We start from the raw sequence: 144179 nt of genomic DNA, 5'->3' as shown, positions 1-144179 counted from the left end.
CCCATATAACATAGAAACACAGACATATAATCAAATCAATTCTATTCTTATTGTAATCGATTAAAAATCGTCAAATCTTTTTTCAAACAAGTTGATCATTCAGACAAGCATACATCATTCATACACACAACATGCTTTCATAAATAGATTTAATGATGCGTGAATGCATGAATTTGACAGCAGAAGTTACCATATTGAGTTACTCAAGAATTTTGATGTATTCCATTTGAACCTTATCCTTGAGCACTTTCCTGTCTCTGTGGCAGTTCACTTCCCTACAAAACATTCAAACGGTTTTGTTGCAGGTACCCAAATGAACTTGGGGCCTTTTTGGTTAGTCTTAGGATGTTGTTCTTTAGGAATCCATTTATACTTTCCTTTAGGAACACTAACCTTCCTGTAATAACAGTTTCTCACTGTATGTCCAACAGTATTGTAGTAAAAACAAGTATTGGTAACAGGTTTGCTTAGATAAAAAAATTTCTTAGAATTTATTCTGTTACTCTTTGCCTTATAACCAACACCTTACTTGTTAATAGCTATACCTTATGACCTTAAAACAACTTCCAAATTATCTCTACCAAGAGCAAACTTATGTAGCGTGCTAGTCAAGTATTCGATCTTTTCAATATTAGCACTGCAATTTTTACATTCTTTTTCTACAATCTGAATTCCAATTTTAACATTATCAGTAGATTGCAAAGCAAGTTCTAGTTCATTTTTAGGCTTCTTATTTTCATCAACAATATTGTTAATTTGATATTCAAAGTCTCTTCTTTCAGAGTTCAATCGATTTACCTTGTATTGTAGTTTCATAGCTTCTACATGCAGTTCTTGGTATGTGTCCAACAGCATGTAATACTTCACTTCGATAGGCTCATTTTCAAAATCGCTATTAGTGTCTTCTGAATATGCTAAACCAGCCATGAAACACAAATTTGTCTCCTCCTCTATACTTTGATCATCATCACTTGATGAATCACCATCACTATTCTCCTAGGCAATGTAAGCCTTTCTTTGCTTACTTCTTCTCTTGTCCTGAGGATACTTTTTTGCATTAGCCTTTTGTCTATTCTTCAATTCTGGATACTCCAGCTTGATGTGACCATCTTTTCCACATTCATAACACGTAATCGTGCTTGTCTTAGAGTTCCTTCTTCCTCCTTTAGAATTACCTACAAAGTCAGTTACAACAGTTCTATTTTTCATAAATTTTGTAAACTTTTTTACCATCATATTCATGACTTCTTTTTCAGATATATATGCATCAGACTCTGCACCAGATTCATCCTTTTTGGAGGTCCTTTTATTGGTAGCTTTGAGTGCAATCGATTGCTTCTGTTCAATCTCCTCTTCTTCTTTCAATCTACCAAGCTCTAACTCGTGTTCCCTGAGCTTGCCAAAAAAAGTTGTCATATTCATGTTAGTTAAATCTTTGGATTCGGATATGGATGTTACCTTTGGTTGCCAACTTCTGCTTAGGCTTTTCAGAATCTTGATGTTTATCTCCTCCTTTTCAAAGGCTTTTCCGAGAGCCATCAAGTGGTTGACAATGTGATGAACCTTTTATCTACATCATATATGGTCTCTCCAGCTTTCATCCTAAACATTTCATATTCCTGCACCAGGGAATTCTTTCTAGCCCTCTTGACTTCATTTATTCCTTCGTGAGTGACTTCTAGCACTTCCCACATTTCTTTGGCAGTTTTGCATTGGGAAACCCTGAAAAACTCATCCATAGTAAGAGCAAAGGCCATAACATTTCTCGCTTTAACATCATACTGTGCTCTCCTAGTAAGCAAACTCATCCATAGTAAGAGCAAAGGCCATAACATTTTTTCCATTAATTACATGAGTGGGTTCAAAAGGTCCATTGAGAGTAGCATCCCATACACCTTTGTCTACTGACTCAAGAAAGATTTGCATTTTTATTTTCCAAAAGGCATAATTTTCGCCAACAAATAGAGGCGGTCTATTCGTGGATGCACCTTCACCGAAGGTTTGAGAAACAAAACAATTTAAAGATCGAACAATCGATTATACAAAAAGGTTAATTGATTTGTTTTTCAAATAATTTTTGAGAACCAACTGTGGTGCCAATTGTTAGAATTGATGAGCTTTGTTTATCAACACCAAGAGGGGGGTGAATTGGTGTTTTACAAAAATGTGCTCTTTTGAAATCTGTTTTGCAAATGTGTGTGCAATGTAACAATATGCGTAATCAATTAATAACAATACGTAATTGATTATGTAAAGAGATAGCGAAAAGAAAATGAAACTCAGTTTTTATACTGGTTCGACCTCAATGCCTACATCAAGTGTCCTTTCAATCAACCTGAGATTGAAAGCCAATTGCACTATAAAGATATGAAATTTTACAGCAAGGCTTTACAATGACCAATCTATCAAAATGTAAATCACCTCTCTAACTCACTAGTCTAATATAGCCAATAACAACACCCTACAGTAAGAACAATCCTTTCCTGCAGTCACCCCTTTGAGACACCTCTCAAAGTACAAAGGACTTCCCGCTCTTTCTTCCTGGTCGCACGCACAGGGAACCGCAAATAAAAGATTGCGAATCTTCTCCTCCTGATCACACAGAAAGTACCTTAGTTGTGCAGAACAATCAGTCTCTTCAATCCAGTTGTGTTTGGTACTCAAGAATTCTTCAAGATTTGTAAACCACTTTCTTTCTTGATTCTTGGAGCTTTTTATCACTCTGTAAAACTTCTCAAACAAATATCAATCAGATATGAAAGTGTAATTCTCAATTGTCTTACTGAAAATCAATCAATGCGTCAATATATAGTTTTTGTCAATCCTAACGCTATGAAATCGATTAGCCAACTTACGTAATCGATTACATTAAATAGGTGTAACAGAATTACAACCAATTTGGCTTCTTAATTGAATACGCAATTAATACAATCGATTTTCATTAAATGTTGGTCAAACATATTTAAAAAATATGACCATTATAGCAGTTATGACCATATGAAATCAGTTTTCAAATCTTAACAGACTTAATTGAATACACAATTCACGTAATCGATTAAGTTTTAACACTTAGAAGATTTTTGAAAACTTTTCTTTCCAATACACATCACAACACATTTTGCAAAAGATATATGCAACACACGAGTTTTAATCGATTCACCAACTAATGTAATCGATTCAAAACTAGTTGTTTTGCCATAGTTTAAAACTCAATCTGTCGGATGACCTTAATTGATTATAATTCCAATGTAATCGATTTAGTCATGAAGATATGCTTTTGTGCTTGTGGTTTTCATATCACCAAAACATGTATTGCGCATACACAAATATAATCCCAAAATAAACACAATAATATGCATCAATCAATATAATATGTTCAACAAATGTGACAAACACAATAGTATGCATCAATCAAAATAATATGTTCAACAAATGTGATAAACACAATACATGCATATTACACAGTAAGCCTGTACACATTCAACTTATATATCACACAATATTAACACATATGTTTTTATTAACAATGTGTTGTCATCATCAAAAACCAACATCACAGGGATTGGGTTTAGCTAACATTGTGCTCCCCCTGTCAACAAAAGGAAATAGAATAGATCACAAAAACCAAAAACTACTAGAAAATCATAAGGTGGTTTTGTCCTTTTGCAAGCTAGATCAAGTAGTGCACTAAGGCAACCTTTTTTTATCATCTTGGTGTTTAAGACAAAATCTTTTATGTGCCTAATTGCTCTCATGTTTTGAAGTTTAATCAAATAATATTAAAACAGGATAATAATAAGAAAATAAAACTTAGGGTGAAAATACAAGACTTATAGTCTTAATCCCAAACACACAAAACCTAGAACTAGAATCCCCAACATAAAAAATGTAGTTTCTTAGGAAATAGAAAAACATCTAGGCTAAAACACCCAGACGCATGGCTAAACGATGTTGTGCCTAAAGCGTATAAAAGAGTTAAAAGTTAAATGTTTGATGCTTATCATACCTGAAAAAGGTATTTAGTATAACTATCGAAAACCAAACAACTCGAGACAATGTCTCTAACAAAACATTTTAAAAGATATAAAAATCAAAACATTAAAGAAACCTTAAACAAGTTAAATGCCATCTGTCTAAAAAGAGACAAAACCAAAAGAAATGTGTACTTAATTAAATGATACCATGAGCTTAACCAGTACCTTGTCTAGAGATGAAGTATCTATACTATGCTTGGTATCTTTAAAGAAAAGAGCTTAATTTAAAAATGCTACCTAACAATAGAAAATAAAAATATAACTTTGTTGTTTTGAACAAGCATTAAATGAAATCAAATGCTCAACGTTCATAGAACCAAAAAGTGATAAGAAAAGACGTATCTGCTGCATGCACAATTTACTCTATTCTTGCATATAAGTTATTGTACTGATAACAGTTGAAAAACTATTACTTTTATACTTAATTTTGACATAAAAAAAACAACCTTTATGACTTAGAAACTAGCTTGGAATCATGCTTTTGCTTATGTTTTGGAAATAAGAGAGTTGCATGGGTTTTATGCTTGGTTTTCCTTGTTTTAAGAAATTGAGATGAATTAGATGAAAGAAGGGAAGTAGTAAGGAGCTGGACTAAAGAAAGGAAGTGAAAGTGCTTAAACGAAGAGTCGCAGTCACCGCTCAGCGCAAATAATGCCGCTGAGCGACAGTCTGGAGTCCCGCAGTCACCGTAGAGGGCCAAAACTACAGCTGAGCGTCAATTCTGAAGACCCGCACTTACCACTGAGCGGTAAAAGTGCCGCTGAGCGCCATTAATTTGGGCTTGGGCCTATTTTTTGTAATCGTTAGGAAACTATATAAGGTTTTAGTCGAATTAGGGTTAGTATCTTTGGACAGAAAGAGGCGAAATCACACTTTCTTCACCCCTTAGAGGAGGATTTTGATGCGGAAGCTCCTTTCTTCGAATTCTATGGCTCTATCTTTCATTCTTTCATTGTTTTTCATCTAGTTTCATCATGTCTATGGTGAACTAAACTTCCATTGTTGTTGGGGAACCGATGTAATCCTTTGAAACTCTCATGTATTGAATTGGTTCTTTATTCTATATGCTTTCTTTTATTAATTGTTAGGGTTTTTCTTCTATACTCTATGCATGCTTTGTTTAACTCATTCAATTGCATGATCATTGATATCATTTGTATGGACACATATAAGTAAATCTAGAACTGAAGAAATTGTCCCAAGAGCAATATTGCCTAGACATAGGGATAGGAGGATTTATTTCCTTTAAGCTTATGTGCGAATGTAATGCATGAATAATTGCTAGGGAGACAAGACACTGTAAACTAGTGATTAGGAGTAGGCTTTCTTCACTGAGACATCGGGTTTAAGGTAAATTAGAAAGTGGCATTAACATTAATGAAGAAAGATGAATTCTTGAATACATGAGAGTGGATAGGATGAATCGGAAACCCCAACAACATAATCATTCATATTTTACATCAATCACTTTTGCTTCATTCAATCCAATTGATCAACACATGCATTCATATTTACTTTTTAGTATTTGCATCTAAACCTACAAGATTTCGTTTACAAGTCCAATTTAATCAACAATCACATAATTGTTTAGGCCGTGAGTCCTTTGGGAAATGATACTTGGTCTTACCATTTTATTATTACTTGATACGATTCGGTACACTTGTCGAGTGTTAACATGTATGCACATCCACAATGCTACAAATCACATATAAAAAAGTGGACGTTAGTGACAAAGGAGATATTTACTTGAAGTCATACCTGAAAAGATCGTACAACTTACTTCAAGCAAAGTTCTGAAAAAACATGTCTGCTCTGATAAGTTGACTTACCCAACGACTGTTGTACGAAAAAAAAGAGAAAGCACGAGTATCAAGGCCACAAACTCAATCTAAGGACAAATATACATGAAGCCTTTAAATAAAAGATCTCTTGAAAGGAAAATCAAGAAGATATCTTAAGAGGATAGTCAAGAGAGAAGCTCATAACATAATATTCATCCTCAAAAGCTAAAGAGAAAGAGCTCAAGAAAAAAAATACATCTAGTTGAAGAGAAGAGTAGATAAGAGAAAAAGAGAAAAGAAATACTCCCACACTTCATTGTTATATTGCTCATTGTTGTAAGAGAAAAGACAGAAACACTTGCAAGTGTTTAGACTACTTTGTATTATAATCAAATCCTCTCTACGAGAGATATAGTCTGAACATCTTGTAAGCAATCATTGATTGCAATTCTGAAGACACTAGTGCCGAAAAGGCCTTTAACGTCACTAATTAGACGTCTTATTCTCGAATACCCAACGTAAAAAATGACCGGTGAAATTTTCCGTAAATAAAAACCATACAGGCGTCTGTTCTGGAGGGAACAAACTTCTAAAGCCATATAGACGTCTCATGTGGGGGGAAAAAACTTCTATATACTCATTTTTGAAATCTAAAAAGTCACTTTTTGACTCCATTTAGACGTCAGATCCCGCAAATCCAACTTTTAAAGCCATATTGACGTTTGATGTGGGGTGGAACAGACATCCATAAATAAAACAACCATACAGACGTTTGTTCTGGAGGGAACAAACTTCTAAAGCCATATAGACGTCTGATGTAGGGCAAACAAACTTCTATATACTCATTTTTTAAATCTAAAAAGTCACTTTTTGACTCCATTTAGACGTCAGATCCCCCAAATCTGACTTCTAAAGCCATATAGATGTTTGATGGGGGGAACATACTTTTTTATAATACTTTTTGAAATCTAAAAAGTCACTTTTTGACTCCATTTAGACGTCACATCCCGCAAATCCGACTTCTAAACCCATATAGAAGTCTGATGTGGGGGAACATACTTCTATATACTCATTTTTGAAATCTCAAAAGTCACTTTTTGACTCCATTTAGACATTAGATCCCGCCAATCCGACTTCTAAAGTCATATAGACGTCTGATGTGGGGGGAACAAACTTTTATATACTCATTTTTGAATTCTATAAAGTCACTTTTTGACTCTATTTAGACTTCAGATCCCACAAATCTGACTTCTAAAGCCATGTAGACGTCTGATGTTGGGGGAACAAACTTCTATATACTCATTTTTGAAATCTAAAAAGTCACTTTTTGACTCCATTTAGACATTAGATCCCGCCAATCCGACTTCTAAAGCCATATAGACGTTTGATGTGGGGGAACAAACTTCTATATACTCATCTTTTAAATCTAGAAAGTCACTTTTTGACCCCATTTAGACGTCAGATCTCGAAAACCTGACTTCTAAAGCCATATAGACGTCTGATGTGGGGGGAACAGACTTCTAAATAATCATTTTTGAAATCTAAAAAGTCACTTTTTGACTCCATTTAGACGTCAGATCCTACCAATCCGACTTCTAAAGCCATATAGACGTTTTATGTGGGGGGAACAGACTTCTATATACTCATTTTTTAAATATAAAAAGTCACTTTTTGACTCCATTTGGAGGTTAGATCCCTTCAATCCGGCTAAGGTTTTTGAGTACCAAGAGTGGTTCGAATACTCAATGAAAATCTGGGCTAAGGTCGTTGAGTACCAAGAGTGTTGCAAATACTCAAAGGAAATCTCAATGGGGTTGCTGAGTACCAGGAATGATTCGAATACTCAAAGAAAATCTCGGTGGGGTTTTTGAGTACTAGGAGTGGTGGTAATACTCATTTCTAATCGTGTGAAGATTATAGTCGAACCCTCTACGGAGAAGAGTGGACGTAGCTCAGTTGGAGTGAATTAGTATAAAATCTCTTGTGCAATTATCTCTTCTCTTGTCTAAATGATCCTCTTACAAAAACCTACAGTTGTGTTTTCATTTCTATATGTAAGAATCTTCGAAGTTAAAACATTTATTTCTCACAAATGAAGTTCTTACTAAACGTTGCAGTACATATTCTGAATAGTACGTCAAAATGTTGCATTGATTTATTTATCAAGTCGAGCATCTAAACATTTAAAAGAAAAATTTCAAAGTTAAATAACGTGCTATATCAGAAGGATTGCCAAAAGTTTTCCATTAACACTATTCAAATCCCTTTCTAGCATTTTTCAAGTACTTTAATTGGTAGCAAAGTTAACCTTGCAGGGTTTGTGATAACGGTTGAATTTACCGTTATTTGATACTTAATTTTGATACTAAAAACACCCCTTTTGACTTAGAAACTAGCTTGAAATCATAGTTTTGTGTGAATAAGAGAGTTGAAGGTGAATTTAATGATTTTATGTTAGATTTCCTTGTTTTCAACATGAATTGAGATGATTTGGAAGAAGAGTAGAAGTAGTAAGGAGTTGGAACTCAGGAAGAGCTGGAAAAGCATCAGAAAGGAGGATCGCAGCAACGTTGAGCGCCATTTTAGGGGCCCTCAGCGTCAGAGTACACTGTCTCACGCTTGGCTGCCCTTTTTTTTTATTCTTAATTATATATGCTTCCTTCATTAATTGTTAGGGTAATTCTTCTTCACTCAATGCTTGCTTTGTTTAACTCATTCATTAACATGATGCATGATTTGCATGAGTACCGGAAGGTATCTTACAATTCAAGTTCTGGAGAATTATTCCCAGAAGCAGTATTGCTCAAGAATGGGGGTATGAGTTCTAGTTGTCTTAAGCTACTAATCGTAATGCAGAATTAATTGTTAGGGATGCAAGGAATTGTGACCTAGTAATTAAGGATAGGCTTTCTTCACCGAGGAATCGAGTTTTAAGTACTTTAGATACTGACATTGACATTAATGAAGAAGTAGAATTCGTATATACATGAGAGCAAACTAGTGAAATCTAACCCCAACAACATATTCATCCCATAATATCAAATTCATCCGTTCATCTCTGCACTTCTGTCCAATTGATAAAGTTGCATGCATATTTACTTTTCTATATTTGCATTTTAAACCAAAAGATTATGTTTTCAAGTCTTATTTAATCAAGAAATCACAACTGTTTAGGCCGTGAGTCTCTAGGAAACGATACTTGGTCTTACCATGTTTATTACTTGATATGATTCGGTACACTTGCTGGAGGCTTAACAGTTAGTTCTTAGAAGGACTCGAGGAAATGATTCTAAGGAATATAAAATGAAGGATACACCGTCAACTGTCCTCCCTTGTTCAAGGGAGAAAAGTTTGATTACTGGAAGCAAAGAATGGTCACATTCTTTGAATCATGTCATATCGACATGTGGGACATTGTAGATGAAGAAGGAGAGTCACTCTCAAAAAGCAAGTGGAATGACGAGCAAAAGTAGCGCTACCTGTTATACTCTAAAGCTCGCAACTCTTTGATGCATGCTCTCTTAGAAGAAGAATACAAAAAGGTTCATGCTTACCAAGGAGCTAAAGAAATATGAGACACCTTGGTCATCACTTATGAGGGATCAAATGAAGTTAAAAGGAATAACTCAACTTGTTGATAAGATAGTATAAACTGTTTTCGATGCTTGAAACGAAAAAATTCAGAGCATGTTTAACAGATTCCAAACAATTATCAACGAGCTGAAATCCTTAGGAAAGTCATATGACAACTTCAATCATATTGATAAAATAATACGAAGTCTTCACAAGCAATAGAGACCTCAGGTCACAACATTACGTACGTCAAAGAATCTAGAAAAAATGAGTCTAGAAGAGTTGGTAGGGATACTAAAGGTTCATGAGCTCGAGCTTCTTCAAGATTGCTTAATCAAGAAAGAGAAAAGCATCACGCTCAAGTCATTCAGGCTATGAAGACAACTACCAAAGCTCTCAAAATAGAAGAATGCTCTAATCAGTCAGACGATGAACACGACTCCATGGACGAGAATGATGAAGAAGAACTTTCATTTATCATAGGAAAGCTCCAAACATTTTGGAGGAGGAGGAAAGGCACAATGTTCAAGAGCAGACACTTTGGATCTGGCAGTAAGAACAATGCAAAAGGAAGGCGACTAGAAGACACAACTATTTGTTACAAGTGCAACAAACCTAGACATTTCAGATCAGAATGTCTCGAGCTCGAAAACATGAAGAAAAGGTTAGTCAGGCCCAAATATGAAAAGAAAAAGATGTTGATCACCTTGGAAGACCTAGACACTTTTGCGGAGGATGAGGATGCCAAAATATTCTTGGTAGCAAGGAATGCTGAGAGTACATCAGACGACTTTGGTGATGAGGTAAGTTTTTCTGATCTACACTCAGTTAAAAGCACATATTATGAACTACTATTGTATTCGTCTAAACTATCCTATACATATAAAGATTTATGTAATGGACGTATAAAACTTCTCACACATAAAAATAACCTAAAAGATAAAGTAGTTGCCTATAGGTTAGAGTTTAGTGTCATAGAACAAGAAAAGGAAGAAACTAGGTTAAAAAATAAAAATCTTGTAGAAGATATAATAGCAGCAAAGAATGATAAGATCATAGAATCCCTTAGGCATGAAAACGACACCCTCACAAAATACTAAGTAGAACACTCGAGGGAAATGATAGGTTATATCATCTATTAAGTGAAAGTAGGCATCCATCTAACAAACAAGGTCTAGGTTATAGGAAACTCAATACAAAACATGTAAATAAAAACTAACCATATTAGTCTCACTATGATGGGGAAGTGCATACCTAGAGAGAATATACTAAATGACATTTAAGAGAATGGGAAAGAAATTAAAAATGGAAGAGATTAAAGAAAAGGAAACTTAGGAATTGAAGATGCGCCACTTGAACAAGCTTCCAAGATAAGCATCAAGAGGAGGACCGCCACTTGCTTGAACAAGATAAGGTCTGCCCAAATTTGGGACTTTAGAGACAGAATTCTATCTCCAAGAAGATTGAAAAAGTGCAAATCAACTCAAATTCATTGAATCAAGGTAAGGTGTACAAAAAGGAGACCCCTAAGCCTTCTTATATAACCTTTGGAGTGAGCTAAGATGCAAGATCTAGGAGATGTGGGACTTTTGAGGATGTAGTCCGTCCAGCAGCTGCTAGGGACTTTTGAGTCCCACATTGCTCAATTCTCTCCACTCCAAAGGGTTTATAAGGCAACTAGTTCTCCTATAGTTCAAAATATGAAAACTATTTATGCTATCTAATGCTATACGCCTAAAAATGCTCACTTTCTCTTCTATTCTTTTTAAGACCAAGCTATGGAAAGTCCCACATTGCTTACTCTTAAAGAGAAAGAAGAGTTTATAAGCCATTATTCACAAGAACTAAGAGAAAGAAATCAAAAGGCAAATACACGCCCAAAGAGAACCTATTCTACTTTTTTTGATACAAACGTGTAAAGAAGACAAGAAGTAAAATGATTCCCTTTAGTCATGCTTCTTGTCATCCTTTTATTCTCTTCATTACTTGGCCCATCCATGATCACATCATCCCCCCCAGGTTGGAGAGGATTCGACCACGAATCTGTGAAATCTGCAAAAGGAGAAAGATCAGCCACATTAAAAGTAGGATGTACAATATAAGTGTTAGGCAAATCAATCTCATATGCATTATCATTTATTTTGCGGAGGACTTGAAAAGGACCATCGCCTCTAGGATTGAGTTTGGATTTCCGTTGCGAAGGAAATCTATCCTTGCGCAAATGAACCCATACCCAATCACCAGGAGAGAAAGTAACCTTTTTCCTACGCTTATTGACACTAGATGCATGCTTTTGATTGGTGTGTTCAATGCGCGTCTTAACTCGACTATGCAAATCTTTAATGAATTGCGCTTTGGACACACCATCTAAGCACATGGACTCAAGGTCGGGAAGGGGAAGAAGATCCAATGGCGTAAGGGGATTAAACCCATAGACAATGTGAAAAGGAGAATGAGTGGAAGTAGAGTTGACAACCCTATTATAAGCGAACTCAATATGGGGTAGCAACTCTTCCCACTGGCGTGGATTGCCCTCAAGACAACATCTCAACAATTGTCCCAAAGTTATATTAGTCACCTCAGTCTGACCATCGGTTTGTGGATGACAAGTTGTAGAGAAAAGAAGTTTAGTACCCAACTTGTTCCACAAAGATCGCCAGAAATGACAAAGGAACTTGGAATGTCTATCAGAAACTATTGTCTTAGGCAAACCATGCAGTCGAACAACCTCTCTAAAAAATAAATTAGCAATGTGTACCGCATCATCTACTTTGTGGCAGGGAATAAAGTGTGCCATCTTTGAAAAACGGTCCACTACCACAAAGATAGAATCCATCCCTCGCTGTGTCCTAGGTAAGCCCAAAACAAAATGCATAGAAATGTCAACCCAAGGACTACTAGGCACGGGTAAAGGAGTATACAAGCCATGAGGGTGGGTGGTGGATTTAGCATGCTTACATGGAATGCATTGACTACAAAACTTAGCGACATGTTTATGCATATGTGGCCAATAGAAATGCTCATGAAGAATAGCTAAAGTTTTTGCAATCCCAAAGTGCCCCATCAAACCTCCCTCGTGTGCTTCCTTAATTAAAAGAAGTCGCAATGAGCTCTTGGGCACACAAAGGCATTTATTTTTGAAAAGAAAACCATTGCTAATGAAAAAATCCTTGTGTGGTCCATGAGTGCATTGGTTAAACAAAGAAGAGAAATCACTATCATCTTGATACAATTCCTTTATGTGATCAAACCCAAGAAACTTGGTTTCAAGAGTAGTCAAAAGAGTATGTCTTCTTGATAGTGCGTCCGCAACTACATTAGAAGAACCCTTCTTGTGTTTGATGACATAAGGAAATTGTTCTAAGAATTCCACCCACTTAGCATGTCTCTTATTGAGCTTGCCTTGGCTTTTCAAATGTTTTAGAGTTTCATGATCACTATGTATCACAAACTCTTTGGAAAGTAAGTAATGTTGCCAAGTTTGCAAAGCTCGAATAAGAGCATATAATTCCTTATCATAAGTGGAATAATTTAAGTGACTCCCTTTAAGCTTCTCACTAAAGTAAGCAATAGGGTGTCCTTCTTGAAGAAGCACGGCCCCAATGCCAACATTAGAAGCATCACACTCAACTTCAAATGACTTAGAAAAGTCGGGTAAGGCTAAAATGGGAGCATGAGTTAACTTGTCTTTAAGGACTTGAAAACTCTTTTGTTGTTCATCCCCCCACTTAAAACCAACATCCTTCTTTACTATGTCACTTAAAGGAGCGGCGAGAGAAGAGAAATTAGGCACAAAGCGACGGTAAAAACTAGCTAGGCCATGAAAACTCCTCACATCCTTGATGTTTTGAGGAATAGGCCATTCCCTAATAGCATCAATTTTGGAGGAGTCGACTTTAACTCCTTGGGAGCTAATAACAAAGCCTAGAAAAACTACTTGCTCCATGCCAAAGATGCATTTCTCTAAATTAGCAAACAATGATGCCTCCCTTAAAGCTTGAAGAACACTCCTAACATGCATGCAATGATCATCTAGAGACACACTATAAATGAGAATGTCATCAAAATAGACCACTACATATTTGCCTATGAAAGGTCTTAAAACATGATGCATGAGACGCATGAATGTGCTAGGAGCATTAGTCAAACCAAAAGGCATGACAAGCCACTCATATAGTCCAAATTTGGTTTTAAAAGCGGTTTTCCATTCATCCCCTTCTTTGATTCGAATTTGATTATATCCGCTCTTAAGATCAATTTTGGAAAATATAGTGGATCCATGAAGCTCATCTAATAAATCATCTAACCTAGGAATGGGATGCCTATACTTAATGGTGATGTTATTAATGGCCCTACAATCTGTGCACATGCGCCATGAACCATCTTTCTTAGGAACAAGTATGACCGACATAGCACATGGACTCATGCTATCGCGCACCCACCCTTTGGACAACAACCCCTCTACTTGTCTTTGTATTTCTTGTGTTTCCATGGGGTTTGTTCTATAGGCTGGACGGTTTGGAAGAGAAGCTCCTGGTAGAAAATCAATTTGGTGTTCAATTCCTGTAATAGGTGGTAAACCATTTGGAGGATCTTGAAACACATCTTGGAACTCCTCTAGCAAACTATCTAGCTTGGAAGACGTAATAATAGGAGTGGATGTAAGACATTGGGATGGAACAACACAAAAGATAGGTTCCCTCTTTTCAATAACTTTAACTACCTCTTTATGAGAGATGAGAAGATTATTCTTGACCTTCTCCTTTTCTTCACCTCTCTTGGACTTCATGATGAGGTGGTCCTCATGTATTTCCTTTGGAGTGAGAGGTTTTAATATGACCTTGCGCCCTTGGTAAGTGAATGTCATCCTATTAGTAAGACCATCATGTTGAACATTTCTATCAAATTGCCATGGTCTTCCTAATAGAATGTGAGTAGCTTCCATGGGTACAACATCACAAAGAACCTCATCTTGATACTTGCCAATAGAAAAGGAAATATGGACTTGCTTATTGACCAAGATTTCACCCTCCTCACTTAACCATTGAAGTTTGTATGGCTTGGCATGCGCAATAGTGGGTAGCTTGAGCTTTTCCACTACACGTGTGCTAGCTACATTAGTGCAACTTCCCCCGTCTATGATCATGGAGCAAACCTTGCTAGCTATAAGACATCTAGTGTGAAAAATATTTTCTCTTTGAGTGGTGTCAAAGTCCGTGTGGACTTGACCCAAGAGACGTCTTATAACTAGTAGGTCGCCATCAAATGGAACCTTTTACTCATCTTCACTAGAGGAAGAAAAAGAGTGAGAAGTGTGTGAAGGTGAAGAAGGAGGAGAGTCATCGGTGACAACCTCTTCTCCCCTAATGCACATTGCCCTCTTGTTTGGGCATGCAGATGCAATGTGACCATGACCTAAGCACTTAAAACATTTGACTTGACTAGGTCGCGTTGGTGACTTAGGTTTAGAAGAAGAAGGCGCGGGGTTAGTAGAAGATGGCCGAGATTTATGAGGAATCTCTCTAGAAACATCCTTTTCTTTGTCCCTTGATGATGAGGTTTTGTAAAAATTATCTTTTGAAGTGGAAAATTTGTTGCGGTAGGACTCTTTTCTTAAAATTTGTCTCTCTACTTTCATAGCCCGATGTACCACAACATCTAAATCCTCATCATCATGGAGTTCTACAACATCTTGGATGTTTCTATTGAGACCGCTAATAAATCTAGCTATTTTCGCGTGGTCAGTCTCATTAGTGTTAGTATGGTATAAGAGCACTTCGAGCTCACGCGCATATTCCTCCACACTTCGTCTACCCTGAGTAAGCCGTTGGAGCTTAATCAGGAGGTCCCTATGGTAGTATGGAGGTACGAATCGCTGGTACAACAAGCACCGAAAATGTTCCCAAGAGCTCGCGGGTGAGCCCCTGGTAATGTTAATCCTAGTTAGCCATTGCATGGCGTATCCCTCTAAAGCTAAAGTAGCTAACTTTACACGCAAATGTCCATCTACATCATACAAACTAAAAACTTGTTCTACTTTAGCTATCCACTCTAAAAATACACTAGGATCGGTATCTCCCTTGAAACTTGGCAAAGACAACTTTGGCATTGCAAGGTTGGGATCCAAAGCTTTGTCTTCTTGCTTTTTCTTGGATGAACCATGCTCATGACCATGAGATTGCTTCCCTTTAGCCCTTGTGTCCGCGTCTAACCGCTTGCTCATAGCATCAAGTTGATGTTGCATTTGTTGGAAAGCCTTCATCACATCAAACTTGCTAGAAGGACTTCCATGGGGGCTATCGCCATGAAATGAAGCACGGTTGGAACCTGCAGACATGGTAAGGCAACAACCACAAAAAACTAACACCAAAAACAGGTTAGAACCAATGAAAAATCACGGCAATACAACAGCCACAATTCTGGTCACGGTTTCACTCAAATAAAGCAATGAAATGGTTCAAAACTCACGGCAAGTGTCTCAAAGAAAAAAAAGGAAAGGGCAGCACCCTTCTTTTAAGATAGTAAAATGTCTCACAAGTCCACTTTGAGAGCACCAACTCAAGTCCAAAGCAAATGGAAAGATGTACAATCCACCCTCAATGCAAAGAAGCCAAATCAAGACAGCATATGGTAGAAGCCAAAAAAAAATGAATGAAAACTACAAGACAAATGATGAAAATAGAACCTAAAAATCAAGAAACTTGGCACAAAAACAAGGAGGCAGTATCTAATGAATGTGAAGAGACAAAACAACAAGAAATTGGAGTCAAAACAGTGGCACAAAATGAACAAGACAGCAAAGAAAATTAACACAACTAAGGAGCAAGACCGAATTAATGCTGGAAATAATTTTGGCAAACCTCAAACCAAAATATTCTGTATTGGAAATGAAAAAGAGGCTCTAAATGAAGCAATCAAACACACCAATCAATGAAAAAACTCTCGGCCAAGCACACCAAACAGCAACCAATTTTTTTTGTTGATTTTATTTTGATACAGCAAACAGCACTTGGTAAAATGTCTCGGCCAAGCCACTTTAATGAAGAAAATGTGTTTGATTGGAAGCACAATTGTAATGGTTTATAGCCTCTATTTATACAGAACAAATAAGCAAGGTTCACACGCTTAAATCCAATGATGATCAAGCTCAATTCATCATACAAGCAAGGAGATGTAAAAATACTCTTAGCTATGCAATTTCAGAAAAATACTCTAGAAAACTCCTAAAGAGGAACAAACATATGACTCAATTCAAAGCTAATAAGCAAGAAAAGACACATACAATCCAGCCAAGACAAGAAATTACAGCTGGAACAAACAAACAAAAGGAAATAGGACACCTACTTGTTGAAGACCTCCAATAGCATTGTTGTTGTTTGATGAAAAGTCTACTTACACAAGGCTCTGGACAGCCACAGTTTAGTCCCTCAAAGCATTGATTTGAAGTGTTGATTCCTTGCTTAAGAGTATTGAGAGGGTGTAGCAACGTCCAGGGAGCAATTCCAGCCACCAAAATGTCCAAACAGCCAACAACAAGCAAAACAGTGGAGTATTAATTCAACAGCAGAAAACTGGATGAACACAGTGGAGAAAAGGAAACTTAGGAATTGAAGATGCGCCACTTGAACAAGCTTCCAAGATAAGCATCAAGAGGAGGACCGCCACTTGCTTGAACAAGATAAGGTCTGCCCAAATTTGGGACTTTAGAGACAGAATTCTATCTCCAAGAAGATTGCAAAAGTGCAAATCAACTCAAATTCATTGAATCAAGGTAAGGTGTACAAAAAGGAGACCCCTAAGCCTTCTTATATAACCTTTGGAGTGAGCTAAGATGCAAGATCTAGGAGATGTGGGACTTTTGAGGGTGTAGTCCGTCCAGCAGCTGCTAGGGACTTTTGAGTCCCACATTGCTCAATTCTCTCCACTCCAAAGGGTTTATAAGGCAACTAGTTCTCCTATAGTTCAAAATATGAAAACTATTTATGCTATCTAATGCTATACGCCTAAAAATGCTCACTTTCTCTTCTCTTCTATACGCAAGCATGAGATTAGTGCTGTCAAAACGGGCCACTCGGTTCAATCCGGCCCAGCCCACCACGGGTTGGCCACTTAGTGAACCAACCCAACCAAGCTCATTTATTAGTAAGCCGAAAAAATTCGAACTCGGCCCAACCCACAACGGGTTGGTGGATTAAACGAGTTGGTTCAGTAGCTCACTTAATTACAAGTTTTTTTAAAATCCAAAAATTTAAATTTTTTTATAATTCAAATTTAAATAATTTCACTCTAAAATGATGTTAAACTCCAAAGAAATTTAAAATAAAAAAATCAACATACAACTCAAATTTAATCCAAAAGCAAACGCAAAAAGCGAATAAATAATTTTATAATATGGATAATTTTTGTGTCACTTATCCATTTATAAGATTAGAATAAATTTATAATATTTTGCTCTCTTGAAATATCTTTTTCTTTATTCCTATTTAATTTACAATTAAAAATGTTAACTAATAATATTGAAACACAAAATAATAAATAATTAAATTGAACTAGGTGAGTTGGTGAGCCAACTCGGCTCACCATAGGTTCAACCCAAGGGAGCCAGGTTCTAAGTGAGCCAGGTCAAAAAGCCCGTATAAAAAAGACGTTGATTGTAATTCTGAAAGGAATTAAAATACTTAAAGTTCAACTCTATTTGACTTGACAAATCTCGGCTAAGTTTGCTTAGTACAAAGAGTTATGTGAATACTCAAAGGAAATCTTGGCTAAGGTTTTTAACTACTAGAAGTGGTGTGAATACTCAAAGGAAATCTTGGTGGGGTTGTTGAGTACTAAGAGTGGTGCGAATACTCAAAAGAAATTTCAGTGGGGTTTTTGAGTACCAGGAGTGGTGCTAATACTCATTTGTAATCGTGTGAAGATTATAGTGGAACTATAAGTGGAGGATACTGCATGTAGTTGCGTTGGAGCGAACCAGTATAAAATCCCTTGTTCAATTATCTCTTTTCTTGTCTAAACGATCCTCTTACAAAAACTTACAATTGTGTTTTCATTTCTATAAATAGGAATCTTTCAAGCTAAAACGTTTATTTTGCATAAAGGAAGTTCTTTCTAAACAATACAATACATATTCTAAATAGCACGTCAAAACGTTTATTCATTTATTTATCAAGTCGAGCATATAAGTACTTAAAGAAAATTTTCAAAAGTTCGATAACGTGCTATATCAGAAGAATTGCAAAAAAATTTTCATAAAGACTATTCAACACCCCCCCCCCCCCCCCTTCTGGTGTTTTTCAGGTACTTTAATTTTTTGTTGGAACAACAGCTTGGGACGTGAAAATCAACTCCATTCCAACATCAAAGTGTTTGAAGATGGTACATGCATGTGTTTTTACTTTTACTTTTTGTGTACTTTTTCTTTTGTACTTTTTGTCTTCTTTTTCTTGAAATTTTTAGCACAAACACACACCAAATGAGACCTCAAATTTGTTACAATAAGTTTGAAGATCATACAAGTTTATAACACCAAAATGAAGAAAATATACTAGAATCAAATATATCATGAAAGACAAAAAATGACATAATGGAAACCTAACTTTATGAACTTGTTCATTATCTAACAACAAGTATGAACTCAAATATATAAAATAAAAGCACTCAAAGGCACATCAAACATATAATTTTTGGAAAATACACTTAGCATATATTTTTATGATTTTCAAAGTTTGAATTAGAAAGTAAAGACATTAAAAGGACTAAACATGATTGTAGACAACATGGAATTATTTCAAACTTAAAATGACTCAAACAAACATATTATGACCGAATAATAAGATGAAAAAAAGACTAAAACACATGAAAAGGCACACAAGAACACAAGAACATGAAAAACTAAGCCAAAAGGCCGAATGACTCCAAGAATAACAAAATGCGAGACATTGTGAACGTAAAAAAGAAATATGAATTGGACAACAAAGCAAAACAAGCAAGAATATATCATAAGCAACATGAAAAACGCAATAAAAGATAAGGACCAAGAAAAAATAGCTCTTGAAGAACATAAGTTCTTGATACCAAATGATAGAAATCTCCGTGAGCTAGGTTGGGCCAAAGCTTAGAAGGATGCAAGGAGATGGTTCCTAAGGTGAAAATGGTTGCGGAAATGAAGTGAAGGAGGTGTTTTGGTCATACAAATGGTGGTGGTAAGATGGTAAGCTCACAGTTTTGGGCTAGGTGGTGAAGATGAAAGGTAGTTTGATGGTTTAAGGAGAGTTTAGGCCAACTCCTTGACGTATGTGACTAGAAGGGCCTCTAGGGTTGTTCTAGTCTTGATCAAGGATGTATATGACTACAATTTGGCAGCATAACTTTACACAAATCCAAGAAAAAAACAAGGGTGGAGACACCTCTATTAATAGGCCAAGGGTGTCTCTTTCTAACCCTAAAAGCATCTTTTGAAAACCAAAAGGCAAAACCTAGCCACCAAGCCTTCTAATGGTCGAATATTGTTTACCTATTAGAGGGAGACATGTGTCATAAATCCTCTCCTATGGTGGAGGGACATGTGGCCGCTACCAAAAAGAAATCTTCTCCACTCTTAAGGTGTCATGTGGCCACTTTTTAAAAAGAAAATCATCTCCATTGGAAGCATGAAACATGGCACACATTTTCCACTTGGTTTGGATATCTAACTTAAGGGAAATTCTATGCTACTTAGGCCTTAATACAAGCCTTAATCAAACCTACACTACATGGCCGAATACAAGTTGGGGTTGGACGTGATGGTCGTAATCACATAACGTCCCTAAGGAAGCAGCCGACATCCAATACAAAATAAATAAATACTAAATATTGATTTAATTAATATGACGTCAATTGTAACAAAATAAGGACATTGTATATTACAGCTAGCAGTCATTTGTTTATTTTTCGTTTAAATCAACCCATAAAATGTCAGTTTTATATTGTCTTATATGTTTTGTTATTTAGTTCCTTTTTTATTATTTTTTCTTTTTCTTTAAAACCAATCACATAACGTCGAATTCTTCTTCGCGTTGGACGTTGTATTTTCCAGAAATTATGTTTTTAATTTTTTCTTCTAAACCAAACGAAAAAACATCCTTGTACTCGTGGTGGAGGAAGCCACATATCACGTCAAATTATGTGGGGATTTGGCTTTGACGTGTACTCGCGTATAACGTCAAAGTTCAACATCCCATAACATAACAGACAACGTTAACAATAACCTCAGTCCCTCTTTTTTTCTTTTTTCTTTTAAACCAAGAAAAGAATGTTGAACTGTTTCACCAATTCGACGTTTTTTTGCCACAAATAAATTTTTTTTCTTTTAAACCAACAAATATGTCAAATGCCCAAAGAATCCGACGTTTATTATTGGATTAAAAGAAACAAGAATTAAACCAAAAAGACACTTTGGAAGTCTGAAGAAATTGATGTCAACCTCTTCGTTTCTAGCAGCAAACTGCATTTTCCCATATATCATATAAGTAGACTCTCGTTTATTATTGAAGGCCATATAAGGCTTTTCCCAACAGTAATTATTTATGTAGACATCCATTTATAAAATTTCTTGTAACAACTCCAAGGTTTCTTTGTGTTAACTTGTAACAACTCCAAGGCCTTTCAAAACGCTACAACTTCCATTCATAAAATTCATAAACTCTATTAAGGAATTTCAAAAACAAACCCTACAGAGGACGTCGAATATTTCCAAAATCGATGTGTTATTGGAGGTTAAAAAGGAAAAATAAAAAAAGATAAAAATAATAAAAAGGAGCGACCTTTGCCTTGGGACTGCATTTTATTATTGAAGCCAAAGCTCACCCCACATCAGGCCAAAGGAAATTATTCTTTTTTTTTCTATAAATACAGTTTCGGAGCCTTAGATAACCTATAGACATCCATTTATAAAATTTCTGCTATGAACTCTATCTGTTAATTTTTTTTCTTTGTGTTTTCTGTTATCTCCTTCAAGGACACAAAAAAGCTTGAAGGAGTATAGAAAACCAAAGGAAAAGGTTGATAGATTTGGATTTCGCATCCTTTCAAAACGTTACTTCTCCTTCACTAAACTACAGAACTTCTGTAAACAAATTCATGTTAACTTTTTCCGTTGGTTTGTTATCGATTCCTCTACTAAACGAAGAAATTTCTTTGTTAACGATGAAGGCATGGTAGTAAACCAGAGGAAAATGTTAACACATATGAATTTAAAATAGATTCTATTCAAAAAAATCCTTCTACATTTTAACAAAGAAAAAGGTTGAAATATTTGGATTTTGCACCCTTTCAAAACGCTACAACCTCCATTCACAAAAATCCTTCTACATTTTAACAATCCTTTGGATCTTTTCGTGGTTTGATTTTCATTTTTTCCTATGTTTAGTGTTATTATGTTTTTCCTTTGTTTCATTTCCATTTATAACCTACGTAATAATGGATTCCTTTTAGAAATCCTTCAAATAATTTTACGTCGAATAAGGAAGGAAAAATGACGTCCCTATGTATTTCCCAAATAACGTGGACGTCGAGTGGTGTCAATATTGGACGTGTATCTCTTCGTTTTAACGTAGCATTTATCATGCCCTGCCAACAGTCTTTTCCCATATACCTGAACGTCGAGTGGTGTCAGTATTTGACGTGGATCTCTTCGTTTCTAACACAACATTTATCAAGCCCAACCAACTGCGTTTTCCCATATAAAGTTGGACGTTCTATTTGAATTTAAAAAGGATAAATAAAAAAAGGGAGCGACCTTTGGGTTTGGTTAACGAATAATACGTCACATGCCCAAGAAATTGGACGTTTATTGTTGGTTTAAAGGAGAAAGAAATAAAAAGGAAGTAATTTGGCTGACAATAATACGTCAAAGTCTGAAGAATGACGTTAACATCTTCGTTTCATAACTTTTCTATTAATATTACGTCGAGTAGCTTTACTAATTGACGTACTATTGGTGTTCTAAAAGAAAAAAAAGTAAAAAGAGTGCAATGGTATATTCAATGTAATGATGTAACATTAAAAATTTCAATTACAATCATACAAGTGATTTAATCAATATAAACAATTCAATCACCATTCACTAATGTTATTGCAAAAAGAGAATTTTATTAATATTCAAAAGATGATTACAACCAGCAAAACAAAAGATGGCTTAAGATGCCACTGATTACAAAATTAAAATCAAATAACCAAAATCCATATTCTTTTGTTGCAGAATTATTGTTGATCCCTTTCTGGTTGTTCACATCACCTTCCTTTATATTTTGTCGGTGATTTTTCAATCCTTAGAGCCTTTTGTCAATGACTGTGTCAACTTTTAATTTACTTGACCCCAAGAATCTTTTTAGCGATTCTGACATACAAAAGATGATTACAGCCTACAAAACAAAAGATGGCTTAAGAAGCCAATGATTAAAAAATTAAAATCAAAGAACGAAAATCCATATTCTTCTGTTGCAGTCAGCTTTCAATTTACTTGAGCCCCAAGAATCTTTTTAGCGATTCTGACATACAATCTATTTTCACCGGATACCATTTAGCCCACTCATCTTCTTCAGTTTTTTGTCAAATTTGTTTTGTTTGCACTCCAAGATTCAGAAATGGGATAGACTTCTTGATGACCAATCCAAACCTTTATATCAACCCGCTTGACTGTTGAACAAAATGTTTCATCACTCATCTTTAAGTTGGAGTAGAACACCCTCACCAGTTTTAGATATCTGTGAGAAACCACAGTTTTAATCTTCCTTAGACTAAAAAGCTTCCGTCGAATGTCTTCATCACTAATCCAACCTGTAGGATTAACATTCCTTGCAATCCAACAACCTTCCATTTTATTCTTGATGATGATGAAGAAGTCATTTCTAATCAGATTCTGGAACGTCTTTCACATTTCTAGGGTTTGTAACTCTTTAGTTTAGAAAACACTGAGTGCGTTTTCAAATCTAGTATTTATAAAGTTGTGCATCAAATTATATCAGTTTTAGGCCCAACTAAAATTTTCAATCTTATATATCCCAATAAAATAATTTCAACAACGACGAATTTTTAAAGCGTTCAATGTTTTATTATGCGGTTGAAGTTGAACTCTGACAATATAAGGATTGACTTGATGGGCGACGAATTTCTAAAGGGTTCGACGTTTTATTATTGATGGACACTAGAGTAGTCGGGCGCATTAGTGGCTCCCAGCATTTTCTTTAAATACAGTTCCGAATCCTTTGCAACTACCCTTTGAAAACCTACACTATAGAGCTTCCGTAACCAAATTCATGTTAACTTTTTCCTTAGGGTGTCCATTAGTTCCTCTACTAAACAAAGACATTTCTTTTTTAACGATGAAGGCACGGTGAAAATCCTGAGGAAAATGTTAACACTTATGAATCAGAAAGATTCTCCATTGTTTTTTGGTTTTTATTATTTAATTCCTGTGTTTTTTTTATGTAGTTTCTTGTTCATCTAAAAGTCGTCATATAGTTTGATTAAATCTATCATGTATCATTGTCAGAAACAAAATTCTTAAACCCTTCCTATAAATGTCTAAATCCTGTTCTCAAATGGCTTCTTCATCTTCACGACGTGGAAAGAAGGCTGCACACCTTGTAAGAAATGCTAGTCCAAATGGGTGGATCAGCGATGACGAAGAACGATACAAATTTGGATGTTATAGAAAACTCTTCAAGGTGGTCCCTCACAAGTTCTTGGATGTGGAATTATTCAGAAGGAAGGGGTTTATCTTTCAAGAATGGCTTGTAGATGTTGGTCTTCTAAAATTTGTAGAAATGACCAGTGATTGTTATCCTGACCTGGTACAGGTCTTCTACCACAATTTGAAGGTTGTCGATGGTGTTATATGCTCTTGGATGAAAGGTGTCGATATTAAAATTGATGAAGAAATATGGCTATCTTTTACTAGTCTCAAAGCAGAAGTTTTCATGTCTCATGAAAGAAATTCTGAACTCAACCAGTGGACCAACAAGAAGAAAATTTATAAGGAATATATGAGAAGTCCAACAAGGCTAAAGGTATACAAGCCATATCTACTTGATGGTTTGAAAATGGAAGAAAAAATGTGTGCTTTTGTACTTACTTGGGTAATACTACATGGAAGATGTTTATGTGATCATCTAACTACTGCAGATTTGGTTCATGCCATAAAAACCCGGATACCAACCAACAGGGTTGTTGTCATGAGTGAGCACATGATTGAAATTGCAAGTAGTCATGGACATATTCTGCCATATGGTGTTTTTATCAGCTGTGTATTGAAGCATCATCAAGTTGATCTTACTGGTGAAAAAAAATTTGGTGCATCGAATCAAATGAAATAGGAAAAGCGGCATTAAGACATAATGGTCTAAAGAAAACAAAATATGGTTGGGTGTTCAAGGATGTTGACGAAACTCCTTCTACCTTCACTCCACAGACTGAGTTTGAAAGATTTGTTGTGGATCAATTTCGAAGGCTTTCAACAAGAATTTCAAAAGTTGAAAAATCTCTGATCATGATTCACAAGAAATCAGATGAAGACAATGCTCTCATAACTCCCTCAGCAAGTGAATCTGATGATGAAGACAACAAAACAAAAGATGAGTTTATGGAGACATCTGACTCCAGTTAGTAACAAGAGTCCATTTTAGTTTATTTTTCTTCAATTCATGTAATATTTTAATATATTTTAGTATATTTTTGTATGTTTGAACTTTGTTTGAATTTTAATATGTACTTTTCATGGTTATATTTTCATATTTTTCCTTTGTTTAATGTTATTATGGGTTTCTTTTTTAAATCCTTGAAGTTTTATTACGTCGAATTCTTAAAAACATCGACATTTTAAAAGTTAAAAATAGGAAAAAATGAATGTTACGTCGCATATTGTAGTGCCGTCAAAATGGGTTGAAACCCGTGAGCCAACCCGGCTCACCACGAGTTTGAGCCGATTGGGTTGGAAAAAAATGCAAACTTTTGTATGTAAGCTAATTTTGACCAGGCTCACTAAGAACCCGGCTCACACGGGTTGAACCCGTGGTGGGTTGGGTTGGCTCACTGATGACAAATTTATGAACACCGAAAAATGGCGCCACAAACTTGTTTAACAATCGGCAAGTGTGACTGAATCGTATCAAGTAATAAAACTCGGTACGACCAAGTATCGTTCTCCCAAAGGACTCACGGCCTAGTTAGTTATATGATTTGTTGATTATTTGAGACTTGTAAACAATTGATTGTAGGGTTTAAATGCAAAAGACAGTAATTAAACATGTATGCATGAATGTTGATCAATAGAAAAGAGGAAAACAAACACTTTAATGAATTAAATGGATGAGTATGTTGTTGGGGTTATCAATTTCATCTTGTTCACTCTCATATAGTTTAGGAATTCATCATTCTTTTCATCAATTGCTAATGTCACTCTCTAAATCACCTTGCAAGAAGGCCTATCCTTAATTACGAGTTCATATAATTCCTAGCATTCCTAGTAATTAGTTCTGAAGTGCAGGAGCTTAAAGGCAACCAATATGCTATTGGGAGAAATTCCCCGGATCTAGATTTCCCCGTACGTTCCCATATCGACAAAATCAATAATCATGTCAATGAATGAGTTAAACAAAGCAAGTATTAAGCAAAGAGGAAAATCCCTAAAAAAAGATGAAAGAAAGCATGTATCTTAATATAAGATGTTAAAACACAAATTTCATATATGAAAGTTTCACAAGACTACATTGATTCCCCAACAACAATACAAGGTTTAGTTCACCATATTCATGGTGAAACTAGATGAACAATAATGAAAGAATGAAAGAGATAGAAAAACCCTAGAAAGAGAAGAGGAGAGCCGTCACCATCTCCCAATCTACCCCCAAGGGGTGAAAAGTGTGTTTCTGCTTCCTCCCAGCCAAAGATACAAACCCTAAGACATCTAGGTCTTTAAATAGGACATAAAAATAATAGAAAACGGGTCCAGGCCCAAACAGATCATAAAATCACAGAAAACTGGCCCAAAACTCGTTTGGTTGACTTTTTCCGTATTCTAGTTGACTGGTTGACTTTTCTAGTTGACTGGTTGACTTTTCTGGTTTCTAGTTGACTTTTCGGCATTCCAATCATTCGGTACTTCAATTCTTCTTTCAAATCATTCAATTAGCCTACAAAATCAAGGGAATCTTGCACAAAACCATTAAATTCACTTTTAACTCTCTTATTCATAAAACTAAAGCAAAAATGAGTTCAAGCTAGTTTCTAAGTCTTAAAGGTTGCTTTTGGTATCAATTTTAAGCATAAAAATAACGGTTTTTCAATCGTTATCACTCACCTATCCACCTATTTTTTCTAATTAAATTAAATTAGTTATTCAAATCCTTTTTTTTAATGAAATCAAATTAATTAAATTAATTATTCAAAATGCACAACCTTTACTCAACAATATAGTCTTTCGCGCGGTTGTCTTTCCAAAAGTTCCCCTCTGCAAACAAAACCCTAAGATTATAGATTGGATTAATATTATAGATGGAGATAAAGAAGAAGATGCTTCAAGAGAGCATAATGCTGTGAATTTATCCATTCAAGACTCCAATTTAATAGATGGATAATATTATAGATTGGATAATTAAGGAATATATCATTTGTTTTATCTTGTTTTCAGACCTATCTACAAGCATGACAGTTTTATCTTGTACTATATATTTTTATTAGCAACTATATGTAGTTTCTTGGTCAAACGGTTGTGTATGTCTCATTAAACTAAATTGACAAAATTTTATGCTTGATAACTTATAATATATATAACAATATATTTCTTTTGTTTCATTTTCTTTTATATCAATTGGTCTAATTATTATTGTTTCAATTTGATCCATCAAAGTAACATGTTATAAGAATATGAGAAGAAGAGGGTGAAAAAAAATAAGTGAGCCAATGAGCCAACTCGTTTAACCCACCAACCCGTGATGGGTCGGGTTAGGTTCGAATTTTTTCGGCTCGCTAATAAATGAGCCGGGTTGGGTTGACTCACTAAGTGACCAACCCGTGGTGGGTCGGGTTACCCGTTTTGACAGCTCTAGCATATTGTAAAAGCCAACGTCAAAGATCAAGTCCATTTCTATAAATACACTTGCGAATCCTTGATCTAGCCCTCCACTTATAAAATTTAGTCGTAAATTGTCACTTTGATATCATACTTTTTATGTTTCCTCATAGCTCTTCCTAGGTCATCCCAAAAGTTAGGGTGATGCAGGGAAGAGTTATAGAAAACATAAGAAATAAGTTAACAATTTGGATTTCGTTTCAAGTACAATTTCATTCACATTCATAGTGATTACAATCAGATTAGAAGCAAAACAGACACAAAATAGAAACACAAAACCGACTCCATACTAAAATTCTAAGCCTCTATTCTAATTCAGAATATTTCCATTGAATCTTCCTCACTAGACTCTTCACTTGAATCTTCAGTTGGAGAATCATTTTTATTCTTTTTCTCATGCAGAGCATCTATCTTCTGTTCGAGTCTCCTGAGTTTTTCAACAACAAATCTTTCAAAATTGGTTTCAGGGACGAAGTTGGTGCGGTCTTCATTTAGTGCATGTGTGCTTCCAGAACTTTGAATCATATTCTCTTCATCCTTGAAGCACCATCCCTTTGTGGTCTTCACAAGGCCAATGGAAGTCAAGGTGTTTCGATTTATAACATTTGAGCAGTTACAAGAGCATTTCTTTTCACCACTATCATCCACACCTTGAAGGGTCAAGATTTTGCTGATAAACACAACATATGGTAGATTTCGTGCATGTTTGGTTCCTGCATCAATCATATGATCTTTTATTACTTCCACCCAATTGGTAGGAACATCATTCTTGATGGCATACAACAGAAAAACATCTTTAGTTGTCATTCTGTCTTGTACAGGTCTAGCAGGTAAAATCACTCAAGCAAGAATGTGTGTTGTTATCTTTTCTTCTTTATTTAGTCCCTCATCCACATATAATCTTTCAATTGTGTATCTCCCAGGAAACCTTAACCATTAACTGTACACGTCCTTTTTCTTCAGCCATCTGTTTGTTTCTGGGTACCGTAAGTGAGAGAATAACCCTTCGGCTTTTAATCCTGCAACTTGAAACAAGACATCATTGTCAATGTGAACATTTACTCCTTTTACTCGAGAATGAAGGACACCATCTATGTTTCTAATATTGTTGTAGAAGACCCTTACTAAGTCAGGGTACCAATCACCCTTCATCTGGACAAGTGTAGAGAGACCTTGAGTTTCAATCCATTCCTGGAATTGAAATCCCTCTTTTTCAAATAAGTCGAGGTTCAGATATTTGTGAGGAACAATATATTTAAACTTCTACCACCTCATAAACTCTAGACGAGTCTCCTCATCACTGATCCAACCAGAGAGATCAGCATTTCTTGCAGCCACAACAGTCTTTCCTCTGTCTCTTGAAGGATGTGATGAAGAAGCCATTTGAATTTCGATACCAGATAATTTTCCTCAGCATTAGAGTTTAGTATCTTAAGTCACTCGTGCAATATAAAGCAACCTACATAAGATTTTCAAATTCAGTGTATATAAGGGTGCGCAACGTCACGCGTTCAACGTCAAATAACATAACAGCCAATGTAAATAAATTCATTCAATCCAGGTTGAGTGGTATCAATACTGGACGTGGATCTCTTCGTTTCAAATATTACGTCAACTATGTAACTAGATTCGAAATTTAAATTCTCTTGAAGTTGTTTCCACCATAAGAAATATGATGACGTACATTAGATTGTGTAATTATGCTCAGTATCTTGTATGAACGTCGCATCCCGATCGAATTCGACGGTCAAACATCATTCAGTGAAAAAGTAAAAAAAAACTCTGGTCCTTGTGACGAAAAAACATCGAAGATCTATGAGGCTTGGATGTTATAGTGAGAGTTTGAAAGGAAAAAGGAAAAATAATAAAAAATGGAGTGAACTTTGGCTTTTGGATGAAGATTAAAACGTCCAATGCCATCCGAATTTGACGTAACATTCTGGTCACACAATTAATCTTCCCAACCACTCCAATGCCCTTCACGTTGATAAATAAGTAGACCCATTGAAAACCTATCCTACATAACTTCGGCAATCAAATTCATGTTAACTTTTCTCTTTTGTGTTTTCCTTCTTTTCCTTTACTAAACGAAGACATTTCTTTATTAACCATGAAGGCATGGGGGGAAAACACAAGAAAAAGTTAACACTTATGAATTTCAAGTAGACCCTTTCAAAACCTATCCTACATTACTTCCGCAACCAAATTGATGTTAACTTTTTCCTTAGGTTTTTTTTTTACTTCCTGGTTTTGGTTATAATGTCTTCCATCATCTTTGGTCTTCATTTTAGATGTAGTGTTTTGTAAAAGGAGATTTCTTTTTTAAATCCTAAGATATAGGATGTCGTTGATCCCAAAAAGAGACGTCAATCTCGAGGCCTTTGCGTCGAATGCACTCAATATTCGATGTCAACCTTACAAATTTAACTTATCTTGGAGTTGTTTCCACCATAAGAAATCAAATAGCTCTGAAATCTAATGGTAGAAGACAACTCCAAGACAATTTAAAAAACGATTCAACATTGTTGAATGATGAAGTTGAACATCTTCTTTATATAATTATTTTAGATCATAAAATTGTTTCAGCATTAAGCATATTGTGAACAATTTTTCTTTTTCCTAAGCGCTGCCCTTTCAGTAAGATAAATTAATCATTTTTGTACTATAAAAAACTTTTGTTGACTTGACTTTCAAAGGCCACCTTCATATGAATTGAGACCTGAATGCGGCACTTTGAAATTCAAGTGAGCAAATTGCAATTTGAGGAACAAAAATGCTTCGAAATCTAAGGAAAAGAAAACACAGGATATAAAAACCATGAATCCTAATATGATCAACAGAGAAACAGGAGAGCAAGGATTACGCAAAATTTAAGCTATATTTATAGATGAAATGATGACGTCAGACTGTCTAAGAAATAGACGTACATTATATCATGAATAATGCTTAGCAACTGCCACAGTCCATCATCTGTAGCCACGTCGAAGCCCAACCGTAGTTGACGTTCAAACATCATTCAGTGGAAAGTAATACATCTCCTTTGATTCAGATAAGAACTAATTGACGTCCAGCCCCAAACAAATGACGTGAATTAGATTATCCGCTGCTCCACTACTCCACAATGTCGGATGTGCTATTGCATGATTAAAAATTAAAAACAAAAAAATATTAAAAATTAGATGATCCACTAACGAAGATCAAATCATTATAAAAGCAGTACATCGTGTAATTATGATTAGTAACTGCCAGATTGTATGAACGTCCAAACCCGCCGAATTCACTGAAGAAGTAAAAAATCTCTTTGGATTCTAATATGAACTCCTTGTGACTAAACGAAGACATTTCTATGAGGAATAATGATATAGGACGTCATTGATCACAGATATTTGACAAAATCTCCAGACTTTTTCATTGAATGCACTCAACACTTGACGTCAACAGTATAAATTTAATTTGTATTAAAGTTGTTTCCACTATAAGAACTAATTGACTTCCAATCCCCAACAAAAGACGTTAAAAACATCGTTGGAAACAGTAAACCATTAGTGTCCCACTACTCCACATAGTCGGACGTGTTATTGAATGATTAAAAATTAAAAAGAAAAAAATATTAAAAATTAGATGATCCGCAGACGAAAATTAAATCATTATAAAAGTAGTACATCGTGTATTTATGGTTAATAGCTTGAACGTCGACGCCCCTCCGAATTTGACATATTGTGAGAACGTCGAAGCCCCGCCGATTTCGACGTTCAAACATCATTCACTGAAAAAGTAATAAATCTCTTTGGATTCTTATGAACTCCTTGCTGACTAAATATAGACATTTCTATGATGAATAATGCTATAGGACGTCATTGAGCACAAATATTTGACACAATCTCGAGTCTTTTGCATCGAATGCACTCAACGTTCGACGTCAACTTTATAAATTTAATTTGTGTTGCAGTTGTTTCCACCATAAGATATCAATAGCTCTGAAATCTAATCGTAGAAGACAACTCCTTTTAGATCTCAAAATTGTTTCAGCATTAAACATATTGTGAACCATATTTCTTTTTCCCAAGCACTTTCCTTTCAGTAAGATAACTTAATCATTTTTGTACTATAAAAAGAATTTTGTTCACTTGAATTTCAAAGGCCACCTTCATATGAACTGAGACATGAATGAGGCACTTTGAAATTCAACCGAGCAAATTGCAATTTAAAGAACAAACATGTTTCGAAATCTAAGAAAAGGAAAATGCCAAGGAGATAAAAAAACATGAATCCTAATATGTTCAATACGGAAACAGGAAGCAAGGGATTACGTGATGAATGCAATATTTATAGATGAATCAATGACGTACATCGTGTAATTATGCTTACTGTCTATCTTGTCTGGACGTCGAAGCCCCTCCGAATTCGACATTCAAACATCACTCAGAAAAAAAACAACAAATTTGAGTTTGATTCATATAAGAACAAATTGACGTCCCGCCCCCCAAGAAATTGTCTACTTTTGAATCACCCGCGAAGAAGGTGAGATTTGGAGGGCTTGAAGTTAAAAAGTTTGATGTGCCCCTCTATATTCATATAATTCCACCCTCAATTTTGCTAAGTTAATATAATTGATTATAAGTAATAAAGAATCGATTCAAAGCGTTATAAATTAAGAAATGAAAATAATGTTATTCATAGTATTTTCCTAATAATGTTATTGATAGTTATTTTTTATATCATAATAATTTATACTAATAACTAATTATAATTATTAAATTATTCAAAATAATTTATCTCAATGTGGCCAATAAAATTTGTTCTAAGAGTTCGTTTGATCTTTGATCGTCGTCGACTTTTTAAATCATAATCATTTATACTAATAACTAATTATAATTATTAAATTATATAAAATAATTTATCACAGTGTGGCCAATAAGAGTTGCTAAACATATAGTTGGTCCCTAAGAAAACTTTTGTTGTTCCAAGAATTCTGACAAATCTCTTTCATGACCTTGCCCGTTCGTCTCGACTTTTTTAAATTTTACTTATGGTTCATAAGACAAAGATGGAAACGCCACAGTATAGGTATAAATGTTTAAGGGACCTAAGAAACCCTAAAAGAAATATTTGCCACAAAGATGTTAATCTTTGATAAGAATCAGAGAACCAAGAACCAAAAGAATCCTCTCTCAACATTGCAAATGCAAATTTATGACTTCCAAAATGTCTACATATGTATTTGGTGTCCCTATATATAGGTATAAATGTTTAAGGCACCTAAGAAACCCTAAAAGAAATATTCGCCACAAAGATGTTAATCTTTGATAAGAAAAATACAATTTATTTTATTTCCTATACTAATTATTAATAAGGAGATAGTCCTCTATCCTACCTTTTGCTCGGGTCAGCCCATCCCGACATTCAACTTATGTTAGTTTGTCTGGACCTTTAGCCTTAATCTCCGAACATTCATTTTGAGTCAACCAGTCTCCACCGTCAAACCTAATCTGCCTTAATATTCGACCCAACCCATTCTGCTTAATTTTTGGTCTAGATCTACCTGACTATTCCCCATACACGCTGTCTCATCCCGATATTTGACCTGGTGTGATGCATCTCTGTTGTTAACTTGTCTAAATACTTTTGGATAATTATACTTTGACAACATTTTTTTCTAATTGACCTATCTTCATTTTTGTCCACAATATTCTATCCTAACACCGTTAGTTTATCAGTCAACTTAATTTTTTCTCAAACTAAAGGTATTATAATTTCAAAATCAATCAAAGTCTTTTAGTATAATAATACCTATCTTTAGCCTAAAACATTCATTTCAAATTACTCTAATTATTGTGATCTATAACTAAATTGAATTCTCATAAAATATTATTATTATTATTATTTTCCATATGAAATTAAATTAATATTTTAAACAAATAAAATTTTATTATCTTTAAATTTCACTGACAAAAGGACAGAAAAAGGGCGGGAGGCTGAAGATAATGTTTGGTTAGATATTGCTCGACTGAAAGCTGAAGGTTTGGATTCTCATATCCGTGATTCTGAGTCAAACAGTTGGCTAACAAAGAGAGCTATATATATAAACTACTTAAGATATCCAGGAAGGTACAGGGTGGATAAGAAGTACCTACATGATGGCTTAAACAAGGAGGAGAAAATGATTGCTTATGTCCTGACTTGGCTACTATTGCCTGGAAGATTGAACGAGGACAGAATGTCAACAAAAGATGTATTTCTGTTGAATGCTATCAAGACTAGAATCCCAACCAATTGGGTTGCGGTACTAAAACACCACATGATTACTACAGGAGATGATTATGCACGCAAATTGTCATATGGAGTATTTATCAACAAGGTGCTAGAACTCCAAGGAGTAGATGAATCTGAAGAAGAAAGAAGAATTGTGTGCAAAAGGTCAGAAGAAATTGGTATACCAAGTCTGTCATCTATTGGCCTGAAAAAGACTGTGAATGGATGGTTCTTCATTGATGAGCAAACTTTTGAAAGTCCACCTACTCTTGATCAAGATCATACTGAAGATTCTGATGATGAAGATTCAATGGAATCTTCTTGATAATTATTTTAGAGCCTACTTTTCTATGTTTTTTGTTTTTTATTTTGTAATTATGGCTAGTAAGCCACCTATGGTTTCTGTATTTCTTTCGGTTTTAGATTGAAATGAAATGGATTTATTTTAGTAAACGATCTGTGAATTGTGAATGTTGATTGCATTGTATGTAGACTAACCCTCAATCTAGTTGAGAATAGAAGATTATGTTATTTTGATATTGATCAAAAATTGATCACTAGTTAAAAGTGCAAATTTCAATACACTGCTAACTTGAATCAATTAAGGAAGAAGTAAAAAGAAAAAATTTCATGTCTGATTTTAAAGAAAAAGAATCATAAGAGCGCCACCTTTTGCTATTGCGGAAGAAAAAAACGTCGAAGTCCTATCAAATAAGACGTTTTATTAATGTGAATTTAAGAGCTCACCATTAATGCTCCCATTATACTGCAATTCCCTTAACGTCATTGTCCCGCTGCCTTCGACGTTCTATGAGAAGGGGAAAACAAAATATATCCAAATATACTTCATCGAAATGTACTTTTTGATCCAACGAAATGCCACATTCGACGTTAAAACATCATTCAGTGAAAAAGTAATAAATATCTTTAGATTCATTTTAGATGTTATGTTTTAAGGGGGTATAGGACGTCGTTTATCACATAAAATGGATGAGAACAATGAATAAACTCCAGGTCTTTGCATCAAGGGTACTCAACATTCAACGTCAACTGTGTAAATTGATTCCAAATTTAAATTGTCCATAAGTTGTATCCTCCCTTAGAAAAAAGATAGCTCTAAAATCTAACGGAGGAGTGCAACTTATGGACAATTTCAAAAAGAATCATACAATTTTAAATGATGAAGTTGAACAACATTTTTATATAATTATTTTAGATCTCAAAATCCTTTCAACATTAAACATATTGTGAACCATATTTCTTTCTCCTAAGCACTTCCCTTTCAGTAAGATATGTTAACCATTTATGTACTACAAAAACATTTTGTTAACTTGAACTTGAAAGGGCTCCTTCATATGAAATGACGATGAATGAACCACTTTCAAGTTCAAGTTATCAAATTGCAATATGAAGAACGAAATTCTTAGATATCTAAGGAAAGGAAAACACCAAGGATATAAAAAACATGAATCCTAATATGTTCAATACGGAAACAGGAGGCATGGATTATGTGAAATGCAAGCTATATTAATAGATGAATCGATGACGTACATCGTGTAATTATGCTTAGTAACTGCCACACTCCACCATCTTGTATGAATGTCGAAGCCCCGCCGAATTCGACGTTCAAACATCATTCAGAAGAAAAGAAATAAATTTTGTTTGATTCATTTAAAAACAAAATGATGTCCCGCTCCCCATAAATTGTCTACTTTTCAATCACCCGCGAAGAAGGGGAGATTTGGAGGGCTTGAAGTTAAAAAGTTTGACGTGCCACTCTATATTCATATAATTCCACTCTCAATTTTTCTAAGTTAATATAATCAATTCTAAGTAATAAAGAATCGATTCAAAGCATTATAAATTAAGAAATGCAAATGAGTTTTTAATGATTATTTATGGTCATAGTAATAACAACGTGGTTGGATATTGATCACACGTTTGTTAAAATACTAAAACGCAAAGAAATAATGCATGAGAGGGGCCAAATTTGTTTTTCTAATAATGTTAATCATAGTATTTTTTTGATATCATAATCATTTATACTAATAACTAATTATAATTATTAAATTCTTCAAAATAATTTATTTCACTATGGGCAATAAAAGCTTTTCTAAGAGTTCGTTTGATCGTTGCAAATGCATATTTATGACTTCCAAAATGTCTACATATGTATTTAGTGTCCCTATATATAGGTATAAATGTTCAAGGCACCTAAGAAACCCTAAAAGAAATATTTGCCACAAAGATGTTAATCTTTGATAAGAAAAATACAATTTATTTTACTTCCTATACTATTTATTATTCAGGAGATAGTCCTTTATCCTACCTTTGCCTCGGGTCAGCCCATCCCTACCTTTGGCTCAGGCCGACCCATTTTGACCTTCAACTTATGTTAGTTTGTCTGGAACTTAAGTCTTAATCTCCAAACATTCATTTTGGTTCAACCAGTCTCCACCGTCAAACTTAAACTGGCTTAATCTTCGACCACCCATTCTGTCTTAATTTTTGGTCTAGATCTGTCTGACTATTCTCCGTACACGTTGTCTCTTCTCGATCTTTGACTTGGTGTGATGCATCTCTATTGTTAATTTGTCTAAATATTTTTTTTCTAATTGAGCTATCTCAATTTTGGCCACGATATTCTATCTTAATCTTTAGTTTATCAGTCAACTTAATTTTTTTCACAAACTTAAAGTATTATAATTTAAAAAACAATCAAAGTCTTTTAGTATAATCATACCTCTCTTTAGCCTAAAACATTCATTTCAAATTACTTTTAATAATATAAAAATATTTATTATGATTTTAATTATTGTGATCTATAACTAAAACAAAATTCTCATAAAATATTATTATTATTTTTCATATGAAATAAAATTAATATTTTAAAGAAACAAAATTTTATTCTCTTTAAATTTCACCGACAAATCGTTCTTATATTTTATAATATGTAAATATTACAAGATAAATTTAAACAAATTTATATAATATAAAAATTAAAAAAATTGTAAATCTTATCTTAAAATATAAAGGTAATGGTGGGTTATGGGAGGTTTATAAAGGAAAAAAGCACAGAAAAGGGCGGGAGCCTAAAGAAGAAAATCTCAAATATCCGTAACGTTACATTTCTAATGGGAGGTTATCTTAAAATGTAAATCTTATATTAAAATATATAGGTACTGGGAGGTTATGAGAGGTTTTAAAAGGGAAAAAAGAGGCGCGAGGATGAAGAAGAAAACGTCGTATATCCGTAGAATACGACGTATCCTTTGTCTTTTGTAAACTCTTTGTCTTCTGGCTGACAATTAGTACGTCAAAGCCTAGTAAAATTCAACATAACCATTGTATATTTTAAGTTTCGAAGTTGAGAAGTTAAAAACTACTAGATTGTGAAAGACGTTCCAAGAATTCTATCCAGCCATCGCTTCTTCATCATCATCATCTAGAAGAAAAGAGAACGTTGCACGGGTTACAAGAAACGCAAACCCATCTACATGGATAAGTGATGAAGAGATCCGAGGAAAGTTTTTATTCTTGAGAGTAATAAAATATATAGTTCCTCACAAGTATCTGGACCTGCAATTTTTCAAGAAAGAAGGGTTCCTTTTTCAAGAATGGATTGCATATCAAGGGCTTACTGATTTTGTCAAGATGAAAGAAGATTGCTATCCAGATTTGGTAGAGGTTTTCTACACAAACCTGAGGGTCGTAAATGGGGTCATTCACTCAAGGCTCAAAGGTGTTAACATTACTATTGACGATAATGTTTGGTCACATATTGCTGGACTGAAAGCTGAAGGTTTGGATGCTCATATCCGTGATTCTGAGTCAAACAGATGGCTAACAAAGAGAGTTATATATATAAACTGCTTAAGATATCCACAAAGGTACACGATGGATAAGCAGTACCTACATGATGGCTTAAACAAGGAGGAGAAATTGATTGCTTATGTCCTGACTTGGCTACTGCTGCCTGAAAGATTTGTCGAGCACAGAATGTCAACAGAAGATGTATTTCTGTTGAATGTTATCAAGACTAGAATCCCGACCAACTGGGTTGCGGTACTAAAACGGATATGAGAATCCAAACCTTCAGCTTTCAGTCCAGCAATATGTGACCAAACATTATCGTCAATAGTAATGTTAACACCTTTTACCCTTGAGTGAATGACCCCATTTACAACCCTCAGGTTTGTGTAGAAAACCTCTACCAAATCTGGATAGCAATCTTTTTTCATCTGGACAAAATCAGTAAGCCCTTAATATGCAATCCATTCTTGAAAAAGGAACCCTTCTTTCTTGAACAATTGCAGGTCCAGATACTTGTGAGGAACTACATATTTTATTACTCTCCACACAAATTGGCATATGGAGTATTTATCAGCCAGGTGCTGATACTCCAAGGAGTACATGTGTCTCAAGAAGTCAGACTTTGTGTTCAACAAGTCACAAGAAATTGGTATACTAAGTCCGTTTTCTATTGGGCTGGAAAGGACTATGAATGGATGGTTCTTCAGAGATGAGCTAACTGTTGGAAGTACACCTACTCCTACTGCATATCATATTGCCTTCATTCCACAAACTGATTTTGAGAAATATGTTGTTGATCAATTTAGGAAGAACTCTGAAAGGGATGAGAGAGTTGAAGATACTTTTTTCATATGGGAGAAGAAGGGAAGCAAGAATGGCATTGGCTTTGAAACTAAAGATTTTGATGATGAGTCAATTGATGAAGATTGAATGGAATCTTCTTCGTAAGAATAGGGACTACTTTTCTATGTGGATTTTGTTTTATATTTTGTAATCATGGCATTAAGTCACCTCTGGTTTTATGTACTCCTTCAGTTTTATTTTGAAATGAAATGAAGATTTATTTTAGTAAACGATATGTGAATTGTGATTGTTGATTGCATTGTATGTGGACTAACCCTCAATCTAGTTGAGAAGAGAAGATTATGTTCTGATATTGATCAAAAACTTATCACTGGTTTAAAAGTGCAAATTTCAGTGCACTGCTAACTTAAATCGATTAAGGAAGAAGTAAAAAAAAATTTCATGTCTGATTTTAAAGAAAAAAGAATCATAAGAGCACCACATTTTGCTATTGGCGAAAGAAAAAAAACGTCGAAACCCCATCGAATACGACGTTGTATTAAGCACACAATTAATGCTCCCAAGTACTTCAATTCCCTTCACGTCCCAGCCCGGCAGCCTACAACGTTCTATGGGAGGGCAGAAATGAAAAAAGATCCGAAAGTATGGTACTTTTTGGCGAAAGAACAAAACTTCAAATTCCAACAAAACTCGACGTTCTATTAATGCTCTCGTGTTTAAAAGAAAAATCTAAAAAGAAATAAAAAGGTACAAACTTTTGGCTTCCAATACTACATCTAAGCCCCTTAAAATTCGACGTAACGTTTGCAATTTATAAGAAAAAATTAATAAAAAAGGCGCGCTGTTTTAAGAGAAAACGTCGTATTGTTTGGGACTTGGACGTTGTTTTTAAACATAACATCAATTTTTTGTTGTATGCGATGTGAAAGTTTTTTATTGAATGTAAAAACAAAACATAGTCTCATTGTTTGTTCGCGGTTCCATTTCTGCTTGAACTTTCTTCTTGGTGGACGACTGCGATAAAAAATGAAGGTTATTTTTAAGTCGTTTTTGTCTTTGTAATGTCATTTGGTTCTCATTTCTAAGGTTGACCGATTTTTTTCATTTATCTTTAGGCTATTTTCGTACGGGGTCAGCGAACTTCATCATCTTCTCCAGTGACACAATTTGAAGTATGTTTTTTTTTTCTTAAAATACTCTTACGTATGATGTACGTGCCCATGTTTGTGTTGTGTTTGTCGATTCTGGACGTATGATATCTATAAGTATAACGATACTATGATAGTTTTTTCTCCTTCAACGTATCATATTTGTGTTCGTTCGTTGTTAGCGAACTTCGTGATCTTCTCCAGTGACACCATTTCAAGTTTGGTTTTTTTTTCATTCAATATCTCTTACGTATGATATATGTGTTCGTGTTTGTCGATTCTGGACGTATGATATATGTATAACTATAGATATTTGTGTTTGTGTACGTATACTATGATAGTTTATTTTTATCCTTCAACGTATGATAGGTATTTATATTTGTTTCTCTACGTAAGTTAGTTGTTTTTTTTCGTGGATTCTTTTCGTTTAGTGTAGTAGTATGGATCGAAGTTGGATTCTTCAGTGTCGTATTAGTGAAGATTATGAGCGAGGGGTTTCTGAGTTCATACAATATGTTAAAGAACACGCAAAACCAGTGAACGGGGCATATTTTTGCCCTTGTGTTCGTTGTCTCAATCAAGTATATGAAGACTTGGACAACAATCGTGATCATCTGTTCATCTATGCAATAATGAGAAGTTATACAGTTTGGACTTGGCATGGGGAAGTATTATATAAGCCAACAACTTTCAGAGGTTCGGATTACGTCGACGAATGGATGAGTGATCATTTAGACGAAATGGTACGTGACACTGTGATGGACGAGCCTCCAAGGAGATGACGAATGTGTGTGTCGCGAGCTCATTTGAAGCTTCCTCCAGAGATCAACGTAGCGGAATATGAAGACGAATCTCTAGATCGAGAGAGAAATAGGAGAAGATAGGTTGGAAACCCTAAACGAACTGAGAGAATCAAAATAGATTTGAGAAAACCCTAAAATCATGAACGAACCCTAAAAAAGAGGGAAAACTAAAATTGGACCGATTAAACGGTTCAAACGCAAGATTGATCGGTTCAAAAGCGTTTAAACGATGCAAATGGAGGTTTAATCGGTGGAAATCAAAGAAAAAATGGTAAAAAAGGGTTTCAATCGGCTAAATGGAGGAAAATGGTCTGAGAAGGAAGAAACCCTAATCTGTGGTTGGAGATTGAAAAAGAAGAACGAAGATGTGGTTATGTGATGAAGAAGCAGTGAGAAGATATGAAAATGTGGTGAGAATGAAACTTACCGAGAGGATGAAAACCTGAAGATGCGGCTTGCGAGATGGAGAAATGCTCTCGCAAGAGAGAAAATGTGGAGAATGGTGTGAATGACGTTTCGGGGAAAGAAATGCTGAATGATGTGGGTGAAAGGCGCTGATGCGTGCACGTGGCTGCTACTGATGTGCTGAGCAGCTAATTGGAGCAATGGTTATTCGATAGAGAAGCACGGTGGGAATATGGAAAATGGAAGTGAGAGAGTGTGCTTGGAGGGTGGCTAGAGGAGGTCCTTGGACTCTCTAGCCTGACTTTGAAGAGAGAATTATTTCTGAAGGTCAAAAAATCAAATTCTCATTAAGCTCAAAAGTGCCATTACAAGAGAGGAGCTGGGTTTTTATAGTAACCCATGCTCCTTGCAAGCTAAGCTACGTATACAATGAAATGTAAAAATACAAAAAGAGAAAACTAAGAAAGGTACATCAGGCAGGATTCCATCATACCCTCCCTCTTAAAAAAAGATTTGTCCTCAAATTTGGAAATCGCCTTATGAATCCTTATGGAAACTTAAGTAGCAAACATAGTTCATGGCCAGTTATTTTGATGATTTACAATCTATCTCCTATGTTGTGCATGAAGAGAAAATACATGATGTTGTTTATGATGATATCGGGTCCTAGACAACCTGGAAATGACATTGATGTTTATCTAAAACCGTTAATTGATGATTTCAAAATGTTGTGGGAAGAGGTGTGATAACAGTTGAAAAACTGTTATTTTCATGCTTGTGGACTATGGAGGAATTCCATAATGTGGTAGCTTGGCCAGAGAAGCCGGTGCAAGGAGGAGGAGCTGAAGCAGCTGAAGCTTCAGTTAGGGAGATGGAAGAAGATGAAGATGATGATAATGATGCATTTGAAGATGATGAAGATGAGGAAGAAGAGAAAGATACAGAGGACAACTCAGATTGATGAGGAGCTGAGATAGCATTTACTGATGAATGCTATCATGAACTTATGCTTTTGTTGGTTTAAGTGTTCTGAACTTATTTACTTTTGTTTTAGACTAGGGTTGATGTACTCTATTGGAAACCTGGTTTGTTATGATGGTTTGCTATTGACTGTGATTGTGTGATAAGTAATGCTTGATGATGATAATTGATTGATTGATGTTGAGATAGATGTGCACATTAAATGCTTATACAGGTGATTCACTAGCTTTGTGAACAAATGCAGGATATTATGATTGTGATTGTGAGATTAAGCAGGATGTGTATGTCAAATTTGAATGAGCCTATTTGTGAGGTTTTGAGCTCCAGAGATTTTTATTGATTGAATGATATTACTTTGAAAGCATGAATGATTTTGCCCAGGTTTTCTATGATTGAATCAATTGCTTATTTTGCATTATATGATCAAGGACGTTTGTTGGAACCCTTTTTATTGGCCAAATTCATGAAGTTAGCCCACTAAAAGAGAACACTTTGTGTTCTATCCTTTGAACCCTTATCCTTGAACATAAATTGAAAACCCGTGTTGAAAAGCTTTACCTTGAGTTAAGTAGAAAATCTTTTGTGGTATTGTTAAATGTTCAAGTTTGGGGTTGTTGGGAAAGCATGAAAAAGAAAAAGGAAAAGCATTGAGCTAAAAGTTAAGAATAAGAATGTGAAAAGAAAAGAAAAAGAGAAAGAAAAGAAAAGAAAAAGCAAAGCTCAATGTAAAGGAAGTTGGGAAAAATAAGAATAATTGTGTTGTTATGATTCTCTTAACTCAAGGATTTTGTGATCCAGAAAAACCAATTTTCTTGTTAGCCCAGCCACGTTATAAGCCATTGAAAAGTCCTTGTGATAATGCATGCTTGTAAATGTTTTGATTGTGGTTAAATGAAAGGCAAAGTTGATTCATGTGACATTGTGGTAGTGGAGTGAATGAGTGATTATCTCTTATACACTTGTGTGTGAGTGAAACACTTTACCTGGTGAGGAAGTATCCCATGAGCACATGAACATCCATGCTTAATTGATTGATCATTCATGAAAAATAGCATTTGTTTGATATTAACTGACTTTGTGAACACTAAAGCATGTGCACATCTTGATTGAAATCTTGGTCAAAAGTTTGATTGAAGTCTTTGCTTATCTTGAAAAGAAATTTTTGAATGAGTGAACCATCATATGAATTGGTAGAAGATTGAGTTACATCTTGTTTGCTTGAGGACAAGCAAAGTTCTAAGTTTGGGGTTGTGATAACAGTTGAAAAACTGTTATTTTCATGCTTGAAATTGATACTAAAAGCAACCTTTAACACTTAGAAACTAGCTTGAAATCATGCTTTTATTCATATTTTCAGAAATAAGAGAGCTGGACAGGTTTATGCTTGATTTCAGTGTTTTTGTGCAGGTTTTAAGGTGAATTTGGTGAAAGAAGTGAAGGAGAGAGATGAAATCAGAAAAGACATCAAAAAGTGCGAAAGGAGAAGTCGCAACTGCCGCTCAGCGGCAGTTTACCGCTGAGCGGCACTCAGAAGCTCACGGGGGATCCGCTGAGGGGCAAACTGGCCTCTGAGGGGAAGAAACCAACTCACGTACTTACCGCTGAGCGGTACTTTACCGCTGAGCGACACACTTATGGGCTTGGGCCTAAATTTTCTGTAATTTTAGAATAGTATATAAGCTTTAGGACGTCTTAGGGTTTGTATCTCATATATGGAATTAGTGTTTAAACATCTTATTTGAGATACATGCTTTCTTTCATCATTAGTTAGGGTTTTTCCTCTTTGCTCAATGCTTGCTTTGTTTAACTCATTCAATGCATGATTATTGATTTTGTCGATACAGGAACGTACGGGGAAGTCTAGATCCGGGGAATTTCTCCCAATAGTATATTGGTTGCCGTTAAGCTCCTGCACTAAAAGAACTAATTATTAGGAATGCTAGGAATCGTATGACCTCGTAATTAGGGATAGGCCTTCTTGCAAGGTAATTTAGAGAGTGGCATTAACAATGATGAAAAGAATGTTGAATTCCTAAAGTATATGAGAGTGGATAAGATGAAATTGATAACCCCAACAACATACTCATCCATATATTCCATTGAAGTGTTATATTTTGTTTTAGCCATTGATCAAATTCATGCATACATGTTTATTTTCTGTTTTGCATATTAAACTCCACTTATTTCGTTATTAAGTCTTAAATAATCAACGAATCACATAACTAAACTAGGCCGTGAGTCCTTTGGGAGAACGATACTTGGTCTTATCGAGTTTATTACTTGAAACGATTCGGTCACACTTGCCGATTGTTCAACAAGTTTGTGGTGCCGTTTTTCGGTGTTCATAAATTTGTCATCAGGCGTTGAGGTCTTCGATTCATATTCAGAAGAAAACTTTCGTTTGCGTGCAATGTTGTTTTGCACCATAAATGATTTCCCAGCATATGGAAACTTGAGTGGTTACAGTGTTAAAGGTCATTTTGAATGTCCGATTTCTGAAGAAAATACTAGTTATCTTCAACTTAAGCATGGGTAGAAAACTGTATACACAAGACACCGAAGATTCCTTCCTCGAAATCACCCTTATTGTAGATTGAAAAAAGTGTTTAATGGAAGTCCTGAGGATGATGAAGTGTGCAGACCACGTAATGGGGAAGAAGTATAGGATCAGGTGAGGAACATTGATGATGTCTTCGGAAAACATAAAAAGAAGACCGTTGAGAAAAACATTTGGAAAAGGCGATAAATATTCTTTAATCTTCCATATTGGTGTAAACTTGATGTGCGACATTGCATAGACGTGACGCATGTTAAAAAAATGTATGTAATAGTGTTGTTGGGACTTTACTAAACGTTAAAGGAAATACAAAAGATGGAGTGAAAGCACGACAAGACTTGGTTGAGATGGGAATCCATTATGAGTTACATCCGCAATCCATAGGAAGACGCACCTATCTTCCTCCAGCTTGTCACACTCTTTCAAAAACAAAAAAACAAATTTTTTGTCAATGTTTACATAGTGTGAAGGTTCCACAAGGTTATTCGTCGAATATTAGTAGCCTTGTTTCTATGAAAGATTTGAAGTTGGTTGGTTTAAAGTCTCACGATTGTCATGTCTTAATGCAACAACTTTTAACTTTTAACAGTAACTATTCGAGCCATATTACCTACCTCTGTTAGAGGTATTCTCACACATTTGAGTTTGTTTTTCAATGCCATTTGCAAGAAAGTTGTTGATCCTCGACAGTTAGAAGATTTGCAAAATGAGGCCATCAGACTATTGTTCCAATTGGAAATGTATTTCCCGCCCTCATTTTTTGATATCATGGTTCATTTGATTGTCCATCTAGTGAGAGAGATTTGAATATGTGGGCCGGTTTTCTTGAGGTGGATGTACCCGGTTGAAAGATACATGAAGATCTTAAAGGGATATGTTAAGAATATTTTGAGACCGGAAGCTTCGATTATAGAGCGCTACATTGCAGAGGAAGCCATTGAATTCTGCTCAAGTTATATGCCAAGTTGTGACCCAATAGGAATTCCAAAGAAAAGACATGAAAACAGACGTGAAGGAAAGGGAGTTCGAGGAGTAAGGATTGAAAGTGTTAGTGGAAAAGAAGTTAATCAAGCACATTTGTACATTTTAAACAACATAGAGGGTGTTATTCCTTACATTTCACAACACATTGATGAAATTAAGTCAGCACATCCACGTATGAGTGAAAAGTGGACACTTAATGAACATAACAAATCCTTTTTAGCTTAGTTTAAGAAAAAGATTTATGCGACTCCGAATGTTTCTAAAAATCTATTGAGACTAGCTCGTGGACCTAACACTGATGTGATCACTTTCGGCGGCTATTACACAAACAATTACTTGTTCTATTCAAAGGAGGAAGACGATAAAGGTAGAGTTCAAAGTAGTGGAGTTACCCTACAAGCTGAGGCTGTACACTTTTACAGTTCCAAGGATAAGAATCCAATTACAGCATCAATCAGTTATTTAGGAATAATACAAGAAATTTGGGAAATTGATTATGTCACATGAGAGTTCCAGTTTTCAAGTGTAAATGGGTTGACAATAATTTTGGTGTGGTGACAGAAGACCTCGGATTCACTTTGGTGGATCTTAACAAAATGAGTTACACGGATGAACCATTTATTATGGCTAGTCAAGCAAGACAAATATTCTATGTCACTGACCTAGTGAATCATAAACGGTCAGTGGTATTGGAAGGCAGAGCCATGCACCCAACTGATAATGAAGACTCTCTAGATATACTTGAGACAAGCTCCTTCTCATCAAGAACCATTGAAAATAAGGTTGATGATGTACCCGATGAAATACATGCAACTCGATGTGATCACAACGAAGGCATACGGGATAAATACGTGTCTTAACATTGTTTTAAATATTTGTACAATTTATTTATTTTATCTATTCTAACTATAATTTACTAACACTTTGTAAACAAGTATGACGAGCTCTGGATCAGGTCCGACGGGAGGAGGGGGTAGATCTGTGACTCGGATGCCTGATGTCACATCCCGTTGGGTTAATGAGAAACCAGTGACGGTGGAGTTTGATCCCCGAACATTTGTGACTATTGGGGCACATGCAGCATCGTTCAGGAGTTACTTGGGCGTGATGGCAAAATATCATGTCCTCATTGTCGCTACCTGTTGGGATAATGTCCCACAGGTTGACAAAACTCTACTATGGCAGGATATTTTGGTATGTTTAAGATGTTTTACTTCCATCATTGACTTATTTTTGTTGATCATGCTTTAACATTAATTTTGTTTTTAACAGGAAAATTGGGATATCCCTAATGATGAGAGGATAAGGAAGAAGATTTTATCCCACATTGCAGTCCGGTGGAGGGACTTCAAGACGAGAATGACACGTCAATACGTCTTTGGCTCTAAACAAAATGACATTCCTTGTACAAAATATAAAATAACTGAGGAAGAGTGGGTGCAGTTTAAAGAATCTAGACTTACTCCTGAGTGGCAGGTATGTTTTTTAATATTTTTCTCTAGTCACACAAGATGTTAACTTGTGATTTATGCTTAATGATTTTCATTTTTTCATAGGTGAAAAGGATAGTCGCCCAGTAGAGGTAGAAGCTTAATGATACATCACACGTACTGTCACGTGGTGGTTATGCGTTATTAGAGAAAAAAATGAGAAAACGTCGCGTTGAGGAGTTAGGTCTTGAGTCACCTGATCTAGCACCTCCACTAGCCAGACATGAATTGTGGAAGGCTGCACGGACAAAGTCCAATGGCCAGTTTACATCCCAGTCTGCTCAGGAGATATCCCAGAGAATTGTAAGTGGAAACTTTTAACTGATTACCATAGTTCATAAAAAAATTATGTAACAAACTTTTTAATGTGTCTAACTTCATTATGATATGCAGGATGACTTGGTTGACCAACAGAGTCAAGGCACATTTGTGACACAAGGTAGGGAGGACCTCCTAGTAGCAGCCACAGGTCGGCTAGGCCGTCCAGGTCGTGTGCATGTTGTTGGAGGAGCTATTGGATTGAGGGACTACTTTGGCCCTAAACCAAGAAGCACGGAAGCCGTGACTCAGGAAATCGTTAGTAGCATCAGGCAACAGGTGCAAGTCGAATTAAAGGAAAGCATGGGTGAACGCTTCAGAATGCTCGAAGAAAAACTTGCGATGATCACCCAACAACAACAACAACAACAGCAATAACCACAACAACAACACGAACAACAAGAGCAACAACAACAGTCACAATAGGAGGACGCCCCTACAGATGATCCTACTACACCTCGTGTGAGCACCAAAGGCTCATGCTCTACTGCAGATCGCACTGATTACAATATTCAGTATGATTTTTTGGTTTATGAGGATCCTCTACACGTAGTGGCCGTAGGACGACAGATTGTAGGAGGCCAGACTATTCATGGTGCTCCTTTATTACCCACTCATGCACGGGTAATGATTGATGATCCAAGAGACCCCGATGCTCAAGTGCTAGTGCCTACATCTGAAATCCAATTCGTGGGGGAGGCCTTAGGCACATTTATAGCTTGGCCTAAGGCTATGATCATGTCATATTTTGGCCCACCCGCGGTATTATATTCTTCTTTTTATTATCTTAAATCTTCAAGTTATAATTAAACGATTCCTAACTTTTGTAAATGTGAGTTGCAGGTCTACCGTCCTGAAACAACCAATTGCTCAACCTATGAATGAGGCTCGTGAGGAAGCAGAAGACCATGATGTTATATCCATATTGACCTCCAGATTTAATAAGTTGAGAAAAGGATCGATAGAGATGGTGTGGGAGCTAAGAACATTTGGCCTCGAGTGCCATGTTCCATTGTATATTAATTTCGATGATGCATATGAGATCATTGGTGGAGAAAAAATGCTCAACATTTCATGCATACAACTATGGTGCATGTAAGTTTTTTATTTGCTATTTTCTAATTTGTATATTAGTATTATTACTTTTTAATAAATATACTTAACTTTATTCTTATAGGTACATGGACACCATCGTAGTTGAATCAGGTCAGGCGTCAGTTTATGGATTTCTTGAACCTCAAACCATTCAACCATCTGAAAACACATTAGATTTCAGAAAATCATATATTCAAACATAGATGATTGAGTCTAACAGAGAGATATATATCGCGCCATACATTGATGCATATGTGTTTCCCAATATTGTTAACTTTTATCAAATTTTAATCAATAAACTAACTCACTAGTTGTTGGTACATGATAGGGGCCATTGGCAACTCATGGTGATCATTCAAAAAAAAGCACAAGTTGTATGGTTTTGTTCTCTTCATAGGAAGATTAAAGCGGAGTTAAAGTCCTTGATACAAACATAAGTATTACATTTATTCTTATCAATTCATTAAGATATTAATATATTAACTTATGTTTCTAATGTTTCAAATGTTTCAAATTTGTTTAAAGTTGTGACTAGGACCAGAGGACAACAACTTGAAATTAAATATCCTAAGGTTGGAATTCGTTGATCTTTAACCTTTAAATTTCGTAGTCAAATTTAAACCATTACATTTGACTAAGTTCTTTCACGTGTTTAGTGTAATAAGCAAAATGATTCATGGGCATGTGGCTACTACATCATGTCATGGATAAAGGCAAGCTTCCAAGCAGAAATCAGAGGGGAATGGACTGAGGTAGAAATTTACATTTGAAAATCTTACAAATATCAATAAACTTTTGACATTAAAATGAATATAATAGTAAAGTTTCCTTTATTATGCAGTGGTTCAACACTACCTCTTCATTGTCCACTTCAGTAATAAAGACGATAAGAGAGGATTGGGCAGGATATTTGAATAAACATTTTAAATAGCTATAGCTTTAGGTTTTTCCTTTCATGATAGTAGCATTTGCTTACTTGTGCAACTTTTAAACTGTTAATAGATTATTGTGAATAGATGAATACTGTGAATACATGAATGCAAAACTGGGTTCTTTTAAGTTTTGATGATAGCATTAGCATCTTTTAGTTTTACTATTTAATTAGAATTGATGAATTGATGATAGCATGGTTTAAATTAATTAATTATGTGAATATATATGAATTGGAAAACTGGTTTCTGTATTTCAGGTTTGGTTAAATGAGCTAAACCAAATCAAATCTAAAAACAAAAACACTGAAGGTAACGTCGAAGTATACACCGTTCGACGTTCAAACATCGACAGTAACGTCCAATATCGACAAGTTCGACGTTAACCTTACGTCCATCACCTTATACTTGACGTCAAATATTCCTTTAAATATAAATATTTATTCAAATATTACTCAAAAATTGACGTCCTCTTTGAACTTCGACGTGAACATTACGTCCGTTATCTTCCGTAACGACATTAACTTTACGTCCCTTCCCTCTTACATTAGACGACAAATCTTACTATAAATATAAATATTTATTCAAATATTGAACGTCATTCTCTTTATTAACGGACGTAACCTCACGTCATTGCACAAAATCGACGTTAGGTTTACGTAAATTCTCGATCGACTCAACGTCAAATTGTCCTATTAACGTCGCATAGTGATATTCGACGTAAAATTTACGTCACCCGCTATGATGTCGGTTGCGAATTCGTCGTTAAAAGCCAAAAATAATCGACGTAATACGCTGTTTTTGTACTAGTGACATGACGCAGGTCAGCCTATATTTCATTTGTGATGCTAATATGTGCAAGGCTTTCCGTACCACCCTAAAGGAAGAAACCCTAGAGTGGTGGACCAATTTCCCACCATAATCCATAGATTGCTTTGATACCTTAACCCATGCTTTCACCGCACAGATTGCAACCAGCTGCCTCCATGACCTCACCTCATTCACCCTCTTGAACATCTGTTAGGAGGGTGACAAGTTCCTCCAAGCCTTTATTGATTAATTCAACAAAGTGGTTTTAAACGTGAAAAAATTAGAATCCATAGGTCGTGCTCACTTATATGGTCATGACCTTGAAGCCATGATCGTTCATTGATGACTTATTGATCGAGGTTGTACCCGAATCCAATTAATATGCAATGGAACTATAGTATAATGCGGAGTGATCCCTACGTTGTCTCTTAAGGACCAAATCTGGTTCAGGCAATACGTCAAACACGTAGTTGGGTGGGGGTTTTGAACAGATTTGTGAATGGAAATCAACTAAACAACTAACGCAGATTAAACACATAGAGCTTGGCATTAATTCGATTGAAATTGTTTCCAATCCTTAATTAGAAATAATAACCCGCTCCTCTCAACCCTAATCCAACGCAAATTAACTAACTAAACTAAGGTTAATCCCGTTTATAAAAATGTGAATTAAGCAAACACAATTGAACATGATTAGCCAATTCTGCGCACACAAATTAGGAAACTAAGCATGTACCTAATTTGAAAAGCACATAACAGATTAACATTATGTAAGGCAACCATAGTAGAATAACAAATACAGTGCAGTAATCTCATGGAAACAATGCAGCCTCACTAATCACCATGCAGTAGCAACAGCACAAGAAAGCAAAGTCCAATAGAAAATAAAACCCTAAACAAATTCAAACATAAAATGAAATTCGAACTAGAATTGATATTCAACTAGAAAATGAAATACAATTTGAAATTGCAATCAGAAATGAAAATGAAGTGAAAACTATAGAAAAAAAATTGTAAACGAATTGGAAAATCACATTAAAAAGGTACAGGAGAAGAAAAACGCACAATATCTAAATGAAACCAAAATGGAATTCAAATAGAATGTGTTCATACAGAGATGGAAAACGAAAATCAAACCTAAAACCAGAGAAACGTATTGTTCACGTCCCAAGCTTCTAAAAACGAAAATGATAGAATGATAAGTTTGTCAAGGGTGGTTGATGCATGGGCAGCAAAACCTAGGTCAGCACCTAAAATGGGCCCTTCGAAATCTACCCAAAAAATGGGTCCAAAACCTAAATCTGTTCCAAAAATACATACAAAATAAAAGACTGGATAAATAAATCTGAGGTGGATAAATGACGTGGCAACTGACGTAGTCGGTCTCTTTATGTCCCAAAATACATTTCCTAAAACTTCCCCGAAAATACTAATATAAATAAATAAGCTCAGATAATTCAAATTAATTAAAATAAGAATTACTAGTCAAATTAAACCTAAATATCAAAAGTGATGACATATTAGACAATTAAGCATAATTTGCTAATTAAATCTAGTACAAGAAGCTAAGTGAATGGAAGAAAATATTGATTAGTCACTTATGCATGAAGTCCCGACTAGCATGTAAGAGATGAGGCTTAGGCAGAAAAAGTATATGCATCTAGAGGCGGTCGAGCATTATCGAAAAAGGGAAAGGATGACAAGCGTGCAAGCTACCGTGTAACCTATCAAGAAGAAGGGGAATGACTGGGAGCTATCCCTATCCAAGGAGCACAGGTCGATAAAGTTCTCGTAGTATACCCCGCTCCACGCCCCAAGGTCCTAGGTTTTGGAGGAAGCACTACAGGTAGACCTTACCCCCTAGCTTAGAAAATCTCAGCATCCACCCAATGCACACATGACCAATTATTGCAAGTTTAATCACAACCACAATCGTACCACCAATAAATGTGTTGAACTACGAGATAAAGTAGAAGAGTTGATTCGTGCTGGTCAGGTTAGACCTTTTGTGCAACGTGAGGATGAGGGGAATTCCTGTTCAGGGTATTGAAGGTACCACAACTGAAGGGACGATCGTAGAGAAGGGTGAAAAGATTCATATCAATGTAAAAAAGGTGTACCATATGTGGCACAAGACCCATCGGTCCTACTAAATATAATCTTTGATTGAGTTACTTAAAGTAAAGTGGTACTGTTTACCACATTCCTAGTGTTGGGTAGCCCATAGCCAATAAGACGACTACTCGATGATCTATGAATAAATCAGCTAGCTAGACACAAAAAATCGGGTACCATTCCTACACCAAATACTGCACCTACCTGAATAACAACATTGGTCATTAAGTCAGGGTACCGCCTGCCGATATCTCCTTGTGCCTGTCAAGAACATTATCGTGTTGGATAACTTAGTCAAAAACAAGTTTAGTGTCTTCGAGGTAAGTTTGCCATTAGGCCTCTAGGCCAATGAGCCCATAATTGTGGCCATTCAAATGGGCCCATGGTTAACGAGGTATGCCTATAAATATTATTTTAATTGTTATTTGACTTTTTTTTTTTCACTAATTCAGATTTGATCAGAATCTCTGACCAAATACTATTTTGAGCGTTGGAAAATCATCTATCGGTATCCCACTATTCGGATGGAGACAAAGAAGGCTTTGAGGACAAGTATATATATATATATATATATATATATATATATATATATATATATATATATATATATATATATAAATATATATAGGGGTTGGTGTTAACAGATTGGCAAGTGTACCAAATCGCACAAGTAATATAAAATGTTAAAACCAAGTATCGTATCTCAGAGGACTCTCGGCACTAAACAGTCGTGTGATAAATTAATTAATTAAGACTTAAAATAAACGAGATCATTGGTTTGCGATGCAATAACATAAAATAAAATATGAATGCAAATTGATCAATAGTAGAGTAACACAAAGATGAACGGATGTTGTTTAATATGAGATGAATATGTTGTTGGGGTTAGATTTCACCAGGTTTCCTCTCATGTATATAAGAATTCCTCTGTATGCATTAATGTTAACGTCACTCACTAAAGTACTTAGAACCCAATCCCTTGGCGCAATAAGCCTGCCTTAATTCCTAGTTCGTACAATTCCTAGCGTTCCTAAAAAATTAAGTTTGAAGATCAAGAGCTTAAGACGACCAAGTACTCATACCCTCATCCTTGAGAAATCTTACCCTTGGGAGAATTCAACAAGAACCTGAATTGTAAGGAACCTCCCGGCACTCATGCAATTCATAAATCATGCAACTAAGTGAGTTAAATAGAGCAAGCATTAAAACAGATGAATTCCCTAACAATTAAGGAATAAAGCATATATGATTAAGAATCAATTCAAATACATGAGAGTTCACATGGTTACATCATTCCCAACAACAAATAGAGTTTAGTTCCCCATAGACATGGAGAAACTAGATGTACAATGGAAAAGCATGAGATCCAAGCATCTCTGCTTCCTGTATTAACTCATTTTCTATCAAAACAAAGGGAATTAGTCATAAAATCATCAAATTCAACCTCAACTCTCTTATTCACACAACTTAATGAAAAAGCATGAGTCCAAGAAAGTTTCTAAGTCAAAAAGGGTGTACTTAGAATCAAAATTACATCACAGATAACGGTATTTTAAACCGTTATCAGTTGGCTAACTTGTGCACGCTCTTTTTTCAGTTGTTACATTTTAGCAATGTGTACTAGGTTTTAGTAGACAAAAATACCCTCATATATTATGGATAAGCAATAAGGTCAAGGGTATTTGAATAATTTTCATTCTTTAAACTAAAAAAAAAAAAGAAACCCTCAAACCCTTACTCACCTCCCTCATTCCTCTTAACCCTTTCTCTTTCATCTCTCTCACTATAACATTTTCTTCGGCATCTCTATTGTAGCCCCAACTGAAAAAATCACAAACACTCGCGGTTAAACAATTTGCCTTTGTAAAGAGTTGAGTCATTGGCATATTTGCCTTTAGGGAAAGCTTCATTCAAGATCTCTTCAATTTCATCATCTTCACTAACCACTCCAATTTCATCATTTGCGGATGTTGAATCATCATCTCTAAAAAAACACTCCAGGCCAATTACCAATTCCTTTGGATGTCATTATGCTTGTGAAAATTAGATAAGACAAGAATTATAAAATGAAAACTCATTACAAAATCATTTTTTGTAAGAAATCGTTTAACAACGAGTGTATCTGATTTTTTTTCCAGGCGAATTACCAATTCCTTCGGATGTCATGCTTGTGAAAATTAGATAAAATTAGATAAGACAAAAATTATAAAATGAAAACTCCTTATAAAATCATTTTTTGTAAGAAATTGTTTAACATCGAGTGTTTTTGATTTTTTTCAGTTGGGGCTACCATAGGGTGACAGAGAAAATGTTGGAGTTAGAGAGAGGAAAGAGGAAGGGTTGAGAAGAATGAGGGAGGTGAGTAAGGGTTTGGGGGTTTCTTGTTTTGTTTTTTAGTTTTGAGAATGAAAATTATTCAAATACCCTTGACTTTAAACCTTAGAATCCATAATATATGAGAGTCTTTTTGTCTATTAAAATCTAGTACACATTGATAAAATGTACCAACTAAGAAAAGAACGTACGCAAGTTAACAAACCCCATATATATATATATATATATATATATATATATATATATATATATATATATATATATATATATATATATATATATTATTTAAAGATAATAAAAGAAAATATATGTTTGTATTAACAGGGATCGAACAAAATTGCATGTAAAGGATTGTGTGAGAAATGCCTTTTCTTGTATGTAAAAAGACATTTAAACATATAAATTATAATGTTGTTAACAGCAGACGATGAAGCATTATTTGTTCAAGTATGTTTTAACCACTAATGCAGTAAAAGGAAACGACACCGGTTATTTTCGTCTATACGCAGCGGTTCATGAACCGAGGTATATACAGGCGAGGTAAAAAGAGATAGCCTTTTTGCCTCGGTTCTGAACCGAGGCAGTATGTGGGGCTCTTTTACCACGATTGGATTCGAACCGAGGCGGTAGATGCTTTTTTTAAAAAAAAAAATATGGTGACCTTTGGCTATTCAAAAAAAGGGCGATTGACAGTGGAGTCGCCCTAGTAGGTGTCGGGGACGACGGTGGGGAGGGAAATCTGATGGCTACGGTAGGAGGCGTGGAGGTGGAGTGCATGTTAGTAGACACTGATGCGGGAGTTAGGATTGTGGGCGGATAGGGTGACCTGCATGGTGAGAGAGAGAGTGTTGGGGATGGGGGAAGAGAGGTTAAAAGTGAAGAGGGTGACGTCTTGGAGGGTGAAGCGGAGCTTGGTAGCGCGGAGGATGACCCATATGAGGAAGACAAGGAAGAGGACTAGGAGGATGAAGGCGACGATGCCGTAAGGATGAAGCGGAGGAGACAATGACCAATGGTGGAGGCAACAACGATGACCAGTGGTGGAGGCAATGATGGCGAAGCAACAAACTGTTCAGGCAAGATTGGAAGCAACAGTTTGTGTTCTCTGGCGGAAGAAGAAGAAGAAGAAAGACCGAAAATGTGCTTACTATGTTTACGCTTCTGGAATTTAAATATCAAAGAGGTTATTACCTTGGTTATAGAAATAACCGATGCGTAAACCTTCCAGAAAAAATTCAAAATAAAATTGAAAATGAAAATTTTGAAAATATCTACTAACTATAGGCCTCGGTTCGCGCCTAAACCGAGGCATAAAGGGCCTATGACATCGGTTAAAATGGAACCGAGGCAATAAAGGTTGACAAGATGGATTTGAAATGTTCAGAATCAGTTTCTAGCAGGACATATTGCCTCGGTTGGTCAGAGAACCAAGGCAGTAGACCTATTTCGAAAAAGCTGTCAGAGTTTTTTGCCTCGGTTGGTCAGAGAACCGAGGCAGTAGACCTGTTTCAAAAAAGCTGTTAGGTGAAAAGTTTGATTCAGCAGGGTTTTTGACCTCGGTTGGTCAGAGAACTAAGGCAGTATACCCATTAGGCATCAGTTCAAATTGAACCGAGGCATATAGTGTCGCCAAAATTACAAAATTACCACCGCTTTTTTATATGCTTCGGTTTTTCTAAAACCGATGCGTAACGCGCGAGTTAAAAAGCCGTTTATTTACTAGTGAACTTGAGAAGAGTCAGCTCTCACATTTTTACAACTCACGAATCCAAGAATAAAACCGGACTATTTAAGCATCATTCAAACACAAAACAAAAACATCATTTAATTACAAATACATTCCCCTTTCCAATTAAAAGAAATACGGGATAAAAAATAAAATGCCAAAAATACCGAGAACAAATAAGGCAAAGGATTAATTAGATTTTTATATGAAATGATAATTCTAGTTTACTAAACAGAGTAGGCTTATGGTGACATATAATGAGGATCAGAGTAGCCTTAATGAGTAATAGCGTAGAGCATGTGTCCAATTTATAGAACTTTACTTATCATAGAGTTTTGATCGATTTAGAAACAATTCAAAATCATCCACAATTTTTAATAATATACTGAATAAGTGTTCAAAATTGGACTAGATTCATGTAAAGAGAACAATATAGAATTTAAGTACCTGTTATACACATATTGTCTAAATTAAAGAAAGAATTTATAATTCACAAAGATTTTATAATATTTGACATTTGCTAAGCAAAATAAACATAAAAAGATTGTGGAAAAAATCTTGTGTGGATGACCAATAACCAAATGTATATATATATATATATATATATATATATATATATATATATATATATATATATATATATATATATATATATATATATATATATATATATATATAAGACTAATGAATCCTTAGATAAATTAAAATTGAAACTTTAAATCTCCTCATCAAGCCTAACCTATCAAGAATTCACACACCTTTCTTTCCTACAATGAGGAGTATTTAATAAGCAAATTATCAACAACAGGCAAGTTAAGTTAGCTATCCTTGAATTGGGTTTCAAGTTCCTTGTTTCCGCAAGATATTTCGAGCTAAACAAAGGTGCAAGAACCACTTCAGAATCTTCCGTTGTTTATCCAAAAGAAAGCACTAATTGCATTTTGTAGGGGACCCCAACCATGCTTACATAAAATAATGACCCCAACAAAAGGGATAGGCGTCCCCCACTGAAGGCTCCCTTGTAGTTTCATAGCAATTATGTTAATTAAACTCCCCATTTTCTTGTAATAAATAAATAAAATAAATAAATTTCCATGTTATATTATTATGTACACAACAAAGCGGGTCCCTATTATTGTCTGTCCAATATTTGAGCCAGATCATATACTAGCCGTTGAATTCCCTTTCCCCCACAGACCAAAATCATGCTATTACAACCCATAAAATACTCTCTTCTTTTTCTATCAACTATACCCTACAGGGTGGTTTTGAGCTTGCATTTCAACTCAATACATTCAACTACTGTACTTAAAGCGTTCAAATATTTCGATTTTGATGTTATGATTAATATTATACATAATTATTTTTTGTTTTTTATTAATATACCGTTATAAAAGCAGAATTTAATTATCATACACTGTTAAGTAACAAAAAATCAGGTTTTGAATGACATCTAAGACCATCATTAATATTTTATTTTTTTGTAATTTGAAGAATATTTGAATTAATTATAAAAGATGTTTAAAGAGGACAGCAAAAGTTTATCTGCTTTTATTGTAAGAATAACATGTTCCCACATTGAAATGATGTTAATAACTGTTGTTCCAGCATAATCTCATTTATTGTTAACTTCAATTATATATGTTTGAAACGTATAGTTGCTTTTTCTGTGTTTTCTTTTTCTTGAAATCTTGTGTGGAAGGAGCGGTTGTTGGGTCCAGTTTTGAAAACACACTTCTATTCACATGGCTTCTCCAGCACTTCATCATGTCTTCTACTTCCTATATAACCCTCATGCCTTTGCTTCCATTTTTTCTCATCAGGTTTTCTTGTTTCTGCGAGGCTTAACAAACCTCGCAGAACAGAAGAAAACTCACGCTTTTGCTTCACAAAAATTCTTCATTTTGTTCTCTTTCTCAGTTTTTTCCAATATTGCAGGAACCCCTTTATCTCAAGTTACTAAAAACCTTTAGTGCTTGTCAAATATTTGATTTTTTGTTTGCGAGGTTTAAGAAATGGAGGTACACTCTCCGGTTATTGCCAAGAAGCTGTGGAATGTGCTGAGGATCACCTTCTTCATGATCAGAAAGGGTTTGGTGTCAAAGAGGAAGCTGATTATGGACATGAACTTGATGATGAAAAAAGGGAAACTTCTCAGAAAATCTATGAGAAACTTCATGTCATCTCATCATAATCATCATCATTACTCAAAGAGTTTGGTACGTGGCTATGGCATACAGGAGTATGAATTCTCTTGCAGCAACAGTCCAAATCCTGTTTTTTTCCATGTGCCAAAGAGGAAGCACCATTTCAACTTCCCTTGCATCAACACCCCAGATGTTGTTGAAGAACCTAAGCCTGTTATGTTGGTGCCTATGACACCTGAATACACTTTCAACCTTAGGTTTGATGCATCTGATCTTGCTCCTGGAGAGAGGAAGAGCCCCCTCCTCTCACCCTTCTCTGTGAGGATATCCAACTACTCATCTGAGGATGAGAATGAAGAGGGTGCCAATCAAGTTGATGATGAGGCTGAGGATTTCATCAGAAGGTTCTATGAACAGCTTAGAATGCAAAGCCGCATGCAGTTGCTTCAGTACCAAGAGATGTAATTTGAAAGAAAAAGAATAACTGTGTTGTTTCTCAACTTGATGCTCACCAACAAGTTTAGCTTAGCCAAATCTGGGAATATGTTATTTCCTCTTGTTGATCTTTCACCTGTCATTGTTCTCCCCAGGGAAATTTGGCTGTTCTGTTGGTGGTCCTTGAACTATATTTGATCCTCTATGTAAAGTTTTTGAGCATTGGATATACTTTCATCTCGTGATTATATTACTATTCATGTTATAAAATTCAATCTTCATGTTTTCCTGGTAACATGTATTCAGCATATTCATGGTGTGTGGTGTGTAATAAAAAGATATGCAGAAGGTTGTTCTGTACCTTTCTCCATTCTGCTTTGGTGTTACATCATTTGTAGGTGTGGTGGTGGACCTGGTGATGGACCCTTTGGAATAATATTGCTTTTTCCTTTCTTAGATGTATGTTAGTTTAGGCTTTCTGAACTCACCCACCAGCATCTCATTCACAACTACCATTTGCAGTTTTGCTACTTTGGGGTGTGTAAAACACTATTTGCACTCTGGAACAGTTTGACAAGCACATTAGTCATTCATTCACTCTATATTCAAATATGCAATTACCATTCCTTTTTGTTAATTATATTCAAAAGTGTTAATACACAAATAGGTGATATAACTTGTACTGAACTTGGTTCTTTCAAAATGTCATTAGAAAAGAAATCCCACTGAGATTTATTACAGACAAATATTCTGTCGCCAACAGCCGGGTTATGAATATGCATTCAATGTTCTAATTTTGTTTTTAAGCGGATATATAAGAAAGTATTCAGAAGAATGTGAAAACTATTTCGCAATTCAAGAGCATTATATTATCTGACGTTTTTTGGTGTTATTTGGATATCTCAGGGTGTGTTTATAAAATTTACATTCGACAAAAAGGTACCTTCGATTTACTGACAGAAAAATACTCTTTGCTTCTTACATTAAAACGAATATATTTAAACTTCTTTATTTCTTACCTTAAAATGCATAAATATTTATCTAATAAAGTTTAAGCGGAAAATCAAACACACATTCAGTATAAAGAAAACAAGTATATGATCATTGGTGTAAAGGACAAATGATTGTTATAAAGCTTACATGATAAAGGTTACACTTACTGATAGTCTATAATTTGATTGAAGTTTCAAATATATTTATTGGCTTTTCATTAATCTGTCCCTTATGACCACTCGTTAATGTTGGATCCAATGGGATAGTTCTGAATTCAATTATACCCATGATATGAAAGAACTTCTGAAGACAAGCCACAAAGAAAAAATGGTATGAAGGAGTTAGAGTGAGTAACAGGGGAGTTGAGGTTAGCCTTCTAGAGTTTGTTGATGATACATTATTTATATATGAAGCTAAGATTAATAACATTTTGGTTATAAAAACTATTTTGAGGAGCTTTGAATTGTTATATGGACTAAGGTTAATTTCTACAAAAGTAATATAGGTGGAACACGATCAAGATGGATGTATTGGAGAACTTTTCTAGGATCCTAAACTGTATCCCCTTTAAGCTTGTGTTCGCATGAACAGAATTTACTGTTCATGCGAATCTGAAAGCGACGATTTATCACTCCTGTGTTGTTCCTTTGAGCTGAAATGGAAGGATGTTCGCGGACGGATTTGCGGGATACACCCCATTTTCATCACTCGCAAAATTGGAGAGATTTGCGTGGATTGATGATAAAAAGTCCAGTGTGCCCTTCAGATATGAATTAAATTCTAAGCGTGTACGTTGCTCAGAAAGTGCAGTTCAAACACTGTTGAACCACGAGAGTGCATGGCTTGGCGTGGTTTTAGAAATATTCGTGTGCTTTGCTTTTCCTCAGTGATGTTACCTTGCCTGATAAAAGCAATGAACAGCAAAGATTCCTGCACTGTATCAGAGTCAAAGTGCAGTGTTGAATATGAAAGCTCCATTGACCATAGGACCTCATACGCGCATGGTAGTGGGTAGGTGTGGTTCTTTTTATTGAGGGATGAGAAGCATAATAAATTGGTTGCTAGTTTGAGAGCTATCTGCGAATGTGTGGAGAGTGGTTGCTGATGTTCAACAGAGTCTTACGATTTGCTGAGACGAGGAAGAGGGTGCTGAGGTAAGTTCAAGACATTATCATGTATGTGTTCGTTTGCATTAGTAGGTGTGTAGACTAGGACGAAGAATCAGAAAGTACGTTGTCATGTGAAGAAGAAGCAAAGGGTTGAAGAAGAAGATGAAACGCATGCGTGAGAGGCGGAGAAGATGATGAACAGTGGACGTGGAGGCTGCGTAACCGGTTAACTGTGCCCGTAACCGATTACGCTGTTGACTGAAAAATGAGTGATATTGTGTTGGGTGCTTGGCTGGTGTCTGGAGCAGGTTATGGGGTGCACGACGGTTGTTCTTCGACGCCACCGAGGAGGAGATGATTAACCGGAGTGGACAGGTATGGTAGTGGTAAGTGGTTTTGAGTGGTTATACCAGAGTTATGTTATAATGGTTGTTATTGATTGGCATTGCAGGGAGTTATGGAGGAGATGAGGGTGGCGGAGGCCATGTGAGAGATAAGAAGGTGGAGAGGGAAGATAGAGTTGTGTTGAAACAATGGTGGAGAAGCAACCATATGTACTGATTATATGAGGAATGGATGGTACTGGGTGATCTATCCTGGTCTGACAGTGGGTTTCTGATGCAAGTGTTCACTGGGAATTGAGGTGTTTATCGTGGTGGAGCAAGAAGCCTGAAGGTGGTGGAGATTTGGAAGTCCAAAGGTAGGAAATGTGGTGGAGGTGAAGGAACAACATCGTTTTGTATTGCATGAAATAATGAAATGAATTGCTATTTTGGTTTTGTTTATTAAAAATGAAAGCAAAGTGTTATGAGTTGGATTGGAGAAGTATGACTTATTGACCCATTTTTTTTTACTTGCTTTCATAGGAAAGAGGTGCCTGTGTGGTTGCTTAGTTGTTGCTGAAAGCATCTTCAAGTGTGCATATAGGTTTATAATTATTTGGGTATAATATAATTATTTGAATGATTTATTGAGTTATGGACATGTGTACCTTAGGAGTATAAGATTATTTATTTGATATATTTTATGTTCATTTATATTTGTATTTTATTGAATATATTAACGTATTAATATTTCAAATATTAATTTAATTTGTTATACGTATATGTACCTAGTTAATAAGAAAGATATTAAATGTTTTTGTGGTATTATGTTATTTAATTTTTTTTTATAATCATTAGTTGAATGTATTAATGTATATTTGTATTTTATTTAATGAATATATGAATTTTAAACTTTTATTGTAGTATGTTTAATTGTTTAAGTAAATTTAGATGGAAGAAATTATAGATTTATCATATTTGGACCGCGAAGAGGTAGATGACGATGTGGTTGGTGTAAACTTCAATATTATAGCAATGATTCGTCAACACTTGCAAATAACGACTTCATTGGCGGCACTAACAATGTTATGCATTGTTGCACACGCGTTGAGTATCTTGAATATGTACTCTACTGATTGCAGTAGTGTAAGCAATTACCTACCTGATAGAGATCGTCGTAGGGAGCAATTAATGTCATATCTTGTTCACACTAATCGATGTCGCGACATTATTAGGATGGGTCCAGAGGCATTTATTAATCTCTGTGAGAGACTAAGATCAATAGAGTTAGTTAAGGATGCCATTCGTTCGACCGTGGAACAACAAGTTGCTAAATTTCTTCATATAATTGGCCATAATGTTAAGAATCGAAGTGTTGCATTTTTCTGGCATCGCTCAGGCTCGACGGTTAGCAGACACTTTCACAATGTTCGGGACGCTATCTTAAGTTTAGAATCTGAATTTCTAATTCAACCATCAGGAAATGAGGTACATCCACATGTGTTGAACAACAATCGAGTTTATCCTTACTTTAAGGTAGTTATTCCCTGTTATTGTAAAAGTTATTTGAACCAAGGATGGTAAAAATTTCATGTTATGAAATGATTAGTTCTGATTTTTTTGTTTAGGATTGTCTAGGGGCCATAGACGGTACTCATGTTAGGGTTAAGGTGCCAAGAAGTGAAGCTGCGAGATTTCGAGGAAGAAAAGATTGGCCAACACAAAATGTGTTTGCGGCGTGTGATTTTGACATGAAATTCACATATGTTCTTGCTGGGTGGGAAGGCACTGCATCTGATTCAAGAATTTTAAAAAATGCTCTTGATCGAGATGACCCATTGGTTATCCCGCAAGGTCAGTGTTTACATAGCGATGTCGAGGATTTTCAAATTGTATGAGTGACTAATTATCTTTCTCTACGCAAAATTGTAGGAAAATACTACCTCGGTGATGCAGGATTCATGTTGAAAACCACAATTTTGACTCCGTATAGAGGCGTAAGATATCACCTTAAAGAATATACACGCAGAGGACCCCAAAATGCAAGGGAGTTGTTTAATCACCGGCATTCATCTCTGCGAAATGTTATCGAAAGAACTTTTGGTGTTTTGAAAAAACGATTCCCTATCATTGCAAGTGGCACTGAACCACACTATGGGTTGGAGACAATGACAGACATCATACTAGCTTGTTGTATATTACACAACTTCCTTCGTGGCGTGGATAACGATGAGTCATTACTTGATGAAGTTGATAACGAGTTGAATGAAATGGAAGACCATAATGTTTCATCATCTCAAGATAGAGAAGAGGACCATAGGATTGGTAGTAATATTAGGGATTCTATAGCCGATCATATGTGGCGAGATTATCAAAACTCGTAGTTATTGTATTTTAATGCATTGTATGACTATTTCATGTTATGTGTATGACAACAACATTATATTAAGGATGTTTCTATTTAACTTCTTACAAATTTGTTGATGAAATAGGTTTAAAATGAATAGAGGTAAGGCAGCCGTCATTGAGTCCTCTGCTCCTATTAGAGAGTTCATGAAGTGGACAGAGGACATGGACGCACATCTTCTACATTGTATGATTGAGGAATCACGAATCGGTAATAGGGTTGACGGTAGCTGGACATCCCAGGCATATAGCAACATAGTTGATCATCTTCATAGCTCTGGGTATGTCGCAGTTACGAAAAATAATGTAAAAAATCGTCAGAAAATCTTGAAAGATAAATAGCGTGAGGTACATGACTTGTTTTCTGGATTAAGTGGATTTGTGTGGAACCCGGTTAGTATGAAATTTCATGCTGAGGACGAAGTTTGGATGGACCTGATTCAGGTATTTATACCAACACTAACATTTATGTCGTCTTTATTAAAAGTCATATCTTCATAGTTTGTTTCTTGTACATGTTTCAGTCCAGACCAACTGCGGCAAAGTGGAGAGTTAATAGCATAAAACACTATGATTTAATGGTTGAGTTATGGGCAGCTGATCGAGCTACAGGGAGTGGTGTGCGAGCCGCTCGTCAAGCACTAAGACAGCGAGTTGGGCCTCGTGTAAGTGTTGATTTGAACCAAAATATTGAGTACACTCCAGAACAGCCTGATTGGACGAGGTATAGAGACCCAACCCCACCATCTCCTCCTCCATCTATAGATGAATATAGTCCAGGACAGACTCAATCTGTGCCTTCTGTCCCATCCGGTGGTACTTCATCTTCACGCGGCTCAAAAAGAAAGGTGCCTATGGTCGATGTTATTGATTCTCAATTTGATAAGTTGATGACCAGCCTGGATGGTTTTGCTTGTGTGCTTAGCTCATCAAATGTTCATTTTGGTGTGATCTCTGATGCAGCCGTGCATCAAGTAACAGCTATGGAAGACAGAAATCAAATACTCCGTCGCAACTCCAATTACACATATACAGAGGCGGACATTTATGAAATGCTTAGTGCTATGAACATTGCTGATGAAAATTTGCTAGAGCAATGTTATGATTTCTTATGTGGGAACCCCACATGTACAAAGAGGTTGATGGGACTTCCACCACACAAGCGGTGGAATAAATTATGTAAAATGATATCGGGCGGTGACTGTTAGGAAGGCTTATATCACTACTATTATGACGATTATGTGTACTGATGTCATAGTCACCTTAATTAAGAATTATCTTTATTTTATCCATCTGTGATTTTAAAATTATGTTTAAAAATACGATGTAGCTATTTGTTCTTATTCACTGTTATTGTTAAATATAAGTAATTTATTATCACTAACTTTTTTGTTGCCTCATGTATTACTTTGTTCAAGAACCTGTGAAATGGCCTCATCATCAACCAAAAGGCCAAGAAAAAGTCGTAAGGAAAAAGAAACCCTCACTGAGGCAGAAGATGCAGCCCATGTAAAACCATCTGTACAGGAACATTTAGATCAGAGTCGTTTCTTCACGCACAGTCATCAAATGGAAAACTATGCAGCAGATTTCTATAAAAGGAGTATAGTTGTTCCCAAGATAATGAATTTTGAATCATTTACCGGTTCAGGGTTATATTTTCAACAGCATCTTCTATTTCAAGGGGTGGTGGAATTGCTTACATTGTAGGGACCCTACTATCCAGATTTAATCGAAGTATTTTATTCCAATCTGAACATATATGGAAATGGATATTTGATTAGTGAGGTGAACAAGAAAAGAATTAGATTGAAACCTGCTGATTGGTTGAATGTAGCTAACTTGAAGTACCAGGGTAAGAAATTGTGTTATTCAAATATCGCAGAGGACTTTCCATATGACCGCGACATGGCATTAGCTACTATGGTTATACCAGATTTGGAGGGTGGTCACGGTGTTTTAACAGTTGGTTGTTTGAATATGAATGACAGGCTTCTGCATTATGTTATTGTGCATATGTTGACTCCACGACCTGGGAATTTTGCTAGGTTATTGCAAGAAGATATTTTTATGATATGGGTGCTTAAAAATAATATAGCTATAAATTGGCCTCATCACATCATGCAGCATATGCTTAAATGCAAGGCCAGTGACACACCCCTCCCATACGGTGTCCTTATCACACGGATCTTGCAATATTGTGGAGTTCATGTTGATGCCGACGCGTGCACTCAGATAGGGTCCCGACATCACTTTTCAATCAATTCTTTGAAGAGGATGCATATTGTTAATGTCAACGGTGTTTAGCAACACGATCATGCTGATGATGATGAAGAAGAAGACCAAACAGACCATCATGAATACCCTGTGCAGCCTCCTCCACCTCCATCAAATCCTAATATGATGACTCAAATGTGGCAAGGTGTACGAGACTTGCAACATCGAATGCAGGGTATGGAACAAATGTAGGTTCGGGTTCAACATATTGAAGATAACTTGGCAAACCTTTCTTTGGACATGAACCGTCAATTTGCTAACCTCAATCAGAATGTTAACAAGATTCTTCACCGTTTCGATGACTAAGTTAATTTTTATTCCGATTATGTATTACATTACTTATTTTTCCTTAAGTTGAATTGTGTGTTTGATATATTACCTTACCTATTACTCCATATATTTGTATGTTAAATTGTTGCCACTTATTTGACGTACTTGAATATTTCAACTTCATTTAATTATTTGTTTCTTTAACATTAATCACTCTCACTTACCTATCGAAAAAAATTTTTACGACTTCGTAGTAAGTTATATTACAAACAAATACTAAATTTTGAAAAAAATAAATTCATTTTATATTGCATTATAATTTATATCATTTAATAATTATTATTTTATAAATTCTTTATATTTTTTGTCTCTATATAAACATTTATACAAAGAAATATAACATTAATAAATTACATTTTATATTATATTTATAACTAGAGACATTTTGGTAATCTTTCATTTCTAACAATTAAACGATTTTTTTAAATCTATCACATCAATCAAATCCTACATTAATTCTCACAAACTTTACTTCCAAATCCACTCTCAATTACCCACAAATCCACTCAAAAAAACAACTACAAAATTACCCTCAAATCCACCCAAATCATCTCCCCCGATTAACCTCAAGAGAACAAAGCCTAAATATTTAACAGTTCCGATAAAGGGGAATTCAAGGAAAAAGTTTTGGCGAGAGGTGGTGGAAAAGGTTAGTAATAGGCTGACTATTTGGAAAGGTAGATTGTTATCTTTTTTGTAAGTCGTGTATTTCCCATAAAATCTGTCATTTTAACCCTTCGATTATTTTATTTGTCCTTCTTCAAGGTGCCAAATAGTGTATGCAAAAAGTGTTCACAAAAATGCAAAAAAAAAATTCTTTAGAGTTGGGGATATGAGAACAAGAAGATAGCTTAGATAAAATAGAAAAATCTCTACAAAACAAAGCAAGAAGGGGCTGGGAATAAGAGACTTATAGGAAGCTTAACTATCTCTATTAGCAAAATGGAAAAGGAGATTACGCATGAAAAATAGTGAGTCATGGAGGAATTTAAATGTCAACAGTAGACTAAACTATGAATCATGGTGGTCGAGACACTTACATAATGTATTGGGGAAGCTTAGCAAGGCAATTGGTTTGAAAACAATGTTATTTGAAAAGTGGGTACAAGAAATAAATCTATGTTCTAGGAGGACAAATTGGTAAGTGATTGATAACTCACTTTGTATAGGTTTCCCACACTAAATGTAATCAAAGACAATATGGTGCTAAGAAAGGTAGAAAATCCTCCATTATAATTGGTATGAATTAAGAGCTTGCATGAGAATAAAGTTTGTTTCTCCTTCGTAGGGAAATAGAATTTGGAGCCCGACTTAAAGAACTAATGGATAAGAAAAGAGAAAAAGAGATTAAAAAAAGAGAGCAAGAGAGAAAAGAAGAGAAAGAGAGAAGAGAGCAAGAGAGAAAAGAAGAGGAAGAGAGGAGAAAAGAAGTAAAGGGAGAGAGAGAAGAGAAGAAGAAGAGAGAAGAAAATCATAAGAGAGAAAAGAAGAAGAAAAGAGAATAGAAGAGGAAAAGGGAAGAAAAGAAGAAAATAAGAGAGAAGGGCAAGAAAAGGAAAAGAGAGAAAAGGAGAAATTGCTTCTGATGGCAAATTTTACTCCTTCAAAGACCATGGACCCAAGACATTTAAGGGGAGGTTTTTCATCTTTAAACTTTTCTATACTTACCCTTGAATTTATAAATATAAACTTCTCCTTTGAAAAAGTTTCCTTTTCATTCTCAATACAAAAGTTTTCAAAACTTGGCGACTTCAAATTTGATGAGTTATTGTTACCTTTATGGTTAAAATTAGATCAAAACAAAAATAAAAATATTTGTGAGTAATGATTTTTAATTCTATTAAAAATAAGAATTTCAATATTAGGAAGCTTACTTCTAAAAAAATCTTTTTACATCTCTTTTTAGTAAAAACAAAACTAATTAGAGATATGTTTGATGCATATTGTAGATTAATATTTGATTGAGGAGGAAGTCATTTAGATCTTAAGAAATAAAGGAATAAGGTCATTTCAAGATGGTTAGCTCCTAAGATTATGACGAGTCCCATAAGGTGACTGCAAGATTTGAGGACAAATCATTTTTCAAGAGGGAGGGAATAGTGGCATACTGCCTAACGAACCTTCCTCAATGTCCTCTATTTGTATATTTGTATTTCTTGTATGACATTTTAGCTTGCATGGAGCATGAGTCACCATAAATACACAACTTTATACCATTGTATTTGACACTTTTGAGATACTTGAATTGTGATTATGTAAAGAGCACTCCAGATACAATTATCTTTGAAAGTTAAGGCTAGAATATCCTAAGGATCCTCCTCTAGCCACCTTCCACTCACACTCTCATTTCTTTCATTCTTCCATTTTACACATCAGACTCTATCTCCTCCACGAAGTGCCATTTCACTCAATTCGCTTCAGCATTATGGCATACGCGTAATTCTCCAACATACTCTCTCGTAAAGCATCTTTATTCGCAAGCCATTTTTCCTTCTTCGAGCCACATCTCATTCTCTTACATGATACACAACTTCATTTCATTCTCTCTCGCGAGTTTTCAGCATCAAACAACATCACAACTCATCATCTTCATGAAGCTCCACATAGGTTTTTCTATTTCCTCTATCTGAACCACATCTTCTAAATTTCTCACGATTTCACTCTTCCATCACTGCACCATGAATCTTTCGCTAGGGTTTCCTTCTTTCTTTTCCATTTTCCTTCGTTTTTTACCGATTAAATCCTTGTTTACACCGATTAAACACCTTTTCTCCATTCATTCTTCATTTCTACCGGTTAGTTTCACTTTTTCCAGCGATTAATCGATTTACTTAGGTTTGCTTCATCATTTAGGGTTTTGCACCGTTTATTTTGTCTCCAACCACCAAACCTTGATCTTACTCCAAACAAACTTCTAGCTAGGGTTTCCGCTACGTTCTTTGTTGAGGAAGCTTCGAGGAGCCTTGTAAGATCTGAAAAAATAGGAGATAAAATTTTGGTGGATTTAGATATTTAAGAGATATTATTATTATAAGGTATTGTAGATATTTTAAATGATATATTGAGATATCATTATATATAATTAGATATTATAGCTAGATAAAAATAATATATATTATTGATAAACTCATTGTAATAAATTAGAATAAAAAGTATTTTATAAGTGAGAAAATATTAGAGATAGAGTTGGGTGGATTCATAAATATTAACATATAGAGAAAGGGGTGATGTTGTGTTTAGACACCCTAGAAACTATAAATCAAAGACAGAAAACAGAGGAAGAAAGGAGATTGGCGTTTTGAGAGAAGAAGAGAGAGAGTGACAGGAAACTCTTAGTGTAAAGGAAAATTGGTGGTGTTCTTGCCTTCAAATTTGAAATTTCTAAAGGAAAAAGTTCAAAAATAAATGATGGTGATGACTTTGATGATGAGGAAAATATGAGCCTCATGATAAAAAAGTTTGCTAAGTTCATGAGAGCAAAAGGAAAGGACAAATACCAAGCAGAAAGAAAGGAAAATCAAGGATATCCGTCAAGCATTAAGTGCTATGGATGTGGAGAAAGAGGACATGTTAAGACCGATTGTCCCAAGAACAAGAGAAGTGAAGAAAAGAAAGAAAGAAAATTTCCCAAAAAGAAAAAGGCTTACATAGCAAGGGAAGAAAATTATTCCAACTCTTCAAACTCAAGTGATACTGATGAGGAAGCAAATATTTGCTTAATGGCTTATTCTGATGATGTTGGAAGTCAAGTAAGTGATTCTAGTTTTGAGTCAAGTGAATTAGATCTACAAAAAGCTTTCTTTGAATTGATGAATGAGTCTGAAAAATTGGATGTTTCACATAAGAAATTAAAGAAGGAATTTCATGAATTGAAACTAAAATATGATAGTGCATTAGATGAAGAGGTCATTCTAAGAAATAAAATTAGCAATCTTGAAATTAAAGTGTCCAAATCTAATGTAAATGAAAATCCTTTTGAATGCTTTTCTTGTAAGAGTCATATGTTTTGACATTGATATACTTGAAAACTTGCTTGCAAAAGCAACCAAATCTACCTCACATGCTCAAAATAATTTTAAAAAGAGCAACTTTAAAAACAAGAACATGCATCAACATAGGAAAATTAAAGCTAAAAAAACTCGTAGAGTTTGGGTTGAAAAAGGCACCTTTGTGAAAAATAAAAAGCCTAGTGTTTGTTGCTTTTATTGCATGAAGCATGGTCATACATCAAACAAATGCAACATTAAACATGTTGGAGTGCCTAATGGAAAGTATGCATGGGTTAAAATTGTTAAATGATGTTTGCTTGATTATACTAATCCCAAGGACCCATAATGAGATTGAGGACCTAAAATTCTTGCTCAACCTGTTTTGCAGGAACCTTCTAAGTCAAAGAAATCATTGTGGTATCTTGACAGTGGTTGTCCAAGACACATGACTGGTGATAAGAAGAGATTCATCTCCTTTGAAAAGAAGAAGCAATGATTTGTTACATATGGGGATAACAATAAAGGAAGAATCATTGGAACTGGAGACATTGGAGAAGGAAACACTTTGACAATAAAAGATGCGCTATATGTTGAAGGTCTCAAACACAACCTCCTAAGCATAAGTCATTTATGTGACAAAGGTCTCAAGGTAACATTTGAGAGTGATAAATGTACTATGTATTTTAAGAATTCTTTTGATATTTCTTCACAAGGTGTTAAGCATAATAACATTTAGGCTTAATTACCTACTTAGTCCCCATGTTCGGAGGTAATTTGTTGTTTAGTACCCGATTTTAAAAATGTAGGCATTTGATACCTATGTTTTGAAATTTGTATCAATTGAATCCTACCCACTTAACGCCGTTATAAATCTAACGTTTTTCTGACTGTGTATGTGATTTGTGGACGAGCGTTTGTGGACGAGCGACGAGGACGATCGTCCAGCGAAGAGGACGCTCGTCCAGCGAGGCAGAAGAGGACGCTCGTCCAGCGAAGCGAACGCCCAGTCAGGCAGAAGAGGACGCTCGTCCAGCGAAGCGAACGCCCAGTCAGGCAGAAGAGGACGCTCGTCCAACGAAGCGAACGCTCGTCCATAACCGCTCGTCCACAAATCACATACACAGTCAGAAAAAACGTTAGATTTATAACGGCGTTAAGTGGGTAGGATTCAATTGATACAAATTTCAAAACATAGGTATCAAATGCCTACATTTTTAAAACCGGGTACTAAACAGCAAATTACCTCCGAACATGGGGACTAAGTAGGTAATTAAGCCTAACATTTATTTGATTGACATTGAAAGTGAATCTAGTCATAGCATATCATGTTTAGTTGCAAAAGAGAAAAATCCCTGACTATGACATAAAAGGGTTGCACATATTCATATGCAACATTTGAACAAATTGATTTCTAAAGACCTTGTGATTGGTTTGCCTAAGCTAAAATTTGAGAAAGATAAACTTTGTGCTGCATGTCAAAAGGGGAAACAAACCAAAACTTCTTTTCCATCCAAAAGTATGATTTCAACATCAAAGCCTTTAGAACTTTTGCATATGGACTTGTTTGGTCCGTCTAGAATTAAGAGTTTTTTGTGGAAACTATTATGCACTTGTAATTGTTGATGATTATACTAGGTTTACTTGGACATTCTTTTTTACTTTGAAAAGTGAAGCTTTTAAAGCATTCAAAACTTTTGCAAAAATGTGTTCAAAATGAAAAGAATTTGGAAATCAAAACTTTGAGAAGTGATCATGGTGGTTGGGGTTTGTAATGAAGTTAATTGTGACTTGTTCTAACCCCAAAGTTGTACATTTATAAACTAAAAATGGTATAATTCAATTTGGGTCCATAAGTTGAGATTTCGTAGATTTTTAAGTCTAATTTTGGTAGTAAACACTTTAAAATGAGTTTAGGATGGGTTAGGCACAATCAGTTAAGTGTGTTTGAGTGTATAACACAATCTAGGAGGGTTAGAAGTTGGGAAAAATATGTTCATTTGGTCAAGAGTGGTTTGGGGGTAATAATTCTGCAGTTTTCGTGTTGTAGAATTATGCAGACTCATTGAGTGACTCCACTCGCTTAGCGAGAGGTCAAGGAGTCTGGGTCACTGTCTCGGGTTTTTCGCTCAGCGAGTTGGGTTGCTGAGCGAGAGGTTGAAGTTTGGGAGCACTGGAAGTTTTATTCGCTCAATGGACTGTGTCGCTGAACGAGTGGTTGGAGTTTGGGACCACTGTCTCTTTATTCGCTCAGCGAGTGGGGTCGTTGAGCGAGAGGACTTTGTGGTCGCTCAACGCGCTTGGTCGCTGAGCGACTAGTTTAGGGGGTGTTTTATTCTTTCTATTCTTGTTTTCTTAGGGAGTGAAGTTACATGTTTATTCATTGTGGATGATGTACAAGTATTTATGAGATTATATGATCAGTGATGTTATGTGTGGAATTCAATGTGAAAGTATGCAGTGTGGTATGGAAATAAAGTTGTGAATATGATTATGTATGAGATGTGGTGATGATGTTTGAAACAATGTATGAGGTATGGATTTCAAGTACCATGTGAGAAAAGAATTCCAAGGAGGAATATCCTAAGTTGGTTATGTGGTGTTATGTATTGATGTAGGGGCTCCTAGATTGGGGAATGATCCTGACACTCTCAATAACCCCATTTCATGTAGAGATGGGTGATTATGCCGTGGAGAGTAGCAAGAGGTCCTAGTCTATGGTCACTGGTTAGGGCCATAGATGTTTGAGGGATTAACCTTGGTGTATGATATTATTGGTGGTGGTTGAAGGTGTGGTTATTGTTATTATTTCTGAGCTAGGTTGCTTCACCATACACGGGTGCAGGTTCCCCATGAGTCCGATATCAATGCATCTATCCGGATAGTAAAGGGTTTCAAGTGGAAGGGACAAATGTTTGTGGTGTTTGACTCATAACATGCAAGTATATGATCATTATTTTAAATAGTATGTATAAATTTTTGATACTCTAACTTATCCTTGCTTTTGCATGTTGTTTGTGTTTGGGTATGTTTTCTCTTTTGCAATGATCACCTTATTGGAGTAAGCTTAGGAAGACATTCTTTTTAGTTACTTCAGCAATAGGTGATCGAGGGAAAACAATTGAGAAGTTGGATGAATCTCAAGTGTAGATATTATCTTTCATAAGTTTGTTTTCTTATAGTAGTTTTTGTCATTATTATAATATTTTTTAGTAGTATTTTAATTTAAAAATATAATATTATTTAATATATTTTCATATTTTAATAATTATTAAAATATAATTTGTATTATTATAATAGTTATATTAAAAAAATTAAAATTAAAATAATTAAAATAAAAAAACAAAAATAATAATATAAAATCTGATTTAATATATATAAATATATTAAATTATATTAAAATATTAAATTAATGAGATAAGATTACGAAATTTTTAGATTTCGCAAGTACTATTATTTTTATTTTTTTAATATTAGTATTATAATAATATAAATTATATTTTAATAGTTATTTAAATATAAAATATAATAAATAATATTAAGTTTTTAAATTAAATTAAATAGTTAATAAATTATAAATAAAAAATTTTAAAAACTTTTGTTTCGGAATTGGAAATCAGATACCAATCCGATGATTGTTTTTTTAAAATTTAATTTTTTATTTAAAATTTACTAATAATTTAATTTAATTTAATATTTCAATATAATTTAATATATTTATATATATTAAATCAAATTTTATATTATTATTTTTGTTTTCTTATTTTTATTTTTATTACTTTTATTTTAATTAATTTTATTTTAATTTTTTAATATAATTATTTGTAAAACCCTATATAATTAGCAATAATAATTCTGTGTTAAATCAAATTGATGCACACTATAATCAATGCTTATCTCATTAAAGCCACTTCAAATCTGCTAAATCCCTCTGCTGTGCACTGAAAACCGTGCCACATCATTCTCTGAAAACACGCACCACGTCACACACTCAGTGCATTAAAAACGCACCAAGCGCTGCATGCACGCATGCCATCTGTCACGTTAGAAGCTTCTAAAAGCTGTAGTGGGATCCAGGTGGCAGTGTGGGAGTGCACGACCGTTTGACGAGGAAGAGAAAATGATTTCTCTGAAAACACTTCACTCCATTCTATGCATTCACCTTCTTCCTCACGAAACCCTGGCCATTTCTCTTCTCCAACTTCTCTCTAAAACCTTTCGTCTTCTCTCTAAGATAACTCACCATCAACATCTCTGCTTCCATTTCAGAAACCGTAGGATCGTTCACGGTGTCGTGAGCTTTCACTGGAACCGAACATATTAGAATTCTGCATCCGGTAAGCTTTCAAACCCTAGAAACCCTTTTCTGAGTTGCATGCGAACTTGATGCAGCTGCATGTTAGAATATACACTAAGTTCTCCTTCGTTCTTTTTGGTTAGAGTTAGTGAAACACTTGAGAATCACGTTGCGGGTAGGAAATTTTGTTTGGGCAAGTTAACAAACGTGGCGTAGGGAGTTCACTGCTAGACCAGGTAAGGGAAGCTTATATGTTTAATTTATACTGTATGTTATATGTTCTGATTTGCATGTATGAGAAAATCTGAAGTTTTAGCTGTTATGGAAGATTACTAATATCTGATATGATTTCTGGTTTTGGTTGATCTGTCATGAACAAGCACTGTTTGTATGTATTATATATGTGTTGATTTTGATTGAAATGCATGTTGATCTGATTATGTATGAATGGAGTATGGTTATTGTATAGTTGGAATGATTAAAATGTTGAAATCTGTATGATGATGATGTTTACGGTGAATTAAATCTGGAATGAAAGTTATGAAGTTTATAAAATTGGAAATCTGGAAAATTCTGTTAAGATTTAAAAATCTGAAATTTCAAATCATCCCCTCTGATAAATGACGCTCGTCACTGTACGGTCTTAGACCGTTCGGTTTTCAGTAAAATAACTTAGATTGGGATTTCCTTCATTTGGAAGGAATTCTGCTCGAGAACGAGCGTCCCCAATTGAATTATCTGAGCGTTCGTCTAACTCAGCAGTATTTAAATATTTAAAACTTTATGAATAAGTAATGCTCGGTCTTATACCGAAGCGTTCGTCCTTAATCTCGTTCGGCCTTATGTCGAACGTTCGTTCTACAGGGCGTTCGGTCTTATACCGAAGAGTTCGTCCCAAATAGCGCTCGGGTTTTGCCAAGCGTTCATTCTGATTTATGCTCGGTCATACACCTAGCGTTCGTCCAAAGCAGGGTTCGGTTTTATAACTGAACGCTCGTCCTTATCATTGAATTCTGAGCGAACGTACTTGGCGTTCGTCCAAAGTTAATTATTGAACGTTCGGTCATTGACAGTAAGTGTTGTTTTCTGAATTAAACATACTCTGCTTATTTATCTAAGTTATCCTGTAAGGTATTTATCCTCTTGATTCAACCTAAATTCTTCGTACTCAAAATTTTCTAAGTATTATTCTGATCTTCTAAACTCAATCCCATTTAAATTATTTAAGTATTCTTAACGTCCGTAAGTGGACAAGAGTTCGTTTCTTTTGTTCAGAAACGTGTAGACAAAGGTACGTTAATAATTTCGTTCTTATTTGATTAAAGGAGGCATGTTGTTAATGTTACGAGAATGTAACACTGAATGAAAATGTGAATAAGAGAACTGGTTAATATGGGCGAATGATATTTTGAATGAATTAATGGAAGTGGATTTTAACGAGCGTTCCAAGGAGGAACGTCTCAGATGTGTTGAATGTGAAATTTGGTAAAGTATGAACCTGGATAAGTTAAGCCTCGCGGTCCATCCTGATATTCCGTGATACTCCTCTTCAAGTAGAAGGGGGTAGTCATGCGTGGGAGTGGCAGGAGGCCCTAGTCCATTGAGTACTTCGGACAGATAGGGTTAACCTCGAGTGGCAGCTGGAAGATTTGATCAGTTACTACACCACTCGGGTGCAAGGACGCTTGTAACTACATGGTTCATACAGTCCGGACGGTCTGTCTTATATATGTATTTCTATGCTTGATAATTGATGAGTTACATGTTATATGTTTGGATTTAACTGTAAACGTATGTGTTGATTGTATAAATTAAATATTATAAGCTTACCCTTGCATTTCCATTGTGTTGTCTACTGTCCATGTACTTTCGTCTTGTCAAAATGCAATGATCATCCGTTGTGGATGTGAGCAGATGGTGGTGCATCCCTTGAGCAAATGCTGGAAGAAGAAAATTTGGATGAAGCTAATCTGGTAGAGGTTGAAGTGAAGGCCGAGCCTTAGAGTGCTCGTTAGAATAGAATTGTAAATGTTAGTGTAGCGTGAACGTTCGGCCAAGTATTTTGAAAGGCCGTTCGTCTTAATCAGCTATCATTCTATTTTGGCGTACGTTGTTTTATTTATCTAAGAACGTCTGTTCAAGGTTTTCCCTTGTATGCGTTATGCGCGTTCTTTTGTACTGATGCCGTTCGGCTTTTAATCCTGATTTAATGCAAAGACTGTTTATGTTACTGTTAATTGTAATTAATTCTCAATTATGGTAATTCCTGTATTTTGGGATGTTACATTATTATAATAATACAAATTATATTTAATAATCCTTAAAATATGAAAAAATATCAAATAATATTAAATTTTAAAATGAAATTAAATAGTTATTAAATTATAAATAAAAAATAAAATTTTAAGAATTTGTTAGAGGATGGAGAGATAAAAATGTGTATGATTATTTTAATAAGAAAGAGAAAAAGTTAAAAATATATTTACTTAGGTTAAAAGATGATTTTTCTAAAAAAATTAAAGATGATAGATGAAGTATTAGAGATGCAGAATGAAACACCCACTAGTAACCCGTCATATATTACAAATTTAAGCTCATATTGACTTGACAAGCCAACCCGACCCAACCAAATTTTGACATACTAGAAACAAAGCAAGCCGAAGCAGACAGTTCTCACAGTTTTTCCACCACACTTTGTCTATTTCACCACTTTAATTAATATGCTACCCATTATAACTTGCATATATTATCAACAAATTTGAAGAGATTTTTTCCCTTTCAGTGTTCAAACACATTTAGAATAATTGGTTGTTTGTTCCAAGATATAATTTTATATTTCCGGAGAATATGTTCGGTTAACTTTTCATATTTCTAAACATAAGTTTTTTTATTAGTTTCAGGTAAATTAAAATAAAAAAGTGGAAGTTACAGTGGAGATTAAATCAATTCTTAGTTTTATGTTTCAGAAAATACAGAAAAGTTAACGTGTATGATATAAGCAATTCCTTGTATTTGATCCTATTTTACTTGAAATCCAAACTTAGTCAAATCCCATTATTCAACGTGAAGACAGATAAAATCGATTTCTTCGTCTCACCCTAAAACCCGTGCAGATTGATATAAAACCCCTATAAACTACACCCGACATAGAAAAGAAAATATAAAAAATATTAATAAAAATAGAAAATAAATAAATAAATAGCCCGAATCCAAACAAAGCTAATCAAGATTAAATGTTAAAAATAATTAAAACCTAAGACCTGTTAATTGGGCAAACACGTAATGTACCAAATTATAGGTTGTCTTGTGTATGAAATACTCACCATACACCTGGAAGTTGCTCCAAGTCATATACAACCAAATCTTTGAAAAAAAAAGAAAAAATTAAGCAATTGTGCCTTGGTTTGCTTTTTCTGGCCTCGTTTGTCTCGTTCAACTTCAGTTTTAGATTTTGATGTCTCTTTATTCAACCAATAAAATTGTGGTCATCCTGAGCTATCGTTTTTAAAGACTAAATGAATTATATCTTATTATATTAATCCTTTAAATTAAAATAAAATTCTTTAAGAATTTTGTCTAACTCCATACAACTATAAATTTTTTACTATTTTATCCCAAGACTAGAGATGGTGTAATAATAATAATAATATATGTTTATAGATAAATAAATATTAATATTAGAAACTTGAACAGTTGAAATGATCAAGAGCTTTGATGTTCTTTAGTTTCAAAAACTAAAATAACAACAAATATATAATTCAAGAATTAAATTGCTCATTTAGTCTAAATATATAATAACAGAAACGTGCGATGCCGTACGATGGTTATAAAAATATTGCATCACATATTCTAATGATAATCAAACAGAAAGATAGATCAATGTCATACAAAGGGAAAACAATTATGCAAATCACTTAATAGACTGAATTTGATGTAGAAACAAAAAAAAACATGGATATATATATATATATATATATATATATATATATATATATATATAAAGAATACATGTCTTTTAGTACCTAACATATCTAGCCTTCGAATTCGCAGATACCAATCCCAATTTACAATTTTGTAACCTCACTAATAATACATAGGAATTGAATAGTAATTTGTCTGGCAAAAATGAATATCAAGCATAAAACTTCCATAGATTTCTTTTTTTCTTTTGAATTTCAATTATGCAAGAAAAAATTTACAATATGTATATACAATATACAACAAATTTTTTATACTTTTTTTTTCCTATTACATGAATTCTAACAGCAAATAAATTGAATCATGATGGTTTCGTATCTCAACTATTCCAATCAAAAGAAAAGGAAAATCAAGGGAAAAAATCATACCGTGGGACATCCTTTGATTGTCAACAACCTTTAAGGGCTAGGAGGAAGAACTGAACTAGCATCAAACAATTTTTGAGCATCTTCATCATCCATTGAGATCTTGCTCCAACCAGAATTTCTCATGGACAAAATTCTTGCTCGCTCAAGTCCGTTACCTCTGAATCCAGTCATTCTCGATGACATCATTGGCATCACAAGAACTGATGAAGCATTAATGGTATCCTCCCCAAAACCAAGAGATAATGCGCAAGAAGTCTGCAAAGATATAGCAAAAATTCATTTATCATCATAACAAGTGGCACAATTTGCAATTAATGTTAATGCAACACGTAACAATACCTTTGCCTTGACCAACAAATCTGTTAACTTTATGAGCACTGCTTTGACAAATGATCTTGGGTCTTTGTTTTCTGCTTCTTCAGTAGACACTACCAACCTATAATATACAGGCAATATGCATCAGGGAAAGCTTGCAACATTAACAAGAGAGTCTGACTCTCAAGAAGAAACAAAATAAAACAAACAAGAAAATATAGTCATATATGATTGTATCAACAAGTTTTAAGTGGCCTTCGGCTGTTTATTTCGAGCAATACTAGAATCTTAACCTTTTTGTTCTCAAATACAAGCATATTTTAACTCAAATACTTAACTTGAATTAATGTCTAAATTTTGGTTACACCATCATAATATGTATTGTTTATTATGATAAGGGCATTTTAAGAAGAATATTAAGAGATAAATAAAATTCAATACATTTAACTGATTTCTTTAATCGGTCTATATGAAATTAGTATTTTTTTTCTTATAAATGAGGATGGAGATAGTAAATTTTTATGTGTGATATTGTTAAGTTGAAACAGACCTACGGAAGAAATGTAAGATGATACCATTAACTAGTAGCAGTACATCAATCATTTTGCTTCCACATAAATGTAGTAAACTATGCGGCTACATGTCCTGACTTTATTTAAGTCATACAAAGGGATTATACTCTACCTGTTCACTTCTGTTGAAGTGGCAGAAGACGCCATAGAATCCAAAGTACCATCTTTCGGCTCAGGACCTGAAAAAAATAGTTCCGTATTATCCTCTGCATACTTTGAATTATATAAAACCTAAAACAATTATAAAGTTATATTACCCTTTGATTCATCTGGTGCCAGTAAAGAAATGCCAATAAATACACACATCATTCCGAGTATAAACATTGTTGTCCGTAACGCATCAAATACCTGCTTTCAGGAAGGTAAGCTTTACATGACACCTAAAATTCATTATGTAAACATATTCATCTTTCACCAAAGTAATGACACAAACACTCATCATACAAAAATAAAATATAAAAAATACTAGTGATACAAGAATCAAAGGTTTTGAAACATTTACTTCTAGATTCGAGAAGGTACTAGATGACTCTGTCTACTTATAGACCAAAGATATGTTAAATAAATGGAGACGAGCTGCAGTTATCAGCTGCATATCTCATCATTTGGTAGAAATTTTTGCAATCAAACACCACTGATTATTCACAAGTTTTATGTCTTTTCAATTAAAAATATAATAAACGCATCCAGTTTCGAAATATTGAATAAAACCTGAAATGTTCAAATCAGTTGATTCTAGGGGCAATAATTCAAACCATATAACACTGAATCTGATAACAAAAGAAGAAAAACAAATTGGATCCTTCAAGAGTGGTTCAGCTACAATTTATATTCTCCCAATTGATCGCAATAAACTTTCATTTTATGAACCTGGTTAATTAATGATGTGGCAATCAAGCCCTATAAACGAAAGACAAGGTTTTTTCTCAACATATAGTCATTTCTTCTCAATTATTCTCTTGTACCTAACATACACATCTTCAGTTCCTGGCAAATTTTAAATTTTGAAATATACATTTCTTTTGTCATCCTAAATAGTCCAGCTTCAATTAATTATGCAATACTCTGCTATATTTCTGTTTGAACACTTGGTATGTTGTTCACATTGAGAATTTTCAATCTATTCGCAACCCAAAATACCTAGGTTCCAAACCCCAAATTGGCACGTTTTACCACCATTTCCACCCATTCTTAGCTGAAAACCCGGTCAATGCTGAATCTCTTTTCCATTCATTTCCATCTCTTCCATGGTTGTTCTCCTCTGCACCTCTGTTTCCTGAGTTTGCTGGGTGATTCACTTGTCACCTGTCTTTTGCTGGCTGCTGGGTTTTCTGTTTTCCTATTCTCTTCAAAGTCTAGATCCCTGGTATAGGGAAAACCCAGGTGCCGCTGATCTAAACTGAAATGTCCTCTTTGCTTATTTATGTTATTTTCTGTGTTTGAGTTTATGAATTCTGTAGGATCATACAATAAGTATTAACATCCCAAGATTTGTGATGTTGTATAATTATGATTTTAACTACCTCTTGTTGCTAGTTTCTATTTTATTTAAATTGCACAGATTTTCATGCATTTTCTGCAGTACTTTTGGAACTTGGAAGCTCGCATCCTTCCTCTGCAGTAAAAGCTATAAAACGCAGTTACACTGTGACATACGACTTCTTCACAACTTAGAAATGTATATAGAAGCATGATTAAGTTAATTATCTGAGATTGACTTACATTATCTAGACTAGGTCGTGTATTGTATGTTGATTGTTGAACCCATGATGTTTTCTAAACGATGTAACAGATTGGATTTTCTGAAATATGTACTTAAGTTACTCCATTCTATCAAAGTAGGAGTTGATATTTAATTTTTAATCTTTAATAATATAATTAAAACTTCTAAGAGTGCCTGTGCAAAGCAAACTCTACCAGTGTATATCATGTGAAAGAGAAAGTACCTGATATTCCTGAAAATATATAAATCCTGTACAGATTGAGAAGAAAGTCCATGCTATCTGAAACATGGGAACAATAAGAATTGCATCAAACAATGACAGTCCTTCATTCAACCTGGTCATCTGCACAAATTAAAAAGATTGGGTTAGCATTCGCACTTGTCATCACTTAACTTCAAAGAATTAAAAAAGCCAAAAATAAATCACTACCCAAGAAAAAGCCTTACCCAAAATCCAGCAGTACTAAGAAATAAAAGAAGCATGGAATATGTGAACCAGCTGTGCAACTGATAACCATTGGACATAGCCAGTCGTAATAGGTTAGAACTGCAAAAAAAATTACATTAGGTACAAATTACATGGACATTGTGTCAAGAAGCATGGCAATATGTTGGAGTAGCTCACTTACAGCGATTTAGCAAACAACACTGAGCATGAACCCACGGCACCTGAAACTATGGCATATGAGAAAGGCAATAGCATGCTCCAATAGGGTCTGAGATCATGTGATACTGCAAGCAGAAGTTCCCCTCTCCTGCGTATTCCACATATTAATTACAAAGAATAAAATTTGTTTGATTAAACTACCAACAAGTATTTAAATCCTACAGATTACTTGTAGATGGAGTGATGCAACGCAACAACTGAGATCAAAGCTAGAAGGTATAGAAGGAATGCCATATTGGTATATTTTTCTGTCAACTGCTCTGGCGTATAAACTGAAAAGCAAGTACTTAACCGAAATTAGTTTGCAACATTGAAATCTATTGAAGGAATTTGTAATTGTGTGTAGTGTACATACATGAGATAGTAAGGAATAAAATCAATAATAAAAAATGAGAAATATTTGCTAAAATATTTCCCTATATCATATCATATCATATCTTTGTAGTCCCCCCTCAAGCTAGAACATGTGTATCATGAGTCACATATTGCTAATGTGATCAACACACGAGACTTATCGAACATGTAAGTGAATTCGTTGCTAAAGTTAACAAAGTTAATAATGACAGATTCATGCATCAATTTGGTGCAAGTGTGCGAAGATGACTTCCCAAGGAACTGGTGGCACATGGCGGTGGTTGGCTGTGACCTAATACAGACACATATACAACACGGAGACAAAAATACAGCTAAATTAGAAACTATAAGACACGGGACAGGACACACACATATTTCTATAAATTATATGTCCGTATAAATTATATATTTATGTAAGTCATATATTTACATTTCATGATTATAAGATTATTCAAAATTACTGATCCTATTTCATAATAAAAAAAATTAAGTCAAAATAAATCTTAGGCGTTTAACAAATTTATTTCATTTTCTTTTAATTTCAAAAACTAATGAATGAACAAAATATTGAATAATACATATGAAAAGACAAACAAGGGTAATAAATGTAAATAAAAGAGGAATTCATGGGCAAAGGGATATCCAATGGTGGCAACCCACTATCATTTCTTGCTCTGACAACCCCGCAGCCGCCATGAAGTCCTTGGTCCCTCCGGCCCGAACTCTGGCAACAAGCCCATTGAAGGCCTATCTGCGGATATGAGGACACCACTCCACCCCCACAGGGAGAACAAAATGTTCGTCAATGACATTAAAGAGGAGTGACAACAGTGCTGCTGCAAAAACTCATTAACATCACTTCCAGCACCGATGCAAAGGCTCATTGCTATCACTTCCAGTGCTGCAGTGCCACTACAACGCATTCAAGAGTTGGGATGCGTCATTTGGGCACCTTCAAGAACTGGGCGGCTTCACTTCCAGAGCTGTCAGAGGCACGTTGGAAGCGAGCAAATGATTTCCCATTGATGTATCCGAGCTTCACTCATACAACATAGCAGTTTCCATAAAAGGACAGCTTCAATCCTAGGTTTGCATAAGAGGTCAGAGGATGTAGCAGCCTCCAGAGAGTAGACAATGCTCGAAGGACGCTGCAGCGGCTGCTAGAGAACAAAAAGTATTTGAAGAATGCAGTGGCTGCCGGAGAGAAAAAGGGTCAGAGGGCACAGTGGCTGCGGAAGAACAAAATTGCTTAGAGGACAAAACAACTGTCAGAGAGCAAACAATGCCCACATAACACAGGGGCTGCCACGAAGCAAAATTTCTTGAAGAGGATAGCAGCTACCAAGGAGAAAACATGGTCAAAGGGCACAACAATTGAAGGAGAGCAAAAATGTCCAACAACTGCCAGAGAGCAAATTTGCTCTGAGGGCACGCAGCTGTCAAGGAGTGGGAAGCACAGAGTGTGTTGGCTATCAATAGCAAAAACTAGTCAGAGAGTGTGGCAATTACCGAAAGGCAAAAATGATTGAAGGGTGCAGAGGCTGCTGTAGAGAAAAATACTTGAAGGACACAGTGAGTGCAAGAAAGCACAGTGGCTGCAGGAGAGCCAAAATGTTGCAGTGATTGTTTACCCGAGAGTGAGAGTGAAAGAGTAACGCATTCAGGGCCAATGCGTCTAGAAAAAAGTCATGGCCTAACAACGAATTAGTGACAAAACAGACCATGGAGGATGGTATCTGTCTGATACCCTATTGAAAGGATTACTAGTAATTATGAGTAAACACATCTTTTACAATGAAGAAGATATCCAATAAGAAAGAATAAAACGAATGATTAATAATGAGAAATATTTGCCTAGATATTTCCCTGTTTGATGTAATCAAATCAAATCACTTCATTGTTTCCTATTAATGTCATTAAATCATATCTTCCACAAAATTGATTTATAATATGATTGAATTGTTTAACAGCAATGAATGGTAACATTCAGTAAGCACAGAGAACATATTAAACAAAAGATCAAATTAAGTTGCCACATACAGAAGTCTTGTATAAAATGCTTCTTACTTTTTGAACATACAAAAGCCTAGTTGCTGTTTTCCAAATTAACAAGTCATTGTATACATATCAGCTTCATGTTAATCAACATTGTTTCCACAGGTATACTTAGAAGCAAAGGTCTAATTTAACTAGAAAAATGTTACATACCAGGCGATTGATGATTGCCAAATGCAACTAGAAAAACATTTCCAAGAACAATGAAAGCGGTGGCAACCAGTACCCTGACAAAAGTCCACTAATTAAACCACAAGAACTCTCATCTCTGAATTAGAGTTGGCAAAAAAGCAAAATTAAACTGCAGTCTCAGTTCAAATTTAGCATACTTGACTGTCACCATTTTGTTCAAGACAAAGTAAGCGAAGGCGATGTTAGATACAAACTGAACAGAACCAAGTGCGGCAAGAAGTGACTGCACATCAAAGAGAAGAATAAGAATGAGTAATCACAGTGAATGGAAATACATCCATCAAAATCAACCAAAAGAACTTGCAAATTTTACTACACCCAACCAAACAAAAAAAGAACAAGACTACTACATACTATCATAAAAGTACACGATATGTTACTTAACAAAAAATCCCAATAACATCAAGGAAACGTACCTGAGCAGCATATCCAAAGGAAATGAAGTTAAGGCAATTTCCAAGAAAGAAAAATACGATACCTGCAATGAGAGCAAATATCAGGAACCAGCCACCCAGATAAAAGGAGCAAAAACCCATATAAAAATGCAATTGGAATATACCAATTCTCCAACTCTGGAAATATATAATAGGCTTCAAAGTCACCTTTCCATTTACCCCATCGCTTCCATGTAAATGTCTTTCTCTCTGCAAAAGAAAATAAAAATTAGGTTTCCCAAATAATTTGATAATGCAAATTGCAACTTTCAAGAAATAGTAGTACAGACTGCAGTTAATATTGACCCTCAAAGATGTAATATGTCACGAAACTAAACAACTCTAAAACTCAGAATCAGATGGAAATATCTATGAATTTCGGTGCTTCACTATTATAACGTATGTCCGTAACCCAAAATATCATGCATACAAATTCAAAGCAATAATGTAATACGATACAGATGAATACAAAAAAGATACATGACTCCATTAATTCAATAAACATTTATGAAGTCAGCTGAAATCTGAAAAGGAATACTGTTACGTATCCTAGTCTCCAACCCCTAACAAATACAATAGCAAAGCCAATCTATGTACCTCATTAATCATTATAATATAAACAGAAACATGTCCATAATAATAATAGAGGAACTAAACAAACGGTTCCATCCATAAAAAAGACTTCGGACATACCTCATTGTGCCCTAATTTGAGCAGATTGGTCCCAAAGTTTATTGCAATACTTCCAAATAGGTTGATGAAAGCTCCAACAATCCACTCCCCCATGAATAAAATAGTGTTGCACCACGAAGGAGAAACCACATGCAGCAGAAAAACAATTTCAAGCACAGTCTACCAGATGTTAGTTCTCAAACTTTGCACAGAATGCAAAACACGCGTAGCAAGGAAAACAGCCTTTCTTCTATACCCCAAGACTCAGGACAACAATACTCCTGTGTCACCAACGAAACAAAAATAATAAAACCATCAAATCAAAATCCACAGCTTCAACAATACTATTAACTACTAATACTTCGGAGATCTATGTGTAAAATTAATGAAGCTTAAAGGGGTGTAGGGAACAAAGGCATAGCACCAAATACACAAACATATATCAGAAAAAACAAACCCAATAGATTCAACTCCAACCCATAAAAAGTATAACTAATTTTGTGCACTGAAAACAAAACATTAATTTTCTTTTACAAGGGAGCACAAAATATAAGCAATTGAGGGAATATACGAAGCAATGTAACTCTTTCGACCTTCGGATCTTTCACCATTTCATTGAGACCAAACATTCCAACAAAACAATCAAAAGGAAAGAAAAACCAAAAAAGCAGCTCCTAACCTTGAAGAACCCAGATCTGCTGTGTTTGCAAGAAAATTGAACCCCCGATACCGATCCAACTAAACCATTGCAAGAAAACAAATTAACTAAATTGAATTAAAGTCAAAATGCAATGTGTAGGAGGGTCCATTGGGAAGCGCGAAAGCTTGAAAAGGGTGGTTGATTACCTGAGAGAAAATCAATCAATTCCCTCTTCTGTTGGAACAGAAAATTGAAAGTGAGGTTGGACGCGTGGGTTGAACGGGAATACAGAAGAAAAGGTAGATTCAGAGGGAAGGAAAATAAAAATTTAAATTAAAATGTTAATAATAAAGGTTTAAAAACTATAAAAACTGAAATTGTGGATAAAAACAAAAAACGGATTTATGAAAATTATTATTATTATTATTATTATTATTATAGGAATAAAATAAAATAAGAAGGGAAGTGGGACTTTTGTTTTCTTGGTCCGAAATGAAGGGGGAGATTTGTCTAACATTCGAGAAGGGAAAGGAAGAGACAGAAGAAGAATTAAATGAAAGAAAGAAAATTTTATGAAAAATAATAAAGAAAGAAAGAGAGAGGAAGTTGTCGGGTCGAGGTCATTAAAGAGAAACAACGTGAGACTTGAGCGACCGCTGTTACCGCCGTCTTATAATTTCGGTCAAAGTGTGGTGGATATAACTTAACTTACCAAAAATGCATTGTCATTGATTCTTTGATTTCAATAACCAATTTAAAGTTAACATTTCACATTATTTTACTAATATATTAATGTCCCAATTTGGCTAAGAAAAGATGAATTCAAGAAGAGATTGCGGAACTAGAAATTGAATGTTGTGCAATTATTTAGAAGTATATGTTGTCAGAGTTAAGCCGAGTGTTAGTTAGTTGGTCAGGACAGTTGTTGATTAACTGTCTTTTGGCGGTTGCTTTTCATTTTATAAATAGTGGATCTCTGTACTTGTAAATAGTTGATTTTTAGATATCAGTGTAATTAATACATTTTTCTGTGCATTTGAGCTTTGCTCTTTTCTTCTCTCCTCACCTCTCGACCGTTCGGTACAAAGTGTTTAGTCGTTCGGTGTTGCTCGTGTCCTATTGGGTCGTCCTCTGGCGTCAGTGCTGCAGTACTCTGTTGGTGTGTGTTCGTAGCGTTTGGTCAAACGCTCGTTCTCCAGACGCTCGTTCTCTTCCTGTTCTAACAGTTCTATCCAAAGCTTCAGGTTCGTGACTTGGGAGCATCAGAAATCATCAAGGGCTTGGCGGAGGCTTGGCGGAGAGGTGATTGAAGCGTGAAGAAGATCAAGACTGTGTTTCTTGGTGAAAGATCGAGGGTGTAAAGAATGGCTAGCACAGATATGCCTGTTAATCTACCTGTTCTCACAGACAAGAACAGGAGCAGGTGGAACACACATATGCATGTCTTGTTTCGTGTTCAAGATGTCAGTAGCGTAATGGAAGGAGTGGTTTCTGCGTCTGATTTGCGCGACACAGAGAAAGAGGAGTTTAAGAGGAAAGATGATAATGTTTTGCTGATTATCCATCAATGTGTGGACGATATGCATTTTGAGAAGATACAAAATGCGGATTCAAGAAGAGAAGCATGGAACATCTTGGTGGGCTGCCATGCCGGAGGGGAAAAAGTGAAGAAGGTAAAGCTTTAGGCGTTGAGGAGACAGTACGAGCACCTACTTATAGAGGACGGTGATAAGGTGAGTGAATTTTTCAACAAAATACTGTCAATTGCTAACCAGGTGAAAGGTTGTGGTGACATTGTTACTGATCTCATGGTGATTGAGAAAGTTATGCGGTCACTGCCTCCGATGTTTGATCATATTGTGGTAGCAATTGAGGAGTCGAGAGATCTTGAAAAACTAAAGATAGAAGAACTTCAAAGCTCTCTGGAGGCGTATGAGATGAGGATGCGGGAAAGAAATCCCATCAAACTCGAGGAGCAGGCGTTGAAGGCTCAGCATGTAAAAAATGTAGAGAAGAAGACATTCAAGAAATGGAAAGGGAAACATGGTAAAGGAAAGTGGAGAAATGATAGCAACAAAGATGACCAAAATGGGTCTTCAATAGAGGAGGAAGGCAAACCAGAGAAGAATTTTCGCAAAAAGGACAAGAGATATATTGGATGTTTCAATTGTTATAGGTATGGGCACTACTCTAATGAGTGTTATGCTGAAAAGGAAGAGCAGAAGAAGGGTCAAGGAAAGGAGGCCTATGCAGCTTAAGTGGAGTCTGATTCAGAATAACCCATCATATTGATGACAACTACATCTAAAGTAAGTTCACATTCTCAAGATAAACTGTGGTATTTGGATTCGGGATGTTCGAATCATATGACTTGCCATAGAGAATGGTCTGTAAATTTTGATAAAACCAAGAGGAGTATGGTGAAATTTGCTGATGATAGCACTTCAAAGGTAGAGGGAGTTGGTGATGTGGTTATCAGAAGGAAGAATGGCTCGCGTGTCATTCTAACTGGTGTGTTGTTTGTGCCTACAATAAGGTACAATCTTCTGGATATTGGCCAGTTTATTCAAAAGGGTTTTACAATAGTAATGAGAGGCTTCAATAAGCTTGAAGTGTTTGATAAAAAGAAAAACCTGATCTTGAGGAGCAAGATCTCGAAGGATAAAACATTTCAGATCAACCTAGTGAAGTCTACAATGTGTGAAGAATCTGGCAAGATGAATACTAATACACGGACTGGTAATGAAGAAGGTCTGGTGCATGTAGCTATGTTTGCAAGTGCAGAACCGTTCGGTCAACCAGAAGCCTTGAATATAGAAGGCGCAAAACCGATCGGTTCAGCTAGGGAAGAAGAAGAAAAGCGTTGAAGGGAATGCTGCCAAAGAAGAATAGGGAGTCACTGGTGAACCGAGACATGACGAACACCGTTCGGTCACGTCATTCAGTCTAGGAGTCACAGGAGAACCGAGACATGGCAAACACCTTTCGGTCACGTCATTCAGCCACACTCGACCACAACATTCATTCAACCGAGCGAGGCGTCACTCAAGAGCGTCAAACTGGCAACCGCACTCAAACCGTCCGGTCATGTCACTCAGTCGCTCTTTCGAACCGTTCGGTCTTGGTCCCACAACACGCGCAAGTTGGCATCTGCCTTCGTCACGTGATTGGCAAGAATCGTTGCTCAATGGACTAGCAAGTGTGAGTTCTATGAGTCCCAAACACATCGTTCGGTCACACACCGTTCGGTCTCAACGTAGTGCGCGAGATAGGCTGGCAAGGATGGGTGCTACCTCTAAGTGCTCGGCTTAGAGGGGAGTGTTAGAGTTAAACCGAGTGCTAGTTAGTTAGTTGGCCAGGACAACTGTTGATTAACTGTCCTTGCCAGTTACTTTTCATTTTATAAATATTGGACCTATGTACTTGTAAATAGTTGATTTTTAGAGATCAGTGTGAATATACGCTTTTTTTTTGCGTTTGAGTTTTGCTCTTTTCTTTCTCTGCTCACCTTTCGGTACAAAGTGCTTAGTTGGTCGATGCTGCTCGTGTCCTGTTGGTCGTCCTTTGGCGTCAGTGCTACAGTACTCTGTTGGTGTGTGTTCGTAGCGTTCGGTCAGACGCTCGTTCTCTTCTTGTTCTAACATATGTTATAGAAAACTTGTGATCTAGATTGCTTCACACTACATGTAACCATACGAAAGTTGAAAGTTGGAAATTTTTGACTAAATTTAAGAGCAAGCATCCATCTTATATCACTATTAATGATCAAGATAGTTGGTGATGTGGAGATATTACCCACAAGAATGACTATGTAATTGGTTGACAGATCAGTCAAACATTCTTAGATCTACTAGTAAGGGTGGACAAGTTTTATTTCCCAATTGATTTTGTGATCATGGACGTAGAGGAAAACTCTGAAGGGCCATTGATTTTAGGCAGACCATTCATGAAAACTACGAAAGTCATAATTGATGTGGACAATAGGAAATTAAAGGTTCGAGTGCAGGATGAAGATGTGAACTTTAATGTATTTTAGGCTTTGAAGTATTTAGTTGAAAGGAAAGATTGTTTCAAAATGAATTTGCTGGATAGGATTTGTGTAACATCCCAAAAATACAGTCTAAAACTATATAATAGAATAATCACATTTAGTAATATTACAGCTCAGTCTTACATTAAAAAAGAACGTACGCTTGTGGTCGAACAACCTTAAAAAAAGAGCTACAAACTTAAATTGTACAAGATAAGCAATTCTGACCGAACGGTTTACAAAAGCCAACACCGGACGATCATACAAAACAAAAGGAGAAGGTGATCGAACGACCACCTTACTATCAAACTAAACTACTGACCGAACAGTTCTACTGTTCCGTCTTAACTTCTACCTCTACTAAGTTTTCTCTTCCAACGCCTCTTCCAGCAGGTCGTCTCCTTCTACTCACATCCACAACGGATGATCATTGCAATGATAAAGACGAACGTACAAAACAGATAAGACAGGAAACACAGGGTAAGCTTATATAATTTAATTCATGTATAAACATACATTTCACACAATCAACCAAACAATATAATTCATCATACGTTTCATGCAAAGCCTAATACTAGACTGACTGTCCAAACTGTATGAAATCTGTGTAGCTACGACGTTCGTGCACCCAGGTGATGTAGTAACTAGGATACCCTCAACAGCTGCCACCCGAGGTTAGTCTTATCTGTCCAAATTAACCATAAGGACTAGGACCTCCTGCCGTTCCCACACATGACTTACCCTCCTCTACGTGAGGACGAGTAATCACGGAACATTAGGATGAACCGCCAGCTTAGCATGCCTACATTCATATTTTACCAATTCTAATATACAATCATGAGTCATTCCTCTCCGGAACGCTCGTCCATAATTCAACACATTTCATCCATATCATATTCTCTTCATCTTTCATTATTAATCATCTCCATTAAACCATTTGTACAAGGATCACTAAGGGTACCAAATACCGAACGTTAAACTTTAACTTTTAACGAGACCGAGCACTTGGAGTGAGACCGATAGGTCTCCAGTTCCAGAACAGATTAAGACCGAGAGGGTTACTGTCGGGTTGAGAAAGAAACCGAGTACAACTATATGTATCAAAGGAACGACTAGAACGAACGTTACTTACAGAGTGAACCAATTAGATGAACTGACCCTTGTGAGCTCAGACCGAACACCGAAAAGACCATGCCAAGTACTAAGACTCTAGGCCAGAACCAATGGATGCAGACACTTCAAGACATTCAAAGAATAATACTTAGAAGAATTCTCATTGATGCAAGCGCCTTTTAACCAATTGATGCTCTGTAAAAAGCTACAATAAATGTTGACCCAGTGCTGCAGCCACGGTGTTCTATCACTTAAGCAGAGATGTAGCTTCAAAAACCAGAGTTAAAGAAACTACCACCTCATCTAAAATATGCATTTTTAGAGAAAGAGTGTAGTAAGTCAATTATCTTAAAGTAACTCTCTCACACTTGATGAAGAGAAAAGATAGCTTAAAGTATTGAAAGTCAATGAAAAAGCCATTAAGTGGACCTTCATAGAATTAAAAGGAATTAGTCCATCATATCGAATGCATAAAATTTTAATGGAGGACAACTACAAGCATGTGGCTCAGCCACAGCGGAGGCCCAACCCAACCATGAAAGAAGTGGTCAGAAAATAGGTGATTAAGTTACTTAAAGCAAGTGTGATTTACTCAATCTATAATAGTCCATGGGTAAGTCGTACCCAAGAAAGAAAGGACAACAATTATTTGTATGAGAAGAATTAATTAATTTCCTCTAGAATTGTCACTGGATGGAGGACGTGCATTGATTATAAAAAATGCATGGAAGGATAATTTTCCACTTCCATTTGTAGATCAAATGCTAGAGAAATTAGTTGGACAAGAATATTATTTCTTCCTTGATGGATACTTAAACTATAATCAAATAGTTGTGCATCCTTAAGGCCAAGAAAAGACATCATTCACATGTCCTTTTGGTATCTTTACATATAGGAAGTGCATTTTGGACTGTGTAACGCTCTAACCACGTTTTACAAATGCATGCTAGTTATTTTTTCTGAATTGGCTCAGAAAAGAATTGAAGTCTTCATGGATGACTTCTTTGTCTATGGTGACTCATTTGATACATGTTTGAGAAACCTCAATATTGTTCCAAGAAGGTTCATAGAAACAAACGTAGTGCTCAACTAGGAAAAATGCCTCTTTGATAGGGAATAACATGCTTAGAGAGAACTATTTTAAAGACAATTAAGGAATGAAAAGAATTAAAAATTGGAAAAGAGAAAGGATAGGGAAAACTTATGAGATGTAGACACGCCACTTGAAAAGGATTCCAAGATAAGTGCCCATGAGTAGATCGCCACTTGATTTGCTCAAGATAAGATCCTTAGAAAGACTATGAGACAAGTTACTATCTCAAAGAAGAAATGCAAGAATGCAATTCACTCTTAAAATTGATTCATTCAAAGGTGTGTACAAAGGAGACCCCTAGGTTGCTTATATAGCCTTAAGGATGAGTTAAGTGGAGAGATTTAAGGGATGTGCGACTTGGAATGCTTCCAAGTATGGAAAACCACGTCTTCATGGACTCTTAGTCCCACATCTCTTAATTCTTCCATTTCTAAAGGGTTTGTAAGCTTCCTAGCAAGTCTAGAAATCAAAAACTACAAACTATGCATGATTACTTGCACTACAAGCAACAAAAGGAGAAAGCTTATTTATTTTTCTTTTCTTTTAAGTCCAAACTATGTGAAGTCCCACATTGCTTGTACTTTAAAGAAAATAACAGTTTATAAACTTCTCTACAACCAAAATAAACGAAAGAAGACAAAAGAGGCAAATACAAGTCAAGAAACCTATTATACTCTTTTTGTGCTTTTTTGTCACTCATAAACTCTTCATTGTTGCCCCATTTATGATCATATCACTCTTTATGATTAAAAAAGGTATTATTCTAGGCCACAAGATTTCTGAAAAAGGTATAGAAGTGAATCCTGCAAAGGTGGAGGTCATTTCCAAACATCCTCTCTTTCTAAACTTTGTTTAAGCTTCATGGTTGATGCAAGGCACAAGATGCCCACACGAAGACGTACTGGTGGTGCATCCTCCTCTCGTCCATGTTCTCCCCGTCCTGCCACTATTGAAGGATGAATCTTCGATCCGGAGAAACAAGCCGAGTTTGCTCATTTTTTGCAGGAGCGACGCATCATAGGTGTTAAATTTGTCCCGTTAGAATATTACCGATTCTATGGGTTTCAATTTCCCAACCTATTTGCAACTCAAGGTCTCACAAATTTGGTTGAGCAAAAGGGATGCATTTATCCCGATCTCATTAGAGTAATCTATCACAACCTCCCTTATCGTGAAGACATTGTGACTACTAAAGTCAAAGGAGTTCGTATAATTCTTGATGACTATATCTGGACAAATGTAGCTATGCTTACCATATGGGATGATGTTATGAAAGTTCATCTTGGCATTCCAGATTTCAATCGCCTTCTTGCCTTTCAGTCTTTTCTGCGAAATCCCCAACAACAATCCAATCGATGTCAATTACTATTGGGTGGCTTCAAAGTGGAGAAGAGGATGATCTGTTACCTGATTGTTCGGATCCTTTGCCCTCATGCCACAAATCATGCTCAATGCCTTGAGCAAGATCTTCTCCTTCTCCATGGTATCTTGAACCATGTTCATATTGATTGGCCTGCTCTCATTACTGATACCATGCTCAAGGCCTAAAAATTTGTAGCCTATCATCTCCCACATGCTCTCCTCATTTCTTGAATTCTTGAATTTAAAGGAGTAAATGTTAAAGGTGAACACACTCAAGCCATTCAGTCCATAGGTATTGAAATTGGAGAAAATACCCCTCCGCCAAATGGGCTTTGTAGCTCGTGGCAATATCTCTCATCATAAGGATGAAGAAAATCCAAGTGATGAAGATCATGATGAAGATGCTCACATGGCAAAACCTATAGGAGAGGCTGCTCCATCTACTGATGGTCCCTCCACTATTCCTGCATCTTCAACATTCTTCATGAAAGAGTATTTTGCAAATCTCTCGAAACAAATGGAAGATATGAGTTTGGCTCATCAAGCAAGATTTGATGAAATATCGAAATGCAGCAAACTCATCATGATTATGTTTGTGAGAGATTTGAAGACTTTGATATGCGCCTGGGCAACATTGAGGAGCGCTTAAACCTTCAACCTTCGTATTATCCTCCAACCTCTCCTTTTTAAAGTCTTACTTATATTTCTTAATTAGAATTAAGTTTATGATTTTCCTATATTTCATGATGTGCTGTGTTCCTTCATGTTATGACAATTTAAATTCCATTCTATCTTGAAATACATTTATTCTTTTGTTGAAGGGGAGCAAAATTTGAGAGGGAGACTTTATCATTTACTTTTTGCTTATGATAAAAAAGGGGGAGAAAACTTCTAAATAGTGGAGTTATTACTAACACGTTTGTATGTTTGTAAGTCTGAAATATGTGCAGGAAATTAGAGATTTTAAATAAGAGATGTTTTATCATCATAAAAAAAGGGAGAGATTGTTACCAATGAGGAGCATTGGTATCTTGAAGATATTATAGTTTTGATGATGTTACAATATGAAGACCTAAAGACTCTTGTTGTATTTACATTTAAAGCATTTTGTAGAACTAATTGTATAGGAATAACTTTATTGATGTAAGAACACTTAAAAGTTTTCCTGTATAAAGAAAGTTTGTGCAGATAATCGATTATTTGGTGTAATAATCGATTATCACGAGCCTAATTGGAAAAGAGATGATTGCATAGATAATCGATTATTGCTCAGAATAATCGATTATCTCTGTCTATTTCAGTATTTCCCAAGTCGCGCAAATAATCGATTGTTCCTCAAGATAATCGATTATCACTTTTTTAAAACCACATAAAGGACACGAATAATCGATTATCACTTGATATAATCAATTATGACTGGTAGTTGGGAGTTGGCTTTTCAGTTTCTGACCTTTAGGCTATATATACATTTTACTAAACCTCTTAGAGGTTTAAATAAGTCATTTGAGAATATAGAAAAAGTCTGAGAAAATTCTCAAGTGTTAGTGTTGCTCGAATCAAGTCTTTTGAAAAGGAGAAGCTTGCGCTTTGTGGGTCTAAGGTCGAAGCGGTTCTCTTCAAGTTGATTGAGTAGGTTCTTCCGTTCGTTTATCGAAGGAAGGTGTTTTCTGTTTTTAATAATCTTTATTTGATCTTATTGTAATTTGTAAAAGATATTTTAGTGAAAAAGTTAATCACTGTTTATAGTGATTAACAACTAGACGTAAAATCTTTTGATCTGAACCAGGATAAAACATCTTGTGTGATTTTCTCTTACTCTACGCTTTTAATTTACCAACTAAAAGTTGTTGAAATTGTTGATGGGGGAGCACATGCTTAGCTTAACCCACAATCTCAGTGATATCTGAGTTTTTGATGATGACAACACATAATTAATAACACATGTATATTCTGTGTGACATGTTCTATGTTTACATGTTATATGTTTTTCCTTAATACGTTAAATATGTTAAAGCATATTTGAGAACATGTTTGTGTTGTTCATTGCATATCATTGTGTGAAATATGTGATTTTATATGTGTATGCATGACATATGTTTTTGGAAAAGGAAAATCACAAGCACTATGGTTGCACTTTAAATGTGTGGCAAAACAACAGTTTTAAGTCGATTACACTATGTGGTGAATCGATTAAAACTCGTGTGTTTGCACAAACTCTTTTGATGTATGCTGTGAGTTTTTTTCAAAGAGAAAAGTTTTCAAAACTGTGCAAAAAGATTTCACTTAATCGAATGCATGCACTATGTATTCGAATAAGTTAGTTGATGTTTTGAAAATCTGTTAAATGTTGGTAACAACTAACATAACGATCATATTTTTAAATATGTTGACCAAACATTAAATGATAGTCGATTGCATTAGTTGTAGATTCAATTATTTGTTTGATTGCTGCTAATTCTGTTATAACTGATTGTTATATTCGATTATGTTAGTAACTCAATCGATTAAAATGTATCTGATATGTGTTATATTATAAATTGACGCAAATTTGAATTCTGTAAGAACTTTTTGGTAATTCTAACAATTTCATATCATTTATAAAAAGTTGTGATCTTATAGAAAGAGAGGAAAATCTCCAAGAAATAAGATTGACCGTGGTGATCAACAACTTCTGATTTCTTGAAGAGCAAGACTGTTGTGTTTCAAAGACTGATCAAATCTGCACATTTGGGTGTTGCTGCGTGATCAAATTCTGCAATCTCTTGAAGATTGGTTTGAGTTCCTGTTGTGACTACATGATTCATGTGTGTTCTTAACTTTGAGGGTGCCTCAAAGGGGTTAGACAACAGAAGATGAGATTCTTGTTGCTGGTCTTGTTGTTGACTGCCTATATTAGATTAAAGGGTTAAAGAGGTGTTTTATATTTTTGACGTGAGGTCTCTAAAAAACCTTGTTGTAAAAACCTTGTTGTAAAAACCTTGTTATAAAAACCTTGTTGTAAAAACCTTGTTGTAAAAACCTTGCTGTAAAAACCTTGATCTTTATAGTGCATTGGCTTCTTGTGGTTGGAAGGACACTGGATGTAGGCTTGGCCAAACCAGTATAAAAACTCAGTGTTTGAATTTTCTGATCCCTACTCTCTTTTATTCAATCGATTACTTTCTACACTTATTCGATTAAGTTTCCGCTGCATTGAAAAATCTTTTATCTTGCAATTCAAGAAAAGTATAAAGGCATCAATTTTTGTGGAAAAGATTTTAAAAGCTTTTGTTTTTTACACTTCACCAATTCACCCCCCTCTTGGTGTGAGAAATTGAGTCATTCTATTTTAACAAAAGTCTTAAAAGAAAATCACGATTTTTAAAAGCATCAATTCACCCCTCTTGTAACACCCCAAATTTTGAGGTGTCATGATGCAATTTTTTTTTTCAAAACCTTTCTATAAAACATTTATGAAAATTAATAAACTTTATTCGATTAAAATTTCAGGAAGCTAAACATAATCATAAATGTTGTCTGAAAATCTCAGAATATCACTATTACATAAAAATACTAAATTAGAAGACTTTTAAATAATAGAAAATAAATTATAAATCCCCGAACATAACATCCCAACGCTCGTCAACTACTCAGATCCGATCTTATCTGCAAATCATCTACTCCCGTACAAGTACGATCATCGTAGGTGGAAACCACAACCACAACATTTTAGGGTGAGCAACCAGAATTATTATATCACACAATATACAATAATCATATTAACTACAATAATAACCAAATCATAAACATATATTATCACAACATTAACATCACAACTCAAATGGTTTATTTCCTCTACTCTACCACACCACCTAATCACCATAATTAATTAATTACGAGTCACACAACATCCTCTTTCCAAATCACACGACCAAAATAGAACCTCTTTCCCGCATCACCCGGATGAAGAGTCATTACTACTAAACCACCCTCTTCTCGCATCACACGACCGAAGAAACATCACCACCAAACCATCTCTTCCCGCATCATACGGCCGAAGAGTCATCACTATCAAACCATCATCTTCCCGCATCACACGGCCGAAGAGTCATACTATCAAACCATCATCTTCCCGCATCACACGGTCGAAGAGAATTTTTTTCCCGCATCACACGGCCGAAAGAGCCATCACTATCAAATCATCATCTTCCCGCATCACTCGGCTGAACATAATTTATTTTCCACATCACACGACCGAAAGAGTCATCACTCCTAAATCATCATCTTCCTGCATCACACGGCCGAAGAGAATTTCTTTTCCGGATCACACTCATTACACATTCTCAATAACAAACATTGCTCACCAATCACAAGAAAAATAATATAATCCTGCCATCTATGATCAATATGCATTCTCAATAATATAAATTTCTCATCAATTATAAAGTTTATATCACAATCTCAGTACATAATCTCATTACATGTAACCAATCAAACTCATGGTATAAAACGAACTAAGATAATTATTTATCTCCAAGAATGACAAGACAATACCAAAACTCAAATTAACTCCGCCTACCACCGTTTCTCAACAAGAGAAATTCAAGCCAAAAAGATCAAAAACCTAAATCTGCAACAGGACCTTTTATCATCCAAAACAAATGATAGCAAGAAGCTTTTACTCGAAAACCTACACTTGGGCCCATACCATACCATCCTTCAGGTAAGCCTCACTTTATCATATATATATATATATATATATATATATATATATATATATATATATATATATATATATATATGGACCGCGATATTCCAACAACGCATATTTAACACTGTTTTGACAACGCCACGTGTCGTTGTTTGATTGGTTTGTTTTAAAAATAAATTTTTTTTAAAACCTACGAAACGGAAGTCCGTAACCCTTATTTTTACTGAAATTCCGAAAATAGCCCTTTCTCTGTTCCATTGGAAACGAAGGTGCGTTCTCTTGGAAGGTCGAAGGTCGCGTTTCGTGGCGCTTCACTTTGTTCTGTGTGCGTGGTGTTGTCTCCGTCCAGTTTCGTTTCCTGTTATCGTGCGAAATGGCAAGTTCCGGTGACGATTGTCCGACGACGAAGGTAAGTGGTTTTCCATTCCATGTCGTAGCGTAGTTATTCGGTTTGGGCATCTCGTAGCATGCTTATTTGGTTTGGGTTAAGGTTTGGGGTTCGTATCCTTGTGTTGTGGTTCTTGGGTTATTGGGTTTCGTTGTTTTGATGAATTTATTTTGGTTTATGCAGTTGAGTGTTCGTCACTCTTTTTCGACAAAGTATATATGTACTTTGAACGAACGCTTGACAGACGAGAAATGATGCTAAACCAAGAGGAAAGAAGAAACAAAAAAGAATTCGCAGAGAAACTTTTATGCGTGCCTTAGAGGAACAAGAATTTCTAATTGAAGAACTTAAAAGGAGGGTTGCAAATTTGGAGGCACAATTGGCTGAAGAGAAGGCAAGAAGGCAAAATAAAGATGACGTTGGACAAAGTGTGCCTCGTACAGAAGCATCCGTGAACACTGGTTTTGTATCCCCTACTGACATTGACGGAAATGAACAACCTTTGAAGACGTATGTTAGGGTTAGATCACGAAGGCGTTACAAGGGAAGAGCACTTAGGACTCCATACACCGGAACCGTAGTGCTTAGAATAAAAAATGAGTGATCTGTGTATTTTAGTTGATGGAAAATGTTATTTGAAAAGTAATGATAATTGTAATCATTGTAAATAGATTAAGAAAACAAAGTTTAATGTATCCGATTTAGTGCAATGAAATAAAATTTGAGTTTTGGTTTGAATTGGTCTCATATTTTATTTATTCACTACCATTGTTATTATGAGTTGTGAGTTTGTGGATTTCAGAATGTGGTCATTTTTTTTTGTCTCGTAAGTTGCAGGCTTGTTTGTAAGATGTTGGTGTTTGAGTGGTCATTTTGGATAACATGGTGACCAATGTCAAAACCAGTTAATTTGAAGGACAATTTCAGTGGCAGGAGAGGGTGGTTGGTGATGTGATGTGAGTCCAAGGAGTGTGGGGTGACCCCTGATCAGTTGGAGGAGCAAGCTCTACAAGGGATGAGTGAGGGTGTTGAAAAAAGGGTCTGGTAATCGTTTACAGCATCCCTGTAAACGATTACCCGAGACAAAACTGGATTTTGTACAGAAAGTCCAACACAAGTAGTCAGTCAGGTGAACAGGGGTCACCATTGGCCAAAAAACTGACTTTTAGGCAGTTTTGCACCTGTCTGAGGCTGGTCCAGGTGTTTCAGTGGTGGGAGAGGGTGGTTGGTGATGTGATGTGAGTCCAAGGAGTGTAGGGTCACCCCTTATCAGTTGGAGGAGCAAGCTCTGCAAGGGATGAGTGAGGGTGTTCAAAAAAGGGTATGGTAATCGTTTACAGCATCCTGGTAAACGATTACCCGAGACAAAACTGGATTTTGTACAGAAAGTCCAACACAGGTAGTCAGTCAGGTGAACAGGGGTCACCATTGGCCAAAAAGGTGACTTTTAGGCAGTTCTGCACCTGTCTGAGGCTGGTCCAGGTGTTTCAGGGGTGGGAGAGGGTGGTTGGTGATGTGATGTGTGTCCAAGGAGTGTGGGGTGACCCCTCATCAGTTGGAGGAGCAACCTCTACAAGGGATGAGTGAGGGTGTTGAAGAAAGGGTCTGGTAATCGTTTACAGCATCCCTGTAAACGATTACCCGAGACAAAACTGGATTTTGTACAGAAAGTCCAACACAGGTACTCAGTCAGGTGAACTAGGGTCACCATTGGCCAAAAACGTGAGTTTTAAGCACTTTTGCACTTTTCTTAGGCTGGTCCTGGTGTTTCAGTGGTGGGAAGTGATGTTTTGGCACCCCATGATGAAGGAAAAAAACAATGTTTATGAGATGAGCAACTTGGGTGAGATAACATGCTGTCAACTTTGACCTTTGCTGGCTATTTTACTGATAACTTTTCCCACCGACCTCCAAATGATGTGATTCTTTTTTTATTAGAAACTAGACTCAAAAATCTTTCCAATGACTACTAATTTGTATTTTTTGGACATCTGAGTTGGTACAGTTTATTCTTTCAAGTTAGCGTTTCATATATTTTTGCCAACTCTGACCTTTGCTTGTTCTTTTGCTCATAACTTTCTCCACCGAACTCCAAATGAGTTGATTCTTGTTTAGTTGGAATCTATACTCAAAGACCTTTCAAATTATGCCTTAGAAATCAAGTTTACACCTTTTTTGACACTGTAATCGATTACAAGGACACTGTAAACGATTACCCGAGACAAAACTGGATTTTGTACAAAAAGTCCAACACAGGTACTCAGTCAGGTGAACTAGGGTCACCATAGGCCAAAAAGGTGAGTTTTAAGCACTTTTGCATTTTTCTTAGGCTGGTCCTGGTGTTTCAATGGTGGGAAGTGATGTTTTGGACACCCCATGATGGAGGGAAAAAACAATGTTTATGAGATGAGCAACTTGGGTGAGATAATATGCTGTCAACTTTGACCTTTGCTGGCTATTTTACTAATAACTTTTCCCACCGACTTCCAAATGATGTGATTCTTTTTTTATTAGAAACTAGACTCAAACATCTTTCCAATGACTACTAATTTGTAATTTTTGGACATCTGAGTTGGTACAGTTTATTCTTTCAAGTTAGCGTTTCATATATATTTGCCAACTCTAACCTTTGCTTGTTCTTTTGCTCATAACTTTCTCCACCGAACTCCAAATGAGTTGATTCTTGTTTAGTTGGAATCTATACTCAAAAACCTTTCAAATTATGCCTTAGAAATCAAGTTTACACCTTTTTTGACACTGTAATCGATTACAAGGATACTGTAAACGATTACCATAGTGTTTTTTCTGCAGATTGGGTCTGCACTTGTCCAACTTGGTCCCTTCAGTAAGAATGGCTTCTTTCCCACTTCTTGGGGTCACCTCCCATCACCTACCACCCTCTACCACCAGTCAAACACCAACACCAAGTAAATACAAGTGGACTTGTGCTTTAAATTAACAGTTTTTGCCAATGATCACCCAGGACACTACAACTGACTACTTCAGTTCAACTTTCTGTACAAAACAGTGATTTCTCTCGTGTAATCGTTTACGAGGCCACTGTAAACGATTACGACAATGTTTTTTCTGCAGATTAGCTCTGCACTTGTCCAACTTGGTCCCCTTAGTAAGAATGACTTCTTCCCCACTTCTTGGGGTCATCAAACATAACCTCTCAACCAGTAATGACCCTTAAATTCACTTGTATGGTTTTTTGGTCAACAAATCCCTTGCAGAGCTTGCTCCTCCAACTGATGAGGGGTCACCCCACTGTCCTTGGACTCACATCACATCACCAACCACCCTCTCCCACCACTGAAACACCTGTACCAGCCTCAGACAGGTGCAGATTTGCATAAAAGTCACCTTTTTTTCCAATGGTGACCCCTGTTCACCTGACTGACTACCTGTGTTGGATTTTCTGTACAAAATCCAGTTTTGTCTCGGGTAATCGTTTACCAGGATGCTGTAAACGATTACCATACCCTTTTTTGAACACCCTCACTCATCCCTTGCAGAGCTTGCTCCTCCAACTGATGAGGGGTGACCCCACACTCCTTGGACTCACATCACATCACCAACCACCCTCTCCCACCACTGAAACACCTGGACCAGCCTCAGACAGGTGCAGAAGTGCCTAAAACTCAGCTTTTTTTCCAATGGTGACCCCTGTTCACCTGACTGACTACCTGTGTTGGACTTTCTGTACAAAATCCAGTTTTGTCTCGGGTAATCGTTTACACGGATGCTGTAAACGATTACCAAACCCTTTTTTGAACACTGAGTCATCCCTTGCAGAGCTTGCTCCTCCAACTAATGAGGGGTCACCCCACACTCCTTGGACTCACATCACATCACCAACCACCCTCTCCCACCACTGAAACACCTGGACCAGCCTCAGACAGGTGCACAACTGCCTAAAACTGAGCTTTTTTTCCAATGGTGACCCCTGTTCACCTGGCTGACTACCTGTGTTGGATTTTATGTACAAAATCCAATTTTCTCTCGGGTAATCGTTTACCAGGATTCTGTAAACGATTACCAGACCATTTTTTCAACACTCTGACTCATCCCTTGCACTACTTCGTCCCCCTACTCATCACGGGTCACTCCACACTTCTTGCGTTTACATCAATGACCAACACCCATCTCCCCACTCAGAATTTGATCAACTCCTTCCCATTAATTACCATTAATTTTACTGAAAATGGTCTCGTACTTTTCAAATTCTTATTATAATGTTGCGTTCGTTTTTCAATCACTACTTTTGTCATTATAAGTGAGATTAACACAAAGTAAAAATGATAGAGCGAGAGAGCGAGACAACGACAGCAAAGATGGAAGCTTCGAAGACGAACGACAGAGCGAGAGAGCGAGACATAATATGAAAGGGTTGAACGAACTTCTTTCCCACCCTAAACCGCCCAAACCCAATTCTTTAAATTTTACCTTGGAAATCCCAAAATACCCCTCGCCCCGTAATCCTTTCTCTGTTTTATTTCCAAATTATTTATCCAATGCAGAGGTGACACGTGGCGTTGTTAAATGTGTGTCAAAATTTCGTTGTCCAAATAACATTTTCCTATATATATATATATATATATATATATTATTATACGTACTTTTATACATATATAACTATATCATATTAATAATATATTATAATATATAAAACCTTATATTACAGAAGTTGAATTCACGTAAATAATATAGTTATATATATAAAACCTTAGGTTACAGAAGTTGAATTCACATAAATCCCATGCAAATTTCTCCCCCATCTCTCTTCAATAACTTCACGGGCCCACCTCCATACTAATGCTACAGTCTATACCTGCAAAATCTTTCCCTTTAACCCTAGGAATCCATACGCTACTCCCCTTCCTCAAAGCCGAGATGTTAAGACCTCCATGCAAAAACTTTCTGCTATTCAAAGAACCCAAAACTAATTATATGATCCTTCTTCCTCCCACGCCTACAAAATAAACACATAAAGGTCTAACGTTCAATGCTACCACTACCCTAGGATGCTAAGCTCAAAGTTTCCACACTCTCCAACTCCTATACAATATAATCATCACTCACTACCACTCACTCCCCCTTCTTTTTTAAACGAGATATGACCATGTAACTTTCTTTCTCCGCCTAACACTCTTTGCTCTCAAATACTACCATAAACAAATTCGCATTCTTCTAACTACGGGACCCACCCCTTTTTATATTCTACAACAAACACACTAAGTGTTCTCTCTTTCTCTTTTCCAGAACCACACACCAAAACTCTACCGCAAACCACAGTAATGAGCACAGACTCGATAACCTTACCCCAGCACGTTCTTTTTGCAAGAGTGGGATAGCCCGTAACTCTGAAACGACACCACTACCCAAGGAGGAAAACCTCCCAGTCTCATGTATAGTAAAAACCACCATTAGTGACCAACCCGAAACCATACTCACAAAAGATTAAATAGGACCAAGCATACTATATAAACATGCAACCATCATCAAACATATTCACACGAGATAAATATGGTCACTCTCCTTACCTGGTGTTCACGGGGTCACACGCGTGCTTGGAAGATCTCCCCTCACTCGTGGCAGCAACTACGATCTCTCCCCACCGTCTTGGCTTTCAGGGTGAGCAAAGAAAATACAGAATTAGGCTAATGAGCTTGCGACACGTGGCACCCAAGGGAAAGAGAAAGTAATTAAGCAAAAGCCTAGTAAAGGTGTAGAAATGATTCGAACCTAGAAGCGTTTAACGCACAAACAATATGGATCACCATAACAACATTAATCGGATCATAACTTGTTGATAGTTTAATGCAAGGATTTTCCTATATATAATACTTTAACCCCTTTCAGAAATTAGAATAAAAAATAATATTATTAATTCACTTCCATACAACTCCTAAATACTTTCATCATCCAATATCACACCCTAAATAAATATTTGTTATAAAAGGAAATAAAAATAAAAATAAAAGTTATTTCCCTCTTGGCTTTTTACCGTTACACGCTCTTTCGCTTTAAACATTATACAAGTTGTTCCAACAATACATATCTAATAGAGTTAATAGATATTAACATGTGTCTATCTATATCTTTCATCGACAAATTCTCCTGTTCAGTAACAAATATGTGTCTATTGAAAGATTTCGGCCACATGTACTAAGTGACCAAGATCTTGTGATTACAAACAAAATATTACTTAACATTATTGTAAACTTTATAAAAGTAGAAATAAAAAAAATGTACATGTCATATTAAACGAATAACATGGTCATACACACTAATAGATTCTCCATTGTGCAAACTACCACCCTTCTCAGATTCCTGATTCTTCTTAGCCATATCACACTTTTACCTATAAAGTGACATGTTCCACTTCTCTAGAAGATCATTCCAAACATTATCCCCGTCCAACCAAGTTTTTTTCCTTCTATTCGAGCTTTTTTAAATATTTCTAATAGTAATGAGATGCTTGAAGTGAATTTTTTTTCACCTTCTCCTCATCTTCGATCTTCCATGAAACCTTTCTCTATTATTACAATTAATAGGTTGTTAGCTTTATTGAAAAAAAGATAAACACAAAACACACTACAAAAAAAAGGTTATTTAGAGGAGGTTTTTTTTTCGCTTTGCGGGGGTTTTCACCTTTCGCAAAATAAATTCCGGGGGTTTTTCAAACCGCCGAAGTTTGAGTCGCCACAAACTATCTGCGGGGGTTTTTTGCGACCCCTGGTATCGCGTTCAATTTGCGGAGGTTTTTCTGCGGAGGGTAAAAACCTCCTCTATTACTGACTATTATTTTGTGGGGGGTTTTAACCTCTTTTATTTTCAACTATTTGATCACAAAAGTTTTCTATATTTTTGTCAGTTTTTTTATTTAATGATTATTAAAATATATAATATCGTTTTTTGTTTAATGATTATTAAAATATATAATAACTACCTATTTTCACCAATTTCTTTCTTTTCTTCTTTTTTTTATTTCAAAATTAAGTAAATTTATTTTTTTTAAATTATTAAATACCAAACAAATATGATACCTCTGAATAAAAAATTGATACCATAGAACAAAAACCCCTGAGTAGGAAGGAATTTAGAAAAATAAATGGAGAGACAATTGTATGTTACAGAAGGATAGGCTAGAAGTCAATGTAATCCTATTGCAGAAATAGTTACAAAGAAAGAAATGTGATCCCAATTCATAATAAACTAAGTATAGTTTTATCCTAAAACAATATCATAAATTTCCTAAAGGTTACTTCCATCAGATGATTGTCTTGTTCCCAAAGGAGACTCTGGCTCATTTGCATCACGAGCTTGCTGAAATAATATAAAATATATTAATAAAATAAACTCAATTACATGTGCTCACATTTTGAAAATAATATATAAAAAATCAATCAAATAGAATAAACATGTTCTATCAATCAAATAGAATAAACATCTTCTATCAAATAGAATAAACATGTTCTAAAAAATCAATCTTATGTATAACCAATTTATAACTTGAGGACAACAGCTACAGACTATAAATATACAGATATACATACTTGAGTCAAAATCATCTTATGTATCGACATTAAAATACAGTACAATAGAATTTAAGTTAAAGTAGTGACAATCTCTGGGCCCAATGTTTGTTAATATTATAACTACAATCAGACCAAACCCATAAAAAAGGGGTTTCCAAAATGCAAATGGTATAATTTCACAACATCACAAAGGACAATCCAACAGTTTCCGTGTCTGTTCGAAAGCTCAATTTTCCTTGGCTACTGTAGTTACTACTTTACACCATATATAAAATGCAATGGACCAGTACTTCTCACACTGCATATAAATCTTACTGCAACAATCAATAAAGCTAACTACAACACAGATACAAACAATAACTAACTACCTAATCTCACACTATGCATATAAATCTTACTGCAACCATCGTACTCAGAACTTGAATAATGAATAATATATTGGAAAAGCAAGACTTATCAACATCTGTTAAACTAATTTCCAAAACTCAATTGCATGTGCTCACAATAATTATAGTAAATCAAGCATATTACTTATACTTATTTAGTAACTTACTTGTGGTTGAGAATCAAAGAAGGTAGCCAATTCATCAGGAATCTTTCCTTCCTTCATTATCATATATGCTTTCAACGCACCCAAGGTGGTTTGAACTTGGGATTCTAAATTCATGTACTTTTGTTCCCACTTATTAGAAGATGTTGATGATGTGGCACTACTAGATGAACCAATGCTTAAATCTGAAAGTCGCATTCTTGTATTTCTGAATGAGTTAGTAGGCGCTGCTCCCAAACCCATGCATCGCACTCTCCCAGAATGCTCTGGGCCTAACACTCTACCAACAACATCTTGAGGGGAAACCTGTGATTCATCAGCAGTGCTTTGACTCAAACCCACTTCAATTTGTTCCTATAGGCATATAACAAGTTGTAGTCAAAGATCTAAATATTGAAGCATAATGTTTGAAAATATCATATTATAGTAAAACTAACCGCTATAGCCTTTGCCGCCTCATTTACAAATGAGCCATCTTTTCTTTTATGAGTTTCAATATACAACATTCCACGACTAGGCAACTCTCCACTCTCCAAAAGCTAAATAAAAGGATAAGTTAAAATCAATAGTAAATTTTGAAAAATACTAAAAACCGTCATGTGTACTAATACCATCTCATGTCTTCTTCTTGAGATAGGTTTAGAGCCACCAGTATGAGGAATTACTTGCTTCTTGCGATTTTCTCTATTTTTTTTACAAATCTCCTATGAAAAAAACAATTGTAAGTTGACATAACAATCAAAATAACAATATACACAAACAATAATGAAACTTGTACCATTGTCTCCGGTTTTAGACGATATGTAACAAAGTGAGCCCATTGAGTTCTGTCTATTCCGGTTGGCACATTACATATGATTTGATCTTTTGTTTTTGTTGGATCATAGAACTCATTCCATAAACTTTGTCTATGTGCAGCCCACTTCTTACCCAAAGTTAATTTGCAATATCGTTGGGCAATAGCTTCAGTAGTCTTAAAACAAAATCGAAGCTTTTGAAAAAAAGAAAACATTGGTTAGTGAGTAAAAAGTAAGTGTGCGGCATTTGAATACATGAATGATATATATACCTGTAACACTTCCTTAAAGCATTCTAAAAAATAGGTGTTAGGCATGCCTGTTTTGCCAGACCACCTTTCAAAATTAATTGGAAATAAATTATCATCTGTTGCCAATATCCCACAATATCCCGCAAGTACTCCTTGTCCTTCGCCTATAGCCATGCCTACCTCATCAAACTCTACAATGATGCGTTTCCCATTAGGTAAGTTATTTACTTCTCTGACCTTCACCTTTATTTTCTTCATAACTCCTTCTAGATCTTTAACAATAAAAAAAACTTACTCAACCATAAGTAAAATTTAAAAAATTATGCATGCAGAAAAATAAATGGCTTATACCTATTGTATCGACATTCCAATATGATGAAGATTCACGTCCAACATGTTTTTTGGATGTTGTAGGTTGCTCTATGTTTTCTGTGGGCATCGATGGTGTTGAGTTCAATGAATCATGTAATGAGGTCTCATTTGTTGGTGAAGGACTTATTAAAACATGTGGTTGTACTTCAATGGATTCAGACATTGTAGGATTTGTTAATGGTGTAGGATTTGTTGATGGTGATTGGTCTTCAATCAATGGAGAAGTCACTGTAGCATTTGTTGATGGTAAAGTACCTAAAGATTCAGGTTGAGGTGATGATTTTTGTAGATTTCGAAATCGCTTGACCTTTGGCATGGCTACATATTCATGACAAATATTAAAAGAAAGAAATATAAAAAACACAATCATGAACAAAAAAAAGAACACAATAAAGTGGCTAAAGATTATTCAAAGACTACGCAAACTTAAGGGTTTGTTGTGACTTTTTCTCCTGTTGATTTTAAGACTGATTATGGTGGTTGTACCTGGGGTGTATAAATTTGTAGATGGGGGGCTTTATATAGGGACATGGAGTAAGGGCCTAAAGGATGGAAAAGGAATATTCTATCCTGCTGGTAGTAAACAACCATCGCTAAGGAAGTTGTGCTGTCTTAACAGTGATGATAGTGTCAAGAAATTAATTTAGTATATATATATATATATATATATATATATATAGAATGTAGAAAAACGAGTACCTATTTTGAAAAAATGAAGAGTTACTTCCATCATAAATTGTAAAAGGCTAAACAATATATTGAAATTATTTACTAAGTCTTTGTAACTTTCCACGAGCTGGAGTGTAGAAATAGTTATCTCAGAACAATATGTTAAACTGATTAAGCACGTGACACAAAAAATGAATATACTGCATCTTAAGCTTAGTTTTGTTACTAGGATCTTAACGTTAATAATATCAAAAACATGAAAGAGATTTGGGAAAGATTTGTTTCCTTATAAAATGTCTTTTCCAATTGAAGATTCTTGGAGAGGAAACGGAAAGAAACAAAATACAAAAAGGGAAATTAACAAAGAAAGTGAATCATCCAATGAGACCAATGCCTAGAACAAGATTTCTGTTCTCCAAAGATCATTACCTAGGAGTTTTCACTTGCTGTGTCATCATATGATACGTGTTACAAACAGTGTATATACTTTCTTTCTAGACATCCTCTTTCAAAAAATTCTGTATAGTTTTTGAAATGGGAAGCATCAAAACAGAGAAAAGGGTGTTGAAACTAGTACATCCTGGTAAACATGTTGCGGTTCACAAAAAGCCAGTGAGAGCAGAAGAGGTAATTAATGGGTTCAAATTTTAGCCTTCACAATCCTTCTGTAGATTGCATATGTCATGACTCTTTGGTTTATGAAAGGGAATATATGCAAGGAGTTCTAAATATGGAGAGAATCAGGCATTATTCAGAAATGCCACATAAAAACAAACGGCAAAATAAGCAACATGTAGATGCCACATAAAATCATCAAATTCACATAAACCATCGAAGCATGAAACTTTAAAAACAGCACTAAACAACATGTAGATGCCCTCTATCAATGTAACTTGAACTTGGCCAATATTAATATATTTTTTATATTGATATTTGGCAATGATCTGTCAAATGTAACTTTGTAAGTACCTAAACTACACTAACACACATCTGTCAATGATCTAATAACTGATAATTAACTTTGTAAAATTTACAAGTTCATCTCATGCAATCAGATTCAAGAAAATCAATTCTGAAAAAACAATAGCACATATGAATGAGTTAGGATCTTATTACCTTTCCAAATGAGAGAACAAGCTAATAAAGAGTCAATATTCAGAAAAGGTCACTTCTTCTTAACCTGAAACTGAGAAATCAAACATGTGGTACATATCATCACCTTAAGAATTCAACCATGAGTCAATTATACATTTGACTAATTGATATCCTCGTCTAAATGGTTTGTAGCCAATTGAACATATTCATTGTCATTACTATAAAATTTGTCCAACTCTTGATCTTGGTATGGTTCGTTTTCATATAACTCTTCTTGTACCTCTTCTCCAATTTCATACAAATCTCTTGGCTTTACATGCACAGCAACACTCCATCCTTTATTAACCACATCATCAACATAATATACCATTTGTGCTTGAGATGCCTCAATATAAGGTTCATGTTCTTCACGGTTTCCAAGGTGAATAAGTCTATCAAAGTTAACACAATTAAAATTCCATTCATCCTTTTTATATCCTCTCTCTCGTGTAGTATCTACCCACTTACACTTGAAAAGAACAACTTTGAATCGACCATAATAATTAAGCTCAATAATATCCTCCAACTTTCCATAATAGGATAAGTCTGCTTGCCTTAAGTTCCTATCAACAGCACTTGAAACACAAGCTGTATTAGATGTTAAAAAGACACCACTATTTTGTGTTCTCAATCCCTCATCACGACTCAATGTTCAAAATTTGAACCCATTGATGTTGTAAGCAGTAAATCTTCTAGCATTATCCAATGGACCTCGTGCTAGAAACTTCAAGTCAGTAGACATTGAATTTATTGTTTCTGGATTCATCATCTAAATAAGGAAATAATGTTAGATATAATTAAAAGAAAACTTGTTAAGTAAGAGAAAGTGTTCTATTTGATCACCCACCCGCCTTTGAAACCAATCAACAAACTCTTTAAACACTCTAGTTTCTATCTCAGTAGTTGAAGGTCGCCTTCCTCTTGATCTTCTTTTCATTAGATCTCTAAATTCACTACAAAAATTAATTACATTATATGCATAAAATACAAGAATAATGTAGTTCAATTTGTTGAACTATAAATCACACACTTAATGTAGTGTACTTACTCAACAAACGGTGTGACTATCGCACAATTTAAAAGCACGTATCGATGGGCTTGTAGCTTTTGCATATGAGTTAAAGTAAACATTGAGGAACCTCCTACCACCTTCCCACCTAGTGGGAATATAGATGAAACAAAACACTCATTATCATCTGGGTTATCACAAACACGTCGTTGTCTATTGAACCTTGTCTCTATATCTTCAATGTATCTAGAACAAAATGTAAGAGACTCTTCAGCTAAGTATCCCTCAGCTATAGAACCTTCTGGTTGTGCCTTGTTTCGTACAAAGGTCTTTAAATGACCTAATTCCCTATAATAATGATAAATAATTACATTAAATAAATTGGATACTATAATATCATACCTTGAACTAAAAGTAGTTAGCAATTACCTCTCTATAGGATACATATATCGATAATGAACTGGACCTCCAAGCTTTGCTTCCTCTACCAAATGGATAGTTAAATGAACCATAACTGTGAAGAATGATGGTGGGAATAACATCTCTAAGTGGCAAAGTGTAACCACAATACGATTTTGAAGCATTTCAAGGTCTTCAACAGTTAAGCTTTTACTACAAAGAGCCTTAAAGAATGAGCAAAACTCCACCAAGGTTGCAGTGACATGGTTTGGTAACAAATTACGTATTGCCAATGGAAGTAATTGCTCCATAATAATATGACAATCGTGACTTTTTAGTCCTGATATTTTTTGTTGAACATCATCAACACATCTAGAAATGTTACTTGAGTAACCATCAGGTACTAAAACATTTTTCAAAGTTTTGAGAAACAACTTTTTCGTATCACGAGTTAGTGAAAACAAAGCAAGGTGGTATTTTCCATTATCATCTGGCCAAAGATCCTGTCTTATGCCCATTTCCTTCAAATCTTTCCTTGCATTAAGATTGTCTTTGGATTTAGGCTTTTCATTCAACAAAGTATAGATTAAATTGTCAAATACATTCTTTTCAATGTGCATGAAGTCTAAATTGTGACGTAACAAATTAGACTCCCAATATGGAAGTTCAAAGAAAATGCTTCTTTTATTCCACTGTTTAACTTCTTGTCTACATCTTTTTCCTCTACCATCCAAATGAATTCCTCTCCCGAATGTAACATTAATATTTTCCACTTGCCTAAAAATGTCAGATCCAAATAATTTTAGTGGTGGATTTCGTTCTTCAGTGCTTCCATCAAAGCGAACACGATTCAATCTAAATCTATGGTTTCTACTTAAAAAGCGACGATGTCCCATAAAACACCACTTCCTACTATGAGGAAGACGACAAGGTTCTGCATCAAAGTTACAAGTAGGGCAAGCTAAACCTGTGTGTGTGTTCCAACCAGATAAAATACCAAGGCCAGGGAAGTCACTAATTGTCCACATAAGAGCTGCTCGCATTCTAAAAGTTTCATTCAATGAAGAATCAAAGGTCTCCACCCCATCATTCCATAGCTCACGTAACTCATCCACAAGGGGTTGTAAGTACACATCAATACTATTTCCAGGCATCTGCTTACCTGGAATGATCATGGACAGGATCAATGAGGTGTGCTTCATACAAAGCCAAGGTGGAAGATTGTATGGAATTAAAAACACTGGCCAAATACTATAAGTAGAACTCATAGTGCCAAAAGGATTAAAACCATCACTGGCAAGGCCTAAGCGAACATTTCGAGGATCTAAAGCAAATTCAGGATGCATTACACTAAATGTCTTCCATGCCTCACCATCCCTTGGATGCCTTATAACTCCATCCTTGTTCTCTGAAGAATGCCATCTCATATGCTCTGCAGTCTTAGAGCACATAAACAATCTTTGCAATCTTGGTTTCAAAGGAAAGTAACGTAAAACTTTTGCAGGTTGCTTTTTTTTCTTCTTTGGGTTCCATCTAGATGTACCACAATGTTTGCATGTTTGCAAATCTTTTTCATCATCTCTTAAATATAACATACAATGATTCGGACATGCATCTATTTTGGTATAGTTAAGACCAAGTTTGTTGATGATTTTCTTAGCCTCATAAAAAGAAAGAGGCAACTTTGCTTCACTAAATGCATCTCTTAGCAAATCTAGGATCATAGTCATTGCCTTGTCACTTAATCCACACAAAACCTTGATATGATATAATTTGATTACAAATTCTAATTTTGTGTACTTGCTCCCATCACACAATATTTGATTTCCGTCATTGACAAACTCATTAAATTCATTATGATTCTCCCTTGGCCTTTCATTACTAACATCATCTTCACCCAATGGTTGTGATCTGCCTGTATTAGTACCTTCTTGCCTATAATGTCCCAATGCTTCATTTATCATTGTTTCCATTGCATTTTCAAAATGAAATGCCTCTTGTGACTCATCTTCATTTCTAGAAATATCTTGTCTTTGCCTTTCACCATGAAGATTCCAAATAACATAATTTATGGGAAATTGTTTTAAAATCAAGTGCTCTTCAACTATGCCTCTAGTTTGCCATTTCACAAACCCACATTTGGGGCATGGACATCGAATTGTGTCTCCAGAAGCTCCATTCTCAAAAGCAAAATCTAAGAATTTTTCTAAACCAATTGAGTATTCAACTGTATTTCGAGGCTTAGTTATCCAAGACTTATCCATTCAAAAATATTCCTAAACAAACTTAAATACACTAACACATAAGAAATAATACAATATTAATGGAAAATAAAAACAAATAATGAATTAAAAAAAATTAAACACTTGTTTCTACTAACCTTGATAACTGTGAGATTGCAATACTTAAAAGAGAAACCTACAACATCAATTAAGTAGTTTTTTGTTATGACAATTTCATTCCCAAAATATAACAAAAAATACACAATCATATAACAAAAGATACAAAAATGCGTATTGTAAACATTACCAAATGAAAGTATCATTATATCCCACACCCATTCTTTTATCAGTTTGAATAATGCATGCATACTTTAATTAATCTTCAATATATCTGTTCTCCCAGAATAAATTTCCCTCAAATTTATTCTAGCTCAGATTCAAGGATAAACTATTTCCTCTGTTATTTTCTAATTCTCTCTTATCTTTCTGCATACATAACCTTTAAAAAAAATGCATTTTTACGTAAATCATTCATGTATATCAATATTGTGAATCTGTGACTACTGGCACAAAACATAAGCACATGTGCAATTATACCTACCACCCCACGAATCATATGAATATTGGTTATTAATTAGAAAAACAATTATTATTTAATATAATATGCTTGCAATATTAATTGTTTTTTAACAATTACAAATTTTCATTTCACTCTTCCAAAATAAATTCTGAATCCCAATACGGGAGAATGGGTTTCTAGACATTGGACATTGATACATGAAAAACGACCATGGTTTTATGATCACTGGGCTACCTAGATTATGATTTGCCTTCCTTCAACACGTGAACTTAAATCCGTTCACACCAAGGTTGTCTCCTTTTTTAACATATTTGCACAAATCAAAAGCACCAGTTTCATTGACTTGGCAATAGCCAAAGGGCTTTTGGTCAACTTGACCTTGTAACTATTATTATCCATACAGGATTCCATCAACACGTTATTATGTCAAATATATTTGTAAGACTAAATATTGATTTAATAAAAAAGCAACATAGTTAACTGATATATCTGTAAATTAAATATATTAATTGAGATGGAATGGAACACCCATAAAGTATTTTAAAATAAAAAATAGAAGTGTAACATAGAGTTTAGGAAGGTTGCTCACATCACACCCATCAAGGATTGTAAGTACATCAATGGTAGTGGTGATGGATAGTGTATCAGTAACATGATCAATGATAGAATCTACCACAAGATCATTATAAAGGACAATATAAATGATAAAAATCAGTATATTTAAAATATTGAAGCCTTGGTGTTTGAAGCTCAAAGACACAGTCACCTTGAAACTTCCCAGACACTCTACAATCTGATATATTTAAGTCTACAAGGTGGGAGACACAGATTTTGAAGGTATTGAATTCACCATAATACGTACAACTAACCAAATACAGAGATTCCAAATTGACACAACCCTTAAATGGATCAAAAGGGCTTTCCGATTCACACACAAATTCACAACCATAGAGGTATAGGTGGTTAAGAGAAGGAAGATCGAAATTTGTGATCTCACTGAATATATAAGAAAGTTTGAGAGTAGTGAGAGATGTACATACAGAGAGTTTAGGAAGGTTGCTCACATCACACCTGTAACATCCCAAAATATAGTGATAACCATAATCAGAATTAATTACATTAATCATTAAAACAGTGCAGTCTTTACAAAAAGATACGAGGTCCAAAACGTCGAACGTTTTAAAATACAAAAATGTAATGTAGCCGGCGGTATCCAAATTCTAAGACTAAACAAAAATACTATCAGCTACTACATGTCGAGCACTCTAGGGCTCGACCTTAATCCCTACTTCAACCGGTCCAACATCTTCCGAAATTTCTTCTGCCAGCGCCTCTTCCAGCAGCTCACTTCCATCTGCTCCCATCCACATGGATGATCATCGCAAGGACAAGACGGACGTACAAAGACAATCGACAACACAAAGAAGAGAACACAGGGTAAGCTTATGTAATTTAATTCACACATTAAAGTATCAATTCAATCTAGTCAAACATACCAGAATGATTCAACATAAATAAATAAACAAATATCCAACAACTATTTCTAGACGGACCGTCCGGACTGTATGAATCTGTGTAGCTACAGGCGTCCTTGCACCCGAGTGGTGTAGTAACTGGGATACACTCGACAGCTACCACTCGAGGTTAGTCCGTTCTTACGTCGCCCATGTTAACTTATGGACTAAGGACCTCCTGCCATTCCCACACATGAACCACTCTCCTCTAAGTGAAGACGAGTGTCACGGAATATCAGGATGGACCAAGCCAGCATTAGCATGCCCACAGTCATACTTTACCAAATTCCACATTCAACATATGTGAGTCGTTCCTCCCTGGAACGCTCGTACAACATTCATAAACGTTTAATCATCTCATATAATGTTCATCATTCAAAATCTTTCACTTTTATTTTCATTTTTGTCTTTCAGTCCGAGTATGTAAATAATCAAACTTTCAGCCCTCTTTATAACGAGGACAACCGTGAGGAACGAGACTGAAGAATTTACCCTGTTCCAAAATAAAGTAATACTGACTACCAGATAGATGAACGACCTGTATTAACACGGTGTTCGACACTGTCGGTCGACACAGATGAATGATCTGAATTACAAGGGTGCTCGACACTGTCGGTCGACACAGATGGACGATCTGTATTATCAAGGGTGCTCGACACTGTCGATCGACACAGATGAATGATATGTATTTCAAGGATGCTCGACACTGTCGGTCGACACAGATGGACGATCTGTATTATCAAGGGTGCTCGACACTGTCGATCGACACAGATGAATGATCTGTATTTCAAGGATGCTCGACACTGTCGGTCGACACAAATGGATGATCTGTATTATCAAGGGTGCTCGACACTGTCGATCGACACAGATGAATGATCTGTATTTCAAGGATGCTCGACACTGTCGGTCGACACAGATGGACGATCTGTATTATCAAGGGTGCTCGACACTGTTGATTATAAGTTCTAAGTAAAAGACCTACATAGCTCATGCTCGACCAGAATCCTTCCCAATGAAAGTATTCCAATTCAAAGAAGTTTACTAGAACACCAAACGGTCGAGAACCGTTTAATGTCGGACATACGTTATCATAGGGAAGTTGATATTCAAGTTTCACTTACATTCTCTCGTTCCTAAGCATGTATATTTCGTATTCATACACGTCACTCATATCATACATTTCAACCAACATATATCATATTCATTTAGTAAAGCAACGTTCGACCATGCATACTCAATCGACATACATCTCATACATTCAGTTCATATCATGTTTACATACAACATACAAGTATAAATTAAATTACTAAGCTTCCGTTACCTGGATAGCAGTGTACTCCCGAAAAGCAAGGTTTTGTTCGACCTCTAACAGCGTTCTACCCTCAGGTTTCGCTCAACAACTTTCCCTTAATCTAAAACACCAGAAATCAGAAACAACTCAGACCTCTACCCCATGCCTGCAACTGAATCTTAGTTTGCATGTACTACAGAACAAACGTTCAGATCAACGTCCAGAGTCGAGTGACTTACCGGTTACAGAACTAGGATCTGTTCGGTTCGGATTGAAGCTCACGGTGCCAGGAACGTTCCTACGGTTCTGAAACGTGATCGGAGAAGAAGGTGATGAGTTACAGTAAAGAGAAGGTGAGGGTTTCTAGAGAGAAGTTGGAGAAAACGAAAGGTTGGGTTCTGAGGAAGAAGATGAATGGTGCAGGTGAGAGAGAGTTTTCAAAAATTCTAAGTGTGTTAAACTCACGTTCGTTCGAACGAACGTCTCCCAAGTTGACACCTGCACACCAATTCTGAAATGGGAAGCTTCTCCCGCGACAGGTTGCGTGTGTGCATGCAGTGTTTGGTACGTTTTTAATGTTTCAGAGAAATGATGGGCGTGGCTTTCCGTGTATGCCAGAGAGGGAGGGGATCAGATTAGGTAGTGGGTTTTAATGGCTGAGAAATGATGTGGCGTGCATTAATGGTGAGGATGTCAGAAATTATCTTTGCTAAATATCAAGGGTCTTACATTCTCCCTAACTACAAAAATTTTCGTCCTCGAAAATTAAAAACTTACCCGTAAACAAGTGTGGATACAAGTCCCTCATGGCGCTCTCCACTTCCCACGTTGAGTCACCAGTTCTTGCGTCCCATAACACTTTCACCATTCGAACAGCTTTCTTCTTGTAATATCTAGTATTGCTTTCTTCAATTCGCACAGGCTGCAACTCCAACATTCGATCTGGGCGCAATTGGACGTCTTCCAGCTCCAAAACATGAGAAGGATTGGGTATGTACTTCCGGAGTTGGGAAACGTGGAAGACAGGATGAAGATTCGAGAGTTGAGGAGGCAATGCTAGCTCGTACGCTACTGGGCCAATCTTCCTTAGTATTTGATAGGGTCCGACGAACTTCGGGGATAATTTCTTTGGCCGCATAGCTCTGCCGACTCCCGTGGTTGGATTCAGTCTAAGGAATACGTGATCGCCAGCTTGGAACTCTAACGGTCTTCTTCTCTTGTCGGCATAGGACTTCTGCCTGCTCCTCGACGTTTTCAACCTCTCCTGGATTAACTTCACTTTTTCTGTCGTCTGCTGGATAAGTTCGGGTCCAGTTAGCACGTTCTCTCCTTCCTGGAACCAGCAAGTGGTGTTCGACACTTCCTCCCATAAAGTGCTTCAAACGGTGCCATTCCAATACTCGCCTGGAAACTGTTGTTGTACGTGAACTCCACTAGCGGCAGGACCTCATCCCAGGCGCCTAAGTGATCTAGGACGCACGTTCTCAGCAAATCTTCCAGCGTTTGGATGGTCCGTTCAGACTGGCCGTCCGTCTGAGGGTGATAAGCCGAACTCATTTGTAACTTACTACCGAGCTCGCTTTGAAGTGACTGCCAAAACCGTGAAGTGAACCTTGTGTCTCGGTCAGAAATTATGCTCGACGGCACTCCATGCAGACGAACAATTTCTTGAATGTAGAGCTTGGCTAGATTGGTCATCGACATCTTCAAATTTACTGCCAGGAAATGGGCGCTCTTCGTCAGTCGATCCACGATCACCCAAATTGAGTCATGATTTCTGATCGTACGTGGTAGGTGAGTCACGAAGTCCATGGATATGCTATCCCACTTCCATTCGGGAATCTCCAACTGCTGAAGTAAGCCGCCTGGTCGTTGGTGTTCAACCTTTGCACACTGGCAAGTTAAACATGATGCCACAAAACGAGCGACATCACTCTTCATTCCAGGCCACCAAAATGATTTCCGGAGGTCTTGATACATCTTGGTCATGCCAGGATGCATGTTAAGATGGCTGTGATGACCTTCCTCCAGAATAATTCTCTTCAGATCTCCATCATTCAGAATGCACGTCCGGCCCTGATAACGTAAGAAACCGTCCGTTCCAGTGTTAAACTCTTTGGCCTGATCCGTACCGAGGGCATTAAATATCTTCACTAACTCTTCATCCTCTCGTTGCTTCGTTCTGATCCGCTCAAACACGTCGCTGGATATTCTAAGGTTACAACACTTGATACTGTTCGACTCCAGCTCGAATTGTAACCTTAGGTCTCTAAAGCTTTCCACCAAACTCAGCTCGCGCACCATCATGGACGACACATGTACCACTTTTCTGCTTAGAGCGTCCGCTACCACGTTCGCCTTTCCTGGATGGTAGAGTAGCTCGAAATCATAATCCTTCAAGAACTCAAGCCACCTCCTCTGCCTCATATTCAACTCCTTCTGATCAAAGAGGTACTTGAGACTCTTGTGATCACTGAAAACTTGGAACGTAGGTCCGTACAAGTAATGTCTCCAAATCTTCAGTGCAAAAACGACCGCTGCTAACTCCAGGTCGTGCGTTGGGTAGTTCTTCTCGTGACTTTTCAATTGTCGAGAGGCGTACGCCACTGCTCGTCTCTCTTGCATCAGCACACAGCCCAAACCTTGATGAGAGGCATCGCAATAGACTTCGAATGGTTTGGCAGTGTCTGGAATCGCTAAAACCGGAGCGCTCGTCAACCTCCGCTTAAGCTCCTGGAAACTCTCTTCACACCGATCGGTCCAAGCGAACGGGTGATCCTTGCGTGTGAGCTGTGTTAGTGGTGCTACTATCTTGGAAAATCCTTCAATGAAGCGTCGATAGTAGCCCGCGAGACCAACGAAACCCCTTACTTCCGTGACCGAACGCGGACTTTCCCATTCCATAACTGCTAGTACCTTTGCCGGGTCCACAGAGATTCCTTCAGCCGACACAATGTGCCCCAAGAACTGTACGCTTTTCATCCAAAATTCACACTTTGATAACTTGGCGTACAGTTCCTTCTCCCTCAACACGCCAAGTACAAACCGCAAGTGTTCTTCATGCTCTTCATGGCTCTTGGAGTAAATCAGGATATCATCAATGAAGACCACTACAAACTTGTCCAGATATGGTCGGAATATCCTGTTCATGTAGTCCATGAAGATTGCTGGCGCGTTCGTCACACCAAACGGCATCACTACATATTCGTAGTGTCCATAACGAGACCTGAAACCAGTCTTCTGGATGTCGCTCTCCTTCACCCTGATCTGATGATATCCCGAACGCAAATCAATCTTAGAAAACACCGTCGCCCCATGCAGTTGATCCAATAAATCATCTATCCTTGGCAGTGGGTACTTATTCTTGATGGTCAGCTTGTTCAATTGTCTGTAGTCTATACATAACCGAGAGCTGCCATCCTTCTTTTTCACCAAGAGCACAGGCGCTCCCCATGGTGATACGCTCGGCCTGATAAAGTTCTTCTTCATTAGCTCTTCAATCTGCTTTTTGAGTTCAACCAGTTCTGCAGGCGCCATCCGATATGGTTGAACAGAGATAGGTGCTGCTGTCGTCACCAAGTCAATAGTGAATTCAATTTCACGAACCAGAGGCAGTCTAGGGATATCTTCCGGAAAAACATCAGGGAATTCGTCCACTACCTTGGACGATCGTTCCTCATTCGCATTCACAACTCCACTGTCTTCGTGCGTCATGATGAGGAAACAGCTGGCGCCTTCCATAATATCTTCCTTCAGCTGACCGAACGTCACTGAAAGAACTTCCTCTACTTCACCAGGAAAGATTAATTTCTTCGCTCCACAATCTATGAGAATGCGATTGGTATTCAGCCAATCCATTCCCAAAATTACCTCTAATTCTTTTAGAGGCAAACATATGAGGTTCACCTTGTATCTATGTCCTTCTACCTCAATAGGACATCTAACACACACAGTAGATGTCCTGATCTCACCAGCTGCTGGGGTCGACACCACCAGATCAAACTGCATCTCGCTCTCAGCTATTCCCAACTTATCAACGCACGCCTTCGAGATGAAGGAGTGTGTCGCCCTCGAATCAAACAATACACAACATTGCTTTCCATAAATCAAGCAGGTACTGGTGATGAGCGTACCTGAACTCGCTGCTTCCGCTCCAGTAATGGCATACAGACGCCCGACAACTTGGGCTCGACCACCTCTCCCTTGTTGGTTCCTTCGAGCGTTCGGCGGCCTCATAACAGCGCGTCCGCCCATATTGCATTCACTCTCCAGATGTCCATTTCTTCTACATCGAGTGCAGAATTTACCTCCCATCAGCTGTGGGCAGGAAGAACGGTAGTGTGGTCCCCCACACTGGAAACAAGTTACGTTCACCTGTCCAGACTATCCGACAGGAACGATTGCTTGTGATCCGCCTGCATGAGATGGTTGACTAGGACGAGCGTACGGAGTCCTCCTCTGAACCATACCTCCCCTGGACACTATCGGTCCCCTACTCACTTGTTGTTGTTTCTTATGTCGTTCAGCTTCCGCCATGTTCTTCTCCAACACTTTGGCCCTCTCAACCATGGCAGGAAACGTTCTTATGCACAAACTTGAAATCATAACTTTCAAATCACTCCTTAGGCCGTTCTCAAACTTCCGACATTGCCACTCTTCACTGGTGGCCATAGTATTGAACCTCACCAAGTGCTTGAACTTATTTGTATATTCTGAAACCGACATTCCTCCTTGCACCAGTTGCAAAAATTCCACTTCTTTAGCAAAACGGACGCTATCCGGGAAGTACTCCTCATAGAATTTGCTTCTGAAAACTTCCCAAGTAACAGGTCTGTGAGCGTCCGTCAGTATAGCTTTCGCGTTCGACCACCAATGGCTTGCTTCTCCAGTAAGCAAATACTCCGTGAAAGCCAAACGATTCTCATCTGGACACCTCTTAGCATTGTAAATCCGTTCCATATCCTGCAGCCACTGATCCGCCTCATCCGGAAGACCCTTCCCACTAAACTTGGCCGGATGGTGTTGAAGAAAATTTTCCAAACTCCACTCGGTATGATGAACAGCATTGGAAGAGGACGCTCCCGGCGTGCCTCTGGTGGCGGCAATGAGTTCCATTAATTGTCTCTGAGTAGCTTCGGAGTTCTCGCGTGCGGCCTCAAGACTTCTTAAAGCAGCTGTGTTCTGCTCCATTAGTGTAGCATTTTGTTGTTGCAACCGTTCGATCACGGTTTCCAACAATCTGGCACTGTAGGTCGTATCCGATCCATTGGGTGGTGGAGGAGGAGGAAGTCTAGGCGCCATTTGTTCTCTGAGCCAGAGAAAAACGAACGTTAGTGATGTGTAAGAGTTAAAACAATAACTCACCAAACATATAATAAGCACACAGCAAAAACACAGTGCACTCATATCCTACAGTGTCCTTTTTATAGAACAAAACTGCTCTGATACCACTAATGTAACATCCCAAAATATAGTGATAACCATAATCAGAATTAATTACATTAATCATTAAAACAGTGCAGTCTTTACAAAAAGATACGAGGTCCAAAACGTCGAACGTTTTAAAATACAAAAATGTAATGTAGCCGACGGTATCCAAATTCTAAGACTAAACAAAAATACTATCAGCTACTACATGTCGAGCACTCTAGGGCTCGACCTTAATCCCTACTTCAACCGGTCCAACATCTTCCGAAATTTCTTCTGCCAGCGCCTCTTCCAGCAGCTCACTTCCATCTGCTCCCATCCACATGGATGATCATCGCAAGGACAAGACAGACGTACAAAGACAATCGACAACACAAAGAAGAGAACACAGGGTAAGCTTATGTAATTTAATTCACACATTAAAGTATCAATTCAATCCAGTCAAACATACCAGAATGATTCAACATAAATAAATAAACAAATATCCAACAACTATTTCTAGACGGACCGTCCGGACTGTATGAATCTGTGTAGCTACAGGCGTCCTTGCACCCGAGTGGTGTAGTAACTGGGATACACTCGACAGCTACCACTCGAGGTTAGTCCGTTCTTACGTCGCCCATGTTAACTTATGGACTAAGGACCTCCTGCCATTCCCACACATGAACCACTCTCCTCTAAGTGAAGACGAGTGTCACGGAATATCAGGATGGACCAAGCCAGCATTAGCATGCCCACAGTCATACTTTACCAAATTCCACATTCAACATATGTGAGTCGTTCCTCCCTGGAACGCTCGTACAACATTCATAAACGTTTAATCATCTCATATAATGTTCATCATTCAAAATCTTTCACTTTTATTTTCATTTTTGTCTTTCAGTCCGAGTATGTAAATAATCAAACTTTCAGCCCTCTTTATAACGAGGACAACCGTGAGGAACGAGACTGAAGAATTTACCCCGTTCCAAAATAAAGTAATACTGACTACCAGATAGATGAACGACCTGTATTAACACGGTGTTCGACACTGTCGGTCGACACAGATGAATGATCTAAATTACAAGGGTGCTCGACACTGTCGGTCGAGAGAGATGGACGATCTGTATTATCAAGGGTGCTCGACACTGTCGATCGACACAGATGAATGATCTGTATTTCAAGGATGCTCGACACTGTCGGTCGACACAGATGGACGATCTGTATTATCAAGGGTGCTCGACACTGTCGATCGACACAGATGAATGATCTGTATTTCAAGGATGCTCGACACTGTCGGTCGACACAGATGGATGATCTGTATTATCAAGGGTGCTCGACACTGTCGATCGACACAGATGAATGATCTGTATTTCAAGGATGCTCGACACTGTCGGTCGACACAGATGGACGATCTGTATTATCAAGGGTGCTCGACACTGTTGATTATAAGTTCTAAGTAAAAGACCTACATAGCTCATGCTCGACCAGAATCCTTCCCAATGAAAGTATTCCAATTCAAAGAAGTTTACTAGAACACCAAACGGTCGAGAACCGTTTAATGTCGGACATACGTTATCATAGGGAAGTTGATATTCAAGTTTCACTTACATTCTCTCGTTCCTAAGCATGTATATTTCGTATTCATACACGTCACTCATATCATACATTTCAACCAACATATATCATATTCATTTAGTAAAGCAACGTTCGACCATGCATACTCAATCGACATACATCTCATACATTCAGTTCCTATCATGTTTACATACAACATACAAGTATAAATTAAATTACTAAGCTTCCCTTACCTGGATAGCAGTGTACTCCCGAAAAGCAAGGTTTTGTTCGACCTCTAACAGCGTTCTACCCTCAGGTTTCGCTCAACAACTTTCCCTTAATCTAAAACACCAGAAATCAGAAACAACTCAGACCTCTACCCCATGCCTGCAACTGAATCTTAGTTTGCATGTACTACAGAACAAACGTTCAGATCAACGTCCAGAGTCGAGTGACTTACCGGTTACAGAACTAGGATCTGTTCGGTTCGGATTGAAGCTCACGGTGCCAGGAACGTTCCTACGGTTCTGAAACGTGATCGGAGAAGAAGGTGATGAGTTACAGTAAAGAGAAGGTGAGGGTTTCTAGAGAGAAGTTGGAGAAAACGAAAGGTTGGGTTCTGAGGAAGAAGATGAATGGTGCAGGTGAGAGAGAGTTTTCAAAAATTCTAAGTGTGTTAAACTCACGTTCGTTCGAACGAACGTCTCCCAAGTTGACACCTGCACACCAATTCTGAAATGGGAAGCTTCTCCCGCGACAGGTTGCGTGTGTGCATGCAGTGTTTGGTACGTTTTTAATGTTTCAGAGAAATGATGGGCGTGGCTTTCCGTGTATGCCAGAGAGGGAGGGGATCAGATTAGGTAGTGGGTTTTAATGGCTGAGAAATGATGTGGCGTGCATTAATGGTGAGGATGTCAGAAATTATCTTTGCTAAATATCAAGGGTCTTACAACACCCAACAAGGATTGTAAGTACATCAATGGTAGTGGTGATGGATAGTGTATCAGTAACATGATCAATGATAGAATCTACCACAAGATCATTATAAAGGACATTATGACAATCTACATTAACATTAAAAACATTGGTGGAAGTATCTCTGCAAGACAAAAAATTATCTAAAAAAACCTCAAATGACATAGCATCTTGGAATGATGAGTCATCCAAGTCTTTTGTTAACTTGAAAGTAAGCATTATTATGAAGTAACCAAAATAGGAAAATTAATACCAAATAAATTCCTAGAAGTAGCTTGAGCGGGAAAGGGGCGAGTAGGATCAACCACAATTACGAATACAACAAAGTGAAATATGAACATTAAGCAATAAACACGTTCTACTTATCTAGAATATAGTTTCATTCGTAAATTAAAAACTGATAATCAAAGTTTTGTTCTGTATTGGCACTCTTGGTTCCCAACTGTTCTATTAGAAAGATTAATTGCAATATCACAAGACGTGGAGGAAACAACATGGACTTTGATAAACCCTAAGATGTTGACTTTGCCGGAAATCCTCACAAAAGTATTTAGGGGCAATGTACCAGATGTGACATCAGAGAAAAGTTGGGAATTGGAGAGCATCATTTTGCTAACAATGCACTTACACAGATACCAAATTTCATTACTATACGTATAACCAAGAGAAATTTAGTCTACACTCCTCAACTAGAATCGGTGAGCTTTATGTAAGGCAATTCAAGGTATGTACACCCATAATCATTGGGATAAGCTTTTTAGCAATTAACTAGGAGTAAACGACCAAAGCACTTGGTGTTAGAGTTAAACCTTAGGAATTGAGGATTCTGCAGAACCTAGGTGTTGCCGGTGCTGGTGCTTTTTTGGCTGGTCATGGCGCTGTTGGTGCTTCGGCTGGTGTGGGGGATGCTGTTGGAGTAGGTAATAGTGGTGAGTCAGCTGGTGGAGATGATGTTGGAGATGAGACCTTGGGAACCGCTGATTTCACAGGTGCAGATGATGTTGGAGATGAGACCTTGGGAACCGCTGATTTCACAGGTGCGGATGATGTTGGAGATGAAACCTTAGGAATTGGGGATTTTGCAGAACCTAGGGTTCAGGTGAGCGGAGTGAGCAGAGTGAGCTGAGCAGAGTGAGCAGAGTGAGAAGACTGAGCTAGGGTTCAGGTGAATTGTAAGAAGATTTTTAGAAGAAAATTAACTTTTAGAAAAATAATGGTTTTAGGCACAGATGGGTTTTAAATCCGGAGGGAATAAAATTTTAGAATTGTTAAAATGAAACTTAGTCTAAAATTTTAGAGGGAAAAATGTAAAAGAATTAGAAGATGATGAATAAAAATATATTTTTATTTAAAGAGGTTATAAACCTCTCTTGAAAGAAATTAAAACCCCCACAAATATTGTCAGTTAGATAATTTAAATTAAACATCTTAAAGTATGTTAATTTGAGGGGGTTTTTTATAACCTCCCCAAAATAACCTCCTCTAAATAAGGTTTTTTTTGTAGTGACAAAAAAAGAAAAACATAGATGTGTAGTACTTATTCCATGACTTAGACATTTATCAACCAATCAAATTCTAGTGTTCAACCATAAATCAACGTGACCCTTACTAATCAATTCTTATACTAAACACTGAACCTTTACCCAATGCTTACAGCAGTCTCACCCGTCCTGCATCTTTACCACTCATGCTAAAGTAGTAGACAACATTAAAACACTAAGAAAAAGTCATAGCCAAGACGTGATCACAATTACCTATCAACCATGTACAGTATGAGCCAAATGCTAGCACTCAGAAACTAAACCACCCCAGAAGTGAAACTTAGAAGAGAATCAAAGTGCTTACTGCCACTCAACACAACCAACCATATGAAAGAAAGATTTATAAAGAAAGCAAACTGCTTTGAAATAAGCATATATTATACCAATGAATAATGAATAGTTACATAATCATATTATCTACATGGAGGAACGAATACCAAAGAGTATAGTACCATATTAAAGAATGACAATTATCATATATATATATATATATATATATATATATATATATATATATATATTACTCTGCCAATAAAAGAGGGGGGAATTTTGAGCCTCTAAAGAAAAAGTATTTTAGGTGCAATGCTAGGTGCATGCAAAATACATAAAAATGTAGAATTGGGTGAGAAAGTTGTAGATGAACTATTTGAGTTAGACCTAGATGAGGGAGGGTATCATGTGTTGCTTGCCAACATGTATGCATGAGCTTCAATACGGGAAAAGGTTGCCAAGGTGGGGACACCTATGGAGAAGAAAGGGATCCAGAAAACTCCTGGTTACAGCTGTTTGGTTGAGTTGAGAAATGAAGTTCATACATTCTAATCAGGAAGTACTAATCATCCTAAATCCAAAAGAATCTATGCATAACTTGACACTCTTGGAGATGAGATCAAGGCTGTTGGGTATGTGCCCGACACAGATTCAATTCATGATGTAGAAGAAGGTGTGAAGGAACAATTTGTCAGAGTGAGAGGCTTGTCATTGCATTTGAACTTCTGAATATAAGTCGTGGCACAACAATACACATTAGGAAGAATCTAAGAGAAATAATTGGGTGTGACTTACGACGGTTCCATCATTTCAAGAATGGAAATTGTTCTTGTTAGGATTATTGGTGAATCAATCGAAACCTTTGTCATCATCAATTTTTGTGTTAATTTTTTACGATGAACTGCAATTTGATTTTATGCAGCTTTTCAACATTATTATTCTGTTCCCTCTTAATGGAATAAATTGTTGTATTCCTACGTACGATACTCATTAACATCTTACAAATAAATTAGTGTTCTCTACACTTTTTCTTGTACCAATTGAATTTTGTTGAATCAACACACCAAACATAAAACTGATCTTGAATATTATCTCACACACCAAACAGACACGACTACTATATATAGGCTCTAAAGCCTTCTGTTGAAGCAACAAAAATAGAATACTAACATATACGGACTACCTTTAGCATTTTTGTAGTAAAACAGTAGGAAATTCTCGTTCCTAAACCATAAACAAAACGAAGCAGTATTATATTGCTTCCCCCACTTAATTTATTGGACGATTCCTAGTAATTTAGGCTACCGATAAGGCTTAGTACCTAGGTATAGTTTTCAAATGCGATTCCTAGTAATTTACTGTTCTACTTTAAACTAATGAAGAATAGTGTACAGAGAACCCCATCAGAGTTTTCCAATGCTACTTGGAATACAACAATATTTTATGTAAACAACAAAAGTAATCTGGTGAAAAGAAAAACAAAAGAACAAAGCGTATTAATACAATAGGAGATATATAACATATGATATGAAAGAAAGTAATATAAGATTTAATAACACGGAAAAGTCATCATATGGTAAGGTATATAGTTTGATCATGGAAATAAGACAAGCAATAATGGAAATAATATAGAGGGAAACCAACACCAAAATATCGACAAATGGTTATTTATTGGTATGAACTAATATGTGGGTCTTGTTGATTTTGACCTGCCAAATAAGATGCCAAATGAATAAATCTGGTCATCCAAGCTCTGCCTTAAGGAATTATAAAATTGGTATAGTAGTAAAAATTGAAAGAATCAGTGGTAAAAATTGTAAGTTTAATTCTTTTTATTAGGATTTAAAAAATATAAGGTTGATTTAAAAGATTTGAAACATAAGTAAAAACAGCACCACTACTGCAGCAACGTCCATATATAGTAACAATTCTCACCATAATCTTAGACCACCAGTACCAGAAGGACACAACACCAGCGAAGGAGGATCCAGGAGATGATTCGTTTCTTGACTCTATGCTATGTTAAAGGAATAGAAAGGGTTTGCCTTAGGACTCTTTGCTATGTTAAAGGAATAGAGCCATAATCAGAAAGAGGAGCCTAAAGTACCTTTTTCAAGCTATCTTTTTTTTAATATCATGGAAGCAGCAGTGATTAAACTTTTATGACTTGGTTTAGTTACACTTGTTCTATGTTTCAAACCAATTCTGAAGGGTTATCAATGTTTAAATATCTGACAAAGCTCACGCCACATGTTTCTACACTATAAGAGGTTGCTTTTCAATCACAATTTTAAGTTTAAATATAACCATGTTCTTGACGAAGAAAACTTGATGGTCTTGCATTAGTGAGACCAAGCCTAGATTTTGTATGTTGTGTGTATTTTGGTCGGGAGAGGGTTCTGAAAGGGCGAATTCAAGTGTTCAAATTCTGCTTGTAAAGGAAAGTTTCTTACTTTTAGCACATAGCTGGACTTTCTTCAAGTGAACATGTTCTTTGCCAGACAAACTTCCACGACCTATGGTTTAATAATGATATTCTCTGAGACATACTAAGGAATATAAAACAAAGGAAAATGTTTCTTTAACAACTTTGTTTGACATTTTTTTACAACAGCCTAGCTCGTGATTCGTCCGTTTTAAATAGGCTTAATATCTCTGATGGTCCCTATTTTCGTCAAGTGTGTTCGATTTGGTCCTAATTTTTTTTTCTGTTCAATGTTGTCCTAAAAAATGTAATTTTTGTTCAAATTAGTCATTTTTGCAGACGACGTTTAAATCGTTAACGGCCAACTGTCCAGTTGTGTATATCATTGCTGACCTGCCTTGACTGAAACATGACTCAACCAATGAGAGACTGCCACGTGGTAGTCCCTTCCCCACCCAAAAAATTAGGGTTTCTGAATGTATGGGGGAAAGACTTCCTTAGGCCTACGTCGCCACGAGAGGAAAATTGAATGGGTTTCGAAATGTAGGAGCGTCGCGATGCGAATCTAGCTCATGGTTGCGTGTCTGCGATTTGGTTTCTCTGGTTTCTTTCTACTTGCAGGTATGAAGAGTAGCTTCGCGATGGCTGGAGAAGATGAAGATTGATGGAGAATGGTGCTTTTGCGGCAGCGATTCTGCTTTAATTGGCTTTTTCGTTCTCTGTATTTCCCTTTGCAGGTTGAAGACTTGACGGAGAAGATGAGCTCGCGCATGGCTCGTTGTCTCGTTGCGGTGGTCATGGTTGTCGCGAGAAGATTGTTGAGAGGGTCGCACCTCACACAAAAGTTGTTGCAAAATTAATGCAGTATATTACTAGGAAGTGACTCCTAGGTCGTCTCTCAAGGACCAAATGTGGTTCGAGTCTTAGGTCAAACACGTAGGGGGGGTTTTGAAAGTGTTTTTGTGATTGTAATTAAACTAAATTAAAACTGGAAATTAAATTCAACCGAACATAATTGAAAACATTGAAATAAATGAACAAAGCATGATGACCAAACGATCCTACATTGTGACCAAACGATTTTTAAAACAAGTGAGGAAATTGGAAATGCAAAAGGATAAAGAAGCCGAACAAAACCGAATAGACAACATTAAAAAGACAACATTAAAGTGAAAATTTCCAATTACCAAATTAAAATGCAACTGAGTTTAAAAGTGAAAAAGCTAAAAGGCAAATCCATCACATATAATATAAAAATAACTTTAGTTCAAGTGTGAAAATAATGAAAATAAAACCTATTGGACTTTATCTCTTCCGGACGAAACCATGTGCACATTCTAAAAAAAATAAATTTTCATCAATAGCAGAAATGAGCATGGTCCACCGAGTGCACCAGCTCCTAGCTTCACCTTTTTTTTTTCATTAAAACAACATCCTATTCTATAAAAACAATGAAAACCGAGAGTTGCTTCCCGTTTGCACACCGCTTTCTCTACTGGAAACAAAAACCATGATTAAAAGCAAAATAAAGTTTGTGCTGCTGGAATGAAAATCACCACATCACCACTTCTTTCAGCCAGGCCGTGACACTTGTGTGCTTACTTTTCCTTGATTCCATCACCGTGAACTCCTCAGCCGTAACCAACACAGTGCATGTGTCTTGATGGGCCATGACGTTCTTTTCTTTCTCCAACTCTTCCCCCCTCTTTTTAAGCTAAAGAAAAATCCTCCAACTTAGGTGGCGGCTGGACCACCCTTTCTTCCAAGCCAGCTGGATCGTGGCATTGTTGGACGTGCAATTCTCCAAGGACGCTCCCCTCTTCTAATTGATGCACCCCCTTTCATTCAATCCCCTTCAGCCCGTGAAGTGCTTCCAAGTGTTGCTGGACACTCCCAACGCTGGACCCATACGCTGTTAAAAATTAAAAACAAAGTATTCTTCTCCAAAAGGTGCTAGACGTGGCAGCTTAATGCTCTCCATTAATCACCGTATGCTTCCAAGTGGTGGTCCCTTTTTTCTATTTTGGTGTCTCCCACTTCCTTCCAAAAAGAATAAAAGATTCCTCCATTTTGTCTTAGGCCGTGAGATGCTCCTAATTAATTACTTCCCAACAAAATTTAATCCCCAATAATTTCCCTATAATTAAAAATGCAAATAATTAGTCATAGATAATTCAAATTAATTAAATAAGAATTTCTAGTCAAAATAAGCATAATTAGGAAAAATGGAAAATATTGGACATTTAAGTAGAATTTCCTGATTAATTATAGCAAATTAAACTAAGTGAAGTGAACAAAATATCGATCCATCAAAGATGTTGATGGCGATTCACGGTGGAGGAAGGGGAAGATGGTCATGGTGGTGTTTTTGGGTGGTTGCTGGATGGAGAAGATGAACAACGGTGGTGGCGGCGCGACCATCTGATTAGGGTTTCGAAATGTTTGATGATGGAGGTGCAAAGATGGTGGCTGGTTGAGAGCGTGGCGGCGGCAGTTAGGGTTAGGGGGAAATTAGGGTTTCAGGAGGTAGGAGATGATGATGAAGTGTCAAGGGTGATGTGTCACTTATTGCACAGCTGGACAGTTGGCCGTTAACGATTTAAACGCAGTTTGCAAAAAGGACCAAATTGAACAAAAATTACATTGTTTAGGACAACATTGAATAGAAAAAAAAACTGGGACCAAATCGAACACACTTGACAAAAATAGGGACCATCAAAGATATTAAGCCTTTTAAATATTTGGACCAATATTTTCAAAAAGTTGTTAAAATTTTTTTTAACAATGTTATAGTCCTAAAAGAAATCTTAATCTCTCTCTTCAAATCAGAGGCAAAAGGGTGAACTTCCAACCAGACACTGCAAAGACTTAGTGGAACTGAGCATTCATATATACTGACAGTACCCTTAAGCACTAACAATGGATTTTTCAGAAATATAATTTTAAGGTATAAGATATAAATATCGTTATTGACGTTAAAAGTTGAGTTATAATCAATAACTTTTATACTCTAAATCAACAACAACAACACTACCTTGAGTTAAAAGTTTTGATTATAACAAATATCGTTAAACTACAATTCTACATACAACTATAAATCTACAATTTAAGAAAAAACTTATAAGTTTAGATCTTCAATCTTTACTTTTTGTATGGTTGGAGATCTTCAATCTTTACTTTTTGTATGGTTGGAGATAGAAATCTAGTTTTATTGTTCCTTTAGTTATAACCTTGTAAGGAAGTCTTCCTTTTATATCGTCTTAGAAACAGTTATTCCTTAGGTTTAATTTTATTTTAGCCTCAACAGGATCTTCAGTTCTTAGTTTTAGGAACTGAAAATTCACATTTGAAATGTCTGCTCATGCAAGTGGTAAGGGGTTATGAAGACCCATATTGACACATCATGCATGAATGAGATAATTTGCTTCTGTTAATGATGACATTTTTAAATGTTCAACAACTGGATTTTCTGTATTCATTAATTGAGAATAATGCCTGGATCAGCCATGCCAATAATACTTCTATAACGCGATAGTGATTTGCATGATGACTGCTATCATGGAATTTATATATAGATGGTCACATTTCTGACGTTTTATCAAATGCAGAAAGAAATGGAACTGTTCCTTGCTTGCTTGGCGAAGATGTGTTTCTGTTGTACGACAATTATGGATATCCAATGGACATATCAAAAGAAGTAGCTGACGAATGTGGTGTGAGTATTTATTACAGTGTAATGCAAATTCTAGAAGAATATAAAAGCTCCTCAGATAGAAGAATTGAAATGTAATACAAGTTCTAAAATATTGTAGAAAAGCCTAAGATAGGAAGAAAAATCAAGAATATTCTACATATATGTGAAAATCTAAAACATTCCACATAAGTTATGGCTAGTATGTTTTAGAATAATCTATGAGTCTATAAATACCCATGAACTCTACCATTTGATGGATGTAGCCAACATCTATCATTTGTAAGAAGTCAACATCTACTACAACTAAAGACAACTACAACACTTCTTCCAACTACTACTTCCACATTTCACTTATCTCCACATTTTCTCTACATTCAACTATCTCTACATTTTACCTATCCCATCAACTACTCATTTCACAACCTCAAAATACCAACAGTCGTATTAGAGCTAAGTTCGATCATTTACTGGGCGTAGATAAAATTTTTCAACTACCTCAAACAAAACTATAATTCCATTCTATACTACTTCCAAAATATTTTCTCAACTCATGACTACTACCAATCAAATATCATCAATTCCAATACCTATTTTCATAGGAGAAAATTATGATTTATGGAGTGTCAAAATGAAGACATTCTTCCGCTCTCAAGATTTATGGGAAATTATAGAAGAGGGATTCACTATTCTAGAAGACATCTCTACTCTTACTGCAGCTCAAAAGAAGGAGTCGAAGGAAAGAAAGCAGAAGGATTTAAAGGCTTTATTTACTCTTCAATAAGCAGTTGATGACACAATTTTTCCAAAGATAATTGGTGCCACCAGTGCAAAGCAGGCTTGGAACATAATACAAGAGGAGTTTCAAGGAAGTGATAAGGTACGCAATGTTAAACTTCATTCTCTAAGACGAGAGTTTGAATTAATAAGAATGAAATAATCTAAGACCATTAAAGAGTACTATTCTAGAATGAAAGAAATAGTTAGTCATATGAGAGCCTATGGGGAAAATATTCTTGACAAAAAGATTGTTGAGAAAATTTTAATTTCTATTCCCCAAAAGTAGGATGCAGTCGCAACCGCGATTGAACAAACAAAAGATTTGGTTACATTGTCAGTAACACAACTAATGGGCTCTCTTAAAGCTTATGAACAAAAATTGAAAAGACGTGAAGAAGACTCAGTTGAAAATGCCTTTCAATCAAAACTAAAATTATGGTCTCAGAATAAAGAATATGAAGGAAATAAAAGTAGGGAAGAAATTTCTAGAAGCTTCTCTAGGACTCGTCAAGGAAAATATCCTCCATGTGACATCTGTAAAAAGACAAGTCACTTGGAAAAATATTGTTGGCATCATGGAAAATCTCAATGCCAGTATTGCAAGAAATTTGGTTACGTAGAGAAGTATTGTTGTAATAAAAATAAACATCAAGCAAACTTTGCGGAAGAAGATAATCAGGAGAAACTCTTATTCTACGCCAATCAAGAATCTCTTGGTGGAGAAGGAAGTTGGTACTTGGATAGTGGATGTAATAATCACATGGAAAAAGATAAAAGTATCTTCAAAGACATTGATAAATCTGTCAATGTCAAAGTTCGGCTAGGAAATGGCACCACAGTGGAGTCTCGAGGCAAAGGAACTGTCATGGTGGAGACAAAGAAAGGTACGAAATTCATCAAGGATGTTTTACTAGTTCCTAATCTTAAGGAAAATCTTTTAAGTATTGACCAAATGATGGAGAATGAATATTCTCTTCATTTTGAGAAAGATACATGCAAAATTTATGATAGTAAAATTATAGAAATTGGCCAAGTAAAAATGGAGAAGAGAAATAGAAGCTTTCCTATAAGCTTTTAACCTAGAACTAATATTGCTATGAAGGTAGAAGTTGATGACTCATGGCTTTGGCCACTTCAACACACATGCCTTAAAGCTTCTATATTAGAAAAACATGATGAAAGATCTTCCCTGCTTAAAGGAGAATAATGAATCATGCGAATGATGTCTCCTTGGCAAACAACACTGATTATCATTCTCAATAGACAAAGCATGGAGAGCAAAAGACTTCTTGGAGTTGATTCATACCGATGTTTATGGACCAATGAAATTCTTCATGAAAAATAGAGTTGTTGATCCGAGGCTGTTTTTTCCCAAACTAGACCTTTGATTTATGATCTGAACGGTCAGAATGAAAAACCATACATTTGGAACACATTGTCCAAAAATTAGTTTGATCTAACGGTAAACGACTTCACAACATTGAAAACACTAGTGCAGGTTTTATGAAATTCTCCACATAGGAATGGATCCCAATAAACCAATACTTACAACATATATTTGCATGGAAACCCCTAAGCATCATAACTTTGTTCTCCCTTAACAGCCAACCCTCTATTGGGATAACCCAACAAGTGATAACGGTTGAAAAATCGTTATTTTTATACTTAATTTTTACCTTAAAAACAACCTTTATGATTCAGAAACTAGCTTGAAATCATGCTTTTGCTTAAGTTTTGGAAATAAGAGAGTTGGATGGGTTTTATGCTTGATATTCCATGTTTTGACAGAAATTAAGAGGAATTAGATGAAAGAAGTTGAAGTAGCAAGGAGTTGGACTGAGGAAAGGAAGAAAAATGCACAAAAGAAGAACCGTTGCCATAGCTTAGCGCCATTTGCACCGTTGAGCGCCAATCTGGCTGATGAGTACACTATCTCATGCTTAAGCGCTACCGCCGAGGGCCAATTCAAGTATCGCACCTATCGCTGAACGATATTTTCACCGCTGAGCGCCAGACTATGCTATTGAATACACTGTTTTGCGCCTAAGCGTCAACACTGAGGGTCATTCTAAGTGCCGAACTTATCGCTGAGCGCCAAACTATTGCTGAGCGCCATTTAATTGGGCTTAGGCCTATTTTTCTGTATTTTTAATAAACTATATAAGGGTTTAGTCGACCTAGGGTTGATATCTTTGGACAAAAAGAGGCGAAATTACACTCCTTCCACCCCTTGGAGGCGGATTTTGGATGCTAAAGCTCCGATCTTCAACTTTTAGGGTTCTATCTTTCATTCTTTTCATTATTTTCATCTAGTTTCACCATGTCTATGGTGAACTAAACCTCCATTGTTGTTAGGGAAACAATGTAATCCTTTGAAACTCTCATGTATTGATTTGATTCTTGATTATATATGCTTTAGTTCATTAATTGTTACAGTTTTTCCTCTTTACCCTATGCATGCTTTGTTTAACTCATTCAATTGCATGATTATTGATTTTGGCGATATGGACACATACGGGGAAATCTAGAACTGGGGAAATTCTCCCGGAAGCAATATTACCTAGACATAGGAATAGAAGGATCGGTTGCCTTTAAGCTTCTGTGCGAATGTAATGCATAAATAATTGTTAGGGAGACAAGACATTGTAAACTAGTGATTAGGAGTAGGATTTCTTCACCGAGACATCGGGTTTAAGGTAAATTAGAAAGTGACATTAACATTAATGAAGAAAGATGAATTCATGAATACATGAGAGTTGATAGGATAAGTCGGAAACCCCAACAACAACATCATCATTCCATATTTTACATCAATCACTTTTGCATCTTTCAATCCAATTGATCAAAACTTGCATTCATGTTTATTTTTTGCAATTCAACAACAATGATTTTGTTTACAAGTCTAATTTTATCAAGAAATCACATAACTGTTTAGGTCGTGAGTCCTTTACACTAAGAGTTTCTTGTTGCTCTCTATCTCTCTTCTTCTCCCAAAATGCCCATCTCCTTTCTTCCTTTGTTTTCTCTCTTTGATTTAGAGTTTCTAGGGTTTCCAAACACAAAACCACCCATTTCTCTATATCTTAATATTTATGAGTCCACCCAACTCTATCTCTAATATTTTCTTATTTATAATAATACATTTTATTCTAATTTATTATGAGTCTATCAATAATATATATTATTATTATCTAGCCATAATATCTAATTATATATAATAATATCTCAATATATCATTTAAAATATCTACAATAACTAATAATAATAATAACTTTTTTTTAATATCTAAACCCACCAAAATCATATCTCATATTTTCTTTCTACCACTTTATTTTTAAAACCCTTATTTTCTCATATCTTACAATAGGTTATATCCCTTTTGTCATTAACAAATGAGCTCCAATTAACAAACAGGGATACAACCACATGAAACAATGAAAAAGTATACTCTAACAGTTTAGTAAGCAATGCACTATTTCCAAATTTAGAAGGAAATCAATGGCTTTCTCGAATCTATACTTGCCTATGTTAATCCTAGTGAAGAAGAAGATTTGCATGTATTTGCATTATGCTTTTGACTTCTCAGAAATCACGGATAAGCAGTTGTGCCTATGGTGAAGACTATATATAATTAAAAATCTTATTTTTATTGATTATGACACTCAGATATGTTAAGCAAGTTGTTAGATAAAAATGGTAAAGTGAAGAGGACAATCAACTCACATGCTGGAGATGTTAAGCATGTTATGGAGCTTCTTTAGGCCTCACATTTAGAATTGCAAGGAGAAAAGATATTGGATAAGGAAAAAAATTGTGCCTTAAATTCTCTGAAGAATATTTTTTCTCAGTTCGAAGAACAAGGACCAACAATATCACACTATAGATGGTGAAAGAGTGGTCCACTCTTTAGAGCGGTCATCCCATTGGAGAGTATAGTGGTTTGAAGTATAATGGCACGTGAAGCAATATAGCAAGAAGAAAAATATGAACCCTGTTTTACATTAACTATCTAAATTAAGTTTCAATATGATTCAAGCAACACTTCAGTTGAAGTTGAAGGAATTATTTTTAGCTATGATAAAGAAAATGCATAGGCTTTTAATTATATGTTGTTAATACATGCCTCGTTTCAAGAGTTGAACCTTTTCACAATGGCGTTCGAGAGCTTTGTTATGATTGCAGATTACACCTAATTAAGCTTACTTATATATAGGTTTAGAGTTAGTTAATAGAATCTGATGAATGATAACGATTGAAAAATCGTTATTTTTATACTCAATTTTGAAATTAAAAACAACCTTTATGACTTAGAAACTAGCTTGAAATCATGTTTTTGCTTAAGTTTTGGAAATAAGAGAGTTGGATGGGTTTTATGCTTGGTTTTCCTTGTTTTGGCAGGAATTAAGATGAATTAGATGAAAGAAGTGAACGTAGTAAGGAGCTGGACTAAGGAAAGTAAGTAAAAGTGCACAAAGGAAGAGTCGCAGTCACCGCTGAGCGTAAGTTACCGCTGAGCGGCATTTTGAAGCACTGTAGTCACTGCTGAGGGCCAAAATTGAAACTGAGCGTCATCTTGAAGAGCCGCACTTACCGTTGAGCGCCATTTAATTGGGCTTGGGCCTATTTTCTGTAATTTTTAATAAACTATATAAGGGTTTAGTCGACCTAGGGTTGAGATCTTTAGACAGAAATAGGCGAAATCACACTTTCTTCACCCCTTGGAGGCAGATTTTGGATGCGGAAGCTCCAATCTTCAAATTCTAGGGTTCTATATTTCATTCTTTCAATGTTTTTCATCTAGTTTCACCATGTTTATGCTGAACTAAACCTCCATTGTTGTTGGGGAACCGATCTAATCCTTTGAAACTCTCAAGTATTGAATTAGTTCTATATTTTATATGCTTTGCTTCATTAATTGTTAGGGTTTTTCTTCTGCACTCTATGCATGCTTTGTTTAACTCATTCAATTGCATGATCATTGATGTTATCTATATGGACACATATAGGTAAATCTAGAACTGGGGAAATTCTTCCGAAATCAATATTACCTAGACATAGGAATAGGAGGATCAGTTGCCTTTAAGCTTCTGTGGGAATGTAATGCATGAATAATTGCTAGGGAGACAAGACATTGTAAACTAGTGATTAGGATTAGGCTTTCTTCACCGAGACATCGGGTTTAAGGTAAATTAGAAAGTGGCATTAACATTAATGAAGAAAGATGAATTCTTGAATACATGAGAGTGGATAAGATAAGTCGGAAACCCAACAACATAATCATTGATATTATACATCAATCGCTTTTGCATTTTTCAATCCAATCGATCAAACCTGTATTCATGTTTATTTTTGAAATTCAAACACAATGATTTTGCTCACAAGTCTAATTTAATCAAGAAATCACATAACTGTCTCGGCCGTGAGTCCTTTGGGAAACGATACTTGGTCTTACCATTTTATTATTACTTGATATGATTCGGTACACTTGTCGAGTGTTAACAAGTTTTTGGCGCCGTTGTCGGGGACTCGTGGTTTAACTATTCTATTTGTGTGATTATGGATTAACTTTGACTTGATTTTTTTATCCTTTTATCTTTTTCTCTTTTTATCTTTTTGTTTTATTTTTGTTTTATTTTTTTTATGTTTTTATCGTTTCTATCTTTTTATTTTTTTTATCTTTTCAATCTTTTTGTGCTAACAATTGTTTCTAGGGTCTTGTTTTCTTTTGTATGCAGGATACAATTTGGACTAGGAGCAAGAAAACAACGGAACCTCTTCTTGAAGGATTGGACAAGAGTAGAAGGAGGAGGAAAATTCAAACATCTAGAGAATTATTTCCTTCTTTGGAAACACTTTTACAACCCTCACCACAAAGATCTAACCAAAGTACTGAAGAGATGGCCGGAGAGAACAATGGTAGATGTACTCTGGTGGATTACACCAATGTTGTTGGCCCTCATCACTTTAACAACATTGCTAGGCCGAGGGTCAATGCAGCAACCATGGAGGTGAAATCGGCGTTGATACAATTGGTGATGAGCAACCAATTTAATGGACTGTCACATGAAAGTCCATATGAGCATCTAACCACATTCAACGAGATTTGCAACACTATAAAGATCAATGGTGTGTCAGATGACGCTATAAAGCTTAGTTTGTTTCCTTTCTCATTGAGAGGCAATGCTAAGTTATGGTTGAATTCTTTCCCAGAGGATAGCTTTACTGAGTGGGAAGTCGTGGTTTCAAAGTTTCTAAACAAGTACTTCCCACAATCCAAAATCAACAAAGGGAAGCAAGAAACTTCTTCTTTTAGACAAGGCATGGAGGAGACGTTAGGTCAAGCATGGGATAGATACAAGAGCTTGTTGAGAAAGACGCCCACTCACGGCTTTGACGAAGCAACAATAGTCATTCTTTTCCTTGGAGGTCTTGGTTCACAAACCAAATTGATGCTAGATGCCTCCGTTGGAGGTAATATTAAATGCAAGACTCCAGAGGAGGCTTTTGAATTGATAGACAACATGGCTACTAATGACAACGAGATGCATAGTGAAAGAGGAGCTCCACCTCAACAAAAGGGAGTCCTACAGTTGCAATCTCAAGATGCCTTGCTTGCACAAAATAAAACCATAATTCAATAGTTGGAGAATTTGACAAAGACACTCGCTCAGTTGCCAAAGGAGTTGAAGAACGTTTCACAGGTTCAACAACAACTCTGTGAATTGTGTGGTGGTGACCATATTAATGGTCAATGTGCTTTTCCAATGGAGGCCTTAGAAGATGTCAATTTTATGGCCAATCAATTTCAGAATCAATCCCAATACCGCCAAGGGAACTTCAACCAAGGGTGGAAACCTCACCCAAGCATGGGTCAAGGTCAAAATAGACAAGCTGGACAAGCAGGACAAGTTAATAGACCACAACTGCAATAATCACTATGGAAACAAGTATCTGCGCTAAATGAGAGATCAACAAAGCTTGAAGAAACTCTTCAACAATTTATTCAGGTGACTATCTCCAATCACAAGAGCACTAAAGTTGCAATTAGAAATCTGGAGATTCAGGTTGGCCAAATGGCTAAGAAGTTGGAGGATATGCCTGATAGGAGCTTTGGGGCTAATACTGAGGTTAACCATAAGGAAGAGTGTAAAGCTATTGTGAGTATATGTGATGAGATGGTGAATGAAAAAGAGAGAGTTGAATTACAAAAGAGAGACGAAAAAGAAGAGAGAAAAGGTGAGGATGAGAAAAAAGAGAAAGAAAAGAAGAGGGGGTGAAAAATTGTGAGAAAAGTGAGAGAGTTCTTCCTTATCCTAAGGGGAGTGAAAAATTTGATAAAGAGAGACAATATAAGCATTTTAAAGAGATCTTCAAGAAATTGGAGATTAATATACCTTTGACTGAAGCACTGCAACAAATTCCTACTTATGCAAAGCACATGAAGCAAATCCTCGCAAAGAAGAGATATCTAGAGGGGGAAACTAGTGATAAATAGGGAGAATGCAGAGCTATTTTCGAGAAACCATTTCCTCCAAAAGTGAAAGATCCAGGAAGTTTTACTATTCCTTGCTTCATTGGGAAGGAGAATATAAGGAAGACCTTAATTGATTTAGGGTTAAGCATTAATTTGATGCCCTTATCTATGCTTGAAAGGATTGGTGATCTTGAAGTCAATCCAACCAAGGTGATGTTGCTCATGGCGGATGGATCTTCCAAGAAACCCTGTGGTGTAGTGGAAGATGTGGTGGTTTGCATAGACAAACTTAAATTCCTGGTGGACTTTGTGGTGATGGAGATGGAGGAAGATGAGAAGATCCTAATTATTCTTGGAAGACCGTTTATGAAAACGGCAAAGGTAATCATCAATGTGGATGATGGGATGATAGTGCTTCAAGACCGAGAAGAAAAGGTGATCTTTAGTGTCTTCAAAGTGGAGCAGCAGATTCAAGAGAAGGAGGCTTATCATAGAGGTGCATGTAAGGATGCACTCATGACTAGCCCTAAAGCTACAAAGCCGGTCACCAAAGGTAAAAATTATTTTTTGTCACAGGTTAAGGAAGAAGAAAAAGATGGCAAAGGAAGAAAGGTTCATGATGACTTGATGGATGCACAACTTAAACTTGGTACACCGGTAAGATTCAAGAACAAGTTGTGGGTTGTGGGTTGTGAAAGATTTCAAAGAGAATGGAGTGATAGAATAAGCTCCATATTCAAGGAGAGTCAAGAAGGTGGACCGAAAGCAATTGATGAGTTGGTGTGATGAAAGCAAGAGGAACACCAACATTGAAGAAGGAACATGAGCTTTATTGGGTCAAGCTAGTGATGTTAAAAGAGCGTTTCTTGGGAGGCACCCCAGTAATTTGAGAACATTAATTTCTTTGAATTTATTTATTTTGGTGATGTAATTTGAAACTTTGGAACATTGTTATATTTGGGTTTAGCATCTAATGATGGATGTTAGGTTGGTGAGTATTTACCGAAGGATATCAGAAGGTACACCTACTGAAGGGTGATGGTAAGATTTTCACCTACTGATGGGTGCTGGAGGATTTTGGGTCAGGCTCGTGACGTTAGACAAACGCTACTTGGGAGGCAACCTAGTTGATTGAATTTATCTTTGTTTATTTGTTTTGATTTTGTTCTAGTTGCATTATAGGGATTGATTGTTTGAGTGATGTGAGAGACTAAATGAATTGGGTAAGTGAGAGGCATTGGTAAAGGACACATAGGGCAAGCTAGGAAGAAGGAGACTTGGTGCCGCGAATGCCGCTCAACGATAATTATCGCTGAGTGCGAACGCTGCAGTTTTGCTGACTAGTCTTGTTTTAATTGAGCTTAGTGGGATTTGTCCCATTAAGTCTCTTTTATACCCTAGGATGTGTCTTGACCGCCACTTTTAGATCTCCCTCTTCCCACACACTCTCAAGCACTCTCCAAAGAGTTCTCTACACTTTTTCCTTCTTCCCCCTTCATAAAATCTCTCTTGAAACCACTTTTGCATCAAGTTTCCATCCAAGTTTGGGGTTTGGTGAGAGCATTGCTGTTAGAGGCTGATTTTTGAACATTCCTAGAGCATTCTACACATATTCAACATCTCCACCCAAGTAAGTACAAGCATTTTACATTCTAGGGTTTTTGAAAGCATGAATTGGTATGAACATGGTTGTCTAGGCATGATTCTTGAGGGATTTTGATTTTTATGCATGATTAGATGAATTAATCACTGTTTGGACCGACTAAATTGCTTGATTTGGGTCTGGAACTAGGAAGAATGCATATGGGTGGAGATTGGAAGAATTTTTGGGTGATTTTGAAAAATCTGATGAATCGCCGCTCAGCGGAAATTTCCACTGAGCGCGATTTCTGCAAAATGGTGTTTTGAATCTATTTTGCTTGCTGGTTCTATACACAGGATGCGCTGAGGGGTTATGTTTGCCCTCAGCGATGATAGGAAGGTTTTTAAGGAGTTGTTTGTGGATTACTAATGCTTAACAATGTGTCTTGTGGTTTTGTGAATTATGTTTGATGCAGGGATGGCCTCGTCGTCGGGAAAAAGAATCAAGACCATATCCAAGAGGAAGGATAAGGAACCAGAACGCTCCTATTCCAGCAAGTTCCTTTCCCGCAAACATGAGCGTCATTTCAATATTGTCCAAGATAGAAGGCTACTAATGGAAAGGAAGGCTAGGTTGATACTTGATTTTGCTCCACAGTTTGGAGAGCAATTGGAGAACAGGAATTGGGAGAGACTAGCCACTTATCCTGCTCCAGCTAACAGAGTAGTGGTAAAAGAGTTCTACACCAATGCAAGGCGGTTGGGCGATTATCCCACTAAGGAATATATGAGCTATGTTAGAGGACACACCATTCGGTATGATTCTGATGCCATTAACAGGTTCTTAAATACAGAATGGGCTGGTGAGCAGTGTCAGTTTGCTCTGAGTATGGAAGAAGGAGCAGACTTTGTTGATGTGGAGAGTGTGCTTTGTGTGCTTGGAGGGCACTTTCAGAGAAATAGGAATGGTGCTGTTGTGAATATCAGGAGAGCTGATCTGACTCCTTTAGCAAAGTACTGGATGACATTCTCTCATGCCAACATCCAGCCTTGTTCGCATGTCTCTGATATTACTGTCAGTAGGGCTCTACTTCTGTAGTGTGTGCTGAGAGGGATGAGCATTAACAATGGTCA

General features: G+C 36.1%; 6 protein-coding genes and 3 pseudogenes across 8 annotated transcripts; 5 read left to right on the top strand and 4 right to left on the bottom strand.

Moving 5' to 3' along the window:
- The first annotated feature begins 44523 nt into the window (after window positions 1–44523).
- On the top strand, window positions 44524–46104 carry LOC148200437 (uncharacterized; annotated as a pseudogene).
- Window positions 46105–57854: 11750 nt separating this feature from the next.
- LOC124847635 (uncharacterized) lies at window positions 57855–59097 on the top strand. The gene has a single exon (XM_047325175.2). The coding sequence runs from the start codon at window positions 58077–58079 to the stop codon at window positions 58671–58673; it is 597 nt and encodes a 198-aa protein (XP_047181131.1). The 5' UTR covers window positions 57855–58076; the 3' UTR covers window positions 58674–59097.
- A 2922-nt stretch (window positions 59098–62019) lies between these two features.
- Window positions 62020–64682, top strand: LOC148200436 (uncharacterized). The gene is made up of 6 exons (XM_088112951.1): window positions 62020–62604; window positions 62697–62922; window positions 63001–63448; window positions 63561–63755; window positions 63849–63918; window positions 63999–64682. Exons 1-6 carry the CDS (start codon window positions 62020–62022, stop codon window positions 64680–64682), a joined length of 2208 nt encoding a protein of 735 aa, XP_087969077.1.
- A 220-nt stretch (window positions 64683–64902) lies between these two features.
- LOC148200435 (uncharacterized) lies at window positions 64903–66057 on the top strand (annotated as a pseudogene).
- Window positions 66058–78490: 12433 nt separating this feature from the next.
- On the bottom strand, window positions 78491–86852 carry LOC124841035 (magnesium transporter, putative (DUF803)). 3 transcript variants are annotated; one of them, XM_088113912.1, is made up of 16 exons: window positions 86541–86852; window positions 86374–86432; window positions 85951–85975; window positions 85716–85874; window positions 85148–85232; window positions 85005–85066; window positions 84726–84811; window positions 84550–84623; window positions 82157–82259; window positions 81950–82075; window positions 81768–81867; window positions 81544–81663; window positions 79855–79945; window positions 79710–79776; window positions 79050–79146; window positions 78491–78965 (listed from the first exon to the last, which is right to left on the bottom strand). In XM_088113912.1, exons 4-16 carry the CDS (start codon window positions 85806–85808, stop codon window positions 78741–78743), a joined length of 1329 nt encoding a protein of 442 aa, XP_087970038.1. In that variant the 5' UTR covers window positions 85809–85874; window positions 85951–85975; window positions 86374–86432; window positions 86541–86852; the 3' UTR covers window positions 78491–78740. The 3 variants fall into 3 exon arrangements, with proteins under 3 accessions (XP_087970038.1, XP_087970039.1, XP_047173155.1); XM_088113913.1 differs by lacking the exon at window positions 85951–85975; XM_047317199.2 differs by having other exon boundaries at window positions 85716–85975; window positions 86541–86851.
- Window positions 86853–87698: 846 nt separating this feature from the next.
- Window positions 87699–88592, top strand: LOC148200434 (uncharacterized; annotated as a pseudogene).
- A 17555-nt stretch (window positions 88593–106147) lies between these two features.
- Window positions 106148–108791, bottom strand: LOC148200433 (uncharacterized). Its single transcript, XM_088111298.1, has 7 exons — window positions 108504–108791; window positions 108174–108424; window positions 107883–108095; window positions 107716–107808; window positions 107542–107643; window positions 107108–107458; window positions 106148–106342 (listed from the first exon to the last, which is right to left on the bottom strand). The coding sequence occupies exons 1-7, from the start codon at window positions 108685–108687 to the stop codon at window positions 106271–106273; spliced, it is 1266 nt and encodes a 421-aa protein (XP_087967424.1). The 5' UTR covers window positions 108688–108791; the 3' UTR covers window positions 106148–106270.
- A 2388-nt stretch (window positions 108792–111179) lies between these two features.
- Window positions 111180–114036, bottom strand: LOC148200432 (uncharacterized). The gene is made up of 2 exons (XM_088114188.1): window positions 111766–114036; window positions 111180–111684 (listed from the first exon to the last, which is right to left on the bottom strand). Exons 1-2 carry the CDS (start codon window positions 113997–113999, stop codon window positions 111372–111374), a joined length of 2547 nt encoding a protein of 848 aa, XP_087970314.1. The 5' UTR covers window positions 114000–114036; the 3' UTR covers window positions 111180–111371.
- Window positions 114037–115220: 1184 nt separating this feature from the next.
- On the bottom strand, window positions 115221–125502 carry LOC124839510 (uncharacterized). Its single transcript, XM_088112950.1, has 2 exons — window positions 125264–125502; window positions 115221–115608 (listed from the first exon to the last, which is right to left on the bottom strand). The coding sequence occupies exons 1-2, from the start codon at window positions 125500–125502 to the stop codon at window positions 115221–115223; spliced, it is 627 nt and encodes a 208-aa protein (XP_087969076.1).
- Window positions 125503–144179: the final 18677 nt, after the last annotated feature.

The sequence above is a fragment of the Vigna umbellata genome, chromosome 4 (assembly GCF_029865625.1).
Source record: "Vigna umbellata cultivar VRB3 chromosome 4, Vumbellata_1.0, whole genome shotgun sequence".
Taxonomy (NCBI): domain Eukaryota; kingdom Viridiplantae; phylum Streptophyta; class Magnoliopsida; order Fabales; family Fabaceae; genus Vigna; species Vigna umbellata.
Note: the sequence above shows the minus strand (reverse complement) of the source record. Positions and strands in the feature narration are given on the sequence as shown.

Excerpts from the sequence above, each read along its gene's own strand:
- LOC124847635 (XM_047325175.2), top strand. The coding sequence starts at position 58,077 with ATGGAGGTACACTCTCCGGTTATTGCCAAGAAGCTGTGGAATGTGCTG.
- LOC148200436 (XM_088112951.1), top strand. The coding sequence starts at position 62,020 with ATGGAAGAAATTATAGATTTATCATATTTGGACCGCGAAGAGGTAGAT. Across the intron at positions 63,756-63,848 it reads GATCATCTTCATAGCTCTGG|TGGATTTGTGTGGAACCCGG; the intron begins GTATGTCGCAGT and ends TTCTGGATTAAG. Across the intron at positions 63,919-63,998 it reads TTTGGATGGACCTGATTCAG|TCCAGACCAACTGCGGCAAA; the intron begins GTATTTATACCA and ends TACATGTTTCAG.
- LOC124841035 (XM_088113912.1), bottom strand. The coding sequence starts at position 85,808 with ATGGGGGAGTGGATTGTTGGAGCTTTCATCAACCTATTTGGAAGTATT. Across the intron at positions 85,233-85,715 it reads TCAAATTAGGGCACAATGAG|AGAGAAAGACATTTACATGG; the intron begins GTATGTCCGAAG and ends TTTCTTTTGCAG. Across the intron at positions 82,260-84,549 it reads TGGCAATCATCAATCGCCTG|TTTATACGCCAGAGCAGTTG; the intron begins GTATGTAACATT and ends CTTGCTTTTCAG.
- LOC148200433 (XM_088111298.1), bottom strand. The coding sequence starts at position 108,687 with ATGTCTGAATCCATTGAAGTACAACCACATGTTTTAATAAGTCCTTCA. Across the intron at positions 107,809-107,882 it reads GTCTAAAACCGGAGACAATG|GAGATTTGTAAAAAAAATAG; the intron begins GTACAAGTTTCA and ends TTTTTTTCATAG. Across the intron at positions 107,459-107,541 it reads AGGCGGCAAAGGCTATAGCG|GAACAAATTGAAGTGGGTTT; the intron begins GTTAGTTTTACT and ends ATATGCCTATAG.
- LOC148200432 (XM_088114188.1), bottom strand. The coding sequence starts at position 113,999 with ATGGATAAGTCTTGGATAACTAAGCCTCGAAATACAGTTGAATACTCA. Across the intron at positions 111,685-111,765 it reads TATATGTATCCTATAGAGAG|GGAATTAGGTCATTTAAAGA; the intron begins GTAATTGCTAAC and ends TCATTATTATAG.
- LOC124839510 (XM_088112950.1), bottom strand. The coding sequence starts at position 125,502 with ATGCTTACTTTCAAGTTAACAAAAGACTTGGATGACTCATCATTCCAA. Across the intron at positions 115,609-125,263 it reads GTACTTACAATCCTTGTTGG|GTGTGATGTGAGCAACCTTC; the intron begins GTGTTGTAAGAC and ends GGGATGTTACAG.